We start from the raw sequence: 141846 nt of genomic DNA, 5'->3' as shown, positions 1-141846 counted from the left end.
CTACTTAAAAAGAATATCTATTATGATTTCTTATAAGTTGACGGTGTAAATAAATTAAACTCACAAATTAAAATAAGAAAAAAAATTCAAACACCTTTCAAGAGAAGAGATTGTGAAGCTAATTTATAACAGAAGATATAACTATACTTAAGGAATCAAATTTCGTAAGACTTTTATGCCAAATTTTAAACCCTCTTTCTTTGCCAAATAAATGTGAAGCTTATCATTTTTCTTAGAGAAAATGGTAAATGTAGGAGTAGTATAAAAAAAACCATATACAAATATCATAATTGTTTATTAGTTGATAATAAAATTTATTTTACGCAGAAAATTTATAAAAATTAAAGTCTTTCTTCTTATGTTGTTTATTTAAGATTAAGTTTTTTATGGATAATCTCTCCCCTCCCCCAATACATGTCCTAGCTAAATATTTACCAAATTATCATTAACTTATGTCATATGGATTCTTAAATTAATATATATTAACATGTCTAATGTGCTAGTTAAGGATGAGAATAGTATGGATGGGGAGTGGGTTTGTCTATTCTCATTTCTGTCCCAACATAAGGCGAGATGAGTTTAGATTTATAAAAGGTGGGATGAAAATATGAAATCCAACCCATCCTAATTAAATTTTATCGGGTTTGAAGAAATCAACAAAAAAATCATCTTACATTTAAAAAATAATATTTATTCAAATACTTTAAATAAATCATAAATAAAGTTATTAATTATATTTTAATCCAGTATATATATATATATATATATATATATATATATATATATATATATATATATATATATATAATTTAACAAAGAATAAATAACATAAACATATTTAAGAATTAAATTATATTTTTAGTTAAATGCATAATTTTAATTTTGTTAAAATTAATATAATCATTATAATATTATTTATTTAACTAATTATTTTATATTTTTATTAATTATAAAAATTAAAATATGAAATAATTAAATAATTAAATAATTAACAATTACATATAATAATAAAATTATATATAAATATATAACTACATTATTAATAATTATAATTATAAAAATATACATAAGGCTTACGGGATGGGTGTGGGAGTGACCTACCAAACTCCACCCTCTCCTGCTTTCTCAAGTAAAAGAAAACTTAAATCTGTGGTTAAAGTAAATTTTTCTGGTCAAACTCAACATAAAATTAAATGGATATGCATAAGTTTGATTTTTATTCTCATGTCTAATGTTAGTTAAAGTATTTAGCTGACTTCAGTCAAATCAGCAGATCCAAACTAAGTTTGATAACTATAGAATACATATGTTTATAAATATTTAAATAGTCGGTGCAATGAATGAGTTCCCCTATCTTGTTTTTCCTTGACACTTCAAGGATCCCACAAAATAGAGATCACAGTACGTATGTGACTATGTGTGTGCATATATATATATATATATATGCATGGCATTGCCAGTTAGAAGTGAATCATATACAAGCCATATATATATGGCTTCAACATCATGGCTCAACCTAAAAGAGGCACTCTTCTTTCCCTCGGATAAGTTGTTTGTATGGATGTATGGGGAACAGTGAGAGGGACAAAAATTACGTATCTACTAGAATTAGCACTTCATAGTATAAATTAAAGGAAATTTTAGAGAACAATGTTTTTGTTTCCGTCACCATTTTTGTTTTCTTCTGGTCTTTTCGGCCACCGGTTTTGAATTGAGAGGATTCAAACCCAACACCATTCACCAGCCACCCCCATCATTTCAGTACTTCTTGTCCTTTTGTTCATATGATTCTTTTCATTCTCCCAATTTCCCTTCTCTTTCTTTTTCTTATTATTCTCCTTTCAACTTTCAAGATTTTCTGTCTAATGTAATTGTTTCAGGCTAGAACGTATTAATCCAACCCAAACTCTATTGATATTTTGAGTGTTGATTTAAATTTTATGTGATTTGGACTTGACCCATAATTAATGTGTTGATCGATGAGTGGGTAGGTAGAATGGATTGACTTGATTCTTTTACAAAGGGGATAAATTTGGACATACTACTATTATCTAAGCTAAAATAATATTTTAAGAAAAAAAATACTAAAAGTAATCTAATTACAATTCTTAGATAAATTTACTGACCTTTATAATAATTATTTTAAAAATTATACCCATGATTTTATTAATTGATAATATAATTTTTTTATATTGACATGAATTCTAAAATAATAGATATTTATAATAATATATAATTGTAGACATCATATATATGGATATAAATATTAGAGAAAAGTTTGGTAGGTACCGGATTATTCAAGATTTAAAAAGGAAAATATACGTATAATAGATAATACAATGTAAAAAGAAAAGAGTGAAAAATAAATAATAAGTATTAATGGAGAATATATATTAATAGAACTTTGTCTTTTTATTGAGTAGATCCACTCAATCTACTTGATTGATTAACTCCGTTGATGCAATTCAAAGTAGCTCTTAAATATCAAAAGTTTCAAACAAAAACAAACACAAAAGCTTGAAACTATAGCTAGAGATTGCTATAAAAGAATTAAGAATAAAGCCTACAAATTAGCTAGTAGAGACCAACTATTTAACTTGAGTCACAAGACATCCCACAACCTTGTATGTACATGATGCTAATGAAAACCATTCTAAAAAAATATAAAGATTTTTTTATAAACAAGTGATCTATTGATATTAACATTATTTAAAGGATATGCAGATGAGAATACTTTGTGATAGTTAAAATGAGGGTGGGGCCAAACTCTTCGGTTTAGGATAAGGAAGATAATGATGAGAAGCAGAGAATTAATAGCTAGTTTTTTTTTTTCTTCTCATATATATGTCATGAGCTTCTTGCATTGCACTTGTATGTTGTAAAATGACAGTTTGCCACACACAGAAGTTCTGAAAAAGTGTCTCTCTCCGACTTTATCACGTTAATCACGCAGTTTCATTTTCTTCATTTCCCAAGTCATCCCTAGCTCCTCTTCCGATTCTCTCCTTGCCGTAGTGACTCGTGAGCTACAGAACTCACATAGAAAATCATCATATTTACGATAAGAGTTTACAATTTACTTGGACAAAAATCAATGATTGATACTTCTTTGGTTCATGTACATATATAATGCTTTATTTGAAGCTAGAGAATGTATCAAAAAATGAGAAAATGTGCGACTTATTTGTAAAACAGAAGAAAAAAGTAGGAAAAGTAGCCCAATTATATATATATATATATATATATATATATATATATATATATAAAATCCTAAAATCAATTCTGAGTCCCAAAATCATAGTAAAATAATGTGTATTTGAATTAGTTTTCATTTTGATCAAAGTCAATTTTATAATCAAATTAGAGGTCAAAGCATTAAATAATTATTTTGAATGTTTTTATTATAATTTTGGAGGTTAAAATTGATTCCAGGAGTACCTAAAACACTAATTAATAGAGAATATTTTGCGGCAATTAATAATAAGTATTAAACTTTACGTGTTAAAAAAAGATGTATCAATATTTTTAAAAATAATGTTAAATATCAAATGGTGAATAATTTATTATTAGTATTATCTTACAAAAAGATATAATATTATTTTATAATAATGTTAAATAAAAGTAAAAAAAATTATTTTCAACTAAAATATGTCAAATAAAATTTAATTAAAAAATTATTTTAAAATAATATAACATAATAATAATAATTATGTATGTTTAGTGAGATTTTACATTAAGATAATAAATTAAAAAAAACTATCAAATTGAATTAAAATATATGATAAAAAATTGATTTGATTTAATTTATATTTTGATATAATAGGTAAATTGAATCAAACCGAATCTCATTAGTATTTTATGTTTGTTTTGGATGATTTTTTCTTTAAAAATCAAATCAAATACTAATATGAATATTTTTATATTCTTTAATAAAAATTAATTATTAACAACATCAATAGACACTTCAGGCTTATAACATAACATCTTTCTAAGAATAGAAATTTGCCTAAAAGCGCATATAGTTTTGTTGGGCAAAGGGTTTGCAACAAAAGTGGCGTTTTCTGATTTTATTAAAAGCCAAAGGAATATTGTTGCTATTAACGCGAATACTTGTTGTATGAACTGAAGAAGGCTTATATTTATTTCTGTAAATATATGAGACACATATTGTACATTTCACTAAATAAGTTTTACACAAGCGGGGAAGATAGTGCAGTTTGCATGCATACATATTTGATATTTCTTTAGTCATGATGAGTGGGATAAAGGTGAGGAAGAGCATATAATGCTAAGCTTTTCTGCAATTGTGGGGTCTGCGTTTTTTCGCGCAAACAGTGAAAGGGAGGAATAAAGATGACAAACAAGCAAGAAAAAGCAATGCTTCCTGCTTTGCTTTCTCTCTCTCTCTCTCTGTACATGGCACAGTAGAGCAATGAGAGTTGATGCTCAGTGGCAAATAGCACGGATTGAAAGGGCTCACTCTCCAACACTCTAAAAAGCTAAACACAACTTTTATTTATTTTTATGCACAAAAAAAAATCGAACCCTAAGCTTTAGATACCATATTTTTAGTCTCTTATTATTCAAACGTTGACAGTGTTTCATTCAATTCACTTTCAAACCACCACTTTTTCAGACACCACCAAATCACACCACACTGCCACAATAATTACGAATAGTCTTAGCAACATGTATGAGAAAGAAATTAAGAGAGAGAGAGAGAGAGAGGGATAGTGAACAGGGCTATAGGGTTTGATACTGCAGGGCTAACAAGTGGCCAAGAGCAGCTAAAGCTACGGCCAGCCACTGCGTGTTTTGTGTAGCGTTGATCAGAAACTGAAGAGCCTGAGTCTCAGTTCTCTCTCTCTCTCTCTCTGATAAACAAAGATCAGAGGAACACGCTGAGGCAGTAGCTAGTGAGTAGTGATGTTTGTTGTGTAAGTTTTGGATATATCAACTGAACATAAAACAAATCAAAGATATCACATTAAATTCTCCCCCATTTTCAAATCACACAACAGGCCAAAAAAATTCCATCACAGATCCCAATGACACAGTATTGAGGTAAACGGTAACATTATACGCTTTTCAATTAGCCAAGCTTAATTATTCATGTGAACGTACGCCATATTTAGAGAGGAAACAATAGAATAGAGGTAACTCTCCAATTCATAAAAAAATAGTTAGAATCCGACTTAGTTTAAAACAATTATGAATAATAGAGAGGTGCGGATAAAATTTTCAATTAATCAATATTTATAAATAGAAAAGGTGGATTGAATAAAGATTTTTCTATAAACTAAAATTAGTTTTTGAACAAGTTAAAATAAAAGAACCTCTTAAAAAATTAATTTAATCATAAGCTAATTTTAACAAAATTTTATTTTTTCTCTTAGTAATACTAACAGAATCCGATTGCAAAAAAAAAAGGAAGTATCAAACCATTGGTTTTGAAATTAAATCACCATTTCCTTTTAGTCGTCTCAATGTCTCATTTCTTGTGCTTTCCATTCAAAATTAGCACATCTAAAAAACAACTACTAAAAGGGAATGTAGATATTTGAAAGAATAGGAAAAAAAAATTGTATGACCCGTTATTAATTAATTTTGAATTAAACTGAAAAGAGAGGAAACAGGAGAAGGAAACAGTTATATCGATCCAATCTACAATAATGGACTAAAGTATTGAAGGGCACAAGGCAGCATCCAATATTAATTAAGAAAGTAAGAATTTGGACAATTGATCATGAACATATCTAGCTGAAATTGAAGAGTATATGAACACATTATGGTCTTAACTTTCCCATCTGTTACATTTATGTTCCTTTGAAGCCAACGTAAAGAACAAGAGTGAGGACTGACATAACTACCATATACCTAAAGGAGTTTAAGACAATTAATTATCAGAGAGTTGGCCTAATATTAATTTCTTCCAAAAGTTAATAAACAAAAGATCTAGCTTATACCACTCTACCTCTTTCTCAGTCCTCTTTATCCTCCTCCCTCGTGCTTTCACATCTTCTAGTAAGCTAGGGCAAAGCACTATATTGCTGCGGCACATCACCCCAAGCATGGACACCACCGCTACTCCAATTGCTCGCATTATCATTCCCTGGGCCACCACTACTAGTTGTAGGTGTAGGAGTCACTGAGGCATAAGAATTCCCAAAGAACCACTCGGTTGAAGGCGTGTGTGTGTCCCCACTTGAACCTTGTTCTTTTCTGGAGTTCCCAACTGGGAAAGTCCCTGGCTTTGAAATCTCAAGGTTCTGAAACATAATGGGTTGTGGTTTCTGTGCCAGGTTCTCAATCTGGTTAACACCACTATGATCTTTCTGGTTGTTGTTGTCTCCACCAAAGAGCATTGCCAATCGCTGCTGCTGCAGCTTCCAGTGCAAGTCCTGGTTTATAGAACTCAAAGACTCAATGGAAGAGGCAAGGCCGCTATGAACATTCAAAGAGCTCATACCTTGGATTGCACCATTGTAAGAAAAAGGGTAATTATTGAGAGCAGCAAAAGAACTTGATGGGGTGGTGCCAGGAGAAGGATCAAGGTTGAAACATGAAGAAGCACTAGAAGTGTCTCCAAAAGAGGAAAAGTGGTTGTAAGGGGTTGGAGGGTGATGATGGTGAAGCCTAGGGAAGGGTAACCCTCCAAGGTGAAAGTCCATGGAAGGAGAAAGAGAATGAAGGAATTTGAGGCCACCAAGTTCTGAAGAGGAGGAACCAGAGTCTTTTGAGTCACATGAGAGCCTTGATGACTTCACCTTCTTGTTCTTTCTACAACCACCGCCAATAGGGACGTTGCGCAAAGCCCCACCTTTTGTCCAGTATCTTCTACATGTCTTGCAGAAATGCCTTGGCTGTGTGAGGCTGTAGTTGTTGTAGTAGCAGAATTTGGTGTTAGGTGAGTCACATCGTGGACACTTGAGACCTTGCTCTTGGGGCCTTGTGGAGGAGCTTTTTCTGCCACCACCGGAACTTTGAGTCTCTTGGTCTTTTGCTGTGGCAGGCTTTGGAGGTGGTGTGTCATCGGGTGACATCTTTTGAGAGAGGAAAAAGTGGTGAGAGAGGTGAAAGAAAGTTAAGTTTTTTGGCCTTGTGGGGTGGGAAAGTTAGCTAGTTTCTTCAGTTTTCAGTTTCCTTTTGCAGAGGCAAAGATACTCACTAATTGAATGATTTCATGCATGAGGAAAAGAAATAGAAGGAAGGAAAGGAAGGGAGGGTCTTGTGTGTCTTTGATGGGCACCTGTGATCCTCATCAAAGAGGGTGATTGGGAACTAATAAAATGATGTATGAGGTTGGGTAACTGGTCTTTTTCAGATCCAATGGAATAAAGAAAGATGTGTCTCTATACACATAATTGTATGGTGTAGAGAGAGAGAAAAGGGCACAGATGTCACTAGAAAGTTGGTAGTGTAAGATATATATACTAGAGAGAGAGAGAGAAAGGGGTGGGGAGAAGGGGGGAGATGATCCTAAACAGTTGTGTCAGTATGAGTGATCCACTACTATAGTATACTAGAACAAAACTATTAGAGCTGAGGGGGAACAAGTCCTTTTAATATGGTTATTAAATAATGATAGAAGACGTGTATTGGGGTTTGAGGAATGACAATATGGGTAATCAAGTTTTTAATCATGTACATTTACAGCAAATTAATGTCCAATCCATTATCCAAATACTAGCGCCAGTATAATTACTTTTGTATTGCGTTTGCGTAGTAAGAAAACGTAACTTTCCCTTCTCAGCTGGGACATGTTTAACAAACTTTTTCGTCATACATGCAGGTCTTTCTTTTTCTCTTTTTAAGTTATATATACGTGGATTTTGACACTTGTGTTTTTGTCTACTATTGTAAAATTTCTAGCCACAAAACATTTTAAGAGGACCAAAATTATTTTGACTTTACTCTTCCAAAATTAAATGCTCTTGCAACTGATTTCGTAACCAACACGTATAAATGTACCAAAAAAACAGGTGCATCAATAAACATTTCTATAGGAATTAATAAGTTAAAGGCATATATTTCAATCTCTTAACAATTAAGTGTAAGTAACCAATATTTCTCAAGTAATTAATTAAACCCTCCGGTTATTGTCTTTGAACATAGCATTAACCACCCGTAGAGCCGGCAATCCAGTGTTACTTGTTTCTTTCATCAGAGCAGTTAAGTGATAAAAATAATGGAGGCTAGGCAAGCAACACATAAAAATGAGGCTATAGCATAAATGAAGAATATGAAAAGTAAGGGATTTAATAATTAAGATGGTACGTGACCTACAGAGTAGTAATATATAAGAATAGAATATGTATAAGCTACAATTGGAACCAGCTAGAATAAACAAATGATAGGGGCAGTAGGAGTAGAGAGGATGGAACGTAGGATGGGGAAGAGAGAGCTGAGTCAGTAAAGGGAAACATAACAACAGCACTGGATGCTCTCTGAACACTGCCAACAGCTTGTCTATTTCTTTCTTTGAAACGTCCCTTTTGAACCAAAGATTAACTGCACCTCTCTTACTTTTCCATGAAGAATCCCCAATAAAAGTTCACACGTGTAATATATATATATATATATATATATGTGTATATATAGATACACACATATTTTCCCCTAGCTATCCCTCTAATCTAGCTTATCTAATTAGATTAACATCATTAGCTTTTAGTTAATTGCAGTGAACTTGTGGTCTATTTTGGCCAGCAGCATATAGCACTGCTCCATTATCAATGATATGTGTGCATCTGGCCCGCCTTACCACAAACCTTTTATGCCACTTAATTGAACAGCAGATTGAGTAAAAGTAGTACATCCCCTTGAAAAGTCTTGTTCAGTTACAAGTGGAAAGGTGATTAATTCATTGAACTCATAGATCATGTTATTTTATTTTTAAAACTTTTAAAGTAGAAAATGAAAATCATAGAATGATATTATCAAGCACAGGGAATCAATTGGTATAAGATTTTGAATTTAAATATTTTGAGGAAAAAGAGTATTCTTATGGTCAAAAACAAAAAAAAAATCATAGAATGATAAGCACCAATAGAATAGACTAGACACAAACACTAATTAGTTTGTTTTGCTCCACAACCATTAAAAAAGAAAAGAAAGGAGGAAAAAGAAGAAGAGAGAGAGAGAGAGAGAGAGAGAGAAATGGAGGAGGAACTGATTTCAATTCAATTCAATCCAGTCTGCTTGACGTCTGTTTCTATATTTGAGTCTGACATATGGAAGGAAGTACGATTGTGAAAACCCTCATAACTGCAAAGATACCAATCAATAACAGGACTTTAACGGTCGTGATCAACCATTTACCCTGCTTGTCTTGTTGTAGATTAGTTGATAGAATGGAATACCTTTCTGGGAACCAGGAGATATCTAAAGCATAACGTGCAATAGAAAAAAAAAAAAGAAAAGAAAAGAAGATTTACTTTGAGATTACTATGCAGCATGCAGCACAAGCCAGGAGGACACAGGTCTCTGATTGCCGGCTATTCCCAGAAGCCAATCAAATACCCTTTTGCAAATTATTATTAATAATGGATCATTTATAAAGTAAAAATTAATACTATAATAACTTTGAAATGCATGTGTACATATATTTATTAACACTTTCTGAGGCTCATTTCTAATAATAGAATGCATAGTTTTGAGTTTTGGCATTAAAGATGGTAAATATAGAAACGATAATCACTTGAAACAACAAGTGTGATTGATCACACAGCTACGTAGGTAGCAGCAAGTTAGAGATGGAACCAAACCACCGACCAATTCTTGTATTGTATGGTTGTGAAGAAACGTGCACGCCGTAGGATTACTAGCTCTACGCACGCTGAAAAACAGAGAAAGAGAGAGAGAGAGGAACACGTGAGAGAGGTGGCTGGATTCCCGTGAGACCACCAAACCAAAAACCATAACCCATACATACATTATTACGTACATAGGACTAGGAACAAGGTTTCCTCCAAAACGTTACGTCTCACGAGCTATATCTTCTCGGATATTCTACCTAATAACTACTTCCTACTCCTTCAACATTAATTCATCATTTTCAGTTTTTTTAACAGATAATTTTAGTTATTTGTTTTAATCTAATATTGATATAAAATAATTTCTTTCAAAAGCGATAACTAAACTTTATTAAAAAAAAAAGTGACTATATACAAAATAAATATTCTTCTCTTAACATAATTTATTTTATATTTAAAATTAAGATTACAACCTTAGACATCTTAATTAAAGAATAAATCATTATCACTTAATTATTGTTGATTAATTTTCAATTATTTGAATATGCTGCGAATAAACAAAATACAAATTAAATAATAAGTTTAATTGGATCAGGTAACTTCATAGGTAGAGCATAAAGCAGGGAAGACTAAAGTACAACTATATATTGCATTCTCTTGTTTCAAAGGTTTTTCTTTTCTATTCAAGTGGGATTTGGGCTCCACTAAACTATTGAGAGGGCACTTTAAAAAGCAAGGTACAATATAATGATTAATAATTAAGAACTAACACTTGAAATTATAGTTAATTTTAAATTTTATTAAATATATTTAATTTTATCATATATTTTTAGTTATTGATTTTCTAACTATAATTAATTATGATTACAAATATATTAAAAACTCCGATTATCTAGGAAAGAAAGATGTTTTTAATTTACTGCCGTATATGAAGATTTAAAATTTAAATTTTAAATTAAATTTAATTCAAATTAAGAAATAGTATTCTATTAAAAGAAATAAAAAATAGTATACAAAATTTAATTGTAGTAAAAGTATATTGTGACCTAACGAGGATAAGAGTAACTGATAAAAATATTTTTGTTTTAGAAAGAGGACTAATTTGACGCTGTCATATAAGCATTTTTGTAACACAGTGGTTCCACATGGTAACACTTAAGAAAGTTATGAAGTATTTTTTAATATAATGATAAAAAAATCAAAGTTTTAATTATAACAAGAATCATAAAAAAATTACAATAATTAAAAGTGAAAAACGGTATCTTTACGAGAACAACAAATATTGGATAAAATTTAGATACATTTGTGTTTTTAATATTATTTTTAATCAGAATTAATTAGAATTTTATCTTAGAATACTTTTAATGCAAATATTTGTTATGATAATTAGCAAGATAAGACTTCCATTTTAATCAGAAAACAACATCAATAGTGCATAAAAGAAAAGATTTCTCTCTGTAAAAAAAAGAAAAGAAAAGAAAAACTTTCTCCATAAATATTTAACCCGATGCTGTGTTGAATTTCGACCAGTATTTTAAACACGGGATACTGAACAAACCAGACACAATTAATGTAGAAACAATTATAAGTGGATAAAAATTTATAGCAAGACTTGAATGGTAGGCATTTATGCATTGAAAACATGATCGATCTATTCTTAGATTTGACCAAATTAATTTTATATATTATATATCAGTATTTTTAGATTAGATAATGGCATGATGAATCTTCACGTGATTTGATTGGAGAAGAGGAGTACTAATCAGCTATCTATATGCAATATGTGAACAAGTTTAGATTGGGTGAACACTGAACAAAGGACAACTCCATGATTCCTCTCTTGTTGGAGGAATTTCACAAGACACCTAATGGGGGACACATTGGTACTGTAAAGAGTAAAAGACTTTGAGCAGAATATGAGAGAAATTTTGTTTTTTGGAATGGCATGCATGTTTAGTGACGTAAGTGGGCCAAAAGCCATTCCGAATGGGAAAGAAAAACTCCGTATTAGCTGTCACTGCCGGTCTTAAATCCGTGAATAATTCCATCGTCGGTGAATATTATCAATGATTTTTAAAAAATTGGGTAATACTGAAGGCTAAGTTCACTGTAATTTCTTGGGGGGAATGAAGTGGAATATTAGATGTTTTTTAGTGTGATTTATAATGCAATTTGAATGGTCGTAGGTAATTTGATGATTGAACCCTATATAGGTAATATATATGTGGCGTAAGAAGGAATGAAATTTGATTATTTTTTTTTATGGGATTTATATAGAGAGCCCGCTAATTCACAATAATAAGATTATCTTCTTCAGTTCCTTCTTATGTTGTAGACGAAAATTAAAAGAGAGGAGAAACAATTTATTACAAAAATAATTAAAGAGAGAAATGTGCGGTTAAAGCTGGAAAGCTAAGGAGAGAAGAAATAAGTCCACGAAAGGATAGAGAAGAGTTACATTAGAGTATTCAGTTCCAATTTATAGCGGATTATTAACCATATACCTAGGGGGTTTTTAGGCAACATGATACTTAGGCTAATTTCGATCAAGTCATTTCACTTTGTTTTTTACTAATGAAAAAATTTATTTAATTATTTAGTAAAAAATAATAAATAGTAACATTTTTTAAATATTAGTTGAATTAAGGTTTTATCTTATAACTTTTTTATATTATATTCAATTTTTATTCTTAAAATACTTATTTAATTTTCTTGGTATCTTTAAATTAAACAAGACTTTATTATTTTAAGCATTGTACTGTTAGCTTTCATATATATATATATATATATATATATATATATATATATATATATATATATATATATATATATATATATTACACGGTTTATTTTAACCATTCTACTACTATAATATTTAATTTATCATTAAAATATTATATTTCACTAATGATAAAATGCTAGATTTATTTGATTTTTGTATTTTTTAAAAATATTTTCATGTTAGATTATTTATTTTAATTTTTACGTTGATCATCATGACAAAAATATAATGTCTACTTAACTATATGCTTTTTATTTATTAATTTTAAACTTTATTAAAAATGGAGATATAGTAGAAAATTAATAATAGAATACTCATTATGAAACAAATGTAATAAGTGAAAAATGTAACAAAAATAATTTATCTATAAATAGAAACTACAAGAGTTTAAAATTAAATAAAAAGATAAAATTATAACACCTCAGTAAATTTTTGTTCATAAAATAAAGTTTAAATTTATATAAAAATATCATATAAATATGTCTATTTTTGTCATTTTATATTTCCAGTTATTCTAATAAGTAATTTTATCGAATACTAATTATCATTTAATAATTAAACTAATTTAATAGATTTTAGCTACCAAATTTTAGTTTTTAGTTATAAGCTAATTTTTTTCACTTTTTATTAGCTTTTTAGTTGGTATTCTCAACTATAACCTTAATTATTATAGTATATTAGTTTATACTTATAGAAACCTCAATATTTTAAAATTATTATGTGATATTATATGTAAGTGAGGTTTAGAATATAGTTTAGTAATCATGCACCTAAAAAATTTATAATATATATCATTCAATATTAAATAATTGTTGTTATGATTGCAAGATGCCCTGGCGTCTTTTTGGGTGAGACTGCATGTACAAGGCCCGTGATTGCAACATGGCCCAAAAAAGAATAAAAAACTTTAATGTGAGATTTTTTTTTCAATTTTCTTATTAGTAATTCTTTTTCAAAATTCTTTAAATTCCTAAAATTTCAACTTATTCAACCATTAAAAGTAACAAAAATTTTAATTTTGAAAAAAATTAAATCCTATTTGTATGTAAATCAATGTTTATATATAGATGTAGGAAGATTTATTTGAAAAGTAAGAAAATTTTCTTAACATTTCTTCATCTGTAAAAAATTGTCAATGTGAAAATACCAAGACAAATGACTGATTTTTGAGGTGAGCTGATTGGACTCACTTTGACACCTTATTCCTTTGGAATGTTTTTAAACTTTAAAAAAATAATTAAAATTTCATAATTAATATTCATTGATGATAAAATCCATTGCAATTTTATGAAAGTCCTAACCCTAATAAAGTTGTCATTACTTAAAAGGAATTAATTAGTATTAATTATATTAATAAGATGTACTTATTTTTTGATAATTCATCACTTAAAAATTTCATAATTAAATATGTTTGACATGAAACAATTTTGAGATGAATATGACCTCTTCAAAATTGAAGTTTTATTAGAAAGTATTACAAATGAGGCTAAAATATGCTAAAAAAAATCTTATATTTATTTGTATGAACAATAATTAATCTTAAAAGCAATTAGGTATTACAAGTAGTATTAGAGTTGATTATTGATATCTTGAAAAAAAAAATTACTACTTGGAGACAGTTCTAGCCAATGAAAGATTCTAACCAACAATAAAATCAAATAAAATTTCCTAACACGTCGGTTCTCAAATCTCAACGGCGTTACACCCATTATATTACCGATTGTCTCAAAAATCACCGTAATAACAAGAATTTTTATAGTGATCAACGTTTTCTATTTAAGTGTACAAAAAACCATCTATTTTCAATCCAAATACGAGTATTTGCAAACTTTTAACGCCTACCTCACATCTCAATTAGACTCAAGTCTAGCTTGTGAGACTTGAGTACTTAACGTGAGACTCATGTATTTTGACTTTATTAGGCCCAAAACGAAATTTTAAGTGGTTTAGTCTTTTCTCTCAATTTAGTCAGAGTTATGATTCATTTATAAAAGTCAATGTTAGTTTTAAAACACTAGATGGATAATTGGAGCTAGACTTGGATAAGATAGGAAGAATTTGTGCTATATATACAACTAAGTTGCACAATACTATGTTACACAACTATTGGAATAAATGGTTAATTTTTCTTTTGGAACTCAAGAATTAGACATCACCAGGCTTTCACTAATTCAAAATAAATTGTTAATACTTTTATGTTTTATATATGTTTTCTTAAAAATTAATTACCATAGTTTAATCAGTAAAAAAAACTTAATACAATTTTTTTTTCAAGTTCACGGGAAACAATTTTTTACACCGTGCATCACTATGCGACATTGGAAAAGGCTCTGGGCATGTGATTCGTGAATTTACTTAAGAGACAAAACCTTTTTATATTTACTGAAGTATTTTTGTATGCACAAAATTTAAATTTAAAAACTTTAATTAAGGAGAATTAAACTATAGGTTAAAAAAAGCATTTCATAAAATATAATTTCAATCAATAATGTTTTATATAAACAAGGAAAATTCTCTACTATTTATTTATGACTGTGGAATCTGTATTAACTTTTTTCTCTTGGACTTCATGTTAATTTCTTTTTAACATACAATATGAATAAATGCAGAAAGGAAAAAGAGAAGTAGGAGTAGTAAATATAATAAAGGGTACTCGTACTAGCAATACGATACCATTGATTCGTACCTTCATTTATTATATCGATGGAAATTAATGTTAACGACAAAATCCAGAAGCATACTTTTCCTTACCCCAAATATTAAGGTTCGTCAAATGAACAATCGCTATCACTTCTGATATGAAACAAGGGGTTGACTGAATCTGAATGTCATAAAAGAAAATATTACCAGTATATAATATAAGAAAAAGGGTAAAATACCTAAGTTGTGTCCTTTTTCTTCTCTTTGATGTAATGTATGGTTATTGTTATTGTAGACAGCTACGTATACAACAGCACCAGCAGCAATATTATCATCTGCATGCACTGCAGCAAGCTTCACTGTCAACTGACGATAGATACTGGTGCTGCCTGAATACGAAGCCGTCTTTGATTCTTATATTATATCATATCTTAATAAATGAAAATAATGTGAAAACCGATGAATGAGCGTGCTAGCTTCAGTGCTACTGTGTCCCCTATTACTGAATAGTTTCTCCCATATCCAAACTCTCTTCATGCTTGCTGCTGCTGCTTAATAACCCCCTTTCATATGTTCATGCATGCCACCATTCTACCCTACCCTGCTCACATTGTCGATCACTATCTTCATTATTTATGATACATTGATACTGTTTTGGACACACACGAGTACTTGCTATTAGATACATTTGGAGTCGTGTACTTCATCTCATGCCTCATTCTTCTCTATACATAATTAAATATTGTAAAAAAAAGTATACTCTAGCTTATATATTACCTAGCCTTGATTTTTCTCTAATAATTTATTGTTGAATGTTTAAGGTTTATTTGGGGGTTTTGACGATTAAAGTACACTTACCCATAGTAGGTTTATTTGGACACACGTTTATTTTTTGTTTCTTATGTTTTTATAGTAATATAGTTATATTTAAAACATAAATTAATAGTAATATTAGTGGTAAAAAAATTTAAATGCAATTTTAGTTCCTTTACTTTCAGATTTGTGTAAGTTTGGTTTCCATGTTTCTTTTGTTTAATTTTAGTAGTAAAAGAGATTTCTCCCAATAGAGGTATCACTTCAAAAAAAACTTCCGTCATTATTAATGATCAAAAGTCGTTGATAATGGCCATAACACTCTAATGCAAAATCTAGTCAAATAATGTATCCATAAAAGAATTCGGTAACAAAGAAGAAAAGGCAGTCAATAAATTGGTTCTCACCAAACGACCAAAATATGACATTTATAGCCAGATGAACTGTCGGTATTTACTAACAAAGTAAAACTGTCAGTAATTATATATCAATAGTTAGATAATAAGTAAAAACATAGAAATTCGTAAAAGCTTTTACTTACTGATCGATGGCTTAATAATCAGTAACAACAAAGAAGTTTTAGACCATTAATATATTCAAGTTCAAAACAATTACTATATAAAAGGTTTCTGCTCGAGTAAAAAGCAAACTAAACAATACCAGCTATTATATATTATGATTTGCATTCCAAAAATAAATAATCAAACTAAATGAAAGCCATGCAATGAATGCCCTTCTTATAACCTCCCAACAGGGCAACCATTGCCTATGATAGCTTTCTGAGCCCGAATTCCATATTTTAGGCACAGCCTTATACTGCAATTAATTTTTTTTGTCTTAAACTGTCATAGGATTGTGTTGTGCAAAGTTTAAGTTGGATTTCGACCGTGTAAGTCTAAATATGTTTTGCATTTTGCAAGATGTCAGCATAGTCTATAGAATACGTAATACGTCGCTATTTGTTTCATAATAATAATAATAATAATAATAATAATAATAATAGTTCATTTTTATATTTTTAAATAAAAAGACACATTCCATGTAAATATATTATTTAGATTAAAGTAGACATCTCCATTTAAACAATTTAATATTAATTTTATAAAAATCAATTCAACAAAACTTTAAACAATCCAATAAGAGGCAGGGACCTTAGTGACCCTTTACGTGTATATATATATTTATAAGAAAAAATAAAATTAAAAAATATTAATAAAAAAATGTATTTTTGAGCTGATATTTATTTAATTTTTTTAATAGTGGACCATTTCTCTAATTTTATATAAAAAAATTAATAATAAATATTTTTGTTAAACTTATTATTTATTAAAAGATAGATATTTAATAATTGTGTAATTATTTTTTGAACTCTCTTTTTAATATACTTTTAGATCCGTGTCTGCATACGAGCATTGAGCCTATTACTATCATATATAAGCCGTCTTTCTATGTTTACCTTAGTCTTTTTATGAAAACATAAAATTTTAATGTAACTTTAAAACCTATATTACACAAAGGTCATAAAATAAATCAAGAAAAAATATATTTTTTTCATGTTAAAATAGTTATGACTTGCAATGAAATTATTATATTTTAAATGAAATAAACATACTGTGTTTTTGTAAAAAAAATAAAATACTACATTATTATATATCATTAATAAGTTATGTAAGGTTTAAATTACATATATACACAATAAATAAATTAACTTTTTTTAAACATATACTTTAGCTATTTTAAAAAAAAGTTTAAATGTATTGTATTATAATAATAAAAATTGAAGTTAAAAATAAATTAAATCTGTTTATCCTATACTCATCGTTTGATGATCCACCCGCATCATCCATTTTGGCACCAATCATTCGCAAGAATCAGGATTGAAAGTTAGCTACAGATTCGGTGTGGGGTGCACTGACCCATGCTGTTGAGCAATGAATGGACTCTCACCTTTTCCGAAAATTGATTTAATGTGATGTGGGCTAATGGCACCTTTGAAATTAGACTTTAAAGGGAATTGATATTTGTATCAGTCTTATTGTTATTGGCCCCCCTACTATATGCCCGAAAATACTAAAATATCCTTCCTTTTTTCTTTTCTCTCATAATTGGCACCACTCTCATGTATTTCAAGTTCAATGGAATGGTATTTTCATTATGGATATTATCACAACCGAATCACAATTCTAATTTTTTAAAACTAAAAGTAAATTCATAACAAAATTGTGATTTTATTATATTTTTTAAGCGAAAATAATTATTTAATGAAAACTTGTTTTCAGGTACAAAATTTAAAATGGAATCGTATTTTCATTTTGCACACAAAATATGTTCTAAGTTCCACTGTGAAAATACGAACAACATTATACGTGATAAAACGACTTGTCTAATCTTTCAAATGTTGCGTTTTATTTTAACAAAAGATCCATACCTTCAATGCTTTAGAACCTAGAACAATATACTTGAAATAGCACGTTAATGATGATTACAAAAAAAATGTTAATAACAACGTTCCTTGCTACTTATACAACACTGAAACTGGTTCATAATTTTTTTCAGGGAAACTGGTGGAAAAGATGTGGCATTCAAAGTGTTGTATTGTGGGGTGTGTCACTTTGACCTCCACATGGTGAAGAACGAATGGGGCTTTTCCAACTATCCACTAGTCCCCGGGTATATATACATTAATTATACTTTTATACCAATATGCCTACAATGACACTCTCGATTTCAGTCATAGAGATAGTTCACAAGGCTATACTATTGTCTATCAAACATATATTGAACTGTAATATCAAGAAACAAATTCAGTTTGATTTTAATAACGTAAGAAATAATGGTGCAGGCATGAGATAGTTGGTGTAGTGAAAGAGGTTGGAAGCAAGGTAGAAAACTTCAAAGTTGGGGACAAGGTTGGTGTAGGATGCTTGGTTGATTCCTGCCGCACCTGCCAGAACTGTTGTGACATTCTTGAGGATTATTGTCCACAATTTACGCTCACATATGGTGCAAAGCATAAAGATGACACCATCACATATGGAGGCTACTCTGACTCAATGGTTGCTGATGAGCATTTTGTGATTCGCATTCCTGATAGCTTACCACTTGATGCTGCTGCAACTCTTCTTTGTGCTGGCATCACTGTGTATAGCCCTCTCAGATATTGCACTAGACAAGCCTGGTTTACATGCGGGTGTGGTTGGTCTTGCTGGACTAGGCCACACGGTTGTCGAGTTTACCAAAGCTTTTGGTGCTAAGGTCACAGTAATAAGTACTTCACCCAGCAAAAGGGATGAAGCAACACAACATCTTGGAGCTCACTATTTTCTAATAAGCCATGACCAAGATATATATATATATATATATATATATATATATATGCCAATGCCATACATTTGGAATATTGTGAAAATATCTACTATCACTCGTGATCTTCAGCGATATATATATTTTGACCTAACACCTAATAAAAAACGTTGTTAAATTTTTTAATAATGTTTAAAAAATATTACAAAACATATTAGTAATATTTATTTATATTTAACGATATTTTTTAAATATTGTCAAAAAAAATTTAATCACATTTTTATTAAATATTAAAAAAAAAGTGTTGGTAAAAGATCCGTAGTAATCAAAATACACACATTTATCTCAATTAACTAATGTTGATAATTTTGTGGGGTGCAATGGGGACTTTGGATGGTATTATTGACACAGTTTCTGCTGTTCATCCACTCTTACCTCTCATGGAAAGCTTGTAATGGTTGGTGCCAGAGAAGACTCTGGAGCTTCCAGTCATTCCTTTAATTATGGGTAAGCATATGATTTAGTGTAAACTACTACATCGAGAAATTGGGGAGTTTTGAATGAGATCAGCTAGCTACTCTGATCAACTACTCCGCTCACACACATCAACTCCATCATAACATAATTATGGTGTTTGAACTTGCTTCTATTAATTGGGTATTTATACCACTCCGGCCTCATAACTCTTTCATTATCATCTCAACACATACATCTTCCATCCAACTATATAGCAAAACACTCTATGGCGCGGTGTGAATCTCTTTCCACGACCATGCCCCTGAATGCAAATATATTAATAGCACTTATATTCCTTGCATTTGCAATCACGGCTACCACTTCAACTCGAATCCTTGATGAAATCGAAACACCAGAAGAACCCAACACTGCTGCCGAATCCCCTGTTGTCTCTCCACTTCCACTTGTTGCAGCATCCCCACTAGCGGAAGTCAACGGCGTTGACCAACAACATCACACGCTCTCACTTTTCATGCACGACATTCTGGGCGTTCGCGAAACCCAACGGAGCCAACCTTCCTCTGAACAACGGCGTTCCACAGAACAACAACAACCTTCCTTTCCTCACCGGACTGGGCGGTACCACGGCCAACGTCTTCAACAACAACAATAACAACAACAACTTGCTCAACGGCGGGACCGGTTTCCCGGTCACTGACACTGCAGAAGGTCATGTTTGGGACAATGACTGTCTTCGACGATGAGCTCACTGAAGGGCACGAGTTGGGTTCGGGTTTGGTCGGGAAGGCGCAAGGATTTTACATTGCCAGCGCTGTCGATGGAACAAGTCAGCTTATGGCTTTCAGCGCTGTCGATGTAAGAATATATTATAGTACGCTAACCACAAATTCCTTCAAAGATAATTTCGACTATCATGAGGCAAAAGGAAGACAACATTCAAAACGTGCTAACCTAATTTTTCAACTTATCAAATAGTTATGGTTGGAATCACAATTTCTATAACCACTCAGTGAATAATGATAATTTTTACGAAATTCAAATAAATTGTTGTTGTTGTTGTTGAGGGTGAAACTTGGGACTGGGAGTGAGATAGTTGATTGGAGAATAGCAGTGGCACGTAGCTCAATTGAGTAACTACAGATTTAGATGAAGGAAGAAAAGGAAAGCTTAGCTAGTTAGCTTAAGAGGGTGAGAAACTGAGAATGGGAACATGTAGAAGCCATGTACGAGAGTGGCAAAATGTTCATGTTGAAAGTGATGGTGGTGGGAGAGGAAAAAAGTAGGGATGATAAAATGGACGGATCCAAACTCGCTATCAATTTGATCGAGTGGAAGGAGAATTCAACCATCAACCCGTTCTGGCCCGTCTCACCTAATTTATACTAGTAGTTGTTTAGGGTTTGAGTTGTCATTTTATATCCTTTTAAGTTTATAATATTGTTTAAAAATTAAAATATATATTTGTTATTTTTTTATATTATTTTATAAATTTAATTTCTATAATACTTATAAAAAATTATATTAAAATCAAATTTAGAATAAACAATTGATATACTTTATGTTTTTCAACTAAATTTGTTTCTCTTTAAAAAAATCTCTTTATTCATTTAGGATAATTTAAATTTTTTTTATTTTAATAACTGATATGCATAAATAGATTTTGTAATTAAAACATATAGGAATTATTAATATTTTCCTCTTTTATGATTTTTTTTTTGTGTGAATCATTAGAATTTTAGTATCTTCTAAGTTTTTGTGCAGTAAATGCCCAAACTATTAGATTTATACTGTTTTTGTGATTTTTTTTTGTAGAAATACAAATAAGGGATTGAAAGACACCAAACTTGCTTAGCGAACTGTAGTCGCTTAGCGGAAAGATTCTGCTTAACGTGAAAAAGATGTTTGAAGAGTTTGAAGTCATGCGAAAAGACATTTAACGTCCAGTCACTTACTCGCGCTTAACACAAAAATTGTGAAAATTTGATATTAGAATGATCTTTAAGTGAAAAAGAGGAGAAAAAGAGGGGGAGGAGAAGAGAGACATAATACAGAATCCTAGAACTTGAGGAAGATGAAGAAGACAACCATTGGGAGTCATTCAGTGTCCACACATTCATCTTCCTTCCATTCCTCTTCATATTTCCATCATTTTTTTATAGTTAAGTTAAAATATAAGGTTATTTTTAAATTGAAACAAATAAGGCATTTAGAAGATTAAATATACACAAGGATATTTGAAATAATTGAGAGAAATAATTTTTAGTTGCTTATAAACAATATTTTTTAACGAAGTTTTAATTATGTTCAAGGGGCTGCAAGAAGAAATTTATTTCTTTTCCTACTAAGGAAAAAAAAAACTCATCAAGCTGTTGAATTACGCTTGAATTTCATTCTCATAATTTCCATACAATGTTATTAGAATATTTTTATAAGATTGATTTAGTAATTGAAAAAAAAATGAAAAAATTGAAGGTTTAATTTTTTTATTAATAAAAATTAACAAATAACTTTGTCGATTAAAAAAATATTAAAATATTGTTGAGAATACGAGGGATGGTATCAATGTAAACTAGGTTATATGCAAAAGAAAAAATATTATTCAAGACATGACCTAACAAAAATACATAATATAAATCGAAATCAATAGTTCCATGACAAGTGGCAGGGTTGAAAGTTATCACATCTCTCTCCCCTTTTGTTATTTACTATCTACTAGTCGCCCACGGTTCGTTCTCTGAAATGTAAATCGTGCAATATTTAAGAGCTTGGTCTCAGAATTTCAGTGTGTTTCCAATATCAATAACAAATCGATATTTAACATCTGCTTTAAGGAGGCGCTCCATTGCTGTGTTGACATAGTCCATAGGAATGACTTCAATGTCAGGTTTCACATTGTGTTTCGCTGCAAAATCAATCATTTCTTGCGTCTCCATTAGCCCTCCAATCAGAGTGCCAGCAACTATCTTTCTCCCTGCCAATTATGTGAAATAGTAATTAAGTTAATTAGCATCAAAGTCTTCATTTTAATCTTTACATGTGCCTACATCTACTTAAGTTTTGCACTAAACTATCCTTATGAACCATCACATATGCTTTCATGTGGGCATATAAGGTGGATTGGGTTGTTAAGGGAGAAGAGGAGAGGAGAAAGGCCGCATGTTCTATCCACTAAAAAAAACTAACATTTGTCGATAAATATATATATATATATATATATATATATATATATATATATATATATATATATATATATATGCTTCATGTGCTCTGCATTCTACATAGGGAAATATGTTTCACATGCTTACCCGCAAGTAAAGGAAAAACAGGCAGTTCCAGAGGCTTCTCCGGTGCACCAACCATTACAAGCTTTCCATGAGACTTGAGCAAACCAATGAGAGGTAAGAGAGGATGAACGGCAGAAACTGTGTCAATAATACCATCAAAAGTACCCATTGCAGCCTACAAAGTTATCAACATTAGATAACTGAGAGAAATGTGTGTATTAATATTTCCACGGTCCAAATTAATGGATGGCATAATATAATTAAGTACCTGCACCTGATCTTGGTCCCGGCTTATTAGAAAGGAATCAGCTCCAAGATTTTGTATTGCTTCTTCCTTTTTGTTTGGTGAAGTACTTATTACTGTGACCTTAGCACCAAAAGCTTTGGCAAACTTGACAGCCATATGGCCTAGTCCACCAAGACCAACCACACCCACATGCAGACCAGGCTTGTCAAGTCCATAATATCTGAGAGGGCTATACACAGTGATGCCAGCACAAAGAAGAGGTGCAGCAGCATCAAGTGGTAATCTATCTGGAATGCGAACCACAAAATGCTCTTCAGCAACCATTGAGTCAGAGTAGCCTCCATATGTGATGGTGCCATCTCTATATTTGGCACCATATGTGAACGTAGATTGAGGACAATAATTCTCAAGATTGTCACAGCAGTTTTGGCAGGTGCGGCAGGAATCAACCAGGCATCCCACACCAACCTTGTCCCCAACTTTGAACTTCTCTACTTTGCTTCCCACCTCTGTTACTACACCAGCTACCTCATGCCTGCACCATTTCTTACACTAATTAGAATCAAATAGAATTTAAGTTTAATTATCCATCTGGATTTTATAATTGCACCAACTTTTTCTTTCAGTTGCTACAATTTAAAACATCTTGTTTTAGTCGGCATAGTTGCAATTTTTTTTATCGTTAAATTTCATCATCTAAAGTCGTCTAACATCATTTGAGTTGAACATGAATAAATAAGTCACGTAATATTCATTTCAAATGACATTAATCAATATTTAAGAGCATGAACTAAAATGATAAAAAAAATTACTATTGCAGAAATAGAAATTGGATGCTTTAAAATATAGAGATTAAAATATAAAGTTGTGCTACAATTACAAGAATAAAAGGATAATTAAATCTTGAATTTATATTGCTTGATATTGTAGTTTAATATATTTGATAAACAAGAGCGGCTGAACTTTAATGCACAGAAGTACTGTTCGAGATACAGAACAATTTTTTTATTTGTGTGACTGGTTTGTTCCAGCTACACAATGAGAATTTTCTATATAGTATAAAATAGTAAGAAGCTTACCCAGGAACCATTGGATAGATGGAAGTGCCCCATTCGTTCTTTATGCTGTGGAGGTCCGAGTGGCATATCCCACAGTACAACACTCTGAATGCCACATCTTTCTCACCGGGTTCCCTGAAAAAATTGACGAAACAAATGTGAATTAAATAGTGAGCAAAACTTCATTTTTGACATTTCTTATTTTTTATGATCATTATTTATTATTAACTAGCCACCAGCTATTACTCCATATTATTATTATTACCTAATAACCCATCCAAATCTTTGTACGATTAAAAATTGAAAAATCAACAAAGTCGTTTCATGAGGTTGTTGGCACTTTCATGAAAAACTAATAGAACTGTTTTTAGGAAAAAAATAAGAAAAATACAACTTTTTCTATGACTAATTTTTACTAAAAAAATTTGACTAATTACTTTTCGTGAAATTTGTCCTCCCTACCACCAAAAAACTAATAAAACACCATAAGTATGTAATGAACGAAGAGATGAGGAAAACCTTCTGCAGAAATTGAAAGGGGAGAGAAGACCGGAAGAATCCCTAGCTGCCCATCCGAATGCCTTCCTAGGATGCTCAATTTCAGCTTGTGCTGCCATTTCAATCGTTATATAATATTTGAATTAGAAAAGGATTTCAAAGACAAGAGGAAGAGATTATAGTAGTTAAGTGTGTCTCTCAGGATAGCACAGAAGGGTTAATATATATGAGACAGAAATTAATACGTGCATGTAGGAGCTGCCAACAAAAGATGTATTTATAAGGGCAGTATCAAGTATTGACGTGTTTGGTTTGGTGACATTGTTCACATTTTTGGTGACGACGTCTTTGAGTGGCCAAGCTGCATGCATTTTCCTTGAGGTCTTGAATACAAGTGAATGTGGCTTCGTGTCTGTTGCCAATCAAGCTACTTCCAAAAAGTGACGTACTGAAATTTCTTGCTAACAGAGATGTGTGTGTTTTTTTTTTTATTTAAGGGCTAACAAAGATGTGTTTTATTCTCTGTATTCTTTTGTCAAACTAATTGATTAATTAAGATCTTTGTATTTTTATATTAATGAATCGATCTGTTTTCAAAGTTTACAAAATATATAAATTTAGTTTCTCTTAACTTTACAACAAAAAAAATATGATGAATTCTTAATTAATGCACGTATTTATTTGTTTTCTTTTTACCTGAATGCACATATTTATTTAAAGTTTGAAGACTACATTTATAGAAATAAAAGTATAATGCAACCTAAACAGGGAAATATATTGATAAATCGTTGATCTAATAAAAAGAGCTCTTTAAGTGAGTGTGATAGATAAATATAAATACTATAGTTTAAAATTATTATTAAATATCAAAATAATGAGATAATAATATACTAATTTGATAACTATTGATTTTTTTAATCAATAGTATCAAAACTCCCAAAGTTAATTAGTGGGAGAACAATAGAAATTCTCTTTAAAAAAAACTTGTGGATCACGTGTAGACAGGATTATTTTGGTATGAAAGTACCAGATTCGCAATACGTACGAGATTTGATAGTTTCTTGTCATCAATCAAGCTATTCAAAGTATTCAACAACCAAAATCGTGCACTGTTTTTCTTTTTCTTATTTTTTTGTGGGCATGCACTGCTTTTCTTGTCATCAAGCTATTCAACAACACCCGTACGTGCTGCACACAACTTTTTTCAATCTTTAATCAATCATAGTTAATACTCTTACAACAATGACTATAATTATGATTTATTATTGTCTTGATTAAAATTTAGATTTAAATTTAACTTAATTTCAAAATTTTACTTATAAAATGAGAATCATTTCACATTTATACATATTATTTTGATTATACCACTGATTGATGCCAAATTTTTAGCACCTGCAATGAAAAAAAAGAAGAAAAGAATAAGCCTATTTTGTCTTAATTATAATTACTTTGTCTAGTCATGAGTCAGGTTGATTTTCTTATATTAAATTACAGAATTTTAGATTAATCTATAATTAATTTTTATTTAAAAAAATATAATTTAATTGCACAATTTTTTAAAATATAATTTTTTTACTTTTATTTTACAATAATTTATCACGCTGTAAAAATCAAATCATTGGGGAGGGGCATTAATTATTGGACTTGTTTGTTTAAACTTAAATTTTTTTAAAACAAATAAGTTTTTAGTAAATAAACAGTATTTATTTTTTTGAAATAAGCATAAAATAATTATTTTCAAGTAAAAACATATTAGACAAACATACTTAAAAAAATGACTAATTTTATTAAAATTACTTCTGTCCACACTCGGAGCCTCCTTGTGTTGGTTAACCTTTCTCTTTCACAAGTATTTGATTTTTTTTGTAAAAGAAACAAACAAGAATGTCTTTTCCATTTCTATTCACTCTTCAAGAAGTTCACATTACCAACTAATCAGAGCCACACACGTTATAGCCATGTCCCACTGATCATGTTCTTGAGTGTACGCATGATTCCATTGATGGGGACAACCCATCAAAATGTACCTGTTTTGTGTCACCGGCTAATTGGATACCGACCAGTAAATTCAATGTACTTAATAAACCCATGGCCGCTGTCTATGTTCGCAGGACTATTCAATTCCATTACAACAATATTCATGGCGAAGACCAAAATTTCCACGGCTAAAACTATATCACCTTTTTCACATTTTAATGTTTGACAGTAATCTATAATTTGGTATAAAATTTATCATCATTGAAACTTATTTAGGGTGTACGGATATATATTATTAAATTTAGGTCAAATTTATTTATAATTATACATTTATAAATATATTTTTATTCTCTGAAAATAAACAATATTTATTTTTAGTCTCTCTCAAACAATTTATCAAAGATAAAAATAGGGTTAAACAATCCCATCTTGAATGACCAATAGAATTCTAGACAATTTTTTAGTTTTAAATTTCATGATTCTCTAACTCTAAAGTTAACTCGTAAGTTCTTATGAGTTTTAAAAATTTATTTGGTTCACATGGGTTAAATCACATCCAAATTTGTTTTTAGCAGATTTGGACTAACTCGTGCTAATTCGCAAGTCTAGACCGAGTAAACGAGTTTGTTGACAAAAAAAAATCTAAAATGACATTAGTTGGTGCAATCTTTTTAGGTCAATTTGAGCATTTAAGATTGTCATTTTGTCTTCAATTGTGCGACCTTGAAACAAAATCATAGAGTCCTCCCAGATCACTTTTGCTTCATTTGTTCCCTCTTTATCTCCAATTCTTCAATTCGTTCCTCGATTGCATGATTTGGTTCTTTAATTTTTCAAGAAGTCGCAAATTCTTTCAGACCCAAAACATCACATGCAAGTTTGAGTTCACACATAGCGAAGCTACTTCCAAGTTAAGGCTCGAGCCCACTATGTTGTAACCATGTAAGCTTCTTTATTATCTAACTCATTGTTGTCGGTTGGTTATGTTGTTGACTTATTGGTTGATTCGCCCCAAATCCTAAATTCTCAATCCTATTAACCTTATCAAATGATATATTTAGTTGTTGGTTGGTTGTATTTTGGTTAGTGGCTTGGTTCTGTTTTCTTTGGCATATTAAAACTCACATCATAGATAGGATTCTACACTTATAGGTTCCAAGTATATTGTTCAATATACTATAACAAATAGAAAGGCGGCTCCATGCCTTACCAACTAAGGCTATTTCTAACTGAATGACCTTATTACTTATGTAGTTATGTTTGCAACTTGGTGTAGTTTATTTTATTATGCATTTATGTGCTTTAAAATATTGTTAAAATGTTGAATTAGTATGATATTATAAGTAATTTATTATTATTTTTGTTTGAAGTAGACTCTTACTAGTCGAGCCTACGGAGTTCCCATGAATTTACGTAGACTCTTGGTTTTGACAACCATGTTAAATTCTACCATGAACGTAATTATTACCTTATTTAATGATTTTACATGTGTAATTCAGATTAATAAAATAAATTTAATTTTTCTAATTTTAAAATAAATGAAAATTATTTATCTAAAGTGAATAAAGTGTATATCTTTTTATAATCAATCAAGTAAATAAATATTAAGATTTAGCATTTTATATTTATTACATATATTGACTTCTAATTAACAGTTATAGTTTAATTCTTTATCTATTAAATTTATAAATAATATGACATGTAAGTGATATTCAAAATGTTATAATTTCAATTTTCATAATCTTATCTATAATTTCACTAGTGTAGCATTTTTTATTTTTTAATTAAAAATTATGATCAAAATGTCATAAATTTAAAAAATATTATACTTGTAGGTTGCAAATTGAATAAAATAAAAATAACAAAAGAGTGTATGAAAAGAAAAATGTATGACATATGTTATGTGTATTATATATGAAATTTAAGTTTCATGAGAGAAAAACAATGAAAGCATTAAATATTGTTCATGGATCATTAAAGATGGGTTGTTTAACCTCAATTTTACCTAGGTCAATTAAATCTTTTATTTCATTCTGATGCCTCATTTATAGAGATGTGTTAAGTGTGATTTTTGTCTTTCACAAAAATTTGTCTCACTCTGGTCTTTTATTGATGAAAATAGGGATCACACATGACAAATTTTCATACATAAGGGACCAAAAGAAAATGGTTATTTTTTGGGATAAAAAATGAACATCTTATTTGTAGGAAATAAAAATATATCTAACCTAACATATAATTATCATTAAGTAATGATAAAATCATGTGTCTCAACTTTTGAAAAGAATAAATTATAATGAAAAATATATTTATTGAAATAAAAAATAGTTATTTCAATAATTATAACATATATATATATATATATATATATATATATATATATATATATATATATATATATATATATTAAAAGATAAGAATTTTAGCGAGTTAAAATTTCAAATTTATGAAGTTTAAATTTAAATATACAAAAAAAAGTTTATACCAACAAGACAATTTGATATTAACTAAATTTAAACAGTAATAATTGAAAAAAAAAATCAAATACAGAAAATTTTATTAAAACCATTAGAGCTTATTTGAACTGGACATGTAGGTTGTATAAAGGAGATCAACTATATGAACTTAACTGTGATCAAACAACATCTAGCGTAGATCAATGAAAGATTCCAAAAGAAAAGACTAACAAAATCTCATCAATTAGAAAAATATATTTTTATATATTTCCATATTTAAATTTTTTACATCAATTCAAATTTTGTATTTTATGATTTCTGTTAATTATCTTACTTTCTTAATTATCAATTAGTTTCTTCACATAAGAAAAATATATCAATTATTAGTAGTTACATATTTACAATTTTGCAAGCAAAGAGTCAAATAAAATGAGCCCACATCACATGTGTAACCAACAACATAACATGGCCCAAGCCCAACCAAGTGATGGCAGAAAAAGAAAGTAGTAGAAAACATCGGATCAAGCCCAAAACATCCCATACCAAGGGAAAGGCTGTTGCTTCCTACACCAAAAATTATTTCCTACACCTTTTTCGGCTTCGAGATTGATGAGTCCAAAATGTAATTCTAGATTGGTCACATTCTGGAAAGGTACAGGAAGCAATTTTTTGCAACAACTTACAACCCAAGGGAAATACAATTTACACTTTTTTTTAGCTTCGCACTGCCTATCTTTTTCTTTTTTTTTGTAATTTTCTTATAAAAATTACCATAACAGAAACTAGTCTATTTTTTAAGAAAAAAAGAAAAAAAAACTAGTTTCTAGATATATGATGAAAACTATTTTTATCGATCAAATGGCGACATGGGAAAGAAAATATAATAAGCAACACACACAAATGTTAAAGAAAAAAAACTCAAAAGAAAGAGACATGGAAGAATAATAAACATTGTATATTCTTTTAGTAGTAGCAATCTCTACTACCAAATCCACGTGTAGTTCTAATGGCTAATACTAAATGTGCATTTAATATTAACAATTAAATCTTCACCTTCTATTTTGATTTAAGAACTTGCTATTTAATCCTCTCGTGATAAAACACTCATCTCACCTAGTATGTCTCATATGTATATATACTAATAGGTGGTATGTTGGTGGATGATCTTTTTGGATTAAACATTCAAGAACATTAACATAGCATGGAATAGAAAATTCAAAATTAAAATAAATACATATTCTAAATTTACGTGATAGTGTAACGTGAATAATATCATTTCCGGTCTTCATCATTAAATTGCAACAAACTTTAAAGCAATGAATAAATAATATGAAGAGTTACAATGAAAACAAGACAAAGATGTGTTCAAAAGAATGATATTTAAATTATTAGTGTTTCAAAAGGAAAAAAAAAGTTTATAATTTAGGTGGTGACATCAATAGATTGTATTTACACAACAACATCCTTTTTATTACCTAGTTAATAACATTTTATATAGCTAATATTTTATACAATTAAAGATATATTATATAATTGACATTCATATAATTATTTTATTTTTTGTTTAATATGTATTATATATATATATATTATATTTTTTATTGTGTTCTTTTTATCCAAATATAAAATAACGCCATTTTTTTAGTCAAATACAAAAATTATTACATCAATAATAATACATAATTTTAGTAACGCAAAGTATCGAAAGAAAAAATAAAAAATTAAACAACGTAGTTTTATAAAAGAAAAAGTTATTTGATATGGAATGATTACACTATAATTAAGAAATATACAATTAAAAAGTATCATTTGTTGTTTATTTGATTTTATAATATTATATTAGTGTGTGTTTTATTTTTCATATATATATATATATATATATATATATTACTATAATAATACTATTTTAAGTGAGAACATCATAATAATTACAAACTAATAACTATCATTGAATCAAGATTAAAGTATTTAAAATTTTAAATTAAAATTTAATATATCATTAAATTTTTAAAAAATTAATCAAATAATAAATAAATTTATAAAGATATCCCTTAATAAAATATTTTAATTAATTCATCACTACCACTACCATTATAATCACCATAATGATTATCGTCATCATCACCGTCATCAACTATCATGACTGTCATCGTCATGTCATGCCCCCATCGATGGTGGTGGTGACAAATAACAGTGGAGGTGGTGACAATCATGATGATGATAACGAGTTAACGATAATTTAAATATTTTAAGATGTGATTTGTTCGGTGAATCTTTTAGTTATTTAGTGATTATATTAAATTTTAATTTAAAATTTTAAATATTTTAATCTCAAGTGACTATTATTTTTAATCTTGACGATTGTTATTAATTATTTTTAAATAAAAAAATATTCTCACAAAAGCCATATATACATATATATATATATATATATTATTCCTTTTGCTGTCAAAAAAATTAGAACATCAATAGGTTTACTATGTTTATATGTATTAATGATTTGGAAATTCATTTGTATTCCAATTTTATGTGGGTGTTTGGAGCAAATTAAAAAAATATGGATCCAACATTCTTTCTTCATGTCTGATATTCAAAATACGCAGATGCTATGAGTATCAACTTTTGATGATCATGAATTGATTTTGTACAAACAAGAAAGAATCACATGATATAGTAAGTTGTAATGATAAAAAAAAACTCTTAATCGTAAACTAACCTAGCTTACCATTTGTTCAAACTGGGTGAGTTGGGAGCTAAGTGAAATGAGTCAAATTTGACCCAGAATTAAAGCTAGCCCATCTGTACCTACTTAACTCACCTTGAACTGTAATGGGACAAGTTGACTCACAAGTTACGATTCATATTCATATTGACAACTCTAACATATACTTAAGTGACATAGTGATTCTCACCCTTAGTTTTAATTAAAGCGTAGGATAATAGGTTCAAATGTGTCATTTAATACAATTAAGCCTATATTTTATTATAATTTTTAATATAACTTTGTATTTATTAACTCTTTGAAGAGTTTAACTCTCTTTACCCTTAGTATTGGTGTTTGTGTTTTCTTTTTTTAAAAATGGTGTTTGTGTTAGAGAGAGTAGAGTTATAATAACTTATATTTTTTTACACCAATCCTGTCAAAGTCTCTCTACATGATCAGTATTTGTTTAGTAATATTACCTCAATTGAATCACATACACCAAATAAAAAAGATACCTCTCTCTCACACACAGCCGATTAAGATTTTCCATATAAAATTGTGTCACAATTTTGTAACTATGTACCAGATGAAGATAGAATTCTCTCATTTGGGCATGAGGTGAGAGCTTAATCCGGTTGGGAAAAAAACAGACCATCTTTATTACATAAAAAATCACACAACTAAAGAGAACGTAACATCATACAAAAATAAAAAAACCACGTAAATTTATTTAACATAGTTTGAGTTCTTATTTTTATAAATTATTTTGTTAATGTGGTTCTATCTAAATTTGTTTAATGTGTGTGGTTCCTCCCTTCTCACTTAAAGTGCTGACCTCCTATTTTAGTTATGGAATTCTTCTCATCTTAAAAGTCTCTATTTATATATTTAACATCATAAATTCTTAATTTACAGGTAATATATCTTTAAATCTAAATAAATCCTAAAAGAAAGATAATATCCTTTACAAATGAATTTGAACTTATGGACATTAACCTTAAAATACCATATTCAGCAAAAAAGGTCTGGAGGGTGTTGCTAATCATATTGAATTGATCCTCCCTAGCTTTGTAAAAGAGGATAATGTCATATGCAAAAAGCAGGTGAGAGACCCCATTCCACCTACCTCTAGTGATAGATATAGGCTCTCATACGCATCATCAAACTCACTTTTACATTTTATTTTAATTCATTATCTTAAATATATTTTTTCTCATATAATTTAGTCTTTTTTTCTTATAATTTTCATCTTAATTCAAAATGTATTAAGCGCTTTAAATAATACTTTAAATAGTAAAAAAAATTGAACAGCAAAAAAATATTATCTAAAACATTTTATATATAAAAAATAAAATAAATACATTTTATAAGAATTAAAATATTTAAAAAAAAATAAAAAAACACTAAATTATCAGAAAAATATATATTTAAATCTAATTTGTTCTTATTTGAGTCTGTCCAACATACCATAAATGAAAAAAAAACTAGTGCATTGGGTTGTCCTTTCCTTTCCATTATTTGCCTCACTGTTAGCTACGCAACAAACACCTCAGCCTCAACAAATTACTTATTGACACATGTTGGCACTTTGCACCACTCGTTAAGAACATGGTTTGACCCTTGTCACTTTTCTCGTGCAAGCACTTGCACTGTTGGAAGCATTAAGTGCAATGTTCACACTCTCACTCTCTCATACTCATGCATACTTTAATCAATCATCATATTTATCTTTGCAACTAAAATGGCGTCGTCACAACCAGAGATGGAGCATCCAAAGAAGGTTTTTGGTTGGGCTGCTCGGGACTCATCTGGGCTTCTCTCCCCATTCAACTTCTCCAGAAGGTGCACTCTCCACTCATCTCTTCCTTTTCGGTAACTGTAAATGCCCTTTTCCTTCGTGAAATGGGGTGGCGATGCATGATCCAACGATTCCTTGTATTCTCATATTTTAAAACTCTTTTCATTGATTTATTTTTCTTTTGTTTTCCAGGGAGAATTTATCTCTTTATTTAGGTTCAATTATTTTGCTGGTTACTAAATTATTTAGAAAATTTCAACTAGGTCCATGAACTGATTTTTTAATTGGATCTCTAAACTTAAAAAATAAAATAAAAATTCTCCTGTTTCATAAGTGCCAATTGATCTCCTCTAAAAAAAAGTGTCAGTTTATTTAAGTTTTTTAATACATAAAATAAGAAAAATTAATAAATAAATAAAAGAGTATATTAATTTTATAAAATTAATCTTCTTGGCCTTCTTTGTTAAAAATGATGCAACAAAAAAACCTTCTAAAAAATATTATTAGAGGTGTAATTAAAAAATAATAAATATCATATTTTTTACTGCAAAAAAAATGAATATTAAATTGAAAACTTATAATGATACTTATTTTAGGATTTATTTTTCTTCTAATAGTACACTAATATAGTAATGTCACTTATTAATTCTTATAGGACGAAGATAGTAAGACCAGTAATGTTAGACTATATATGACAGTTTGAAACAATTATTTTTTACATAATAATAATAATTTATAACAGTTTTAAATTTGTAAAGAGTAAAGACTCAATTAAAATTACATAATAAATAACCTAATTTTAAAAAAATAGTCTGGAGACCTACTTAAAAAATTCTATATAATTAAAGGACCAACTAAATAGTTTATAGAAACATTATGTTCAAATCTTATATTTATCTCGATCCTAAATATATATAGAATTTGAATATAATAAGTTAAATTTGACAAAAGAAAAATCCATTGATATTTGATTTCTTAGGTGTCAAAATCATTAAATAAGCATCTTGTTAATGATATATTTAACTGAGTTTTGATGGGAATTTTTACAGAGAAACGGGGGAGAAAGATTTGGTATTCAAAGTGCAATACTGTGGAATATGCCACTCAGATCTACATATGTTAAAGAACGAGTGGGGCAACACAACCTATCCTCTGGTTCCTGGGTATGTCAATAATAAACATGAGTTTTTCTTTTTCTACGTTTCTGACATTATTGTGTTGCGATCGTACTTATACTAATCACATGCTTTGCACGTTGATTTTTTTTTAAAGAATAAAGTATTACCTTCTCACAAAAAGAGAAGGGAAAAAACGTGAAATAAGATAACAATAACAATACAATGGGAAGAGGTAAATATAAGTTACAAAATTTTTGAGAAAAAATATCACTCCTTTAAATTATACAAGATTGTTTGATTTTGTTCCGGTTTTCAGTTTTGAATTTTTTTAAAGCTGTTTTCAAAATTGGTTTAAGATCAGTTTTTGAAAATCGAATGAAGGAAATAAATTATATAAAGTGACGAGTTTTTGTCCACTTATTTTAGTGGTTTCTGTGTGAGAGATTGACATTCAAATGATGGTATTGTTACAAAGTAACGGGCAATAAATATAGTTATTTACTTCTGAGCCACTGTGTTTTTTTTTGTCTGAAAAGATGTTTTCCTTTTATAGTTTTCAAAATCAATATTTTGGAAATAGTTTTTAAAATAGCAACGAGAAAACAATAATGAAATATGTTTTTTTTTTGTTTTTAAATTCTATTTTTTTTTAAATAAAAATCAAACAGTCCCTAATTGATCCTCCCTTCTTTCTTGATTGTGTCAAATTTTCCCTATGACTTTGCTTTATGTAAATAAGAATTAGAATGAGCAAATTTTTTAATTAGTTCTCAAATTTATATGGGTTAAATATTTTAGTTTCCGAAGTTTTAAAAATCTTTCCTTGGTTATTGATTTTACTTTCCACCATTATTTTTGCATAAAAATGAAATATTTTGTTTTTGGAAATAGTTTTGCACAAAACCCATATTTTGGAAATACTTTTTAAAAATAGCTACGTGAAAACAAGAATCAAATACGTTTTTTAGTTTTTTTTTAAAAAAAAACTAAAAACTCTTTTTTAAAATAAAATAAAAAATATTTTATAAAAAATTAAATATGTTAATTATTGATTCTATATATAAAAAAAGCATTCATTACTTTCCACCATTAATTTGTACAAAAAAGAAATAAACGCAAGCGACAATGATAACAATGATATTTGAATATAAAACCTCATGTAAATTAACTAGCTAAATTTCATGTCATTAAGCCGAGCCTAGTGGGTTTTAACTTTTAAGATTTTTTAAAATATGATATTAAAATGCTTGATCTGTGTTGTGTGAAGGACTAATTTAAAAGTTTACTTAAATTGGAAAAAAATCAGTTTAATTTCCAGCATTTGCAACCTTGCAGATTTTTTTCTCCACCTGTAATCGATTTTAATAAAACTGTAATTTTTTTATTATTAAAAACACTCTAATAAGCTATTCTAAATTGAGGTTTAAATTAATAATAATACCCAATTCAACTACGCATTATGCTTCAAAGTTTGTAAATCATTTACAATGGCAATTCATTATGTAACAAGTTAAATTCGATTTGAACATGCGTATAGGCACGAGATTGCTGGTGTGGTAACAGAAGTTGGAAGCAAGGTGCAAAAGTTCAAAGTTGGAGACCGGGTAGGTGTGGGGTGCATGATTGGATCCTGTCGTTCATGTGAAAGCTGTGATGAAAATCTTGAGAATTACTGCCCCAAAATGATTCTCACATACGGTGTCAAGTATTTTGATGGCACCATAACACATGGAGGCTACTCTGACTTGATGGTTGCGGATGAACACTTTGTGGTTAGAATTCCGGATAACCTACCACTTGATGCTGCTGCTCCTCTCCTCTGTGCTGGGATCACTGTGTATAGCCCTTTGAGATACTATGGACTTGACAAGCCTGGTCTGAATCTTGGTGTGGTTGGTCTTGGTGGACTTGGTCACATGGCTGTCAAGTTTGCCAAAGCTCTTGGAGCTAATGTCACAGTGATTAGCACATCTCCTAACAAAAAGAAGGAAGCCATTGAGAACATAGGAGCTGACTCATTTGTGGTTAGCCGTGAACAAGATCAGATGCAGGTACGCCAATACAAGAAATTAAGAGGAAAATATTTTTTCAATATCTGTATTTTTAGTGAAACTTGTTTTTAGTCCTCAAAGCTTCAATTTTAAACAATTTCATCTTTGAACTTTTAAAATAAGGATGGTTTTCGTCTCTTCTCACAGTGAAAACTGTCAATGTTGTTGGGAGATGAAAACACCATATTTCTAAAATTCAAAAATCAAATTAATTAAAGTTAAAATATGAGGATTAATATTAACTTTTACCGAGAACACAAAAACTAAAAATATACTTTGTCTAAAAAGTAATATATTAGTGACTAAATTTAGTCATAAAAAATTGCTTTTTTTATATTAATACATAGTAGCATCACAAAAATTATAGTGACAACATTTTTTTAGAAATTATATATAAATTGTTTTGTGACTAGTTTTAATTTTTATTGTACTGCGAGTTATAAATTTGCTTCTTGTTGAAAATTAAAACTTTCCTTACAAGAAACAATCAATCATCAACTTATTCTAATGTTCTTCACCAAATGTCTATGTAGGCTGTAATGGGAACCATGGATGGTATCATTGACACAGTTTCTGCTGTCCATCCTCTTGTGCCTTTGATTGGCCTGTTGAAGCCTCATGGTAAACTAGTCATGGTTGGTGCACCAGAGAAGCCTTTGGAGTTGCCAGTATTTTCTTTACTTATGGGTAAGCACATATAAAAAACAATGCCATAAACTATGCACTTTTTAGTATAGCAGTTGCTGTTTATGATTTTGTTGTGTTCCTTGATGTCATTGCAAGAAATTGTGATCAATGTGGCCGATGCAACTGGTTTCGATGACTATAAAAATCTTGATGTTGCGGTCAAACTTAAGGTCGTGGACTGTTTTTTAAAACTTGATAATAGAACTGCATGCATGTGTGTCTTAGAACAAAAGTGTACTCAATGACTTTAAGGTTGAAATTGAATTTTGAAACTTACTCCACATAATTGATTGGCAGGGAGGAAAATGGTTGGTGGCAGTAGCATCGGAGGGATGAAGGAGACGCAAGAAATGATTGATTTTGCTGCTAAGCATGGAGTGAAGCCTGATATTGAGGTTATTCCCATAGATTATGTGAACACTGCAATAGAGCGCCTCGCCAAAGCAGATGTGAAATATCGATTTGTAATTGACATTGGAAACACGTTGAAGCCAAGCTCTTGAGTATATAAAGAAATATGCATGCGTGATTCAGACTTCAGATACTGAACGTACATGGGGAAAGAGATAAAGATTGAGAATTGATAATAATTTCTTTAAGCATTATATGTGTTTTCCGTAATGAGTTTTTGTTTCAAGGATTTAGCTACGCTATTCCTTGATAAATAAGCAATTAAGTGTGGGGTGTGCAATTGCTTAAGCTTGGTTATAATCCCTTTGGGACGAAAATTGTTTTGTACTATATATACATTTTAAAGAGTGAAATTGTGTGAGATTATGAACATGTTAAATGTTTTTAATTATTTTGATTGTTGGCAAGAAATAGTTTCTATTAAACATTTTTGGTTTAAATATGTTTGAAATATGAGATCAAATTCTTTTAGTCTCCCAAATTCAGAACTGTAATTTTTTAGTTCTTCAAAGTGAAAAAAAATACTTTTTTTTAATTCTTTCCTCAATATGGCATTAATGAGATGTGTAACTAAAGCATGTTTTGCAATTTGTGGTAGTTTTAGGCACGAGGAATTGATTTTAGAAATTTTAAACATCAAACACAATTTATAGAATCTAATAAAGACAAAAAAAAAACTAATAATGTGTTTGGATGAAACAATTTAACAGGAGAATTAATTTTTTCAAAGAATTTAAAATGATTCATAATAAAATAATTTGTTTGGATAAAATATTTGAAATGAGATTAAATTTTTGGTATTTTTATGAATCATTTTGATTGAATAAAACAGTGAGATTTCAAATTTTCTAAAAAAGTATAGAATTTGAAATTCTTTTTTTGAAGATGTTCACTCTAACTCACGTTCTTGCTTGCGACTTTTTCTTGCTCAACACTCACAATTACGGGTGACCAAAGATTTTACGGTCGATATCGACGTAAGTTATTTTTCACTGACGTTGGTCGAGGTTTTTTCGGTCAGAATTTTTTTGTATGATGTCAACCAAAACTATTTTTTGTCGATATCAGCTAAGATTTTTTTTAGATGATGTTGGTTAGGGTTATTTTCTCACTGACGTCAGTCATGGGAAATTTTTGTTAACGTCGACCAAAGATTTTTTGGTCATTGTCATTCAGGTTTTTTTAGTTGATGTTGACCAATGATTTTTTGGCCGACGTTGGTTAGATTTTTTCTATTGACATCGGTCATGACTAACTTTTGAGTAGACACTTGTTAGGGTTTTTCAGCCGACGTTAGCTAGGTTTTTCTAGCCAACATCAGCCAAAGTTATTTTTTAGCCAATATCGACTAGGGTTATTTTTTAGCCGATGTTAGCTAGGGTTTTTTGGCTTATGTCAACTAGATTTTCTTAGCTGATGTCAGTTAGAATTTTTTTGCTGACATCGACTAGGGTTTTCTGGCTGACATCAGCCAGAGCTATTTCTTAACCACATTAGTTAGGTTTTTTGGTTGATGTTGGCTAGGGTTTTTTCCTACTAACACTAGCTAGGTATTTTTGACCGACATCGGACATGACTATTTTTAGTTGACATTGACTAGGTTCTTACAGTCGACATCCACTAGAGTTTTTTGGTCGACATCGGTCAGAACTATTTTTTTGCCAGCATCAGCCAAGGCTATTTTATAGCCGATGTTGGGTAGGGTTTTTTGTCCGACATTGGTCAGACCTATTTTTTAGCCAACTTCGACTAGAGATTTTTCGGCCAATGTTGACCAATGATGTTTTTCAGCCGACATCAGGTAAGTTCTATTGGTCGACATCGACCAAACTATTTTTTAGCCGATATTAGGTAGATTTTTTTTTGTCAATGCCTGCTGGGATTTTTTAGGCCGACGTTGGCTAAAAATAGCCTTGCTCAATGTTGTTCGAAAAGATCCTAGCCGGTGTCGGCCAAACAAACCCTAGCCGACGTTGGTAAAAAAACCTAGCCAACATCGGCTGAAAAATAGACTCAACTAACGTTAGTCAAAAAATAGCCCAAACTAATGTCAGTTGACAAATATTTCTGGCATACTTTGACAAAAAAAAAATCCTATTTGATGTCGATCGAAAAATAGCCTTGGTTGATGTCGGTTTAAAAACATCACTGGTTGTGGTTAGGCAAAACACTCATAGTTAAAATTATCAATATTTTGTATTTATAAATTATTAAAAATTAAAAATATTTTTTAATTAATATTTCAAAATTAGATTGTGTTTATTTTCTATAAAGTTTAATATTAAAATTTCATCTATTTAAAATATAAAATAAAAATTTTGCATATAGAAGAAATTGAATTGTCATATCCAAATAAAGAATTTAAAATAGAAGAAATTTGAAAAATGAAGGAAATTAAAATCAAAGCAATTTAAATTCTAGACATTTCAAATTCCTTAAAATTTTGAAATTCCTGATTCAAACACAAATGCATCCCAAAATCCCAATTTCCAAATTTACATAAATTTGTTTTTTAGATTCACAATTCAAAACTCCCTTGTGAAATCATAAAACCCTAAACAAATTCCACAAAGTCAATTCTACCAAACATTTCCACAGTATTGTTTTTGCAATCAACCCTGCATCACTCATGATCACGATTTGGAGCCCTTTCCTTTTAATCCCATTCCCCACCGTAGCACCTTCCAGAAATTTGGACTTGTGCTCTACGGGATTGAGAGTGGCTCATTCAAAAGACTTGACGAGATCCAGAAAGTGGAGGAGCGCTTTTGCAATACCTACTTCGATAATGAATTTAAGTGCTGCCACGACCTGCACTACCCCTACAACATCGACTCAAGGTGGTTCCGGTGTTGACACAATAAGACCCTCTGTAGCTCTGTGTGTAAGGGGGTAAACTCTCACAAAATCATATTTCTCTTTCTAAATTTCACGACATGCACCACCATTCCCTTGACCCTGACTGCCTCTACCTCTCCCTCCTTCACTCATGCCTCCAACCCTATTCTTAAAACAATAATTAATTGGACACTTAATGTATGAACACCAATCAATACAAAAGAGGGTGAACATATTGATCAGAGAGAGAAAGGGGTCAAAAACATCGCAACAAAGTTATGGAGTTGTGGTTGGCAGTGTTCTCTTGTCCTATTTTTTTCTTTAATTTTAATTGATTATGGCGGTTTACACCACTAGAAATTGATTAAAAATTCAAAATCAAATTCTAGTAGCTATATAAACCCCCATAAACTGTGAAACATTCTGTCACTTCACACAACCTGTTAATGCCATCTTGACAGAAGAACTATAAGATAGGCAAGGCAATGAGGTCGTCTCGGACTCATCTTGATTTTGAAGGAAAAAATCCAAGTTAATCAAGGTAGGGGTTGGGTTTGGATTTTTTTGAGACAGTTAAAGTCTCGTGGTCATGGTCAGGGATGAGATTATTAATACCTGATCCGAACTCGTCCTCAAATTCGTTTCGCTAATAATTAATTTATAAAAATATTCTTGCATATATATAACACATTAAAACCTTAAACTATTGGATTGAATCTTATGCTATTTTTGGATTAGATTTTATGTTGTCATGTATAATCTAAAAATACGTTGTGATTGCTATTTAAAGTTATTTTTTTCATTCTATGAAAAATTATATTTTTTTTATAGGATTTTATAAGCATGTCGAGGCGGAAAAAATCTAATCCTATCGAAAGTAGGGATGGAGATAAATATACACCCCTATCGAATTTCGGGGACGGAAGAAAATGGAAAATCGAGGGTGGGGTAAGTAAAACCCGACTCTGACCTACCCCTTTACCTTACCTACTATAAAAACCCTTTTCCAACTTTGATGAAATAAAAAATACATGTTTAAATTTGGGAGACTAAATAAATTTCAGCATTTGAGTTTGAGGAACTTAAAATATATTTAAGTTAATATTTTTTGGTTGAACCAACTTGTCATGAAATAATAAAATGAAAGTTCTTTTTTTCTTTTCATTTTTGTTGTTAAAGGGAGAACAAAGAAGAAAACGTGGCATCAATTTAATTTTTAATGGATTACTGAATGATCTTAAAATTTAATTCACATTCTATGTATTTTTCTTCAATAATTAGTTGGTACATACAAACGTTCTTGGTCCATATGATAATCATCGAAAGATAATTTCATAAGAAACTAGATTTGAATCCAGTATTACATCCAAAATAGTTAGTTGGTACGCTGCTGAAAAAATAAAGATAGAGTAGTTGTGTGCGTTACGTACATTCTTTTAATAATTTAGTAATGCAGAATGGAAAATATTTTAAAAAAATTGCACTCACTAATTTAAATCCATTGAACATTAATTCTAGATCTAAATTATTGAAATAATTATTATTCAAAAAAGTAATAGCCAATATTCCTTAATAGTCAATCATTGAACATTAAAAAATTCCATTTTAATTTTTATAATATTATTTTTTTTATCTTCAAAGGTAATAATCGTAGTTTTTATAATTGGATGGGACTAGCCGTTTGATGGGAACTAAGAAAGTCATTGATTCAGATAATTAAAAAAAATCAAGAGTAAGAAATCGTTTTAACTTTTAAGTCAATAATTTAAAAAAAAATAGAATAAGTAAAAATATGTCAATTAGCATAATAAAAAACAACATAAAAGGACAACAAATCAAGAAAGTGATAAAAAAAATTCACAATTTTAAAATTTTGAATTTCATTCTTATCTTTTTTTTAAGTCTTTGTATTTTACGAATTTTAAATATTTTATATAATTCTCTTAAGTTTTTTTATATTGAGATTTAATTCTTAATTTGTTTTATATTTCTTACTTAATTAAAAGGTTAAAATTAAAATAGACAAAGCAATTGTTAAACTATAAAACTTAGTACTGTGCATTCAATTTGTGATTAGAAATAAATTTAAAATCCTTTTACAATGTTACATACAATACATATTCTTATAGTAGTGTTAAATTTCAGGAGAGATCATGCTGCGAATTTTCTTACGAAACAGCTGTTATAATGTAATTGGCGAATATGTAAATTTCAAAATAAAAGGATAATTAACGGAAATCATGGATTATGAACTATATTTAGAATTCGTGCGGTACGAATTCGCAACAGAAAGCATGTTCCTTCTTATAATTATCCGACACCAAATTACAAGCCCTCCACAGTAGTACAAACTTAAAATCAATCAATAAATAAAAAATACTAGCTTTATACTTTCATCATAATTTCTACTTTCTAGCAAAAATTCTGTTATGCATGCATGCTTCTATGCAAATTGCAAGATGAGAGATTCATAATGCACAGAGACAGAGTCACGCTTATTTATCTTCCTCCACTACGTACATGTTCTCGGCTCAATCAAGTACTTTTAATTGGTGGACTTTCTAAGCGGACATAATCATACATAAGTCCCATGAAAGGACCTATGCCTTTTGACTGTGTCAAATAGATGGTGTTTTTTCCTTTCACCAAATGATTGCTGCCTACAGCTATAGTATACAACCTATACAATCCATGAATTCCATGTCTTGCTATGGCATTGTCATCGCCTGTTAGCCCTGTTGAGAAGTGGGGAAGCTTAGCATTCTGGTCATTGAACCTAACCTGATCACCCATATAAAAAAATGTTAGCCAATTGCCACCATAGTCATACTCATAACTGAAAAAAAAAAAAAAAGATCAATTATGGAAAAAATGAATTGGTGTACCTCCAGTCTAGCATTATTGGCGGATGCCAACCCCACTTGTAATGTGTAATTTCCTGGCATTATGATATTTTTAAGTTGGAATTGAATTTGCCATGTCGTTGGCACGAATGTCTTTTCTGGTGTGCTCCTGCATACATTAGTGCATTTTAGAGGAGAAAACTAAAAATGCTTGACAATTATAACAAATTCTATATATTGACCAAAAAAAACAAATACCTGGTAACTTGAGCATAAAACCAGTCATTGTGATAGTCAGATACACCAACAGTGTAAACGAGATCATGGTTTGGATATAGTTCAGTGTAACGTTCCCACAAGCCGTATTGCCTAAACCTGCCATAGAAGAAATAGTTTGAGAAAATGAAAAAAGAGCATATTAATAGAAGATCGAAAACATTAATTGTTGAAAATGGGTTTTGGGCTAACTTGTCTTGGCTATCGTTCTGGAATAATCTGTTCGTGAACTTGGGGTTAGGGTCTGGTATATAGAATTCTGCAGCTGAGCGATCTGGGATCCCAATTTCCCATAGAGTAGGACCATTTCTTGGAGGGTTATAAACCAGTGAATTCAAGTTGATGTTGCATCCTAAAGGTACATTATATACAAGTCATTGTCTAATGACGCAAGCTATAAACTAAATTTCTAAAAAGTTCAAATTATTATAAGTGCAAAAGCTCAAATAGTTTAATATTTAAATAGTTCATGATTAAACATTTAACAATGCACGAGTTTGTAATTTATAGTATTATATCCTGATATGATGCCAATAAAAATGGAACTGATCATGACTGCTAATTAGTCACATAGTTCTAATTCCATGTCATGAATCAATTACTCAAAAAGCTGAAGTTGTTGCATATATAAAAGCACATAAACTACTTTATATTTAACATGAGAGACGAAGATATTTTACCTGGTTTGATGGTAATTTTAGTTTGATATCTATAATCTCCAATAAAACCCGGAACCCATGCATACAAGTTGTAATCCCCAGGTACAATATTTTGAATCAAGAAGTGTCCATCTTTGTCAGCTTGAATCCAGAATTGATAACCCTGTGAATGGCACATATAATTCAAATTTCAGACCCTTTTTAGCTGAATGTGTCACTAGCCCTTGAAACTTGAAATTTCAAGAAATTAAATCCAATTGGCTCCTAAACCAAATGCACCTTGCTTTCTCTCTGCCATGATCCTGCATCTCCTGGCAAAGCTAGACCAACATAAGCATTGTTAGCAGGTTGAGCTCTCTTTCCCCTGATAAACAAGTTAAAGCATGGAATTTATTAGCTTGTTTCTATATAAGTTGATACTATGTCATCAAAGAATAAAATGAAGGTAAATAAGGCATATGCATATACCCATCTAGGACTAGTAGTCGTCCTGTCACTGTTCCTCGTTGATTGGGTGGAAGGAAATCTTTTGATCCAACGAAATCATAAGGCCATCTTCTTACTTCATTCGATAACTAATTTACCAAAGAACAATAATATATTGTGTCACAACATAATCACCTAGCTCAAATAATGTATAATAAATTATCACTAGCGAGTGCAGTTAAGGGTAATAAGTATATACCTGTTCTACAGCATCTGACCAGAGAGACCGAAACTGAGATTTGTTGGGAACAGAGTTAAGGTAGACAAAAACTGGGCCAAAAACCTTTTTATATGTCTCCCCTTCACCAAATACCATGGCTACCTCCTTGCCAGCATAATGAGTGCTCACAAACATCTAAACACGAACAACAACAATAAATTTAGAAATAGTGAAGTACTTTAATTTTCACTTATTCGGTTCTGTGATTTGTGAATAACAACTGGCATTCTAGCCGTAACTATCTAAATTCTAAATTTTGTTTAGGCCTATGTTCTGAAGTTATAAATTTGTGTTAGGTGATGAGAAGAAATTCTTAAGGAGGCATTACTTTTGAGTGCACTCTAATTTAGTTTTTTGATTTTATTTTTACAGGCATATCTTTGTTTAACATAGTATTGATGCATGAACATACTATACATGTTCAATATTAAATAGAGGGCTTCTAATATATTAGACAACACAGGTCCGTTCTTTGAGTTGAAAGAGAACAGAAAAGAAAAATGAACAGTAAAATGAGATTAATCCCATATTTTTACATTCTATTTTAATTTTAAATTTTCATTCCATTTTTTTTTTACTCTACCGAACGGTTCCATTAATCAAGACTTATTCATGCTTTATGAGGTCACAGGTTGAACTTACGGAAAGAGTAGTTGGGCCAACATGAGAGGTAAGGTCTTGCTTAATGGGCCCAGCATGGCGGAACTCATTACTGGGTGTTATCAACCAGAAGCCCACGGGTGCTGAATCATCCTGGGTAATCCAGCCATGAACAGTGTTATCTTTGTTCTCACTCGAGTATTGGTATTTGTCATCCACCTAAACCCAACAAAATAACAAACAAGTACATGTCATAAACATTATAAACAACAATAATCAATGTCAATTCGAACAACAGGCAAAAAAGGGTTACCTCTCCCTTAAATTGTGGCTCAGATGCATGGGTTAAAAGAACAGCTTCAGGATACGCCAGGCTTTGACCCGATAATCTATCTCTCATAGATGGCATGTTCCTTTGCCTAGCATCAGATATGGCCATGTAGTGGAACCTGGATCATTGGTTGTTTATTAGTTAAGCATAGGTTTTTGTTATTCTTCTACTTTTAAAATGATAACCACAAACTAAATTGTATTTTAAAAGAATATATATTTCCAAATATTATATTAATTTTTTTTTCACTTATATTTTTATATATTAACATTAAACTACAAAATCTAAAAATAAATTAATCATAATAATAATGTAAGATTAATTTTGTAAAGTTTCTGTTTCCTTTCATGTCTTTTAACTATTTATTACTTGTTTTTTGATATTTAAGACCATGATTATCTTGGGAGACGGAAGGAATAATAATTTAGGAAACTTTTCTTTAAGCCATTTCATATTTTCATTTTTGATTCTATCAAATTATGAAAATTTTCATTCAGGAGTCAATGAAAAAGTACTAACATTTTTTCAAAATCAAAGGAAAGTGTTTTTTTTTTCTTTTAACTTTTCTAAAAGTAATTAACATTTTTTCACTTACCTGGCTTCGTCGAGTTTGAAAACAATCCTAATTTGATAAACCTCCACCGCAGGTAATCCTGAAGGTCGATTAAATATTGCGTATGAATAAAACCCATAATCACCTCTTCGCAATATATACCTGCGTGAAAAAAAATTATATCACACAATGTCGATGAGCTAATTCTGTATTTGCTTTCAAACTGTAGAAAAAAATTAAGGTTTGGAATCCACCTTTTGTCTATGTTCATAGGGACACTTGAGCCTTTCATGGAAGCTGTCCATGTTCTTAAAAATGAAATTTCAACTATATTCTCGTTTGCTGCAATGACTGAGAAATGTGTCCCATCGATTCTGCAGTACAGTTTAAATCGTAAATTTGTCTCTTGAATTGCATAAAACATGCATTAATTACTTCTACCCTATTTTTATTATCTCTCTATTTTCCATTACATAATTTATCATATTTATCATTTTTTTTCTCTAAGAGTTTTTTTTTTATCTCTCTCATCTTTCCACCCATACACCTTATATAAAAGTGAGGTAGGTTCAATATTTGCCATAAAAATAAACAAAATAGAATGAAAAGGAGATAAAAGAAAAAAAAAAGGCCTAAATTAATAATTTCTGAAATATATATACCTCTCAAATATGCCAGGTTTTCCTGGTTCGTTCCAAACGACGTCCAAGTACCTATAAATATGAAGGCAGATTATATCAATCAAAGCAGATATTATATGGATTCAATTTTTTTGCCATCGTATACCGGATTACTTTGAAGATAATCCTGACCTAAATGTATAATTTTATTTAGGTTAAATTACTCATTTATTTTCTATAATTTTACGATTCTTATTTTTTTAGTCTTTAAAAGTGATTTTTTTAATCTTATTTTAATTTTCTTTTATATTTTTTTATAAGAATTAAAAGGTAATTAAAATATAAATTATTGGGATTAAAAATATCATTTTCAAACTATAAAAACTAAAAGATAATTAAATACAAATTATAAGGATTAAAAAAAATACTTTTAAATTATATAAAATAAAAAAGAATTAAAATATAAACATGTAAGAATGATAAAATTATAAGAATTAGAATAAAAAAGAATTAAAATATAAATATATAAGAATGATAAAATTATAAGAACTAAATGAGTAATTTAACTTTTTATTTAATAAGAAGTAGGTGATAGGTATATATACCCTCTATCGTCTTCTTTATTTTTTGGCTCAAGTAAATTGTTAATTCCATTATATATTCCAATGATATGGCCCTCGGGCTTTGACAAATTGAGGGAAACGATGCCGTTGCTAATCACCACCTGCAAATCAAGTCGAGACTTAGTATAACCCAAGCTTTAATTTGACGAGAAAAACAGGCCAATTAATATGGTTATTTATTTTATTGTTTCAATATTTTGAACGAATTATATTGTTCTCCAAAAAATTAACCGGTATATCACCTGGTGAGGATTTTCGGTATTCAGCTTTACTGGAGGAGACGTCGAAACGCTTCTGCAAGTGGAAGCATTGCAGGAAATTAAAGAAGATAGTTAAAAATAAAAAAGTACTCAAGGTGTGACGTTGTCATTTGACAATATTCAAAATTGAAAAAAAAAATAGAACAAATGGACAATAGGATACTACAGCTTGAGACTAAATGCATAGTTGCTCAATATTTATGCACAACTTTTTATAAGAAATAAAAATATAAAATAAAGAGTGATGTAAAAAAGAAAAGTAAATGTAAAATATTATTATAAAAACAATATAAAATATGTATATAATATTAATAATATAATTTGATATTTAATTCTAGCATGCGGCTCTTTTTTTTTTTTCTTAATTGTACTATAGTGCTTAATAATAATTCCTCCTATTCCTCTTTTAAAAATCCGATTATTTTCAGGGGACCTAGCTATTGGAATAGGAATCAAATACAATTGCCTTCATCATTTGATTTAAAAAGAAATTGAAGAGAAAGAAATAGGAAGATAAAGAAAATATTTAGCCCATTGGTTGCAACTTCAAAAGGGAAAAGAAATAGGAAGATAAAGAAATATTTAGCCTTTATATTTTAGTTGTATTAAATTATTGTATGTATAATTTAAAAAATAATTATTACAAAAATTAATAACTTTTTCATATATATAATTTATAATAAAATAATAATATAAAAATCACATTATAGTATATTCAAATTAAACTACTCCTATCAACGACAGGACAGTAGTTTAATTTGAATATATTGATAATGTGAGATTTAATGTGATTTAATGTGAAGGGCAGTTACTCTTAGACAGTTTGGCAACTTAAAAAGTTTTATGGTTCAATTTTGATAGAACGATTTACGTCCACCTATCTTTGCTCATCATATTTAATGTAAAGCCGCTCCACACATATGTGTATGTACATGGTTATATCTATGGAGTAAAAGGTAAAAGTAATTAATTTTAATTATATATAAATAATTAAATTCTTTTTATTTAAATCTGATTCTTACTAGACTGTACATTTATATGATCAAAATTATCTAATAAGTTCTCACACTGTCTAATAAGAGAGATAATTGGAAAAACATTTAATTAAATGTTGTCATCTATTTTATATGAAAAATGATTGGTGTGTAATATATATATATATATATGTAAAAGTGACTTGAAATAAAATAAAAAATGTAAATAGCAAGCTTCAATTTTAGGTGTATTTAAATTATTGTCGTGTTTTGAAAGGGAGATTCGGTTGTTACTGAAGTAGACCATCAGCCTATACTATTTGATGCATTGTCGGTTAGAGCAAAGCACTTGCAGAGACTAATTAGTTAAGAAATGTTAGAGTTAATTGCATTTTCATCAAATTTTGCGTCATTAAATACAGGCCATCTATGCGTAGACTAAATATTGCAAAATTAAAACATAAACGAAACATTTGAGACCGTCAAAGAAAGAATGGTGCAGGTGAAAAACGGCTAAGACTAAATGTTGTGAAAACATAAATGAGACACATGAGAAAGTCAAAGACGTGGAAATAAACTCTTTTCATTGCCACAATGGCTAGCTTAGTAGCTTGCAACTAAAGTAAAAGATGCAAGTGAAAAGTAGCTTGCACAATGGAGTATTTATATAGTGAGATAAATGAAGGATATGAAATTTTAAAGTTCTCATCTATAAACGGGACAAGAGACAAAAAAATAAGACTTAAAAGTATTATTTACTTGTAGTAAGTACTAATTTATAGGATATGTCTTCCTTCTGAATTGATGCATTTTCTCATCTCATGATTTCATTTCGTTTACTCAGAATCACAATAAGAAAAGCATAGGACAAAAGCAACATTGGCATGTAACTAAACAGAGAAGCAATTAAGAGAGTAGAAAGAACCTAATTGATGAGACTCTATCAGAAAAGGCACCAAGCAAGATTAAGCTGAGCTGCACAGCTACTCTAACCCACCACTGGAATATTGAAACCCTTTCCACCTTCATCTTTTACCAATAATATGAACCTGCAAATAACTTTGAAGAGTTGAAGCTTCATTTCAGGTGACAAGGAACAGAAGAATATTATGGCAAAATGAACTTTGATAATGCTGTTAGTGAAAAAAACTGAAGACATACATAAATGACAAAAAAAAGAGAATTAAATTAACCTAATGTATAATTTCTAAAGGACACGTACAAACCTTGACATTCTCCAATGTCTTTCCCAGAAAGACCCTAATAGAGTTACAGAAAACCATATATACGTAGGAGATGAACAGTTGATGATAGCTATTTTTTCTTTGGAACATTAATAAGCACCTTCAAAGAAAGTTGCGGGAAGTGAATGACCTTATATATGCATATAAGTACTGCTCAATGAACAGCTTTAGCTTATCTATGATGATGTTGTCACTTTTTCCAAGTACTGCTTTCTACATTTCTTTTTCCTATTTTTGGCGCTGCCCCTCAATTTTCGTAATTTCTCACACGACAGCAACTCAGCAAGTGTTACTTTCAACGTTGGACTAATTAAGGTCCACGTGAAGGGTATATATGTCTTTAAAGAAAGAATGAAGAGGATGAATTTGGGAAAAGGTTGTATTATATGGTCGAATGAATTAAGAGGATAACATTGAATTTAGCATTATGAAAAAATTAACATGTATTTGTTCTGGTATTTTCTAATTTAATAAAACTTTAAAATAAAAATATATTTAAAATTATAAGAAAAAAGTGTGAAAGACACATCATAAAAAAAGTATGATGAGAGATGTCTTAATTCTTGACACTAAAAACTCGACTTTATAATAAAATGGCAGACTTTGAGATATGTTGCAAAATCATTTGCTAAATTAATTTGCGAAATTCAAGTTTGTATTTGATCAAAATAGATGCCTATATTTTAGTCCTAACAGCAACCTTTTTAAATATCGATAAACACTTGACAACAGCTATTACTCAGTTAACAACAATTGACTAAATTTTTGTTTTCATTGATAGTGAATTAATATACGTTTTTGTTAAGGGCTTTCGTGTCGTTATACCAAAACGACGGCGTACGTACAATTAAATTCGTGGAGTTGTATCAATTTTTCAATTGATATAATTAAAACCGAAAAACTTCTAGCCTAGCTAATTATATTCCAACAAGTAAAATAGGAGCGTTTGGTACATACCTAATCCTTAGTATTAGAAAATAGTCAACATGTAGTCATTATTAGAATTAAATGACCCACTTCTTATTCTTCTCAAGTCTACACGGTATCGTATATATTAAGGTATGGCAAACGTAAGAAGACCTATATTAGAAAAATCTATTTGGTTTTAAAATTTAATTTCAATCCCCTACTTTAATTATAGGTAAGAAAAGCCTACAAATTTGAACCTGCCCCAGTTTCAAAATCAGAACCTATATTGGAAAAAAGCGAATCTAAATTCTTGCCTACCCAAGCTTCCCATACGATAGTTCGTAGCAGTCAATATATCAACCTGCATGCATATTAGTTAATACTCGACAATACCCTATATATATAATATATCCTATGTTCAGGTAACTTAAAATTAAACTCAACCACTAATGTTTTCTACTCTATTATATTTTCACCCTGTGTACCTAGGAGGTTGTATTAAATACTATCTTGGAATTATGACTATTGACCAATAGATCAAAGTGGGACAGCAGCCAATAATGCCATTTCCTTTTCGATATATCTTGGCTTATTCGGCATTAGAAAGCGTTTGGTAAACTATAGTAATCAAAATTAGTTATATACATTTTACAATAATATATTCATGATTATTGTTTTGGAACCAAGGTTTTTGGGTATCTTATGTTTTGCTGCATCAGATAAATCAGTCTCAATAAAGCTTGAAAAAAATATAAGGTGAATTGAATAATTAAAATGAAAATATATATATATATATATATATATATATATATATATATTCAATCTCTTTTATTAACAAAAACTAATAATACTAATAATTAATATTTATGGATAAAAAAAACAGTCAAAAGGAGTTTGTTAATAAGCTCTAAGAAAGCTTTTTTCGTATTCTTATGGCCATTGCAGTTTTTATTTATTTATTATTATTCAAGGGATGGGAAGTACTTTCTGTTTTAAGGGATGGGTTCATGAAATAATCCGACCAGTTTTTAGTTACCAAAGCTCTGTTGTTCGGGATATATTGGTTTTATGGGGGGTGGGCTGCTTTTAGAAGCCTCATCATGTATCAGCCTTTTCTGTATTGAGGTTCAAGCACATCTTGTGCTGAAATTCCCATTTATAATACGTTTTTTTAGCCTAAAAAACAACAACAATATATTGATTAGTTTTAAATTTTTTAAAAGTGTTGTTTAAAATTAATTTGAATTTGCATATTAACTTAATTTTAGATAAATTATTGCGGGTATAGAAAATATAAAATAAGACCACTAATTTTTATATATGACTAGTTTTCACTTAAAAGATTTGTTAATTATAAGAAAATTGGTTTTTTAAAATGTAAACTATTACACACGAAACAAGAAATGGAGAAAATTCAGCCAAGTATAAAGTAGCATGTTTTGTTAGTTAGAAAGAGTCAAGGAATCATAGTAGAAGAGATAGAGGACAAGTGATAAGGCATGGAAAAGCATCGACACTTGACAGTTAGCACACGTCAAAATATTTTGACGTTTTTTAAGAAATAGGCAATGGCAAATGGACTTGGAACATAGCGGACTAATTTTCAAAGGAGAAATGTTTCATCTACATCTATTATACTATAATTTACTTAGAGGGAGAAAAAAAATTAATATGATAGGATTTATATTGTGATAGAAATAAAAAAATTAAAAATATTAGTAAAATGTTTGTGTATAATACACTTTTTATTTCTTAGGGGAATACACAACTAAGGAGAGTTATCTAGGGTGGGTCTTAATTTGCTAAAATAATTTCTTATGTTTATTCGATAAGATAACATCCTTATCTCTTGTTAGGTTTTTTTTATATATATAGAATAAATTACAGTTTTTCTTAAAATTTGATAAAATTACACAAGAAACTCTTCTGTTTTCAGGCTTTAAAAATGAATGAGATTTGTATAATTTCGTCAAATCTCAATGTGTGTAATTTACTCTTTTTTATATATGTAAAACGGAAATATTTTGCTTTAATTTAAAATTATTAAAGTATAAAATATTTCTTAAAAAAGTTACCTACATGATGTAAAGTTTTCCAAAACCAATTTCTAACGGGCTTTTCATGACAAATTTTTTTTATAGCATTTTCAACCATGTTATAATGTGTAAAAGTTGTCAGAAATTGATTTTACAAAATCAAAATTGACTGTGAAAGTCGATTTATACGAGTAAAATCCTTTTAATATATAATATTTCAACAACTTTAAAAGCAAAATCTACCGTTTTAATTTTAATAAAAAAATCCGTCTTGAGACAGCACGGTGATGGATTGACCACGGACTAAAAGTCAATCCTTTTGCCGTAAAAGGAAATTACTCAAATTTTTAATTCAGCTGGAAGGTGTAGAATATGGTATGGATCTAGTCCAAAATATTTAATTATAAAATTTTTAGGTACTATTAATACACACATGAAATACAGAAACAAAATTACTCCACATAGTAAGATTAATAATTAAAAAAAGTACATAGTAAGAGATAGATGACCTAATACGTACCTGATTTATATATGCAGCTAAATTAACTATCCTATGATTTCTTGGCGAACGTAATTCTATTTTCTTCTTCACAATAAGCACTAGCGAGCGACTACTACAACGCTGGCACTGAATCACTGACAATAAAATAAGTAAAATAATGTTCATGATTCCACATAATTAACGAATAATAAAATTAAGATAGAAAATTATTATTCTTTTTTGTTTTGTTTTCGACTAACTGATAGATAAGAATAAAATTAAATTTCAGTAACCACGCTTGATATTATAAAAATATATATGTTTTTATTTCAAGTATTATTACGAATTCTTGTATTTTTTATGATTATAAGTGCCTTTTTTTGAGAAAAAACTTATTTAAGTTGAAAATATCGTGGTGGAACTAATTTTCCAAACAAAAGCTCTTTCCTATATATGAAATTCAAAGTTTGTGATATCATTTAAGCAAATCTATTCATTGAATTTGGATATTTTAAAAACTCTTTCATATATATATATATATATAACTAATTTATTATATTTTTTCATCATAAAAATATAAAAAGAAGTAAGCTTCTCTCATAAATTAAAGTTAACTTATGTATGTGTTAAAATTAACTTTTTTAAATAAGTTAAAGCAAAATATATAAAAAATGATTTTTTTATTGTATTGGGAGAGAAAAGAATTAAAAAAATTTATCCGAAAATTAATTTGAAACAAATATTATATATATATATATATATATATATATATATATATATATATATATATATATATAAACTAATTTTATCGTATGAAAGACTTAAACAAAGTCATTGTCTATACTATACTTCTCGTTAGATAATACGGTCAAAAAAGGATAGTACGGTGGGAGTTAATTTGAGGAGGACGTGTAAATATAATAATATATGGATCTTAAATGAGAAAAAGGTTCAAAGAATTGTGCTACAAGACAAATGTACACCCCCATTTTGGCTGGTTACGGGTAGAAAGAATAATAAAGAGAAGAAGATAAAAAATTATAGATATAATAAAAATAATGAGATGATCTGAAGAATATGACATAAAGGAGAAAGTGTATATTATATATTTTCTTATACAATATATGTTTAATCATAAAAAAATATTAAAAAATGGCCTTTCAATTTTTGTGTAAGTGTGCATAATTCACCAAAAAAAATAAACATCAAAATAACTGAAGAAGAAGAATAAAAAACAGATATGAGAAAATGCTACGAACCTGTGCCTCCTAGATGAATTATGGAGCACGGCCGGTCTGGAGGGCAAGAAATTGATGTGCTTTTCTTAAAATTGAGAGTCCCTCGTATATATAGCCATCATTCAACATATATTGTTCATTATTGTTAGACTAATATTAACCAATTTAGTAAAATTATAATTGATTTCTTCTTTAAACATAAATAATATTTTATTTATTTCTTAAAATGTTAAAAGTTGTGGTTCTTCAATTATATTTGGACTTTTTTCAGAAATCGGAAACAAGAATAGTTTTCTCTTATATATCACATTGATCGGATTCATATTTAACTGTGTATTTAATTTTATATATCAACCTCTCTTCCACCTTAAAAAATGTTTTCCACCTTAAAAAATGTTTTATTTCAATTTTTTTATAGGTCACATATATCCTTGTAGAAAATAATTTTTATCAAATTCAATAAAATTATTATAAATGGCAAAACATTCTCTATAAATATTTAACATAGCATATCAAAATTCAAATTTGATATCACGTTCCACAGTAATTAATTGATAAATCTGTATAAAAAATAGTAATGAATTAATACATTCAATGGTTGTGAAATATTTTATATAAAATGAAATCAATAGTATTTTTGAGCATTTTCCATCAAAAAAAAGTATTTTGAGCATTAATTAATTACAAAAAATTAAAGCACTTTACATTATTTAATATTTAAATATATTTCATTAATGGTTTTCAAGGCTATTTAACTAATGTTAAACACAATGAGTTATTAAAAGTTACTTCCAACCTAAAATAAAAATCATGCCAGGTTGTTTTACACAGATCAAATAAAAATAACAAATAGATAAAAGAAAATAATAATTTTATAAAATTAATCTTATACCATCATTAATTTATTTGTAGATTTTTTTTTCAACATTTATATTATAAATGATATAAATGAAAAACATAATTAATATTATATTAAAAAGCAAAATAATAATTATTTTTGACATTTTTTTTCTCTTCCACTACAATTATCATGATACATAGGGAGTAGTATTAAACTTACTCTACATTAACTATATTAAATTTCCTAATATTTCATAATTTAAATTTTCAAATGCATGTATTTTTTATTTTAATTTATATTTGATTTAACAACAAATCAGTTTTATCTCAAATGAATCATTTCTTAATCTCTATTTGAGTTGTTTGAGTTGGGTAGGACTACCATGGTTGATTTACGTGCTTGGCTGTGAATCTTCCTTAAATAATTCTTTATTGTTTTATATTTTACCCGATAGTATCTACACTATCAATTTGCATATCATAAATTTCAGAAGTTATTTTTAATTATCTCTTATTATAATATATGGGTTTTTCCTTCATTCCACAAAAAAGAAGATAACAGAAAAGTTATAAGCTAACATTTTTAAAATAAAGTGTTTTACTTTAATTAATATTCAAATATATTTAATTAATGTTTTTAATTATGTTTAATTAATGTTAAACACAATGTGAAATTAAAATTAGTGTTAAACTTACTCTGCATTAGTTATTTTAACCTTCCAAATATTTCATAATTTAAAATTTTAAATGCATGTATTTTTTGTTTTAATATATATTTCATATTAATAACAAATCATTTTTATCTCAAGTAAATATTTTCTTAATGTCTGTTTGAGTTGGAAGTATTTAATGCAGTTTTACCAACATTCGAATCCGAGATCATTGTTCAAGCTAAAATTTCATGCCAGTCGATCCACATAATTAGTGACAAATTTGTCTTAAATAATTTTTAATTTATATTTTTATATTTTACCTATAGTATCCACAATATCAATTTGTATATTATAAATTTTAGGAATTATTTTTAATTATCTCTTATCATGATCTTATTTTTAATTTCTATTACATTTCTTGCGGCTTTTAATTATCAGTTATGGGGTTTTCAATTCATTTCACACAAAAAAAGATAACTGAAAAGTTGTAAGTTGTGAGCTAAAATTTAAAAACAAAGTGTTTTGCTTTAATTAATGTTTTTAAGGATGTTTAATTAATGTTAAACACAATGAGATATTAAACTTGCTCTAAGTTAATGAGCTAAAAATTTAAAAACAAAGTGTTAAACTTGCTCTAAGCTAATTATTTTAACTTTCCAAATATTTCATCAATTAAATATTGTTATTAATATCACTTGAGATATCTTTTATCGTTACTTTGGTGTTAAAACAACATGAACTTAACTTTTTTGAGTTTTTATTTACAAGATGTTAAAGTTAATAATTTTATAGTAATTTTGATGTTATTTTTGTAGAGATGTAGCATAGGCATGGAAGGGGATTGAAGAACTAAAAAATGTCACGCTCGACGCGACATTCTCGCTTAACGAGTAAGAATTGCTCCGTCCAAGCAAGCTCGCTTAACACAAGAAGCCTCATTAGAAGACAATTGTCACGAGCAAGCGTGCATCCTACGGCTTAGCGCGTTGCCACTTAATCTAGCTGGACATGTGCACTCAGCGCAAGCATCGCACCCAACACACAAGAAAGTTTTGATTGACCAATCAATTGGTGAATATATTTAAAAAGAAGAAAACATTCAATTTTACACGAAGAAACCATAGAAAGCGGGGGAAACAAGAATAGAGCAAGAAGCCTTGGAAGTGATTGTTAAAGAAAATCACTTTCGGAGCTTTGACCAATTTGTTTCATTCCATTTCTCTTTCATTTTCTTTCATTCCATTCCACCTCTTATATTTATAAGTCTCTCATGACAATGAAAGACTAAAATCACACTTTATTGAGAGTTTTACAAACCAAAGTCTCTTTGATGTAATGATTCTAAACTATTTATAAATATGATGTTGATATTATTGTAGAAAACAATTTTGATCAAATTGAATAAAATTATTATAAATGACAAAATATTCTCTACAAATATTTAACATAATTACATATCAAAATTCAAATTTGATATCACTAGTTAGGTGTTCCATAGTAATTAATTGATAAATCTGTATAAAAATAGTAATTAATTGATACATTCAATGGTTGTGAAATATTTTATATAAAATGAAATCAATAGTATTTTTAGCATTAATTAATTACAAAAAAAATAAAGCATTTTATGTTATTTAATATTTAAATATATTTCATTAATGTTTTTCAAGACTATTTAATTAATGTTAAACACAATGAGATATTAAAAGTTACATTCATTTTAAAATAATTATTATCTTATGTTATTTTACACACGTCAAGAAAAAATAATAAAGAGACGAAAGAGAGTAATAATTTTACAAAATTAACTTTATATCATCATTAATTCACTTATAGATTAATTTTATATTAAAAAGTAAAATAACAATTATTTTAAAATAGATTAATTTTTTTCTCTTACACGACAATTATAATGGTACAGAGGGGATAATGTTAAACTTACTCTACATTAACTATATTAAATTTCCTAATATTTCATAATTTAAATTTTCAAATGCATGCATTTTTTGTTTTAATTTATATTTGATATTAATAACAAATCAATTTTATCTCAAGTGAATAATTTCTTAATGTGTGTTTGAGTTGAGTAAGACTACCAGGATTGATTCACGCGCTTGGTTGTGAATCTTCATTGATTTATATTGTTTTATATTTTACTTGTAGTATCTATACTATCAATTTGCATATTATAAATTCCAGACATTATTTTTAATTATCTCTTATTATAATATTAATGTTTTATATTTTACATGCAGTATCTATACTATCAATTTGCATATTATAAATTTCAAGATATTATTTTTAATTATCTCTTATTATAATATCATTGTTAATTTCTATTACATTTTCTCGGGTCTTTAAATTTTCAGTTATATGGGTTTTCTCTTCATTCCAAAAAAAAAAATAGCTGAAAAGTTATAAATTAAGAGCTAACATTTTTAAAATAAAGTGTTTTACTTTAATTAATATTCAAATACATTTAATTAATGTTTTTAATGAAGTTTAATTAATGTTAAACACAATGTGATATTAAAATTAGTGTTAAACTTTACATTTGTTATTTTAACTTTTCAAATATTTCATAATTTAATTTTTTAAATGCATGTATTTTTTGTTTTAATTTATATTTGATATTAATAAAAAAATATTTTTATCTCAAATAAATCTTTTCTTAATGTTTGTTTGAGTTGGAAGTATTTAATGCAAGTGTACCAAGATTTGAATCCGAAATCATCCTTTAAGTTAAAATTTCATGTGAGATGACTCACGCACTTGATGTACACACTTAATGACAAATTTATCTTAAATAATTTTTAATTTGTATTGCTTTATATTTTACCTATAGTATCTATAATATCAATTTGTATATTATAAATTTCAAGGAATTATTTTTAATTATCTCTTATCTTAATCTTATTTTTAATTTCTACCACATTTTCTTGTGGCTTTTAATTATCAATTATGAGGTTTTCCGTTCATTCCACACAAAAAATGATAACTGAAAAATGATAAGTTATGAGCTAAAATTTAAAAAATAAAGTGTTTTACTTTAATTAATGTTTTTAAGGATGTTTAATTAATGTTAGACACAATGAGATATTAAAAATTAGTGTTAAACTTACTCTACGTTAATTATTTTAAATTTCCAAATATTTCATAATTTAAATTTCCAAATGCATCCATTTGTTGTTTTAATTTATATTTGATATTAATAACAAATCATTTTTTTTTTATCTCAAGTGAATCTTTTCTTATTTTCTGTTTGAGTCGAAAGTGTGACACCCTCTATTCCGACATACATATAAGTAAATAAAATATATAAAAATATTGATCAACAAATTCACGGGGATAAAAGGTTCACATTCACTTCACTATTACCATTACCAAATAAGACTTATTAAAAACATATTCGACTCAAAATAAGGCCGTCAAAGTTTACAAAAAAAAAATTTTGTTAAATCAATGAGGTAAAATAAAATAAAATAACATCATGCAATTAAAATAAAAAATCATTTTCAATGTCACATCCTATCAGAGCATTGTGTCTCAACGTCCTCTAGCACGAGTGACACGAGATTCTTTAAAGTCATCCACTAGTCATCTGCTCACACGAACACAAGGTTCGAGATCATCACATGATCCAAACATAAATAGTATATAGGGAGTGAGTTATCACAAAAAAAAAAATAACAAAACAAATAAACAAGACGTAATCAAAATAAATTATGGAAATATTTATAACATAACTCAACTTAATACAACTCACGTCACTTCACTACTTTATCTTTAAAATTCATTTTTCAATTATTAATCACATTACACATGAATCATACACTCGAGTCAAGATACAATAACACTCATTAATTTCATAATAAACAATTAACAAGCGTTATGTAACAATTATACTAAGACTCAAACTTAAATGCAATGTGGTATCATGTCAGTGAAAAATCACCTTAGGGTGCTTAGGAGTACATAACAAGACACACCACACAATGGGTATGTCAGGTCACTCTCACTAAGTAAAATCGTAAGGTGATCAGTCAGGGTCACTCCATTTTGCGAGAATGTTCCAACCATATGGGATCAACATAGGCTTAAAGGAACACTTAAACCGAGTGTCTTTACTCCCAAGGCCTAGACTCCGAAGAATCCGTTAGAGCTTCACCTTCCTGATTCAGGTCCAACCCTTAAAATAATTTTTACAAGCAAACACTGCTCATGAATTATACAATACCCATGATCTCACACTCTTGTTTCAAACATGTTTAACACATTGCGTTACAATTTAACACTGGTTCCTAACTAGGAACCTACACTTTCTCTTTAATACTGCGCATAAAAACTTTTCTCAATATAAACATTGATCGGATTATTGTATAATTCACAGCTCACAACATAATTATTGTAACATCAAGTGTTCAACATACACCCTTATTCACAACCAAATATCATGCCCACAATTTAATGATTTTATAATAATTTTGGTTGTTTTTTGTATAGAGATTTAGCAGAGGTATGAAAAAAGATTGAAGGACTGAAGTGTCGCACTGAGTGCGACATCCTCACTAGCGCACATCTGGTGACTTAGCTCGCATCTGATGGCTTAGCACATGCATCTAATGGCTTAGCGCGCATGCATATGGTGGTTTAGCGAGCATTTGACAGCTTAGCGCATGATCACTTATGCCACCTGGATTTTGCATGAGCGCGCACATGCAAACTTAGTGCACAATGGAGGTTCTGATTGGTCATCAAGTGGGAAGATATTTGCAAAAAGTGATATGTATATATATTAATCAACATCCATTCATTCAGGAAGGCTTCACCACGAAGCAAGGTAGCAGAAAGAAGAGAAACAACACAGGAACTCCACCACTAGCTGGTGCAAGGAAAATTCATTTTTCAGAGCTCTGACTGATCTGTTTCACTCCATTTTCTTCCATTAAATCCCCTATAATTTACTCCATCTATCTGTACGCCCCTCATGAGAATGAGAGGCTAAAACTCAACCATGTTGAGTGCTTTTTAATCCAAAACTCTCTATGATGTAATGATTATAAAATGTCTTTTAATATAATGTTGTTATTATTATTCATCCTTGAGCTTATTCACATACTTATTGTTTGATCATCGATCTGTATGTACTATTTTAGGATATAAATATTGGGAAATGTTTATATGCTAAGAACTTGAGAAGAATATCTAAAGCGAGTCATATCTAGGGATAAATTGGTCTTTTTTAGCCTGTGCATGCATATCTGTTGTTAATGCAAATCATTTAGTAATCAATCGTCAAGGAATTGAGAGTGATATTAAGTGATTTAGGTTCTTTCACTCGAGGGATCTTGATTAGAAAAGACTAGTAGATGCGGGTGATAACCATATTAATGTTAAAAGAGAAAAATCAATAAAAGATTACATCAAGAGAGGTTATGGAAGCACAGCCCCCAACACATTCCACACTCATCATCAACTTCACACTCCAAGCATTTGTCTTCTCACCTTTTTATGCATCTGTTGTTAATTCTCATATTTTATTTTTGTCAATATTGATTCTTATGCAAAAACCTCTTAGTACAAATACAATCTTTGTGGAATTCATTAATTGTTTAATCATTATATATATATTACAAGCATAGTCTCTGTGAAATTAAATACTTGGTCTTACCATTTTACACTACTTGTGGAACTTAATATGCTTGCCAAGAAATCAACAATATACTTATCAAGGAGTTAACAATAAACAAACTAGTTGAATTGAAAGTGACTAATAAAATTAGATGATAAGTTAGTTGATATGTATAAAATGACGTTTAGTTATTTGATTAAAATTAATTATGTATTTATACATACATACATATATTAAAATTAATTATTTTTTTTATTTAGAGTCTCTTTAATCCTTTTTATAAGAATCAAATTAGAGACTAAGTTTGGTCCTTTTTATGAAAACCAATATAAAATGTCTGATGCAATATTTTTTTTCCTTTTAGAGAAATACCTTTAATTGTGAATATTTTTTCTTAAACATTAATGTCATATATTTGGGAGTCTAATTTTGTTTTGTATAAAGAATATTTTGGAGAATACTACTTTGACCATTTAGATGCATAGTCAAGAAAAAACAAAATAATAAATATATTATTGATGAGAGAAAATAAAAAAAATAACACTAACAAAAATATTTGGCAAAAGAATAAGACTAAGTATCATAAATAGTAGGGAAAGTTTTGGAAAATACGTATAAATTGAAGATAAATTATTGTTACTAATTAAATTAATTATTTTTTAATCTTGGTGAATTGTTAATTGAATTTTAGATAGAGTATTTGATATTAATGATAAAACATTTATATCTCTCAAGTCAATATTTTCTATATTAAAAAAACTCAATATTTTATAAAGTATTTTTATGTCATTAGCTTTTTTATGTTTTCTTTTTTTTTTTTTATAAAAAATATTCATTTTATTCTTCAGGCAAATATTGATCTTTAACTGTTTTAAATTTTTTTATTAAAATCTTCTCTTTAATCTCAAATTGTAACGACTAATATGCTTAAATTAATTTCAATTCATCATTTCTTATATGTTTTTCCTTTTTTTTAAAAAAAATCTTTTTGAGGAGTGTTAACAACATACTTTCTTTGGTCGGTCTCAAATATAAGAAAAAATACATTTTTCTTAATTTTAAATATAAAAAAATTCAATTAATTTTATCTTATTTAATGTATTATCTCTAAAATATCATTCATTTAATCGAGGTTGAAGTTTTTATTGATTTTTTTATTCTTGATACTAAGTTTCAATGAAATAGTAATTTTTAATTGAGATTGATATAATTAAATATGATTAATTAACTTTATTAGTTAGCGTGAATCCATTTTTTTTTCTCATATATTAGAAATGAGAGAGTGTATTCTAACACACTCTTTCTGATACGTACTCTTTTATTGATTAAAATTTATTAAAAATTATATATATTTATTAAAAAATTCTCTTTCATTACAAATTACTTATATTCTTTAATTAATTTTGAGTCATTATTTTTTTTTTAAAAAATCCTTTTTTAAATTCTTTTTATTCTCCTCTTGATTTTCAATTTTTTATTGTTTTCATTTTATGTTATTTTTCCTTTCATCTCAAATTTTAATTACTCATATTCTTAAATTAATTATGTTTACTTTACTTTCAATTTTAAATATTTTTATTTTAATATATTTCCTTTAAGTTATACTTAAATTTTAAAAAATCCATATAATTAATAATACATGAAACATTTTATAATATATCAATCTTATGAATGACTTGTCTATGTGAGTAGATACAAGTAGTCAAAGATTTACTGAATAGTCAGACAAGTTGTGTTTTTAGTTAGTAAAAAAAATTAAAAATTAATTAAAATGACTTGTAAAAACATAGTCTTAGAATAAATTTTTATGTTCTCCATTGATGATTTGATTTCCCATTATTTCACTAAAATCTAATTGCTTGTGGTTTAGACCTTGGAGGTAAAAGATAGAAGATCTAAATTTTAATAAAATAATAATTTATTTGTTTATGAAAATATTGTCTTACACTTAGTAAAAATATTACTAAAAACTTTTGGTAACATTTAAAAAATATCATCACATAATTAAATGTTATTAACAACTAGTAACATTTATTTATATTTTGTGACATTTTTTAAATATTGCAAAAAGTTTTTAGTAACATTTTTACTGAGTGTTGAAAAAAAAAATATTGCTAAGATCACATTTGTAATGTAATAATGGATGTCCAATGAGAAGTCTATGTCCTCCTATGATAGGTTTCTTAATTGTATTTCAGTAGACCATTAAGATACAGTTTGACAAATCATTGTGTAGAGGATAGTATTCTCATTCTCAATCGATCGTTTCATCCAAATCTCATGACGAACAAGTTGGTTCGATTCTTTATGTCAGGTACAAATTTTATCATCTAATTCTCTTTAGATTATTGATTTACAAGAAACACCCTTAATACATTGTGTAGAAATCATACCTATTTAATCATTACAATTACAAATGATTTTAAAATCCGATTGATTATTGCATTAGTGAACGAATTGGTTCAAATACAATTTATTAGTTTAACTATAGTGTTTTTTAATAAGATGTTGGCATACGGACATCAAGGCTAACACTTGACATTCCAATTAACAATGTTGACACCCCAAGCGCAACCCATCACCTGCCGCAAGCCAAATGTTTTTAAAGTAATAAAAAGATCCTTACAACGAAAGAATAACTAAACAGCAAAAAAAATTAAAAAAAATTAATCAGGCAAATCTATAACTCGGTAACCCGGATCTATCCCCATTAAAGGGCTCTCTAACAAAGGCTAGTATGTTGTCCCACCACGTTAATCCTTGTGACGTGATACCCAAGTTTACAAGGCAATCAACATATTCATTGTCTTCGTGAAACATGTATGATATATTAAGGGACCGAGAGACAACACAACAATTGGACCAATGAGTTTGAAGCCACTATGGAACTATCACATGAGACTTATAAGCTTGAACTAGCAGAGAAGAATCACATTCAATCCACAAATTATCCTAGCCTCTATCTTTGGCAATCTCTATCACTTTCATAAATGCTTGAAGCTACAAAATTATTTAAGTTAAATGTCGGTTCATTATATTTTAATATTATTTTATTTTGGTACATTTAATTTTAAAATTTTCATTTTAGACTTTTATGTTTACGAAAGTTTTATTTTGTTCCACGTCAGATCTAAAGTTTTTCATTGCCATCGAGATTTAATGTTTCAGATTTTTTAAGTAGATACTAATATTTATTGCCAGAACCATAAAAATGAGTAAAATAAAACTTTTGAAAAAGTAAGAGATTGAAATGAAACTTTTAAAAACACAAAGAATTAAAATATGAAACTTTTAAAACTTAATATACTAAAATGAAAAACATTAAAACATAAATAAGCAAAATGACACTTTAAAAAAAGTAAAAGATTGAAATAAAACTTTTTAAAACACAAAGGATCAAAATAAAAACTTTTGAAACATAAAAAATCAAAATAAAACTTTTGAAAACACAAAAAATCAAAATTAAAATTTTAAAACTTAATGTATCAAAATAAAATAACACTAAAACATAATGAATCAAAAATAACATTTAACCAATTATTTATTAATGTTTTACAATCCAATTGTTCTGACATGAGCATATATGTGTTTTTGTTACAACGGAACACATCGTAAGAATATTTCCAATGATTGCCCTAATTCATGATTAAAGGAGACAAATAAAAAAAATTAAAGTTAGATGGACAATAATGAGATAAGAATATTAATTAGACATTCACGGTTTAATCTTCCAGCAATGTAAGATAGAATGAAATAGATACTAACCTGATGAAGCCACCGTCGTATTTGTAGTTTTTACCATCTGGTACGTTGGATTTAAATTTGAGCATCATAAACATTAGATAATATAGTAGTACTTTATAAAGAAAGTTAAAATAACATGAAAAAAAAATCCATGAGCTCAAGAAATTCATAAACAAGTGAGATTACCTGCAAATGAGACTTAACATTTGCCAAAGTGGGATCCTTCACATCCAATGTGAAAACATGTAAAAGAAAGATTAATTGTGAAAACATGTAAGAAGAAAATTAAATAAAATAATTATTCATTTCCAATTTTACCACTTGAACACAACTTGGGGAAGATGCATAATTATTGAAAAGAATAGAAGTCAAGGGAAAGAAAAATGAAACATACTTTGGTGACCACCCCCAATTAATAGTTCAATGGCATGAACAAAGTGAGTGTAGAGGGTGGAAGTCCAACGCATCCTCGGAGCCATTATGCTATGCTTAGAAGGGGTGGTGACAAAACCATGTCTGGATATTTAGAGTTCAAGGTCATTTTTTTAAAAGAAATAGTTTTTTAGCCCAAAGAACTTTACTTTACGTAAGAATATAGTCAAGATTTAATATTATATATATATATATATATATATATATATATATATATATATATATATATATATCCAAGATTTAATGTTAGTCACTAAATTTTCTAAAATGATTTAGTGTGCTTTAAGAAAACTAAAGTAATCTACCTAAAAAAAATATAAGTAGCTAGGTATTGTTAACTTTACAAAATTTACTTACATTCACTTCTTTCTTGTAAATTATAAATTTTTAACATGTTAGACATTGGGTAGGAAGAAGAAGAATTGCTCAGGAACTAAATTAAATTCACTTTTCTTTTTTTGAGAGAAAATTAAATTCACTTAATATAGATAACTTCACACTTAATTTACATTATATACTTTTTATGTGTTCTTTATCTTTTTCCATACATCTGGCACTATCTATTAACGTTAGTACGTCTCTTCGTGGGATTGGACTCCGTCTCTCTTTCTCATCCATATCTCTTTAGGTTTAATATATATATATATATATATATATATATATATTTTGATTGATTGATTGAACATGAAGTACATTGGGTTTTAAATCAACGAATACGTATGTAAGACAAGCTGGTTAACTGCGTAAATTTAGTTTGCTATTGAAGAATTCCACTGACTTAAGAAAAAAATAATGCCAATGGTTTAATACAAACATGAGGAAGGTATGTTATTAATGGAAGAAACAATGTACTCGACCAACAACCATACAATTATAACTTTGACAGAATCCACAAAGGGAAACGTTTTATTTTTATTAAAAGGGAGCGATGGATATAATCTCCTTCAACTCTGAGAGCCGCTGGATCTACAAGGCTGCTTCAAAAGACCAGTTAAGAATGTCATGTGTTTCAACCAAGTCACCAGTGGAGGCAGAGAAACCAACACTGATCCATTCGGGCAAAACATTCCTCAAATCAACAATAGCAGAGACAGTGGCATTCCTATTGTCAGGGTAACCCACAAACACACTCAACCTCTTGTCCTCGGAGTTGTAGTTCAGGCTCGCATGTGCTACAGCATTATCAGGTTCAAGTTCACTAGGCCATGGCACAGTTGCCACTGACTTAATAGAGTCAACATCAATTCCAACATGAGGAGACTGGTTTGGTGAATTGGGGTCCCAATCATTGGTAAAACTATCAAACTCAATGGCCACTATTTGGTTTTTAGAAGGGTCCAGTGCAGTTTCCGGCTTGAAAAGACCAAGATACCCCCCACTTGAGTTTTTGGGGATCAGGAAGTTAAGGTTGGCTGATGTAAGAAAGAAGGCAAAGCCATCACCACGAAGGGCTGAACCCTTAGGGTTCACGACAAAGGAGAAATCAGAGGTGAAGTCTGCGAGATGTCCGTTGTTCTTGTTCCAGAGGTGTATCGGTGTGATATGCACTACTCTTCCAACACTGTGTGGAACTGGTTTGCCAAGTTGGTCGGTGTTGGTTAACCTTAGAGCCCCACCAGATACTGAGGCATTGCCGATCAAAAGTACGTTTGGATCATCTTTGTCGAAAAAAGAGAAGTCAAAGCCAACGGTTTCGTATGCTGACATTGGGGATGGGGGTTGTTGTTGTGACTTGACACTTTGATGTTGTAGCAACAAGAGGAAAGGGATGAAAAATTTGATAAGGGGACTAAGAGATTGAAGGAGGTTAGGTTTTGAGTTGGGGAAAGCCATTGTGTGGTGATAGATGCCTGAAGCAATGTGAGGACTGAGGTTATATATATAGGCCTCTTTAGCCAGCTAAGAAAATAAATAAGAATACAATTGCCGAATAATACGGCATGCAGCTTGCATAGTATGTTAAGTTTAATTATTGTTGCCGTTTTCGCCAACTAATGAAGGTGGAAAATCCAAGGGAATTCTACAAAAGTTTGAATATACAAGTCCAAAACATGATGATCAGAAAAGCTTTGGATATCTGAAAACGATCAGTTTATAAGAAAAAAATAGAATATATGAAAATATGCTCCTGGATACGTATTGGTGAGAAATATTTGCAAAATGCATGAAAGCTAGCCATAATTGCATTACAAAAAAAAGTCATAGGTGTATATAGTGTCAACCATATATTATATTGGGTAACACCTTGTTTATGTAGTCATATTTAACTTGTCTTTCAACTTAAAAAAAAAAAAGTTTGTAATCTGTAAACTAGTTACGTTATATTATTATTAATTATACCCGTACATTCCATCATATATTGTGGGATAATATGCAAATCCTACGTTACCGATGCATAGATGGAGGCCAAATGGGATAAGATCGAAAAATTGTTGTGTTAAATCGTTGTACTATGCAGAGGCCCTTTGTGATGCTATATATGTATAGCGCATGTTAATTAATTTTATTGATAACAAGGTATAACTCGTTTACTTGGCCGCATTATTTATAGTATAATTACAGCTGTATCTTGTTCTTTGAAAATGTCCTGGTTTATTAACAACTAAAAAATTATATACATTATTGTTTGGAACAAAGCAAATCTCTCCACGGACAAACAGTGATGTCCAAAAACATCTTGAGAAACATATCTCGGACTAATTGATTAACCTTGATTGTTTATTTTTTCATAGGAAATCTTCCTCGCTCTTTTCGCCTATGTTTGACAAAGGCCAAACAAACTATGCAAAGCCTAGTTTGGTCAAATGTATTGTTGTTAATTTAATTATTTTCCTAAAACATCCTTCATAACCCAAAGGCCTATAAATAGCTACATTCTTCCCTCGTTCTAAGCATCACCATCATTCACATCAACAACAACAACAACAACACAATGGCCAGCCATGCAGCTCAAAACCCTAAATCTGTTTTCCTTATGACCTTCCTCTTGCTAATCACCAGCGCCAAATCAGACTCATTTTCTTTCAACCTACCCAGATTTGAGCCAGATGCTTTAAACATACTACTCGATGGTAGTGCCAAGACAACAGGTGGAGTGCTACAACTCACCAAAAAGGACAAAAGAGGAAACCCTACACAACACAGCGTTGGCCTCTCAGCATTCTATGCAGCACTTCATCTCTCCGACGCAAAAACTGGGAGAGTCGCAAACTTCGCCACCGAGTTCTCCTTCGTCGTGAACACAAAGGGTGCACCACTCCACGGCGACGGCTTCACCTTCTACCTTGCATCACTCGACTTTGATTTCCCAGACAACTCAAGTGGTGGCTTCCTCGGACTCTTCAACAAAAAAACAGCCTTTAACACTTCCCTAAACCAAGTTGTTGCTGTTGAGTTTGACAGCTTTGCAAATGAATGGGACCCTAATTTCCCAGAGTCTGATTCTCCTCACATTGGAATTGACATCAATTCCATTAGGTCTGTGGCAACTGCGCCATGGCCACTTGATATTCAACCACAAGGGTCAATAGGAAAGGCACGGATAAGCTACCAATCTTCCTCCAAAATATTGAGTGTCTCAGTGGCTTATCCAAATAGTCCTGTGAAACTGAATGCCACTGTTTTATCGTATCCCGTTAACTTAGGGGCTGTTCTGCCCGAACGGGTCCTATTCGGTTTCAGTGCTGCCACCGGTGACTTGGTTGAAACACATGATATTCTTTCATGGTCTTTCAATTCCTTCTTGTAGATAAACACAACAGCTGGGAGAAGAGAAGAGAATAAAATGCATATTGAGAGAATGGTCGATGGTCTTTTATGGTTTAATGGATATGTTGTTAGTCGTTACTGTTTGTGAGGTTTCTGTTTCGGGTTTCCTTAATAATGATTGGTTCAAAATTATGAATAATATTTATTTGCATGGGCGCTAGTAATGTCAATACTTCCCTTCCCTTCATGTTACATCAAATATATGTGTGTGTGTTTGTTTTTGCCTATTTCGTCTTTACGGTGTTAGGTGAATTAAGAAGAAGAGCGAATTGAGAATCATAGTAACTAGGTTTCAATTGCATAGGTCAATTCAATTATAAAAAGATAAAAATAAAAAAGTAAAAAGTATAGATAGATCGATATAATAGAGACAGAGGGAGAGGGGGAGAGAAAAGAGAAAAGAAGACTATACTACTCTTAAGTGAAAACAGATAATAAAATACATAAAAGCCTTTTATAGACGACCTGTGAGAGACAAAACCTATATGCACACGGATTTCCTTCATGTTAAATGTGGTAGATCTAGTCAAGTTCAAAGCTTTTTTTTCATCTATTTCTAATGCATCAAGGAAAAATATTCACATTCTTAACAGATTGAAGGCACAGTATTGTATTGCATTCAAGAGCCATTCCAAAGCTTTTTCCACGTCCCCCTGGTTAGCAATTTCGATTGCTGTGATAACAGCCATGAGCTCAGCAAAAAAGGCATTTTGAGTTACTTCAATTTCCAAAAAAATATTGAAAAGTGTGACATTGTAAATAACAAAAAAATATTTGAGTTACTTCAATTTCCAAAAAAATATTGAGTTACTTCAATTTTGAGTTACTTCAATTTCCAAAAAAAATGCATGCCTTTCTTTTAGAGATTAATAAACGAAAATATTTTAAATGAATAAGATGCAGTTAATTAAAGTGTGACATTGTAAATAACAAGAAAAATTTTCATATACTTTACGACTATTTAAAAAAATATATAAATAAATAAATTAAAGAGAATAATAAATATTTTTAATTTTAATAATGAATATTTTTTTCTTATTGAGCGAGAAAAAAAACTAAAGGGATGAGATTTTCAGAATTAACGAAAAAATATTTATTTCAATAAAAAAATTGTTTAATGAATATGTATCAAATTTTACAATATAAAACTGAAATCCATTTTAGGATTGGTTAATATTATTTATGTCTTAAAACATGGTTTATTTAAAATGTTATCTTTAATTTGATAGTGTATCAAACTTAAAATTAATTAGATCTAAGTAAATATAATTGTTTATGTATAAGGAATGAAAAATACAAATAAAAAATATACAATAACAGAAAAACATAATAAGGAAGAGAATAGTATATACTCTTATTTAAAAGTGATTCGTAAAATTTATTATAATATAAAAAATAAACTAGAACAATTATCAAACAAAATCTTTATCGACTTCTATCATGTTATCAACTGTTAAAATTAACTCTTTCATTAGTAGTCGTTTCTTTTCTTTTTTCTTTTTTTTAAGTTTCATTAATAAATTAATTAAGTTTTTGAGCAAACTGGTGGACAAGAAATGGGTCCTCTTGTTAGCCCTTTCCGGAATGTTACTTGTTTGTTTTCCGAAATAGTAAATCCAAAACATAACAAAACCTTATGGAATAATATTTTCGTACTAAACAATAACCATTCCAGAAATCCACCTTTGGGAATAGTTTTTCCGGACTACTAAATTCCCATTCTGGAATAACCTTTTCAGACTACAAAAACAATCGTTCAGGAATAGTTATTCTGGAACGAACAATCCAGAACTTACATTGCAGTTCAGGATAGGCTTTTCCATAATGATAACCTTTCGAAATAGCCTATCTGAATACTTTTGATACTATTCCTCTTCATCGAGACCCCATTTTCTGAAAAAAAAAACATGAATAAAAGTAGAAAAGAACACACCTTACAGTATGTGTGTCGAGCCATCCTCACATGAGCTATGAAGATGGAGGAAACACAGCCATAAATATTAGGGGGGGGGGGGGGTGAATGAACCTTTGTGAAGGCTATGGAAAAAAAACCACACTTCAATAAATGGGGACAACTATGGAAAGCACCGCCAACAGAGAGGCCACTTCAATGTAGGTGAAGGCTGCTTAGAGTAGCTGTAGGGGGTGTTTGGTGTGTTAGGAGAAATAGGTTCAGAAGAGGGAAGACGAAAGTTATAAAATGAGAAGGGTAGTAGAGGGATATTTTAAAAGTGGGGTACAGGAAGAAAAATGGGAGGTTCAGGAAGTAAAAGCCAGTAATTAATTTCAATTTAGTGATCCATTTAGTGGAAAATCACACACCCAATATATGTTCCTGGAATCCTGGTGATGACTTTTGTGACTGGACCTATTTGTCCATTACTTAAAGCCCTTTTTCCCCCTTATGGTAAAATAATGGCCCAAGTCCAAAGAGAAGATATATTACATTGAAGTAATCTTGCTGAATAATAAGATCTATTATGTACTGGAGTGTTGCTAGGTGCACCCAGCATTATTGCTGATGCACCCAGCATTCTTTAAAAATGGTAAAACTGTTCTTGCTAATTTCTCCCCTTACAGATCAAGTTGGTCCGTAAGTTGATCTTTAAGACTTACGGATCAACTTGATCTGTAAAAGAATTACAAATCAATTTGATCCGTAAGTTTTAAAAATTAACTTACAAATCAATTTGATCCATAAAAGACTTAGGATCAAGTTGATCCGTAAGTCTTAAAAATTAACTTACGAATCAACTTGATCCGTAAGGGATATTTTTATTTTTTTGTGGTTAGTGCTGGGTGCAGCAGCAATAATGCTAGGTGCACCTAGCAGTACTCTATGTACTGTAGTGGAGCCCTAATGATTCTATTCAACTCAGTCAGATTCTGTGGAGCCCAATACATACGGTTAACAAAGTCTTTTGGCCGTGATTATACAAGAGGAAAAAGCAAAGGGAAGTTGTTTCTTCAATCTCTCAAAAAATTCTAATCAATTGACCAAAGGAAAAGCAAAGGGACCAAAATGGTCACTTACCTTTTTCCCTTAAACTTTTGGTATTTGCACCCCCGTTTTTGATGTTGATGTTGATCGAAGTCAATTAACATCTTAGTACCAAGAGCTTAGGGTATGGACGTTCGTAGCATACTGTACCATGGGTTGGAGAAAAATCACCCTTATAATAATACATCAGTACATAATATTATTTCTATTGAGAAGACTATGGCCTTGATCCAAGAATCCAACCACTTATATCTCTTAAAAATACTAGCAGCCTCATTGAATTAGGTATGCATTTAATACATCTTATCACTTTGGTGGGGTTATTACCGACTTGTGCATAAAAATGCATTTACTAGTATCCCATTCCCACCCATTAATGCTGGGAATTTTAGTAGTTTCGAAACCTTGGTCTACATTCAGAGATTTCAAACGAGTCCACAACAGACTTTAGTTTAGATCCTTGATAGTCCATTCTGAAACCACCGTCCAACTAGAACAGGGCACGCACGCACATATAGTATTTATAAAGATTTGTAGAATATATATATCAAATAGTTCAATAAAAATCAAAGAAGATACGTAGTTTCATAGAGAGGAACAAAGTCATCATCTCCTCACTTATGGATGCCAGCAGCTTGCGCCTTTATGGCGACCAACTGATACAAAGCTAAAACTAGGTCTACAGAAAATAATCTAATCTAGAGTAAAAACAAAAACCAATCATAAAATAAAAATTAAAAGAGAAACATTTATATATAGTCGTAATTGATATCAATCAATGATACTAATTATCTTTTCCTTATTTAAAGTCTTGTTTTTCTCCCTTTTTAGTTAGAATTTAACTTTTTAGGAATCACTAAGTATGTTTAGATTTTGGAATCATTTTTTTTATGTTTTCCTATGATTCGAGTGAAGGTTGGAAGCTCACCATTGAAGGAGGAAGAGTCAAAGTAAAAAAGATGTTTTGAACTTTGGTCCAACCAGATAGTGGTGTGCTCACTCAGCCAAAGAGATTTCAGTCTCGAAGTGTTCCTAGCCCAATGAGCAAAAGTTCTCGTCCGACTAGAACAAGTCAGAGAACACCTCATTTTGAAGACACTTCTAGCCCAACCAACATAAGGGTGTCTTGCCCAGCCATGTAGTTCTAGTATTCATTAATGGAGGTCTAGCCCTGTGAGAATATTGGTTAGCTGGGCTAGAAATGTTGTACTGTCACTTTTTTAACAGAAAAACAAAGCATTAAAAGAGGCTTTTGCAATAGAATAAATTATTCTTCTTGGACCTAGGTTTTGGCACAAGGAAGGATGCGTGGGACTCTCTCCTTCGTCCATTTTCCACATTCTTCTTCTCTTCACCATTTTTAAAGCTTCTCTCATCCATGAGTAGCTGAGTTCCCCTTGATTGGGGTTTGACATAACTAAACTCAAACTCATCCATGAGTAGCCAAGTTACTTGTTTTAAGTACTTTCTTCTTTGGTTAATGTTTGCTTTGATTTGATCATCCATTTGTTTGATTTTATGATCTAAATACGATTGAAAAATGTATTTGAACTATGAACAGAAAAAGAACACCTAATGGGTATTGTTGCTAAGAATAGAGCGAGATCTATTAACCACCTTTGACTCCTTTTCTTACTTAAAACAAGTAACTTAGTTAAGCTACACAAGGGTTAATAGTTTAATCGTCAGACTCAGACTCTTCATGAAAGGAATTAAGGATAAAACATCTTTATGAGTTGGTGATAACAAAAGAATGATAAACATAAGTTATTAGCTTGTTTATATAAGAGGGAGTGATTTAGTGAAGTCGAACCCCAATCATTCTCTTCTATTGTGTTTCACGTAATTTTCTTGTTTGTAACTTAGATCTTTGAGAATAAAACAACCTCTTTCTATTAGTTTTATTTCAAGTTTTCACCTTAAATTTTAAACCTTAATTATTGTTAATTTAAGTTTGGTCTATATTTTGTTTAGTAAGTAAAAGTGTGTAAATTGTCAATAATTTAACAAGTCTTTTGAAAAACATCCTTAGACTTTTCATTTTAGCTTGTACTATTTAGTATACTTGTAAAAAACATAACATTAACATCACATTATTCTAAACATAAATACTATAATAAATATTAAGTCCATTTAATATAGTCTTTTTGTCATTAAGGTTTGAGAGCATATTTAGACTTTCTTAAGCCCATCCTAAAACCAATTGCTATTGCATCTCCTCCCACACATGCTGCTACATCTAGTTCTTCACCCTTTTCTACAAACTACACCCACTGTGGTGCCTATATCTCGATCCTCATTTTATTCTCTTGCATGTAAGTGTAACTATTGTTGGGCCCGAACAATGTACGTGCATGTTCGACGAATATTTATTGGATATAAGCACCACATCCAACTCCTTAAACATGGCCAAGATGATTCTGTCTCCCTATAGTCATTAAGAGAGTCATATTTCGGAATGTACTCTCTGCAACAATATTTTATTTTTACATTCTGAAAATTAAAGTAATATTCAGAACATAATTTTACAGAGAATAAAACAACTAAAATTCAATCCTTAAATCAATTAACAAAATATTATTTGTTATTAATTTTTATAAAACAGAAAAAGGTGACATATATTGACAAAAAGTCACATATATTAAAAAAAATGTTATATAGTAAACAAAATTATCTTAAAATTTATTTTAGACTTCATTTAGTGTTGGACTGACTTTGCATTTTGAAAAATACTTTATGAAATATTAAAAATAAATATGTTCTAAAAAGTACATTCCTAGATAAGATTCAGTCTCTCTGTAATGAAAATGATGAGGAAAACAAAAGCACTCGCTTTCAGTCTTCAACCAATCATTCCATGCTAAAAAAGTAAAGAAAAATTACTTTTACTCTCTGAAACTATGTTGGAAATGTTGTATTTTTCAGTTAAAGGGTTCTAGAGGAACAAAACTACGTTGTATCACTATATTGCTTATTACATTAATTTTCAATAAACAATTGTAGAATGACAATGAAAAGCGCTTTTTTATACCAGTGATGGTCACAAAATTCTCTTGGTGTTAATTTTTTAAATTATTAGTGATAAATGTTTTTCATTGAAAGTATTATTTTCTATAGTGATGAATTAGTGACGACTGTAATAAGTTGAAATACAGTCACAAAAATGCCTTAATAGCACATTTTTAAATTATTAGTGTCGAATAATATCATCATAGGGATGGCTTAGTATTTATTCTTTTGTCTTTTGCATTTGAAGTTAAAAGCAGAACAAACCTAAAATTGGAAGACTTTCGTTTTGATGAAAGTCAAATATTTCGTCGCCCACAGACAAGTAAAACTAAAAACATTAGTTGTCAAGGGCTGCTCTGCTAGCTAATAATTAAATTCTTTTTAGCCCACTTCATGTAAATATCTTTAGCCATCACGATCATACATATATCCGCAACATATCTTTGTCCGCAAATTATAAATAATAATAAATAAATGCTTTAATATATATGTGTGTGTATATATATATATATGTCTCAGTGAAGAAGAGATGATAAATTTATTTAGTTGTGGATGACATAGTATGATGCGCACGCCTTTTGCTTTTGGATTGTAATGAAAGGCGGAGAACAAGTGAACCATTAACAAACAACATTCAGCAGGCATGTAGCTAGCTAGGTTTTGAAATGAAGCACAGATGCCTTCATCTTCGTGGTTCACTTCTACTAATGGCTACTTTTGAGAATCATGTTGATGAACACACTGCACGTAAATTGATGATAGATATGGCTCATATATGAGAATCATAATTCGACAGGAGAAGGGACATACATACATTCATATGCAACTTACGAGAAAAAGTGATGTCTTTTCCTAAAGATTGATTCATTTGAGTTGAAAGAAAACGAAAAAAAAAAACATAGACAATAAAATAATAAAATGAGATGAAACTTATATTCTTAAATTTTATTTTAATTCAAAATTTTCATATTAATTTTTTTCTTATATTCTTTCTATTCCACCGATCGAATCAATCCAGAGTGTCACAAATACGATGAGGGTCAGAAGAAGTATACTTATAAATGATTAAGTTACATGTGCTTCACTGATTACATGCCGCTAATTTCTTCACACACACAAAAAAAAAGTACTTACAAATTGGCACGATGACCAGTAAAAGCAGCATTTTCCAAAGCTGGAATAATTAAACAATAAAATAATTTTTGAACCTGGAGGTAAAGTCTACTATCTTGCTAATTGGATTCCGTACACATAGCTGATCATTGACACTTGGCTAAATTCCTTAATAAGAACACTCAACTTGCGCTAAACGATCCCGTAGTATACGTTACTTTAATCGATGTGCCATCTTAAAAAATCGGGCAAGATCGAATCTTATTGGTGAATGAAACCGTTTTCACTGTTCACGTGGGTTCAACAAATCTATACATTGAAAGATGGATATATTTGGAGACAAAGACCAAGCTTTATGACCATTTACACTTTACCTGGTCACTTTAACCACTACAAATTGTACAAAACTGTAGCCAAATCGAGTATTTTTGAACGGTTTTAAGGGACCTAAAAACAATTATGTATATTTCCAAGTATAGTAGCGCGTGGGGATGTCCCAGTTTGTGACCCAACCATTTACGGGTCGCGCAAACAATGGTACGATTTTGCTCGCCCTTGGTCTGAGCTCGACACACGCGTGCGAAGGCTTCCCTCGATTGGCGAATGATGTTCTATGAACTGCTTCGCATGTGTGTGTTCGTTCGGTCGGTCACTTGAACTGGCAGCTTTTTTATCATACTAGTACTGCTATACATTCTTGCCAAGAATTAAGAAAACTTTCTTATATAAGTCAGGCTAAATTATAATTTTAGTTTTTTAATTATTTATATTTTAGGGTTTAATTTGATTCTTTGAGTTTAAAAAGATTTATTTTGGCTCCTTATAGTGTTTAGATCAAATTGTTTTTTTAATTTGTCAGTTTTTGACATTCATGGTATCAATTTTCATTGACCTAATAACATGTCATTAAGTTATCCACGAGAAGGAGGATTCTGGTGACTCGCATGGTGGTTCACCGTGCTCCACAGTTGAAGATTGCAGTGGTGACAACTATATATAGATTTTGACGATCAAGTCAGAAAATGTTTGAGAAAATGAGAAATGAGTCAAGTTACACTGTTTGTACCTGAGAGGGGTCATATACGTAGGTGCACTTGGTGGAAAAAGTCATTGGGTTTGTTAAGTATTACGTGTGAGGTGATCACATGATTAGATGTGCTTAAGTTCATGTGTTACTTCTATTTCAGAAATTTCATGTTAGGTGTAGGTACCGGTTCTAGCTGTTGAACTTGGTATTCTTAGGACAGTCTTCACTCGCCCAAGTCATCTGAGTGTTTCAACTCAGAGTAAATAAGGAAAGTCAGTATAACCTTCGAAATAATTATCCCCCAATCAGTATTGTTTTAATTAAGAATTACTTATTTAAGAGTTAAAATGAATATTACCTCTCCCTAAGTCATTGTTGTTTTGACTACGGAATGCTGATTTATGAGTAAAAACAAATATTACCTCCATAGCAGCTGTGACTCACGTGGTGATTCTTAGTGCTCAAGATCATGGTGGTGACACCTACATAGATTTTGATAATTGTTAATTCATTGTTAAGTGCATCAAATTATTCCAAGTAATAAAATAAAATGAAAGTCCAAGTGTTAAATTCATAAGGACTTTATTTGTACTTAAATTGATGTATTTTTAATTTTCAAACAATTAATAAATTGAATCAAAGATTTTAGTGATGAAAAATTAAAAATAAATTGAAATAAAATTAAATTAATTATCTAAAACATACAAGAGCAAGAAAAACAAACACTTGGAGTTGTGATGCGAAGGTTGATTCAGGATGAGAATGTTAGGGCCTAGTTTTTCAAAACTACTCTTGATGTAATATTAATAATTTTTTTCTATTTACCTAATCTCTCTCCTAATCCCTTAAGAGAATAAACTAAGTAAATTGCATGAGAAACAAAGATGCATAAAATATGTTAAACAATATCATTTTATCCCTAGACACATTTTCGGTTCTTAGAAGATAAACATCTCTCAATGCCTAAATCCTAAAACAAATACATGAATATGAGTGATTAGACCACAGTAAGTGAAATTAAGCACAAAAAAGAAATAATAAAAATTAAAATAACATTAAATAGATAATAGGAAAGAAATTATATCACAATCATTTGGTTATTAGACTCCCAACAATGGAAGGTTTAGCCTCTCATTGTCATGAGATGTTTTACAATTGCAAGAGGGTGATGGGAAAAAAAGAGGGTAGAGAGGGATGGAGATGGAGGGAAGGAATGACTCCTAAAGGGTGGATTTCCCATGTTCTTGCACTAATCCTAGCCCTTGCTCCCTATGAGAAGCTAAAATCTTGTGGATCTTCCGTGTGTAGCTCTGTATCTTTTTCCTTTGCTTACTTTTCTTTTTATAGGTGAAGTCTACTTAAAATTTATGCAACATCGCGCTAAGCGCAACCGCCGCGCCTATGGAGAGTCGATGGTCACGCACTTAGCGCACGACTTGCGTTAAGCGCACCTTCACATGTTATCTGACTTCTCCATGTAACTTCTTTGTGTTGAGCGAGTGTTACGCGTTGAGCGAGAGTCTTTAGATCTTCAACTTCTCTTCCAAGTTTTACTCTTTGTTTATGCGGTAAATATAATAATAAAACAATATAAATTCACAAATTTAAATACCTACTAGACAAGAATTTGAATGATGTTAAAATTCTAATTATTCACATAAAAATAAGCAATAAAAGAGAGAAAATCTAAAAAAAAATTATATGATTTAATCACAAAATTTATCTATGCATAACATTTATCAATTATTAAGTCAAAAAGTGTTTGAGAGAATAAAGTTCACATTAAAGGATTGCATCGGGAACTTGAGTTTGAGTTTCCATCTTCTCTTATGTCACTTGAGAAGAATCTTTAGACTCAATATGATCAAGTTCTCCAACAAAAGGAGATTTTTTGGTTCCAAAATATATTAAAAATTTGGTTAATTATAAAAATACAAAATTCTTCCAAACCCAAATAATTATTAGGAAAAGAAAGAATAAAGTCTTAGCTTTGATGATGAACAAGATTTGCTGCTATGAGGAGGAAGTGTTGAAAACATGAAGCTCAATCCTTTTTCAAAAATATATTCCAAAGCAAAAGTTGTGACAACCCTAATAGTCTTCTTTTTGAGAAACATGTCTTGCATTGATCAAAATCAGCCATGATAAATGGTTAGCTTATTTTAATATGGTAGAGGTGAAAAAAGTTTTTTTTTTCCGTCGTGAATCCTTAATTATAAGGCACCTGGGCCAGCTGGATTATATTTTGTCTTCTTTCAAAAGTATTGGAATAAAGTAGGAAATAATGTTTGGGAGTTAGTAACTCAAGCATTTGTTACTAGGAATTTCAACCCTATTCTTATAGAGACTATGATTGTTCCTATTCCTATGAATGATAATCCTATGACATTAGCATATTTTAGTCTCATAAGTATGTATAATGTCATTTTCAAGGTCCTTTTTGAAGGTGTTGATTTATCGTATTCGTCCTTAGTTGAACACTCTTATTGGTCTTTTTAGAGTAGTTTTATTTCAAATCAAGTTACATGTGACAATGCTTTTTAACATGTTTTATGTCTTTTTAATTTTAATTAATATGTTTCAATTATATACAGAGAGAGAGGAAAAAAAACAGAATTATTTAATAATATAAATATATATATATATATATATATATATATATATATACTTCTACTTTCCTTTTGTCATAAAAAATCTTACATCATAATTATCTCTTTATTATTATTTTGTAATTTAATTTACTAATTATAATAAAAAAAATTACTTTTGCGCAATGTGCATATATATATATATATATATAACCTTTAACGTGTCAGAGGCTTATATGGCTGACGGCGCCATAAAAATTCTCAAAACTATTGAAGTAATACAATTTATTCTTGAATACTTCACTGTAGAAAGTATACAAACTAAAGTCCAGGTTATATCAGTGATCCAATTTTTTTAATCAAATCCGCATAGTAATCTGCCCCACTGGCCACTGCCACCACAAGCGGCTTATACTACTTTCACACAGCAACCAACTTTTTTTTCTGCTTATAAAACTCTCCCAACTTGCCATCCAAAAAATAAATGGAAAGGCAGCGCCACAGTACTACTATTCTTGCACCATCTTGAATACCGTCCAAAAAACACCAAGTAAGAAAGAATTCATTCATTGTCTCGTCACAGCTTTAATTTACTGAACTTTGTTTATTAATTGTATTGTATTCACTTTTCTATTTACATATATATAATTAATTTCTTCAGAAACCCTAATTAGTGTGAGGTGGGGAAGAATATGGGAAGGGGGAAGATTGTGATTGAAAGGATCGACAATTCCACTAGCCGGCAAGTGACTTTCTCAAAGAGAAGAAAGGGATTGATCAAGAAAGCCAAAGAGCTAGCAATCCTCTGCGATGCACAAGTTGGCCTTGTCATATTCTCCAGCACGGGAAAGCTTTATGAATATGCCAGCACCAGGTTTGATCAATCATCATTTTTAAAATTAATTGCAATAATAATACCATGAATATTTATGTGCTTACCTATATATATACGTTCCTATAGCAGTCTGATATATAAATATGCTCATGATGTGGACAGATCTTGTCCGAACATGTCTAGCTATCTGTTATTTGAAACTTGATTTTGTTGGTCTCTATTTGACAGACTGAAACTCCATGTATTCTAATTCTTAACTTGACATAGAAATCTCACTCTTGAAGAAGGAAGAATATGATGCAACAAATATGCATGGCTACAACTTCAAAGATATCACGTTCATGGCATGTGATTGATACTAAGAGAGTCTTCTTTAATCATGGAATATATTTGCATAATTACTATACATGATTACAGGAGATTCTCCTGATACTTGACAGTCCTAGATAGCATGCATATTCATATTTTTCAGCCCAAAGTCATATGAATTAGCAAGACGTTTCTCAGGTTTCTGACAATATATAGAATTATAGATAGTAATAAAGCTGATGAATCAGGATTTAACCTGCTAGAATTTGTAGGATACTGGGAGAGTATCATCTTGGAAACACAAAAAATGTGTGCACTGTGCTGAACTATGATGAAAAAAGAACAGCTTTTACATTTTGATAATATTTCTTAGGGCCAACTATATACTGTATATTCTTAAACTTATCCTTAAAAGCTTATGAATGGATATGTACATGTACACCATCACATCTTTGAGCCTAACCTTCCTGTGCTCTCATCCAAAGGCAGAGCCCCCGAGAAGAGAGAACTATAATATTATATTCGCTAATATGCAATAATTTCTTAGTCTAGCATGACCTATATATATTATAATGAACATTTATATATTCTTGAGTCATAACTCAACTCACCAATCCAACGGTTTACTCAGCAAAATATTGGGAAATTCTGTATATGACAAATTGACAATATATATATATATATATATATATATATATATATATATATATATATATATATATATTAAGACTTTAGGAAAATGGTATATAGGCAGTTTCATGAAATATTAAGGTGGAAAAATAGAAATTTAAAGTGGAATTTTTATGCCCAATAAAGGAAAAAGAAATCTCATGAGTATTATCCACCAAATCATTGCCCAGTAGGGCTGCCACCCACATAGATTATGCAGCTGTTTAGATATACCTTTTACCTTTGATGCTTATCAACCTAGTTTTGCTAATTTTAGAAGGTTACATACATATAAAGGTACATGTGATTCCAATATTTGTTTGACTTTAACCATTATCAATGTAAATGGTTTTTAGCTGATATCATGCCTTTCATTAGTCGATGTCAAATATCATTCAGGATGTGGATGTATTAGGTACGTAGCAGCACACTGGTCGCTAGCTAGAGCATGTCCCTTCCCAAAAGCAAATATTCAAGTTCCATTTAGGATCATTATCATTGGCAAATGCATGCATCGGATAAAGTGTTGTCACCACTAGTTTTGATATAGACAACCTTATCATATAATTAAAATCTAGCTTCCTAAGCGATTTTGATTTAGTATATAGGTTTCATTGTCTTTATTATTCTTGTTATATATATATATATATATATATATATATATATATATATATATATATATATATATATATATATTTTGCTCAGTTGGAATGAGTGCTTTTCAATCTTGTATTGCTTCCTAGTCTTAGATCATGATAATCAATATTAGCCCCATTCTGCTTGGAGTTTCAAGCAAGAATATTATGCTAGTGGATGCATTGAACCCTCCGGTTTTTAGCCAAAGTCTACAACGTTATCTAGAATAAGGACTCCTTTTGTTGGATAAAACTTTTAAATTTTAAAAAATCTTTTATAACATTCCCCCCCTTTAAAAATGCCTTTTCTATTTAAAAAAACATTGAAACTTTTTTTTCGTTCTAATTTCAGTTTTTTAACATATCAAATTATCTTAAAATATTTTGAACATATATTAACACATTTATTCTTTCAAAAACACAAACAAATTGACACAAATTTTAGTATGAGTAGATTGTACTTATTCTTTAGTTTTTTTCTCTGTAATACAAATTATTATTAAATATTAGAGACCTAAAAAAATTATATTAGAAAAACACAAATTGAGCTTCTTTATGTGATAAATTACAACTGTCGAGTTAAACATTGGAAAATAGATAAATATTAAACACAGAAAATGGAGGTTTGAATTGTGTTTTGTTTTGATTAAAAATAATTTGTCAGATCAAATGATTTTATCCAATAAAAAAAAACTTTAAAGAAACTTTGAAGAAAAATTGGAAATTGTTTTGTGTGTGTGTGTGTGTGAATTACTGCTTCTAAGGTCTAAAGGAATGCAAACAACATTAAGAAAAAAAATTGAAAATTTTTGTGTGTTGTGTGCGTGTGTGTGAATTATCTGCTCCTCATAAAGGTCTAAAGCAATGATTTAAGGAAGATTATCTTAAAAAATTTCAGAAATTTTTAAGTTATATAAATTTGTAAATTTATAAAATTTGAAAATTCCTCATTTCTTCATAAGACATTTCTGATTATAGTTTCATATTAAGTATGGTTTAGTATTTTTTTAAAATTATGTACGGTTTAGTAAATTTAGTGTTTCAGTTTTTATAAAATATTATGATAGAAAGTAATTTATTTTAATGACAAAATTTAGTAGTAAATATTAGTTTAGACCACTAAGAACATCTATAATGCATATTTTCATGAATGATTTACTTATCTTAATTTTGTAGGTTTTATAATTTCATATAAATTTAAACCCTTTGCACAAAAATTCACTTCAATATTAAGATTGTTAAAGTGAGTGTTTAACTTAATTTTGTAAGTCCTGGACTTAAAAAATGTTATTTATAAAAGAAATATTTTAAGTAGCGGTTTCTTAGATAAATAACGGTGTCTTCAATAATGTTAAAGTGAATAATTAAGTTCACTTGTTTCTGCTTATTTTTTGGCCTGGAAAGTTCCTTTTTAATTGATAAAAATTTAGTTTATTGGTTGCAATTTGTTATCATTGTTTTAGTTTTCATATTCATGAAACTTTCAATTTGGAATCCAAGCCAAATCAATTTTTTTTATCAGCAGAGAGAAATTTATATAACTAACTCTATTTTTAAGCTTTTAAAATTATTTTAAACATATAATGTTTTTTTTTTTAAATATAATGTTTTTTAAACCTCTCTCTGAAATTTTAAGAAAACGTTTTTTTTTTAATAAAATAAACTGAACTCGCATTAACATATTGTTTTTTATTAGCCGAAATTTAAAACTTTAAAAAAAATTAACTTTAATTAAGCAAGAATACTAGTTATATATGTATGACTTAATTGGCAATCAGAATTCATCTCATGCATGAAACAAACTTTTAGGTCTGGATTTCATTTGTAACTAGATAGTGGAGGGAATCCCTAACTTTCATGTTTTCTTTTATCTATAATTGATATATTTTAGTTAGTATACTCCTCCTTAAAAATGCTTCAATTTCAATACGAAACTAAAATAAAATGATACTCAGTATAACTTAAGATAAAAAGTAGCTATAATAAAAAAAAAATTAAAAGCTAAAAGATACTTCTTTTGTATGAATGGAACTCTTCCATAAAACATATAGCTTAATAAGAGAAGATATAATGTGTTGCTTGTGAATCGATATTATTTCATTTCGTATGTTTATGAGCTCAATTTTCTGCACTATTAGTATAAAAAAAATACTTTATCAACAAATAAAAAATTATTGTTGGTATAATTTTCTGCACTGTTAGTATAAAAGCAAGATTTCAGCAGTTTAGAGAAGCATTGAGAGTTCAAGAACACATTATTATAGGATGGGATGTTGAGTAATTCCCTTTTGTTTAATAGAGAATTATTCAGACTTTAAATTACTTCCCTTGTTCTATTTTGTTAAATGAGTTAGTGGTATCTATAACCCACCATATGCTATGTTTCTTGAATGTTAGAGACTCATATACCACCTCTAGAATACCACCAATAATTGGCTCGTGGCCAACCTAAAAGTAAAAATGACTTGCTTTGTAACAGAAAATAATTGAATTGTTCAAATATTAAATTAATGCAAAATTACTATAATATTTCTTAGGAATGCATATAGGACTGAAACCTATCGATAATGTTTTAGTTTAAAAAATGTTAATTATCATCTTTGATATCTTCATGTTCACCAACAGTGTTCCTCGAAACTAAGGTGTTTCCAGACCAAAAACTTTGTAGCTAATCATGCGATTAATAATAAATATTATTATCGATCATGTGGCCCTTTTTGCCACAAAATGTTACATATCTTGTTTGTACCTTTTTTTTCTCTAGAGGTAGGATAAGTACATATCCTTTTGTAAAATTAACAAGGTAGTTGATAAATTTACCAAAAAGTGCATATACAAATATATTAAAATTAACTTTTATATTTTATTTATGATTAAATTATAATTTTGTTTTCCTTTAATTTTAATTTCTGATCAACGATCTCAGTCTCCTGTTGTTTCCCGTGATTTTAGACTCTAAAATTTAAAAAATCTACAACTTAATCTCTATAATAGGAGGAATAAAATTACATATATAAAATAAAATGAAAATCAAAATTACAATTTAACCTTTATTTTTCTTTAACAAAAATTCATTTTCGTAAATACCTATTAACTTAATGGAAATTAACATTCATACCTTATAAATTTTTTAGGTTAAATTAGTTGTACTCTAATTTATTATTTAAGTTTAATCTAGTCCTTTGATTTTTAAAACTGATTCAATTTGATCATGTCGTCTAAATTAAATCAATGATATTAAAAATATGTATTTTATGACAGTTTAAAACTATTTAATTGTGGTTTTAAATCGCTAAAAATGTGATTTTTAACATTATTTATCTAATTTAGATAGTAAGATCAAATTAAATCGATTTTAAAAATTAAAGGATTAAATTGAAAAAAAAATAAATTAGAGGAAAAAAATTAATTTAACCAAATTTTTAATAATAGACTTACAAAATTGATCAAAAGCTCCCCGGGGACAGGCCATAATCTAAAAGCTAATTCGAATCTAAGCAACAAAAAGAATAAGATAACAGAACCAAACATATCCAGTGTGCAAATGTTTTATATTGAAGTAGTCAATAGGTCGCATGAAAAATATATAAAGCATTATACCTAGCTTGAATCCTTGACTACTTTGGTAGGACTAGTATAAGTCCTACGTACACTCCTACTCTAAGTCATGCCCCATTTCTTTACAAATTGTCTTAACAGTATCAGTTAGATTAGTTAAGTTTGTTAAGAAGAAGTTAGTTAGGATGGTTATTTTTCAGTTGTAACAAACCCTTCATCACGTGTATATAAGCTTTCATCATTCCTGAATAATACGACACCGCAGCTGATCATCTTTCTTCAATACGCTTATCTTTCTCATGCTTCCTTATTTTGTTAATATGGTATCAGAGCTCTTCTAAGAGAAGAGTTCTGCTGCGCATATGTTGCTTCTACAACTGCTATATCGAATCCACCATGAGTGAAGTAATCATCAATAACATGGAGAGTTATCTATACCTTCATCCCGGTGAGAACCCAACCACTGCCTTAGTTTCTCCGGTACTAGATTCAACTAACTACCATTCATGGAGTAGGTCCATGATCACAGCACTAAGTGCTAAAAACAAGGTGGAGTTCATAGACGGCAGTGCGCCTGAACCATTAAAGACCGATAGGATGCACGGAGCATGGCGGCGATGTAATAATATGGTTGTCTCGTGGATAGTCCATTCAGTAGCAACCTCGATACATCAGAGTATACTTTGGATGGACAAAGCGGAGGAGATCTGGCGCGACCTGAAGTCAAGGTATTCACAGGGTGACCTCCTTCGAATTTCCGATCTTCAGCAGGAAGCTTCGATGATGAAGCAAGGGTCACTCACAGTGACTGAATATTTCACTCGTTTGCGTGTAATATGGGATGAAATCGAGAACTTTAGGCCTGATCCCGTCTGTTCTTGCAATATTAGATGTTCCTGCAATGTGTTCACCATTATCGCTCAACGAAAGCTCGAGGATAGAGCCATGCAGTTTTTACGAGGCTTGAACGAACAGTACACCAATATTCGTTCTCACGTCCTTCTCATGGACCCCATACCTGCCATTTCCAAGATCTTCTCTTATGTGGCTCAACAAGAAAGACAGCTTCTTGGTAACGCCGGACCAGGTATCAACTTCGAACCTAAGGATATTTCCATTAATGCCGCAAAGACCGTTTGTGAGTTCTGTGGTCGCACTGGTCATATGGAAAATGTGTGTTATAAGAAACATGGGGTTCCTTCTAACTACAACTCGAGAAACAAGAATAATGGAGGAAGAAAAACATGCACCCACTGCGGCAAGATAGGACACACAGTCGATGTTTGCTATCAAAAGCACGGGTATCCGCCGGGATACAAGCCTTACGGTGGAAGAACCACCGTGAACAGTGCTATGACAGTTGAAAACAAGGGTAACGATGATCAAGCTCAGCACCACGAGTCCCATGAGTTGGTTCGACTCTCCCCCGAGCAGTACAAGGCACTCCTTGCCTTAATCCAGGAGCCATCTACAGGACACACGGTATCCACTCAACCCAAACAAATTGCCTCGATCTCATCATGTACCGTTAACACCCTGATAAGCTCAGGTATGCCATCTTCCTTCACTTCTTTTTCGGGCCCCTGGATATTAGATTCCGGGGCCACAGACCATGTCACATGTTCTTTACATAACTTTCACTCTCACAAACAAGTCAGCCCAATCACAGTAAAGCTTCCAAATGGCCACTTCGTTCGTGCCACTTGCTCAGGAACCATTCAACTCTCACCCAATATAACTTTACATGATGTTCTTTATATACCCGCCTTCACTTTCAATCTCATTTCAATTTCAAAGCTTGTTTCTTCTGTTAATTGTGAACTAATTTTTTCTTCCACATCATGTACACTACAGGAAATGAACAACCATACGAAGATTGGTACAGTTGAAGCTAAGCATGGTCTCTATTACCTCGTGCCCAACCAGTTGACCACCAAAACCGTAAACTCTATTATCACTCACCCTCAATGCACTGTAATTCCCATAGATCTTTGGCATTTTAGGTTAGGCCACCCCTCACATGAAAGACTACGATGTATGAAAACATGTTATCCTTTCTTACGAAATAACAATGACTTCATTTGCAATACATGTCATCACGCGAAACATAAGAAACTGCCTTTCTCTTCCAGCAACTCACACACATCCCATGTCTTTGATCTTCTTCACATGGATATATGGGGTCCTTGCTCTAAACTCTCTATGCATGGACACAAGTATTTCCTCACCATAGTCGACGATTACTCACGTTTTACATGGGTACACCTTATGAAAACTAAAGCTGAAACACGACAAGTCATTGTGAACTTCATTGCATTCATCGAAACACGGTATAATGGCAGGGTCAAAATCATACGAAGTGATAATGGGGTTGAATTCTTCATGCACCATTATTATGCATCAAAAGGCATCATACATCAAACCACATGCGTAGAGACCCCAGAACAAAATGGCATCGCGGAACGAAAACATCAGCATCTTCTCAACATCACACGTGCACTTCTTTTTTAGGCGAACTTACCACCAAGTTTCTGGTGTTATGCTTTGCCACATGCCGCATATTTGATAAATTGCATTCCCACACCATATTTGAATAACATTTCACCTTATGAAAAACTGCATAAGCATCCATGCAATATCTCTCATCTTCGAGTTTTTGGTTGTCTTTGTTACATCAATACACTCAAAGCCAATCGACAAAAACTCGATGCTAGGGCACACCCATGCATCTTCATTGGTTTTAAAGCACACACCAAAGGGTATCTTGCATATGATTTACATTCTAATAACATCACAGTGTCTCGCAATGTCACATTTTATGAAAATCATTTTCCATATCATTCTGAAACCCAGCAATTAGATTCAAACAACCCAGCTCCTTCTCCGGTTCCCTTCTCCGGCAAGTATCTTGATCCACAAATAAATAATTACCCATCACAACCCACGACAGCGACACCATCATCCAATGAACCCTCCAATGACCAACCCTCTTCACATCCTAGACGTTCTACTAGAGCTAAACACGCACCCTCATACCTTCAGGACTATCATAGAGACCATGCTTCGTCAACACCAAACACTCTGGCGGTTGTTCGTTATCCCCTTAGTTCCGTACTCTCATATTCACGTTTGTCACCTGCACACAGGAACCTTGTCATGAGTATTTCCTCCAACATAGAACCTTCCTCATATGCCGAGGCCTCCCGCCATGACTTCTGGATTAAGGCTATGGAAGCCGAGTTACAAGCTCTCCAGTTGAATAACACATGGAGACTCACTTCTCTTCCACCGCATAAGACTGCTATCGGTTGCAGATGGGTGTATAAAATCAAGTACCGGGCAGATGGATCCATTGAAAGACACAAAGCACGGCTGGTGGCAAAAGGTTACACCTAGATGGAAGGACTGGACTACCTCGACACCTTCTCTCCGGTGGCAAAGCTTACTACAGTCCTCCTTCTCCTTGCATTAGCTTCCCTCAATCAATGGCACCTACGGCAATTAGATGTTAATAACGCATTTCTCCATGGAGAACTTGACGAGGAAGTATACATGCAGATACCACCAGGGCTTTCGGTTGACAATCCCCAACTCGTATGTCGTCTCCAACGGTCCCTTTATGGGCTCAAGCAGGCCAGTAGGCAATGGTTTACGAAGCTCTCTAGTTTCCTATGTTCTCATGGGTTCCAGCAATCAAATGCAGATCATTCACTTTTCCTCCGTTTCAATGGAGACATCACCACAATCCTCTTAGTATACGTGGATGACATTATACTTACAGGCAACAACATGGCTGAGATACAAACTATAACCATTCTCTTGGATCGCGAATTCAAAGTTAAGGACCTTGGTGATTTAAAGTTCTTTCTTGGTCTCGAAATCGCCCGAACCTCTAAAGGAATTCACCTGTGTCAACGTAAATACACCTTGGATCTTTTGAATGATTCAGGGATGTTGGGTTGCAAGCCTAACTCGACACCTATGGACTACTCAACTAAGTTACAAGCAAATTCCGGCAACCTTCTTTCAACAGATTCTTCTTCCACCTACAGAAGATTGATAGGCAAGCTCATATACCTTACGAATACGCGACCTGACATCACGTACGCAGTCCAGCAACTCAGCCAATATATGGCTGCTCCCACCGACACCCACCTTCAAGCCGCCTTTCGTGTTCTTCGATATCTAAAAGGCACGCCGGGTTCCGGACTATTCTTCCCCGCCACAGGTACTCCTCAACTTCGGGCGTTTAGTGACTCCGATTGGGCCGGGTGCAAGGATTCAAGGAAATCCACTACAGGATACTTAGTTTATCTTGGTTCTTCCCTTGTCTCTTGGCAATCTAAAAAGCAATCCACCGTATCAAGAAGCTCCTCCGAAGCTGAGTATCGAGCTCTCGCCTCCACCACCTGCGAACTACAGTGGTTAACTTTCCTGCTCCACGATTTTCAGGTCATCTTTACTCAACCAGCTGCTTTGTATTGCGACAATCAGTCTGCAATTCAAATCGCCACAAATCCTGTCTTCCATGAACGGACCAAACACATTGAGATAGATTGCCATCTCGTACGACAAAAGCTTCACTCGGGTCTTATCAAGCTTCTTCCTGTTGCTTCGTCCTTACAACTCGCGGATATATTCACTAAGCCCCTAACACCAGCTGTTTTTCACCATCTTTGTACCAAGCTGGGAATGATGAATATTCATTCCCAGCTTGAGGGGGGCTCTTAACAGTATCAGTTAGATTAGTTAAGTTTGTTAAGAAGAAGTTAGTTAGGATGGTTATTTTTCAGTTGTAACAAACCCTTCATCACGTGTATATAAACTTTCATCATTCCTGAATAATACGACACCGCAGCTGATCATCTTTCTTCAATACGCTTATCTTTCTCATGCTTTCTTATTTTGTTAATAAATTGAGCCATCGAAGTTCATAGACGAGGGGTTTAACAACTGGTTCTTCACAAATGTATCAGAATCCATAATATAGCCTGATGAGTAAGGTTGATTTGATGTCCACCCTATCAAAGGGTAAAACAAGCGGATAAAAAAAGTATATTAACCACATGCAAGTAGAACTACACGAACATTGAATTGGAGCCAGCAATGCGACACTAGTAAAACTAGGAACATGATTAGTACATAATGGAGAGCTATAAATTTGCAACAATGATTTTATAATGTAATGAATCTGTTATCAATAAGGTTGTCTAAATAGTTAGTCTTAATTTGGATGGCAGTACACATGACCTTTATTACCTTATTTTACATTTTCTCATGGAAACCAATCTATTGATCATAAATACTATATCTTTTGGTTGTGTGATGTGCTGTGTGTTTTCACTGTGTCTTTTCTAGATACAGCTTTTCTTGATCAATTGAATTCTTAATTCATAAATTAAAACAAATAAATGTAAAGACTTTTTTATGTTCCCAGCATGAAATCAATCATCGAGAGATATAACACGTGCAAGGAAGAACATCACCGTCAGATGAATCCAGAATCTGAAGTCAAAGTATGTTACTGTTAACCACTCTTCAGAATTGTCCCTTGTCTTTTTTCAGCCATAAATAACCGCTATAAGCAAAATGTACTTGAAGTCCATCCATCATGATTTATTTTTTGTTGTTGCACTTACTCATGCATCTATTTTGATAGTATCATTAAGCATGTGGTTATGTCCAATATGACAAATATTATATATGTTGGAGTACAAGTATAAAAAGAAGTCTCGCGTCGTGTAAAAATAAAAAAGTTAAGTATCATATATGTGGATTAAAGTGTAATGTTAAATTCACTTATGTTATTGGTCCTGAATTGTACAACACAAATTTTATAAACTGTGTAACCAGTAAAATTAACACGACTTCCAACATATTTTTTGTCCACTATTGACTCCAGGGGCTACAATGCATACATGTCCTCCAGAATCATCAAGAATTAAGTGTTTGCATTTCTATCATGTCATTCATATCTTACAAATATCTCATTCATATCTTACAATTTCAAAATAGCAGCAGAATGTAACATATAAACTGCTCGTGTTAGACAAATGTAAGCAAGAATCGAGCATGATTCCTCCTAACTTAAGATCCAACTTTAATCAGGGTTAACAATCGCATTTTTTTGTCATAATTGATATTGTGGAATCCTAATTAGCCAAATCAAACAAACTATTGTTTTGATGGAGTTATAAACTACAATATATGAGCATAACTCTATTTAGAAGAAGAGAAAAGTTTGCTTCTTTTGACCGAATAGTATTGCTAGAATATATTCAAGCATTAAGCCAAACAGTATTCTCAGTAATCTATAATATTTATGAGTAGATATGGCATACATAATAACAACTTGTATTATTAAAGTTTATTTTTGTTGAGTCACAATGCTGAACTATCGCCCCTTATTTTGGTTACTGATATTAATTGCAAATCCAAAGTTTTAAACCTAATGAATTTACTTACATATCTTCAATATTAATTATATAAATCTCATCACATGAAATTAATCATATATAAAAGGGAAACACAAGTTGCTAGCATTTAACTCTATTGAAACTATTTATTTTCTAAAATGGTCCTTAAGAACCTGTTTGGGATGAAAGGAGAAGAGGTGGGTGAGGATGGATTGGAGACAGAATCTGAAACAGAGGAAGGTTTAGAAGGACATCCATCCCTTACTCCCTTTCAAATGCTAAGGGAAAAAAGGAAATGAATACCACCACAACGACCTAAAGGGAGTTAATGAATGACAAAACTTTTTAAAGTTTTATGCTGGAATTAGATTTTTATTTTTTTATGCTAACTATGATTGTTAATTTTGTGTAACCATGCAAGATTAGGAATTTTGTGTTTTTCCTGGAGTGGATATTACTGTCCCACTTTTCTCTATTTAAGACAACAACTTTATTTCTTAGGGATTTGAACTTTGATTTGACTATAAATGCAGCACCTGTCAAACTTTTACAATGTGTTTGGTAGAGATAAATAAAAAGAGATGAAAGTTGGAGAAATGAAAAAAGATAGAAAGAGAATAATCTATACTATTCTCTATAGTGACTATATTTGTTTCTAAATGGAAACAGCATACTGGCTCTATAATTCTAATATAAAAAAACTGCATCTGGATATACTTATTATAAATATGACAATCTGCACCTAAATACAACGTAATGATCTCATATCCTACTGTGGGTCGTGTTAAAGCATTCGATTAGGATCTAAGTCAAAATGATAAGAAAAAAAAAAGTCCCTTTGCATTTCTTTTTCCTCTGTATTACTTATTGCTCACATCATTTTACTTGATAATTGCTAGTTTTGGCAGAGGGAGGCAGAAATTCTAAGGCAGCAACTACAGAATCTACAAGAAAACCATCGGTACAACATTTCTGCTAAATTTTAATTTATTCAGCAAATTCTTTTTATTATTCTACAAAAAGTAAATAAAACAGGTACTGTTTGAGAAGCACTTCAGTGTCAGACAAGAAGATATTACCGTACTATAGTTGACTGGCTGTGTCATAACATGCTGCATTCAATCCAACAAAATGTCCATGAAGTGCAAATTCCATTCCGTCTCAAATCATTAGAAATAGCATCCTAATTCTTGCTGACAGAAATAATCCTCCAATTGAATTTGCAGAAAAACTAAAAATTAGATAAAGAAACCATGAAGCAAAACCAAATCCATCCTAAATATTAAACAATTATCATACTCCTTTCATATTTAAGTGCTCTTGCAATAGAAAAATAAGACTTAAATATATTTTTGGTTTAAGTTAATATTTTTTTATTTTTGGTTCTTGTAAGTTTATTTTCTAATTTTAATTCGGATAAGTTTATACTTTTTTAATTTTAGTTTCTATAAGATATTTTATTTATTTTTAATCATATAAATTTATGTTTTTTCAAACTTGATCTTTATAAGATTCTAATTTTCATTTATAGTTTCATAAGTTCGTTCTTATAAAAATCAAAATTGAAAAAAAAAAGAAACTTATATAAACTAAAAATGAAAAACATCTTATAAAGCTCGATATTGAAAAAATATAAATTTTCAAGGACTAAAATTAAAAAAAATAAACTTAAAAAAATTATAAAAAAAAATATTAACTTACATGAACTAAAAAAACGTTTAAGCCGAAAGAAAATACAATGGTTAGTGTCATACACTACCAATAAGTATCCACCAGTGTTTGTTACCCAACAATTATATCAACATAAGTATATCAAATATAAAAGGGAAACCTAATTTTTTTTTTCAAAAAGTAAATACAAATAGTAAAAGGAAAGACATACAACAGAATATTACTTCTATACTAATAATATATGAGTGAAATTTATAGAAGTGAGATTGAATTATAGAAGTGTGGACCTGCAGGTTGAAATCCTCTAGTACTGTATCTGAGTCTATGGTTCACAAGAAAATCCCAAGATATAAAAATACAGACTCTTCTACAACATAAAACATCATCTTGCATAACCTACTTGGAAGAAACGTAGACTTAAATATTTGAATTTTACAGAAAATACTGCCTTGCTCTAAATTACTCACACAAGTAGTTTTTTTTTCTTTTCCAGAATAGCATGAAAAATAGTCCATGCAGAAGCAGCATTCACTTTTATCTCCATCTTAGACTACTTACAAGAAACATTAATACTATGTCCCAACAGGTACCATCCATAAAGAAGGTTTTGGTAGAAGTGATGACTCTTCTTCCTTCTTTACTTTTTTTCTCTGAATTAAATAAAGAAAAAGGAAAGGAAAACATCACATATCAATCCCAATATTATCTAAACAATTCAATAGAATAAAAATTCTACCATGGAGCTCCGCATCAATCAAACACTAGTCTAATACACCATGCAACACACTCCAAAACAGTAAAATGAAAAGAAAAAAAAATCCCTTTAAGCAAATAATGGTAACTACATAAAGAGAATGGATTCTGTATCTCATTAGGCTCTATGCATAAGATCACTAACATTTTGAGGACGCAGGCAATTGATGGGAGAACAGCTATATGGTCTGAGTGTGAGAAACCTACAAGATCTAGAGAATCAACTGGAACTGAATCTCCAAGGTGTCCGTATGAAAAAGGTCAAGTGCCTTTTAGATTCACACTGAGAAGGAATGGAAATAAATGTGCTTGATTGATTAATCCCATTAATGACCAAGCTGAACACTACAAAGCAACTAACAAGTTTAATCAAATTCTGCAGGAACAAATTCTAAAAGATGAAATCCAAGAGCTGAACCGAAAGGTCTTCTTGAGCAATAACCTTTGCTAATTTTCCTCTATCAAATTTTATAACACTGACTGGCCTTTTCTTTTTCACATACAGGGGAACCTGATCTTTCAGGAAAATGTGGAACTTTACAAGAAGGTAAATCTCATTCACCAAGAACACACACAACTATGCAAAAAATTAGCCCAGATTAATTAGTTAATATTCATGTATGGCATCCCCAAAAATTACAAGAGACTTATATTCACTTAGGCCATGAAGTGCAATAATAGAAAGCACAGATTGCTTAACAATGAGGCTTGATGTCCCAGGTCTTTGGTACAACAGATATGGCCACAACAAGCAGAAATGCATTTGTTCCACTTTCATATGGTATGCATGCTGCAGGAGGGAATCCACAAGAATTGGTCCAACTTCAGCTATGCCAGCCTGAACAAGAAGTTTGTGAGACATCGGACACAGCCACAAAATGAAGGTCAAGTCTAATTTGGCTAATATTTTAGTATTACATTTGGAAAAGAAAGTCATAATGATATTGCAGCATAATAATCATACACATCCAAAGAAGTGTAGAGTTCTTGGGGATGAATATTACTCACTTCACTCAGAGAATCCCAGCAGAGAACAATGCACACTTCCTGATATTGTATTGGTTTTATAAAATCTAATCAGTAAAATGACATCTGCCTGTAAAACTGCATATGGAAAAAAATCTTGAATAACACAGCATGGGCCATGGACATAAAATTTTCCTTCTGTAACAACTATTCCTTGGACATAAACTATAAACTACATGAGGTATATCCAACACATTCTTATTTTTTTTAAAAGGAAAAAAACAAAATATCATTAATAAAACCAGTTCAAAGCACAAGACGTGCCCAAATTGGTTCATTCATCATGGTACATGACCATAGAAAATATCCTTCTATGTTAACCATACAAAAACACAATTAAAAACAAAGCGTTGCTAAGGTTAATGTAGAAAATTTTAAATCCTGTGTCAGCTCTAGAAGCAACTATTTTCAATATCTGCCTGTAGGGAACCCCTTGGATATTAAAACCAGCAAAGCGTTTGCAACTATGAAGGTGATTCTACCAGTTTTTGTTCAGTCCTTTTTATTTTTTAAGAAAAAGTGTAAAATTCTCATGTTAAGTCAAATAGTATTTTACCACCAATCACGTGGATCAATTAGTGTAAATCAATTGCTATGAAAATATTCCAACTTAACTAGTAATCTCAAGTTTAAGTCTTCTGGAAAGAGAGTTTTGCCAGTCATAAGTAATCCTACCTGATTCAAGAGTGAAATTATCTCGCATGGAAAATACCTATGCTCTGTGTAAAAGTTCATTAGTATTTCATTTACACTAGTAACACTGATTACACGGTTACTCACGCAATAAATACTCTTATATGCAAATGCAACCGTTACTTTTTGTAGCTTCACACAACAGTTAGCGCATGTTAGAGTCATGATTTTAAATTGTGGTTGTGATCGCTATATATAAAATAATACCTCTCTGCACCGAAGCACAGGGCAAGTTGATTGTTGAATACACAAGCAAAGAAGGGTGAAGAAGAAGAAGTGGCTGTTATTGATAATTGATGGTACTTGACAGTGAAGGGAAGAGAACAAAATATCGTGGGCCAGAAACTTATTTGTTAAAATAAGTATTTATTTGAATAAAATAAGAAGTTTTTATTTTTTTAATGTATTTATCTAAATTATTTTTAGTTAAAAAAATAATTTTTTATTTATTTTAACAAACAAATCTTATTTTCTTCATAAAAAAGTACTCAGATAAAAAGTATGTATTTTAAAATTATTTTTAAAAAAATTTAAACAAATCCTCAGAATCACTTCTAGTTAATTAATCAATCATTGAAAAAGTGGCCCAACTCAAGTCAGATACGTTGCTACCTACACTAGTCATCAAAGTCTATTCCACCCAAATTAACACGTTAGCTTCTAATTGTCGGCAAGTGATTAATACGTTACCTATATCTTGGTTTATGCCAGTCAGTGTTTCATAACTATTAGAAAGTAGTGAGAGATTGAGATTCACTCACTATTGGATAAGTCGTGTATTCAGGACTTTTTCCTTACCATTTTTTAAATAAGTCCAAGTACATATATGAAACTTGAAACTTGGAACTTGGAACTTGGAACTTGGAAGAGTCCACTTTAGACCGTTTTTCCAGTTCTGGTTCGGACAATTGTCATGGCAATGAACTGTGAATGCATGTGCTACATATGGATAAAATGTGTTTTTGGCTCCACCTAAAATCAATCAGTCTTTTTATATTTTAAAAATAGTGATTTTTTTAAAATAATGCAATGAAATCAGTCCTTAATGTTAACTTTAATAATCTTCTTTGTTAAGATGACTAATAACTATGTGACAGGCATGGCCCATAAAATGTGTCACATGTGAAGCATCTTATTTTTAATTATTAATGTTTTAATTATTGTAAATTATAATTAAAATTTAATATTGATCCCTATTTATTTGAAAAAAAATGAGTTTTTTTAATGAAAAATTTAGGTGAGTTTGATCTCATGAACTCATCTGAGTGGAGATATACCCATAAAGGTTATTAAGCGCTGACATAAATATTTACAAATCCATCTTAACAAAATTCTCATATCCACAACGAAATTTAAATTCAATTATAAGATATGAGTATGATTTTTATCAATTAAATCAATATTTATTGACTTAAAAAAAGTTATTCATGTACTTCTATTTTTAAAACAAAGTGAAAGCAGTCCTTATTATTAACTCTATTAAGATAGTTGTTCTAACGACATATGACAATTTGTGTAAGATAGATAACACATGGCAGGCAGGGTACTTACTAAAAAGTCTGATACTTAACATGGGTTACTCAAATCTAAATTGGGTATGAAAAGAATTTAATACATACTTTTTGACATCATTCAATAAATTTCTTTGGATACTAAAAATCTTATTTGGGTACTTTTGAAGTTTTTGAAAGTCAAGTGCAAACGGTTTTAACCATGGAACATGTCAATACCAAATAGGTTATCTTTGATATTGGTAGAATTTCGCAGTGGTTGTCAAATTGGAACTCCAAATGCTGAAGTTTCTTTAGTTATTTCAAGGTTAATTAAATTAATCTAAACGCCTTTGAGTTTGATAATTTTTAATTAGATTTTGAATTATTTTTTTCAAGTCCCAGTATTTGTTTTTAATTGGATCAATTCGTCTATTTCTAAGAAAAATTAACAATAATGACTTGATTAAAAAAATAAAAACAAGTTTAAAGATCTAATTAAAAATCTTCAAATATTTTATGAACTTTTTAGTAGTTTACTAAATATCATGAAAACACAAAGATATTTGACATCACCCTTTAACTCAAAATCTTAAGACTTAAGTTTACAATTTTCTTCTCATTGTGCTTAATTTTTTTATTTTTAATTTATTCGATGTGGGACTTAATCTTATACTCGTATTCTATCACATTTATCACATGATTTACATATTTATGAATTAAGTAATGATTTCGAAAATGTACCTAATAAATATAGTTCAGAAAAACTATTTACTCGTTTCGTATATATTCTAACAAGATTTTAAAAATTTTATCATTTAACGAAAACATGTGGTGAAAAGAAATTAAAACAGAAAAAATGGTTAGGTGGCCGTCATATTCCTTTTTTTCATTTTTCATTTTTTCCTGCATGATGCAAGCACGATTTCTTGACGTTCTACTTTCGGATCCGCTTCTAATTTCATATCAGCATCTAGTTCGTGGAATAAGTGTCCCTTTATGCGGTAGAATAACAAGAACGACTCAAGAAGTGTAGTGTAGCTATGCTTCCCAAAAAATAAAAAAAGTTAGAAACAAAATGCAGGTTTTGTAAACAATAATTCCAGATGCCACTAACATGTTTTTTTTGTATATATAAATAAATTGAGGGTATATACCCCACAACTACACACCCCATCAAAATAAAAATAAATAAATAACAAACAAGCTAACATGCTAACCTCATTACAATTTTGCAAAGGTATTATACATTATACATTTTAAAACAATTTCATTTTCAGTTAAGGGTGCAGTGACTTTTAGAAGTCATAAATATATCAACCATACATCATATTCCTGTGCTAGAGAGGATTTAACTGCACCCCCAGAATCTGCATTCTTCTCTTTATAATCCAAACAAAATTCAATTATTCTTTTTTCTCACAGAAAAATATGATTGGGGGGTTCTTATTTATGTATGAGTCAGGCTAGGCTTGATCTAGTTCACTGACTAGAAAGTGATAAAACATTGGTAACCAAGCACTGCTTCAATTTTTCATTTGAGAATCCAACCAATAGAACACAGCAGCACTACACATTAACACAAACAGAATTGCAGCAATCAAAAGATTGCACAGTAAAGTAAGAAAAGTAAATGGCATCACTACATCAGTACTACTGGTAGATCCACCATATATACAAAAAGACATTAATTTTCAATTAACAGAACTTTGGTATTACGAAAAAGTATGAATGAGATACACCATATACAAACTTAAAGAAGAATTAATTTCTTTGTAGTTGTACCATACAGTAACTAAAACCTCCCATGTGTCAAAAATAAAAGGCTATTTCATTGTCCTTCTTACATTCAAGCCTAAACATGTAATAACCACAGTTACACAAAATCAATGATGTGAATCCCACTTAACATCTTGCAACCCTGGCCTAGGTTCATCAAGATGGCAGCCCTCATCGAAGTTCTGGGAGTAGCTAACAGGATCATATTGAAATGACATAGGTTTGGATCTACACAAGGTCTTGCTCTCCCTCATGAACCTTCTGAGGATGTTCCTCCACCTTCTCACCCTCTTTCTGGGGTTGTAGTGGATTCGCGAGTACTCGTACTCGTTGTGGATTGGCAAGCACGAAGGGGACATCATGCACCTGGGGAAGTAAGAGGATCGCTGCACTGTCATTGTGAGATCCTTTTCCATTTGTGTGGAGTTTGACATGTTCTTCTTCTTTTTGAGGTGGTTGTGTGTGTATGCTTGATGCTTCTTTATCTTCTCAATTATTTTCTTTTGCTATGAGTTGGTTTGAGGAGCCTATAGTGCCTGTTAGGCTGTTACCATTTGTAAATAGTACCATATGCATGTAAAAGGGTAATTCTCATTCATAGTTCTCTACTTCTCAGCTTTGTTAAATGTGTATTAATTTAATTTGTTCATTAATTATATTACATGTTAGTTTGTCCTATTCATTGTGATTAATTGGAGTTAACAATATGGATTAGAAAAATAGACATCTGTAAGTGACAAAAGAACAATCGGTGTAAGGTATAGAGGCAAATCTGAAAATCAATTGAATTGAATTATTATTAGCAAGCCATCATATTATTATCAATTATTAGTTTGACAAAAAGAAACATAGTTATTAAACTTATTATACTATATTTCTTAGTTCGTTGTGTTTTTTTAGAGAAAGAGAAAGATAAATTAGTTTTACTTAAAAAAAACAACTGCCAATAAAGATGGATAATAGTTTTAACACGATTTTAAAATTTAACTGCAAATGTCAAGGTTTTTGAGGACTCCCCAACTGCTACAAGATTGCATCAACCACATTTATTCATTCGCAATTTCTCGCAATATCAACAATCGTGATGAAATTGTAATTGCAATTTAAAACCTTGAGTTTTACTTCTTGGTGCCTTTAGTTGCTCCCAATAAAGTTATTAGTGTTGGAAATATATTTTGGGGTCGACAGATATTGCATTATACAAATTAGAATTTAGAAATACAACTTCATGTCATCGACAAAGGATAAACCAAAGCCTTTAAATATCGAATCAATGTTAGCCAAAATGAGATTGATGAGGACATGCACCAGCCCTTTCTGACTGGCCTGGACTATTTGAGTAAAAGGGGAAAGGAAAAAGACACAATATGAGCCAAGCCATTCCGTGGAATAATTTCTTTCTAAACCATTCAATAACGGAAATATTAAAGAAAAAAACATGAAGTCAAAAGAGGGTAAAAAAAATTGAACGATGGCAAAAACTAAAAGAGTAACAAAACCATAAGAATGGGTGGGGGCATGTGAAAATTTTGGTACACATCACAGCTCCACAAGCCTCACCTACCGCTGTAGTATTTGTGTGTGGGGACTTGGGAATCTTTCGTGTCTCTCTAATTCACCAAGTGGTGATGAAGCAGAGGATAGTGTCGTTAGCTATAAAAAATTTCAGCACCTTCCTTGGTTTTGGTGCCATTTCATGGTTGCTAGCTTGCCTTGTTTCACCTATTGCTGGATTCCTTTCACATCTTAATTCTCATCCAAGCAATTGTTTATCTTGCATCAGTTAGACAGGGTTTTAACTAGAGTTGAGTGATTGACCAATGTAAATATGAACTAAGGTTTAATTAATTATTTAATTCCTATACTGGTATACTTATGTCAACTTTTCGCTTTAATCTCTATATCTAATAAAAACCTATACTGGTATACAATAGTGTTACATAGTTGGGATGTTTAGCGCTATTCTTGCTTCAGCTGGCCTTTGTTTTAAAAAAAAAATCTATATCTAAAAAATTTATATTTTAATATCTAAACAGAAATATTTTTATCATTTAGTTCTTTATGTCTCCATTTAGTAGCAGATTAACACAGTCAAAAACTAACAATAGAAACCAAAAACGAAAAATCAACACAAGTATAGACAAGGAAATCTTAAATTAATGATATTATTTGTATTAGCCGAATTATTAGTTTATTTTATTTATACAATAGTGTTACATAGTTTTAGATTTCTACAGTACTACTCATTCCAATTACTCAAGTCCATTGTCATCATAAACACTAAACCGATTTTTCAGTGGTCTTGTGAACTAGCAAGTAAGGAAAATGAGATTTCTAGCCTCGGTGCTTTAAATTTGAATTTGTGTGTGTATTTCTTGTCATGACCAACGTACACAAACATAATAAGGCTTATCTGGGGGATAAGAATCTTGTGCACATGTTGATTGTGGAGCAGAAGATGGGAACAGAAAGATTGTGAGCCCACATGCACGCACGCACCTAGTGAATAATAAATCCCTATCCCCTAGCCTTGTTTGTTTCCAGTGGCCATTCATAAGTTATAATTAGACATAAAATGAGATGAGATGAAGTAAAACAAAGTTATCATTTTATTATTTACATATTTTATATATAGTGGAATGTAAAGGACTAAATAAATGATCATTACATTCTATATCCTCTATATTGAAAGGACGTTTTAAATGAAATAAAATTGAAAGCATTGTATCTGGTTTTTCTTTATTTTAAATCATTTTTAAAATAAAAAAGTATAATGTGATTTATTAAATATATTCTTTTCCATTAATTCATAGGCTTGGCTCCTCGGTGGTGAAAATTTTACTGTGGGGATTGCTTGATCACTGCATCCGTAACCATAAATGCCTATCAAGAACTAGTGTGCTGACCCTGTAAAATGAATAGTGATAATAATTAACCAAAATCAATTAAGCATATGATCCAGAATATACGTATCATCACGCATTTGAAAAAATTATATGCCTAGCTATACATATTGTGTGTGTAAGAGATGGCTATGATGTGAGTTGTACATGAGGGACCCAAGCACAGGCTACAGCACATATGTATTATGATGACTTTCCTTATCACATGCCTCCAAAGGTCTATGAGGATTACTGGCTAAGTTAATTAGTGAACTATAAATCTGGTTCATGAGTTTTCTAAGTTAAATATTTAGTGTTTAAAGTCATGAACTTTATACTTGGACTATTATATGTTTACAAAGTATCTTTTTACACCAGAAAAAAAAAAAGGAGAGTTCTTATTTTTTTTTTTCTTTAGTGGAAAAGTGGCTGTAGATGAAATATAAAACATTTTGCAAATTTGTATAAAATTGTATATTTTTTAACTGCTGACAGAATGAAGACAAATTTAGACCCCAAAAAAGAAGAATAAAGGCAAATTTATTTAGCCACAATTGGATGAATCCAATTAGACAAAGATTCGCTGTGTCCAATAAATATTGCATGGAGATCAAGAAGGGAAAAAGTAGCTAGGACTTCTATGTTTATGTACTAAGTATTTGTTATTATAATAAAAATAGACAATTTTTTTGTAAGCTGGAATAGCTCAGTTGGTTAGAGCGTGTGGCTGTTAACCACAAGGTCGGAGGTTCAAGCCCTCCTTCTAGCGATTTTTTTAAAAAAATTTCTCTATTTTGTGCTCTTACGCTCTGTATCCATTTTCCGGGTAAATGCCCGTTTGAGTGCATATCTCTCTGATCATGGGTTTAGCCCATCTTGACTGGGCTATGTGCTAATTTTTTTCTTCTTTTTATTCTGTTAGTTTTAGGAAACATAAAATTTCATTCTAATTTTAGTTTGACCATAAAAATAAATTTTAATTTTAGTCTTCTTAAAGAGGTCACTAGCTAAGTAATTAATCAAATAATTATAAAAAAAAAGACAACAAAGGGATTGTCGATTGCTTAAAAATATTTAACTTCAACAATCAACTAATTGTTTAGCTCGTTTTTTATTGATTTGGGTGCAGAGACAAGGGATTGAAGGGGAATATACTCATTCAACGAACAGCATCTTGGCCACAATTCAGTCTTCTTCTTACTTTGAGTCAGAGATGGCAAAGCTTCGCCATGAAGTTGAGGATTACGCGAAACAATTTCCAACCATTGGTTTTGATAAAGCAACCATGAAATACAACAAATGAGAAAACAAATTTTCCATTAGGTATGCATTTATGTCAATCATACCATGTCTTATTTCTCTGATGTTAACATACTAGTTTTATTAGGGGACATAAAATTTTTAGTAATAAGTATTAAACTTTAAAGGTGTGATATTTAATTTTAGGGTAAAATATGTGTTCATAATTGCGGTAAAACTTAATTTTATTCTTTGAATTTCAACTTTAATCAATTTGATCCTTAATTTTATAAAAATTAGTGATTTAAGTTCCTCCTCATGTTAAAAATAAAAACTATCTGTAATGAGGAACAAAAATTACTACTTTTCAAAAATTGAAATCCAAATTGATTAAAGTTAAAGTGCATATACTAACATCAATTTTTTTTTTATCAAAATCAGAGGATTAACATCATATTTTATCCTAAATTATTAATAGTATTTTGTAGTCAATTTCCAAATTTCAAATCATCATTTTAATGATATTTTATTTTTCTTTTCTTTTGGTGCATTACAAGCATTTTCCTTCCCGTGACTTTTCTTTTTTGGATGTTACTATTGGCCCTTGTCACCTCTTCCCTCCCTCTTCCCCTCCTCCTTCCCCTCCCCACCTTCTTCACCCTCCTTCCCCTCCCCACCTCCTGTCTCCCCCAAAACATACAAGATCCTCTTCCAAAAACCTTTCCTTCTCCTCCGTTCTCTCCTTTAGTGTCCCTTTGCAATGATTTCCTTGTAATAAAACACATAACATAATCAAGATTTTATTGTTTTTTTTAATAAAACTAAGTAATGAAAAATCATGATTCGATTATGTATTTTATCATAACGAAATCATGATTCTGTTATTTATTTTTTTGGGTTTTGAATATCTTGTGTGTTTGGAAAATAACACAATGAAATCACAATTTCATTGTATGCCTAGACAAACAACACAAGAACATTAAAACAATATCCTTTAGATGATAAAATTATGTCACTATCAAACTACACAATAGTAGATAAACTCTTCATTTTTTTGTAATATGGTGAATATCAAAATACACAATAGTAGAAGGTGTTGAGTTGCATCAAACTTCTATTTTCATTTATATTAAATGATCTACTATTCTTTCTTGGGCCATAACAAAGGTTGAGATCGCACCGATAAAATTAATGGTTTAGATTGTGAATATGGTTGGTAAGTGTATAAAAAAAGTAGTGTTCAATTAATACATATCATAAAAAGTAGTGCGCTCAACCAATTATTATAATGTTGCAATGTTTAGTCAATAGAAACATCAAATGTATTTTTTTTAATTTTTTTAAAAAAAAATAGTACAATAGATCATGATTCCGTTGTTATTTTTTCTCACCCCAAGTAATGCAACGGAACTACAATTTTATTGTTTTAAGGGAGTACTATAAAAAAATAACGGAATTGAGATTTCCTTGTATAATATATAATGAAAGAGGGCGAGCCCTGGTGCAGCGGTAAAGTTGTGCCTTGGTGACTTGTTGGTCATGGGTTCGAATCCGGAAACAGCCTCTTTGCATATGCAAGGGTAAGACTGCGTACAACATCCCTCCCTCATACCTTCGCATAGCGAAGAGCCTCTAGGCAATGGGGTACGAAATCACAATTTTGTTTTGTTGTTTAAAAGGGGTGCAAAAATAATTACACAATAAAATTATGATTTCGTTATATATCATGCACAACCGAGTCATCATGATTCCATGGAAATGATATTATGTGAATAAAAGCATGGATCCGTCCCATGGTAGAGGCCAATAGCAACTCTCTTCTATTTATTTTTTTAACGCTACAAGCATTTTCCCAGGCAAAGGCCCATGTGAGCGCATATCGCTGTAGATACGGGTTTAGCCCAACTTGAATTTTCCTTTTGCTATTCGAGTTGTGGGAAACATTAAACTTCAGTCTAATTGTCTATAAAAAAAATAACTTCATTCTAATTTTAGTTTGACCCAAAAAAATATTCTAATTTTAGTTTTCTTAAACATGTTGGATAATTAAAAAAAACACAAAAAACTGATTTTCAATTGTTTAAAAATATGTAATATTTAACAATCAAATAATTGTTTAGCTCTTTATTTATTGATTTGGGTTCAGAGACAGGGAACTGGAGGGGAATATACACATTGAACGAACAACACCATTTTATATGTGTACCATGAGAATGAGATCATGTGTCGGATTCTTCGTTGAGATCCTTCACAAAGTAACATATAAGTTGGTAAAATGTCCTCACTCGACAGAGAAAAACATTACAAAGCTTTGGTGGTAACATTTGTTACAAGCATTTTTGACTCATCCTATCAACTTACATATTCAAAGGACCACTTTGAGACCAAGAAATGGTGATTGTTCGTGGATAGGATTATAGGACTACTTTCATGGCCTGTTTTACTAATGTACTAAATTTTGACAAGTACGATGCAAGAAAGAAACAGAGTGTATAAGATTAATTAATTTAGTATTTTTTTATTTGGAAACTTTTTGTATCTTAATAATTGTGAAATTATTAATTTGTTTTTTGGAAATAAGAAATCAAGAAACATTTATCTTAAATATGTTTTATATTGTGTAAAATTGTTGTATTTTGGGTAATTCAAATAAAGTCACATGGTGCTAGTAGCACCTGATAGCATCACAGATAGATATTAATTGATATAGTGCATTTCAGTTTATATACTATTTTTCTGTTTTGAGTTTGTTATAGGTTTTCTGTTTTGAGTTTGTTATAGGTGTAACAGAATTACACCTGGAGTCATAGAATATATACTTCAGAAAATGAGCTGTAACTTGAATCAATTTTATTCATCAATAAAGATTCAGTTCCTCTCAATTCTTCTCAACCTTCTTCTCTCTGTTGGTGAGTGATGGATTCCAATTGAATCCAACAAATTGGTATCTAGAGCGAGTGAGATTCTGGGAAACACGAGAGCTGCGTAAGGTGCGTGTGATTCAAATCGGAAATTCGCATTGAATTAAAGATTGAAATCGAAGAAAATCACAATTGATTTTCTAGGGTCAGGGAAACACGAGAGAATTGTGAGGTTCATTTGAGTGAAGAACAGAGTGAGAAGATGAATGGAAACGGTGGATTTAACACTCACTTACCAGTGTTTGATGGTAAGAACTGGAGTCGTTGGTCAATACAGATGCGTGTGTTGTTCGGAGCACAAGATGTGCTCGAATTTGTGAATGACGGAGTTCCGGATTTGGCGGAAAATGCGACGGAAGCGCAGAGGAATTTGCATCGCGAAAAGAAGAAGAAGGATCAGAAAGCCTTGTTCTACATTCACCAGTGTGTTGATGCAAAGATCTTTGAGAAGATTGCGGAATCGACGACGGCGAAAGCTGCTTGGGACACGCTTGTGCGTTGCTATGGTGGTGATGCAACTGTGAAGAAAGTCAAGCTTCAATCACTGAGGAAGCAGTATGAGAACCTGAATATGAAGCACAATGAGAAGGTAGCTGATTATGTGTCTCGCATAATTACTGTTACGAACGAAATGAAGACCTGTGGTGAGACAATTTCTGAGCAGATGATTGTTGAAAAGGTACTGCGTTCCTTAACTGCTCAATTTGATCATATAGTTGTTGCTATAGAACAGTCTAAGGACACTAGTACAATGAAGATTGATGAATTGCAAGGTAGTTTAGAAGCACTTGAATTAAGAGTAATTGAAAGAGGAAATGGAAAAGAAACAGATCAGGCTTTGCAAGCAGCATCTAAGGAAAATTGGCGTGAAATTAAGAAGAAACAGTGGTTAGATAAGAAGGCTAAACAGAATCCCAATAGTAGTGATAAGGATAAAGGAAAATCACTGGCTGATAAGGCAGAATCATCAAATAAAGGAGGTTATAACTCAAAGTTTAATAAGAAAAAGAACTTTGATAAAAGGAAAATACAGTGTTATAATTGTGACAGATTTGGTCACTTTGCTGATGAATGTTGGTCTGGTGCTGGTAAGTGGAAGAAACCAGAGAAAGGTACAGAGCAAGCTAATCTTGCTCAAGATAGTTCTGATACAGAACCTGTTATGTTAATGGTGACAACCAATGATGAAGGCGTAGTAGTAGATTGGTGGTATTTGGACACAGGTTGTTCTAACCATCTAACTGGGAATAGGCAGTGGTTGATTAACTATGATTCCAGCAAAGAAAGTAGAATCAGGTGTGCTGATGATGAGTACTTGGTTGCTGAAGGAATGGGAGATGTGCTGGTAAAATTGAAGGATGGTGGAACTGTCTTGATTGAAAATGTGTGGTATGTGCCTGGCATGAAGAGTAATTTGATGAGTGTAGGCCAATTATTGGAGAAAGGTTACTCAGTAACTATGAGAGATGCAGTGCTGCAGCTGTTTGATAATTCTGATAAACTGGTTTTGAAGTCAAAACTGAGCAGGAACAGGACTTTTAAATGCAATGTAAAAGATTCTGGTGTGAAAGTATTGAGTACAGTGACTGAATCACAGAGCTGGCTATGGCATAGGAGATTTGGACACTTGAATTTCAAGAGTCTAACTCAGTTGAGTGAGAAGGAGCTAGTGACAGGTATGCCAAAGATTGGTGTGTGTGACAAGACCTGTGATGTGTGCTTGAAAGGCAAGCAAACCAGATTGCCATTTGCTGGTCAGTCACCTATGAGAGCAAGCTCTCCACTACATGCAGTGAGTTCTGACATTTGTGGTCCTATTGAAGTGCCAACACTTGGAGGTAATAAATACTTTATTACTTTCATTGATGAGTTTACTAGAATGATATGGCTGTATGTCATCAAGCAGAAGAGTGAAGCATTAGAGGTGTTCAAGAAATTCAAAGCTGTGGCAGAAACACAGAGTGGCCAGAAATTAAAAATATTGAGAACAGATGGTGGAGGTGAATACACCTCAAAAGCATTTGAGGAATTTTGTGAAGCTCAAGGTGTTGTCCATGAGGTCACTCCCCCATACACACCACAACACAATGGACTTGCTGAAAGAAGGAATAGGACCTTGCTTGATATGGCAAGGAGCATGTTGAAACAAAAGAACATGCCTCATGAGTTTTGGGGTGAAGCTGTAACAACATCAACTTACATTCTCAATAGGTGTCCTACAAAGAGCTTGAAGTTGAAGGTACCTATGGAGGTATGGAGTGGCAAGAAGCCCTCAGTGAGTCATCTAAGGGTGTTTGGATCTTTGTGTTACAATCATATACCAGACGTTAAGAGAACTAAGTTGCAAGACAAGAGTGAAGTCATGGTATTGATTGGATACCACTCAACTGGTGGTTACAAGTTGTACAATCCCAAGTTGAAGAAGACGTGTATTAGTAGAGATCTCTTGATCAAAGAAGATGAGTCATGGGACTGGGAGATAGGGGAAGTGAAATTCAAGGCTGCACCAGAAATCGATATATGCAGTGACAGTGAGAGTGATGATCACAGTGCTGCAGAAGTGAATAATGATGGTGTGAATGGTGTTGTAGCACCTAATGATGATGTGCCTGGTGATGTAGTACACGATGTGCCCGCTACTCCAGCAGTGAGACCACAGAGGCAGAAACAATTACCAAGGAGACTGCAAGATTGTGAGGTGCTGCCAGATAGTGCTGTGACTGACGAAGGTGACTTGATTCACTTCGCTCTCTTAGCAGATGCAGAGCCAGTCAACTTCACTGAAGCATTGAAGATTAGTGAGTGGAGAGCAGCAATGGAAGATGAGTTGAGATCAATTGAAAGGAACCATACTTGGGATCTTGTTCAATTGCCTAAGAACAAGAAACCAATAAGTGTAAAATGGGTATTCAAGTTGAAATTGGATCCTGAGGGCAGAATTGTGAAGCACAAGGCTAGGCTTGTGGCTAGAGGTTTCTTGCAGAAACAAGGAGTTGATTATACAGAGATCTTTGCACCAGTTGCAAGGCACGAAACTGTGAGAGTGATTGTCTCTCTAGCAAGCAATAAGGGGTGGAGTTTGACACATCTTGATGTAAAATCTGCATTTTTGAATGGGGCACTAGAAGAAACTGTGTTTGTGACTCAACCTCCTGGCTTTGAGTTAGAAGGCAAGGAGGAAATGGTATACAAGTTGAACAAGGCGCTCTATGGGCTCAAACAAGCACCAAGAGCATGGAATAGGAGAATTGATGCATATCTTGCTCAACTTGGCTTCAAAAGGTGTGTGGTAGAACATGGAGTTTATGTCATGTTGAAGGAGGATAACAAGGTGTTAATGGTGTGCCTATACGTTGATGATTTACTAGTGACTGGTAATCATACAACAGAGATTGATAATTTCACTTCACTCATGATGAGTGAATTTGAAATGACTAACTTAGGGAAATTGTCATATTTCCTTGGGTTAGAATTCTTGTGGACTGAATATGGGATTGTCATGCATCAAAGGAAATATGCTGGTGAAATTCTGCAGAGATTTGGGATGGAGGATTGCAATGTTGCAATCACACCGGCAGAAACAAACCAGAAGCTTGAAGACAAGCCTGAGGAAGAAGGTGTTGATCCAACTGGTTACAAACAGTTGGTAGGCTCACTGAGATACCTCTGCAATAGCAGACCAGATATCTGTTATGCCGTAGGCGTGCTGAGTAAATTCATGAATAGGCCAAAGAAATCTCATTTCTTGGCTGCCAAGAGGGTTCTAAGGTATGTGAAGGGAACTATGCAGTATGGCGTGATGTTTCCAAGTAGTGTTGATGGTGCTGAGATGAAATTGATTGGTTACTCAGATGCTGATTGGTGTGGGGACAAGACAGATAGGAGAAACACATCTGGTTACTTGTTCAAATTTGGTGGAGCTGCTGTGTCTTGGAGCTCAAAGAAACAACCAGTTACTGCTCTCTCAAGCTGTGAGGCAGAGTATATATCTGGTTCCTTTGCTGCTTGTCAAGCAATTTGGTTGAAATCACTGCTTGATGAGTTGAAATGTGAAGTACAGATGCCACTGTCATTACTGATAGATAATAAATCAGCAATTAGTCTTGCTAAAAACCCAGTCTCACATGGGCGTAGCAAGCACATCGAAACAAGGTTTCATTTCATCAGAGAACAAGTGAATAATGGAGTTCTGAAATTGATTTACTGTCCCACTGAAGATCAGTTAGCAGACCTGCTAACCAAGGCTGTTAAACCAGACAGATTCATAAAGCTAAGGGAAGAGATTGGAGTCATTTGTTTTGAAGATTTGAATTAAGGGGAAGTGTTGTATTTTGGGTAATTCAAATAAAGTCACATGGTGCTAGTAGCACCTGATAGCATCACAGATAGATATTAATTGATATAGTGCATTTCAGTTTATATACTATTTTTCTGTTTTGAGTTTGTTATAGGTTTTCTGTTTTGAGTTTGTTATAGGTGTAACAGAATTACACCTGGAGTCATAGAATATATACTTCAGAAAATGAGCTGTAACTTGAATCAATTTATTCATCAATAAAGATTCAGTTCCTCTCAATTCTTCTCAACCTTCTTCTCTCTGTTGGTGAGTGATGGATTCCAATTGAATCCAACAAAAATCACATTATAATGTATATACCCCAATTTTATGGAATAATTTTTGCTTTTTTATATTTTAGTTGGATGTATCATACTTGATCTGTAGAGAAACTAACATTTACGAATTAAAATGTTTGTCATTCCTATATGAACAATTATGTAATTTTTTGGCACTTTATTTATGTCACATTAAATGAAGTCATAGGAGCTATAAAGTAAAAAAAGTATACAACAACAGAACTACTCTAGAGGAGCATTAAGAAAAATACCTCAAATATACATAATTTGTCTTGAAATAATCCAATAACTAAACATGTATGTCTATGGGAGCAACAGGATTCCCTCACAATGTTTTAGGCTTTCTTATCTCTTACTTTTTTATTCATACTTCACAAAATAAAAAAACTTGTAAATTAATGCAAAAGATAATAACAAAAAAAAATCTAACAAATTAAATCCTATGAGTTTTTTTGGTATTACCACAAAATATGAATGAGATACACCATATAGGCATATACAATCTTGAGGAAGGATTAATTTGTTTGTACCAGACAGTAACTAAAACTTGCCATGTGTCAAAACAAAAGACCTTTTCATTGTCCTTCTAACATTCAAGCCTAAACAGGTAATAAGCACAGTTACACAAAATCAACGATGTGAATCCTACCTAGCATCTTGCAACCCTGACCTAGGTTCATGATCAAAATGGCAACCCTCATCGAAGTTATGAGAGTAGCTAACAGGGTCATATTGAAATGACATAGTTTTGGATCTACACAAGGTCTTGCTCTCCCTCATGAACCTTCTGAGGATGTTCCTCCATCTTCTCACCCTCTTTCTGGGGCTGTAGTGGATACAAGAGTATATAAGAAATCATGCACCCAGATATATTAGAGAATCACTGCACTGTCATTGTTTGATATATTCTTTTCCATTTGTGTGGAGTTTGACATATGTGTGTGTATGCTTCTTTATCTTCTCAATTATTTTCTTTGGCTATGAGTTTGTTTGAGGCCTATAGTGCCTGTTAGGCTGTTACCATTTGTACATAGTACCATATACTGTAAAAGGGTAATTCTCATTCAAAGTTCTCTATTTCTTAGCTTTGTTAAATGTATGTTAATTAATTTGTTCATTAATTATATCACATGTTAGTTTGTCCTATTCAGGTGATTAATTGGAGTTAACAATATGGTGGAGTTAACTAAAGAACTGTGAATGATTTCTTTCTAAACCATTCAGTAACGGAAACATTCGATAAAAACATTATGCCAAAGAGAGGGTAAAAATAATTAAACGAATGCAAAAAGAGCAAGAAATCACAAGAAAGGGGCATGTGATCATTATGGTACAATCACAGCTCTACAAAGCACACCTACTGCTCTATTTATGTGCGAGGACTTCTTGTGTTCCACTTTGAGGACACTTATTACTCATGTGTATACAGGGAAAGTTTCTATTGGACCTGGTTTCTTGTTTTGATTCATAGATGACAACTGAAGTTGTTTGTCACTATGTGGAAGTAAAATTTCATGTGAATGGTGTGGGAATATTAATTTGTATTGGACCTGGTTTTTTGTTTTGATTCATAGATGACACAGTAGGGGATCAACACAGGCATATGTATCTTCTTATATATGCAATACAAAGGTGTATATACTAAGATGCATGTTCTTATACATTGGCTATCAGGTTTTATGGTATAGCAAAGGGTTACTTCGTGGGGAGATGGGTCTCTGATATGTTTTTATGTTAGAGGGATTATATGATTTCATAGATCACAGTTTGTAATTCTAACTCAATGGCACAACTTGTGCTCACTTGAATGACAACTTGTGCTGAGGGTTGCTAAGTGCTTGAATAAGCTAAAATATAGTTGCTGATGAATTTATTTTAATCAGAATTGAAGGACTTCTTGGCCACAATTCAGTCATCTTACTTTCAGTCAGAGATTGCAAAGCTTCGCCATGATGTTGAGGAGTACACAAAACAATTTCCAACCATTGGTTTTGATAAAGCAACCATGAAGTACAACAAATGAGAGGAAAATTTTCCATTAGATATGCATTTATGCCAAATCATATCATGTTTCATTTCCCGGATGTTAATAATATTGATTAGCCATGCCTATGCTAATAAGCTGGCTTGATCAGCACAATAAAAGGAAAATTGCAATTGCTAATTGAAGAATACCCGGATTCCCTTATTTATCCTTATTCCTCGAATCATTTGAAGCTATTACTATCCGACAAGCTAGTGATTGATAATGTAATGGCTTTGGACTTTGAAACCTGATAACCATAAAGCTTAAAATCATATCATACTGAGTTTAACCTCAAATAAGCCAAATGCACTCCTTTTAAACTATATAAATTCAAGGCATACCACTGACCAAATGTGCCGTGTTCTGGTTTCTTCTAATATTTTCTCATAAATTAATTTATTTAACTTTTCCTAAATTTATTGATCTTAATTTGAGACTAGGCAGTTGAACACAACGGTGCAATGAAAAAGTCCACCAGACTTCACTTCAATTTCATTTGTGTGCATCCTAAAATTCATTTGTATCCCTTCGAAACTTCAAATTTTAAAATAGAAAAAGATACATATACCAAATGATACCAGTAATCTGATATTAACCGTGTGGAGAACTTCTGAAGCTAACACATGACATTTTGAATTCGTTTTTCTTTTACTCGACGAAAAAGCTTGCACTTAACACTTCTGACTCTGATCAAAATTGTAGTTTGATGATCTCTCAAGTAATTATTTTTCTATATGGCCGTGGCTGTGGCAGAGGCAGGTAACAACACTATGGTCTTATTGGCAAGCAGTTCAAGATGATTAGTTTTCCTGATTCACGGAAGAGGATAGCATAAAAAAAAAATAAGCCAGGAGCCTTTATATGCATGAGTCTAGAAAAACTTGATCTATGCATAGATACATCATACATATATGCAGTAAAGGCTTAAACTGACCAAATTTCTATAATACCCACTAGCTGGTTCTGTTTTTGAAATTGCAGTTACTGATATGTCATGATATTTGATACTACAGAAAATTACGGATTAATACGACTAATGTGGCTGTAGTTACCATCGAGATATGGTTTCAGAAACCATAAAAATCTTAATGTTTCGGTTGCAATTGTGGTTGCAGATTAAAAGACTACTTTTCCCTACTTCCTTTGGAGTGATAGCTAGTATGATAAGAATTGTTGATATTCTCCCATTAATCCAATCAGCCTCTTTCACTGCATGAAGTTCAGCTCGGTGCTGATTCGAATTCTCTTACCTCATAGGGTATTCTAAGATCAATGATCAGTTTTGATATACAACCTTACAGTGATACTATCAGCCCAATGCAACATGTTACATTATTGCTTTACTACGACGAATGAAAATGTGGAAAAACTAGTCATTTTAGAGACTTTGCAAAACCAAAACAAGACAAGGGAATCATCACACCGAACCAACGTTAAACAAAATCTTCACAAGTGACCTTAGCATATTCGAAATTTAACAAAGCATCCAAGCTTAAGAGCTAAGATGAACAACTTAGACAAGAGTATTTAAAATTATTGCGTATCTGGTTTTACATTGGAAAAATCTAAATCATGATCTGAGGGAAACTCAAACTTATTTTCTCTGTTGATAAAAATTTCAGAGAAAAGATGGCGTCCGAATTCAATGCATGAAAAACCTCTAGAATTAAAAAAATAAGACTTTACATTTACAACGCCTTAAAGACGAGTAAGGACTCAAATCTAGAAGTTGTCAAATACCTTACTCCATTTGAACTCTTTAAAGTTCATTGCTTGTAGCTTTTGTTCAACTTATATTCTTAAAAGTCTAAAGTAAAATTCAAAAATGCCATCAATTGCTTCTGTAAAATAAAATTACATCTGATACTAAAAAAGCAAAAAAAATGCCCTCAACATTTTACTTAATAATTACTTTTTCTCCTACAATAATATTATTTTAAAAAAAATAATTATATTCAAGACACAAATAGACACTTTATAATAGATTTGTGAATCTTAAATCTTAATTCATCATTTTGTGAGAAATTAACTTCTTCTAAATCATGTAAATACTTGATAGTAGTACTTTATTATTAAAATGACAAATAAAAATTAATGAAAGTTAGATATAATAAAAAAGATTAGTCTTTATAATACGATAACTTGAGTGCCTTAAGCATAGGACAAAAGTTCGATTCTTGATTATGCAAGTGTAGCATTTGTGAGGAGAAAAATTATCCCTTAATTGATACTTTGTTCTTCTCAAATTAGTCTCTTGACTTTGGATGTGAGAATAATTACTACCAGAAAAAAGGAAAACAAAAATAAAAAGAAGTATTCAACACGAAAGAGATTTTTCTCGAACCTGGCCAAAAAAATATTCTATACAGAGACAGAACCTTCTCCAAAATGAGACGGTCATCTCTAGTGGGTGCCCTTCTTATAGCAAACATGCTAATGGCAACACGCCTTACCCTCACTCTCCCTTTCTCTAGCTCAATCCCTCCACTCTTAAACCGCACTTATCGTTCCCTTTCACACCTCAAACAATTCCCAAAATCCCACCCTTGTCCCCTCTGGTCCTCTTCCTTCTCCTTCTGCCTCCACACACTCCGCAAGTCCACTTCCCCTCTTCGCGCTTCTTCCTCCCTTTCTACTCCCTCCATGGCTGCGTCTTCATTAGACGAAGGCAATCCTCTTCTGCAGAATTTCGAGTTCCCACCCTTCGATGTCGTTGAGCCCAAACACGTGCGACCCGGCATTCGCGCCCTCCTCGGCAAGCTGGTAACAATAACAAGCTCCTTCCTTTTCTCTCGTTTTGGATTCTGATCCGGGTTTCGGTAAATGGGTCGTGGCTGATTCGGGGTTTGGGGGTCGGTTTGCTCGACGGGTGTTTTTTTGGTAGGAACATGAATTGGAGGAACTCGAACGCAGCGTGGAACCGTCGTGGCCAAAGTTGGTGGAACCGTTGGAGAAGATCATTGACCAGTTATCTGTAGTTTGGGGCATGGTTAATCATCTCAAGGCTGTTAAGGATAGTTCGGAGCTACGTTCTGCTATTGAAGATGTGCAGGTATTGTTTTTTAAATAAAATGAAACAAATTGGGTGCTTTTTTTTGTGTATTTGTGCATTTTTTCTTCTTTTATTCTGGTGGTTGGTGGGCAGTATTATGTTTTTGTATTAGTATATTTACTATTTTTGTGCAATTGGGGTATAGTGTAACGCTTTATGGGTTTAATTTCTTTTTTTCGCTTCAGTTATAACACATGAGCCATGAATTTCGGTTTTTTTTGGGGGTGGGGTATATCTTGTGTGTGTTTCTGTTTTAGGTCGTCACCTTTGATGCGCTAACAAGGATTAGTGGATTACTTTTTTGTTTGCAGGCAGAAAAAGTTAAGTTTCAGCTTAGACTGGGTCAAAGCAAACCTATTTATAATGCGTTCAAAGCCATTCAGGAGTCTCCTAATTGGCAGACACTTAGTGATGCTCGCAAACGTATAGTTGAAAGTAAGTTATCAAGATGTCTTGTTGTTGTGCTGTTCTTGTGATGTGAATTTATTTGAGTACTGCCATGTTTTTTATGCTAAAAGTTGCTTGAAATTGCTCTTGGGTTATATCCTGACACCGCTGCTCAGCTTCTAGGCTTTTGTTTAATAAGATGGAAGGTGCTGGGTGTGTAGTTGGTGTAAAATTTTCTGATTTATGGATCTGCTCATTTGGCAATTTGATGTTGAGCTTCACAGTGCGAAAGAGATATTGTGTGTGCTCTAGTTTTTGGTGTTTGACTTGTGATATGGAATATCCATGGTACTTTGTATTACATGTTGTTGAGGAACTTCTATAATCTATACTCATGATGCCATGCTAAATCTCGAAGTGTAGTTCCATTCACCGTTCACTTGATTTTAAACATATGTATTATTTGGAGCTCGCCATTTTACATTTACCAAATAACAAAATACTTTTGCCTTTGCAGGCCAAATAAAGGAGGCGGTTCTTAATGGAGTTTCTCTTGAAGATGATAAAAGAGAAAGTTTTAACAAAATTGAACAGGTGAGCAGTGTGTTATTTAACTTATTTTAACAACTAAAAAAACATATATGGTAGCTTTTATCAGCACTTTTAAATCCCAATTTTATTAGCAGTTCATGACAGTGGATGATTTTTCTTAATATCTCAACTCCAAATTAAACCAAGTAATAATTTTTTTGTGATTAAATAATGCTTTTCTTGTGCTCAAATTCCAGAAGCAAACTGATTGGACTTCATAACTTAACAAAATTTCAATTAATGGTTCTTTTCTTTTATGTTTATTTTTTATTTTCTGTCTTGATTTCATCCATAGGAGCTGGAAAAGTTATCACAAAAGTTTGGGGAAAATGTTCTGGATGCAACAAAGAAGTTTGAAAAGCTAATCACTGATAAGACGGAAATTGAAGGATTACCTGCTACTGCTCTTGGGTTGGCTGCACAGAGTGCAGTATCCAAGGTGTGTCATATTGACATGTTTTGTACTTTTATTATATTCTCAAGGTATGAAAATCAGCTATGTTGAGTTCTGGTTACTTAATGGGCAAATGCAGGGGCATGAAAATGCCACCGCTGAGAATGGGCCATGGATAATTACATTAGATGCTCCTAGTTTTATTGCTGTTATGCAACATGCTCGCAACCGTTCTTTGCGTGAAGAAATCTACCGTGCATATGTATCACGTGCATCTAGTGGAGATTTGGATAATACAGGAATAATTGATCAAATTTTAAAGCTAAGGTTGGAAAAGGCCAAGCTTCTAAACTACAATAACTATGCCGAGGTATGATTCATATGCTATATTAAGAATACAATTTAGTTATAGGTTGCTAATGACCTAATGTATAATCGATCTTTCAGGTTAGCATGGCAACCAAAATGGCAACTGTTGATAAAGCAGAAGAACTTCTTGAAAAGCTTCGCAGGTCTTCCTGGGATGCTGCAGTGCAAGGTATTGTGTATAAGATGTGCTTATTTTGTGTTTGAATCAGGCTTTAAATTGTGTGTGTGTGTGTATTATGTATGGGGAAAATGCATTGCATATAAGCTTTCTGGAGTTAGCCTTTCATTGTCATTATCCTAAATGCTTAATTATGTTTTAGTCCTTGAAATTTGGGGTGAATTTGGTTTTAGTCCCCCAAATTAAAAAAGAGACAGAAGTCATTTAGTCCCTCAAATTTGAAAGAAAATACGTCTTTATTCTCTGATCACTAAATTTGAGATGCTGAAATGATTTTTTCAAAACTGTTTTTAGTCCCTAGACAGTAAATTACTAAATTTGAAGGACTAAAACCGATATTTTCAAATTTGAGGGATTAGAAATTTGGGGGACTAAAACCAAATTCACCTCAAATTTCAGGGACTAAAAACATAATAAAGGCTATTCCAAAATAGAAACAAAAAATGTCCTTTTGGAAGGATTTCTAATTTCCAACACATATTAGGTCTGACACATGCTCTAAGTGACTGTATTTGTCTATTTACATTTGGTTTTATATATAGGTGTGTCTTCCTATAATCAGGAAATAACTTAGGTTTCGCATCTTTCTTCCTCGCAGATATTGAAGACCTTAAGGAATTCTCCAAAAGTCAGGGAGCATTGGAAGCTGGTGATTTGACTCATTGGGACATTACCTATTGGAGTGAGAGGCTACGTGAGTCAAAATATGATATTAATGAGGTTGCTATCTTGCTCTCTCTCTCTCTCATTTATTAGTTATAAAAAAACACTTTAAGAAAACAAGGTTAATTAACTGTTACACTGAACAATGAAATTTTGAATGATTAGAAGAAAGATTATTTTCCATTCCACATTATTTAATATTTAATACATTGTTTTTGCATAGAATTATTCATGCAATCAATACTTTTTATACAGCTATTTTGTTAGCTGTTGAATTGTTATCACTTTTTATACACTTGAATGCTCTTTCCTATGGTACAGTATCAAAAATTTATCATAAGCCTGCAAAATATTTGTTGCTGTGATAAAATATCCAATGAATGCATGTTTTCATAAATGTGATATTTGAAAGGTTCATAATTTGTGTAATTGCACTTTTTAAATTTGGAAAGCTATTATTTCTACGCATGTCAATTGCCAACCACATGTAAGATTTTCTTCCTCCCACCATCTAATGACAGTTTATGGTTTGCTAATCATTGTACACACCATTGACTAGTGTACCTGCTGTTCAACAATATTTTTTTATTTTTAATTAATGTGTCAGTCTTTCTTTTTTAATGTAAACACTTTATTGGCCTTTTAACTGCTCATGCTTCTGCTGCTGTATCTCATAGGAAGAACTGCGTCCCTTTTTCTCTCTGCCAAAGGTTATGGATGGACTCTTTAACCTTGCAAAATCACTTTTTGGCATTGAAATTGAGCCAGCTGATGGTCTAGCTCCGGTAAACTAGATACCCTTCTGTTAAGATTCGATTCTTGTATGAGGAGCATCTATTTTAAACTTCCTAACACAAGTATTCTTATTCAGGTCTGGAATAATGATGTCAGGTTCTTCTGTGTTAAGGATTCTTCTGGTAGTCCAATTGCGTATTTTTATTTTGATCCTTATAGTCGTCCTGCTGAAAAAAGGCAAGGTGCATGGATGAATGAAGTCTTTGCTCGTAGTCGTGTATTATCGCGTGATGGCACCTCAGCAAGATTGCCTGTTGCTCACATGGTGTGCAATCAAACTCCTCCAGTAGGAAACAAGCCAAGTCTAATGACATTCCGTGAGGTAACCTCAATTTTACATGATGTATTTGTCTATTTTATAATTTTTGCTATGATCATTATCTGTTAAGACAAAAGAGTTTCCTAGGCTATTTAAGCTGAATAACACTATTTTTTTTTTTTTTTTGCTCAGCAAAAGTAGGAATATATTATAGATGAGTACCAGAGGTACTAAAGTACATATAGAGGATAGGTATACAGCAGATTCAAAACACTAAGAATCTGACTGAACCCATAGAGGAAATATACATGCCCTGCAAAGCTATTTGAAACTGCTACAAATATCATCACTCCCTAATTTTAGAAAGCTGCTTTGAGGTGGGAGGACCAGTAGCTAAAGTGCATTGTGAAACCCTGCTGAATAACACTATATCTTGATCACACTGCAATCAAAATATTCATAAATTAATGTGCAATGAAAAACAGAATAGTTCAGGTAGGGTTGGGTTGGGTTATCATGTTGCTCATATTTAATTTTTCATAAAAAAAAAATATTAAAATTTTGGCCTGATAAAATATCAACTGATATAATACGTTACTCACTAGAATTAGCCTAATTTGTGCACTTATCTATAAATTCATTATGGTTTACACTATCTTTTTCTCAGGTTGAGACTGTTTTCCATGAATTTGGTCATGCTCTTCAACATATGCTTACTAAGCAAGATGAGGGTCTGGTTGCTGGTATTAGAGGGATAGAGTGGGATGCTGTTGAGTTACCTTCTCAGTTCATGGAAAACTGGTGTTACCATAGGTAAGTAAATATTTCTACTTGTCTTACTTTGTTGTTATTTTCATCCTTCCTCTTGTCATAACCTGAGTGAAGAAAGAACCTTGTATGTTATTCCCCACCATATATTTTATTATATGCTATGCTTGATCCTCTTTTTGATCAATGTCTTCTGAATAACTTTTGCCTTATGTTTTGGAAAATTGATTCTTTCCAACTATCCATTGTGTCAGCATTGCTTGTTCTTGCTTTTATATTCAACATTTCAACTTCTTTCTATTGCACCTTTATGGGGTACTTGGGCATTCTTAGGCTTGTTTGTTGAGTGACCTAATCCCTTTTAACTGCTAATATTAGGTGGTGAGTTTCATATCAGTATCTTCTGTTCGTAAAGTAACATTATGGTTTTTTAACCAGAGCATTATGTATGTTGTATTTACGGCATTTTTTTTTGTTACCATAGAGAAACTTTAATGGGCATTGCAAAGCATTTTGAAACTGGGGAGAGTCTCCCTGAAGAAGTATATTTGAAGCTTGTTGCTGCTAGGACATTTCGAGCTGGCTCTCTTAGTCTTCGACAGGTCAGTATGAATGTTTTGGTTGGCTATTCCTTTCTGGATTTTATTTGAAAGTTGCATATGTTACTCTCATTAACTTATCAAATTTATGTTCTTGTCTGGTTCACCATGGCATCTTTTGGGTTTAGTACTATCAAAGCAGAACTACTTCAATTCAAGTTCAGAACTTTATTACGTGATAACTAGTTTGTCCACTTGGGTTTGGTAGTCTAAAGAAACAGTCTGAGATAGGGGATCTCCCATCCCTTATTCCATATTCTATCAGTTTTAGATACATACAGTGTGTCAGCCTCCCCCCCCCCCACACAAAAAAAAAGAAAAAAATGTATAATCTGCAACAGTTACACTTTGTTACCCCAAATAATTTCTTTCTGTAGTTGTTTGTTTCTAAAGGATGGAATAAAATTCATTTATAATTGCATTTCTTCGTTGAGGTATTTTCTTGGGTTCTGTTATTCTTAAGTGAGCTATGAACTAATTTGTCTGTAAGGCTTCAATCTAATGTTAATTGTTCGTAGTTTTTAATGCTGATTCTGACCTTTCTTTCTTGTATTATGTTATGTTTTTAAAATATCTATTTTTCCATGATGCCTTCTAATCTATGTCCATAAATATAATTTGCAGTTAAAATTCGCATCTGTAGATCTGGAACTTCATACAAAATATGTTCCAGGGGGACCTGAGTCGATCTATGATGTTGACCACAGAGTTTCTGAGAAAACCCAAGTGATTCCTCCATTACCAGAGGATAGGTTCCTTTGCAGCTTTAGCCATATATTTGCAGGTTTGCTGTGCCTCTTGTTTCTCTTTGTAATTATGCTAGTGTCTCAACAAAACTAAATTTATTTATTCTGGGTTTTGCATTTGTTAGGTGGATATGCGGCTGGATACTATAGTTACAAGGTACATTCTGCATTGCTTTAATGATGATTCACGTTTGTTGTGTCTTGAGGATCTTTTTTGGATGTTTCCACTTTTTTTTTTCTTTTATGATTGTGGTAGACTCCCCTTTCCTGTATAGAACTCTCCCTGTCCCACCAATGAGTGGAGAAAGAACTATTTATATCTTATGGTGAATGTGTCTGTTATGCAGTGGGCTGAGGTGCTGTCTGCTGATGCTTTCTCTGCATTTGAGGATGCTGGATTGGATAATGACAAGGTATATTTTTTTCTTTTTTTGGGGAGGTGGTGGGGTACTGTTTAGGGACTTGCCTTTGTGTTTAATGTTCAAAATCCCCTATTTTCCATGTTTACTGTTCCATATATTACCTATACTCTCTTAAGTGTAAACTACCATTTTGTTCCCTAAAAGACTGGTTTGACATCATTTGGTCCCTGAAGAAATTGGACCTAGTCCTCCTCTAAAGAAATTGACATCAATTTAATCCCAATGGACGTTTTAATGTTACTTCCCATGATTGGAGTACTAAGTTGATGTCACTTATCTTTCAAATCATCAAATGACCGAAGTGATGTCAATGGAATCTCAAAATGAATGTTTGCTCCTTTTTTAATTTGTTATTTATTAGACTAGTGGCACTGTTGTATGTATGCCATGTGTGTTGTAAATCACAATAATTTTGACATCATAATGAACAATCACATTTCAATAAAGTTACTACTGGTTAAATTAGTAGTGTTTATCCAACATTATTGTATGGGATATGCAATCAGAATTCGGTGAAATTAACTGAGTTTTGTTCAGTGTTTATCCTAGCTTGTTGTTTTACTCTCACTAGATATGCTTCCTATATACATATTTTTCTCCCTTCTGGCTTCTTTTTCCTTGGTTGGTAATGATCCTGCACACTCTAAATATTTCTTGTACAGTTAAGTATTTACTTCCTCCGATCCTCTTTATAAGAAACAAGTTTTAGTGTATTTTACACTAAAACTTGTTTCTTATTAAAAAAAAAAAGACAGTAGGTAGTATTATAATAATGAAACTGAGTGATGTCAGTTATCCTGGACCCATGTTTGGTTAGGTTGTTCTGCCTTGACCGGTTGTTACATGTTTGATATTTTGATCATTACGTCTTAATACGTACACAGGCTGTTAAAGAAACGGGGCGCAAGTTCCGGGAGACCATTCTTGCTCTTGGAGGTGGCAAGCCACCACTAGATGTAAGATACACTACATCACAACTTAATCTGTTTTGTCCACTTTTTTAATAAGACAAATTCAATATATGCATTCCTATGTTTACCTAATGTGTTGAACATGTAATGTTGCTGTGTGCAGGTTTTTGTGCAATTCCGTGGGAGAGAACCAACACCAGATGCATTGCTTAGGCACAATGGCCTATTACAAGTTGCAGCTTCGTGATAGATAGAGTTGGCCACTTTCATACATAGTTTTATGTCACGTTTTTAAACTTAATTTTACCATATTTAAATTTTGAAATTCGTTGTTCCGTGATAAACTTTTTAACATTTATTCTTTTATCACTTAAACCAACACTTTATCTACCCATTAAAAAAAAAACCAACACAATCGACGAGCCTAAAAGAATTAGTAGTTGCTAGATAATTGTGAAAGCTACATTCTAACAACTTGTATTCCTTTCCTTCACGTCTTGCGTAGTGGTGGATGGATGGGTGACTAGGTGGGTGGGCTATCCTACCAAGAAGAAACCTTTGTTTCAATTTAATGTTAAAGTATTACATTTGGTAGAAAAAATGGTGAAACAAAATGAAAATTAGCATTTATAACTATCCTTGCCCGTATTCAAGTTGATTGGAAAAAGAAAAAATAAATTACACGAGCGAGAGCAAGAATCAAATATAAGAAAAGAGTGACTTTACATTTTATTTCAGCAGGAATTATTATTGCTAAATGAATTTAAAAACTTTTCCTTATTTTTATTTTAAAAATTAAAACAAAAGTTAATATAAAGAAAAGTGTCATTATTATAATGGAAGGTGCACCTTCAATTGAAAGATGGGGTTAGGTTAGATTAGGATTATCTTCATTTCTCTCACTAGCTATCAAGTAAGTTGGTATTGCACCAGTGAAGTCAACCCCACGTACTCGAGTCTTCCATTGCTTTCCTTTTCGTAGGTGGGGTAAGCGAGTCACTACTACCATTATTCAACTCACTTTGTAACCTCCTGCCACCACATAAAGAAAAGAACAATATTTTTTACTGTCAAAAAGTAGAATCTTTCAATTAAATAACACACCAAAATGAATATCATAAAAATTATAGTTGACCTGTCAACTAATGAATATCATAAAAATCTTTTAAAGTCTTTATATTCAAAACTTAATTTCATGTTTAATTTGTATCATTGGGAATACAATGTAAACATATATAGTTAAAAAGATTATTTTTATAAAAAATAATTTGGAAATAATATTTAAAGTAATTTATAAGTATCATCAAATGCGTGTCTCAATCACATGGATTAACTAATTGACGTTATTATAGTTTAATAAAAAGATTTGGTTGAGTCATATTATACAACTTTAAATATTTAAAAGAATAACTTTATTATTTATAATAATTCTACTATATTAGACTCGACATAATTATCTTCGGTGATGATATATTCAGATAAGAGTGTAAATTACATTTGTCAAAATTAAACTCAGAAAATATATATTCAGTGAAGAGAAAGAGAGGTGTGGGAAGTAAACTGTGCATTCTAATCTGCAGAGTGCATCAGCATTGGATCTGGAAACGCGTGGAAGAAGAAGAAATGGCTCGCGCAGGAGGGATAACAAACGCAGTGAACGTGGGAATCGCAGTGCAAGCCGATTGGGAGAACCGCGAATTCATCTCTCACATTTCTCTCAACGTTCGTCGCCTCTTCGACTTCCTCGTCCAATTCGGTACACACGCATTTCCTTTTCCCACTCTGCAGAACGACCCATCACGGTGTCGTTTTATCTATCCATGAAGCAACACCACCACTTTGTCCTTCACATAATTGGGTATCCCTGAGTGCTGGAGCACACTGAATCACGCCGAAAGCACCTCAAAGTTTGAATTTTTATTCTGCCCCGTTGACATTTAATGCGTGTTTTTTCAGAGGCTACGACGAAGAGCAAGTTGGCGTCTTTAAATGAGAAGCTGGATGTGTTGGAGCGGAGATTGGAGCTGCTTGAAGTTCAAGTGGGCAATGCTTCGGCCAACCCTTCTCTTTTTGCCACATGATTTTTGTGTTGTAAGCACTCTCCACCTATAATGTAAAATCTAAATGGAATTCTTTATATGTAAGTCGTTTATAAAGCAAAAGTGAAGTGTTTGATTAGTGTCATGCTTTGTTTTGTAACTCTAGCACTTGGTTTTGCAATTTATTGGGTGATGTATAGTTAAGTGCATTGCTTTATTTTCAACTTTGGAGAAACGAAATCCTATGGCTCATAAGCACGGGTTGTTGCAATTCTCAGATTTTTACACTGTTTGCCGTGTGTAAATGCCTTTTAACTTAGTCCCTTGATCCCTTCAATGCAGTCATGTGTTTTCACTTGTGCTGTGAGCTTACATATTCGCCGTTCTTGTGCCGCCCTCTCTGTTCTCATTTGTGACATACTTTCATGACAGACTCAATCACTTGAGGTCTGGGAAATCACTCATCTCAGACTCTTAGTTGTAGTAATGGAAAGAATACATCAATTGATTTAGAGTATTATTTTACCTTCCATTTTCTAGGGAAAAGGAAGCTCAGTTGGCAGAATATGGAATTCTTCCTCTAGATAGAAATGGATAATATCGGTTTCCTTAGTTTGACATTTTCCATATACAGCTTAAGGAATGTTATTACTATCCCTAACATATTTTTCTCACATTCTTAACAACATTCTTTTTGAGCCATTGGACGACAACTGGGCCTCACTTATTTTTCTTCTGAGTGACTCGCATTATTTCTGCTCAATCTCACTTCCCCTACATAATCTCTTCTCTCCCTCCTTTTGTTTTGTTTGTTCTCATTCTAGTTCTAATATGAGTGTTCTTAAGGAAACATAATTCAACATGTAAGAAACAGCATAGTTTATGAAGTTGATCATGCAAAAGTCTCGGTGATTAGTTGTTCAATATGATTGTGTAGGTCAATTTTTTCCTTGGAGGGGAAAATTATTGTGACTTTACTGTAACTGAGGAACTCAAGCTTGCATTTTAAAATTGGAAATGAATTCTTGCGCAAACTTTTAGTATTTCTGCTGCATAACATGGCAAGGGGAGGAAGAAGAGTGTGCAAACTGGCTCTATGTTATCACTAATAATTATCTGTCAAATTTAGAAGAGGAAAAATATTACATCCCCCCCCCCCCCTTTTGTCAGAAACTGAAAGGAAAAACTTTGATTAAATCAGGTGCCACTGACAATGTCTTTTGCCGTACATTATCCCACCCCATTCAATCCAGCACTAGGACGTTTGTCCAAATATGATTTATTTGGTCTATAAGGACATTTTGAAGTTATCTATTAAAAATGAGAAATTTGACTACTACACGTTTTCTATAACTTTTTCTACGATTGGGAGAAAGAGAAGGAGATAGGGTGAGATAAGATAGTAATGCCATAAAGAATATTGAAAAAAATAAGTTGTAAAAGCATGTTATATAAATATATCGTAATAAGGATATAATAACTCGTTAAAAACTATGCAATCTAATAGAGACAATCATGTGTTCAGTACCCATCAAAGAAATAGGTGCCTCAGGGACGCGATCAACTCAAAGAAAGAGGATGATTGGTTTCCAATGAAATTGTTTTCTCTAAGTATCTGTTTTAATAATGTTGTTTCACAAAATACTATAAAACCTTTCTTTCCCCTCCGTGCCATTTTAGAGTTGGAACAACCCAAAACTTGAAAAATTCGTTAAGATTTAAGTTTTTTGAATGCCCTTTCTGCTCAACACATTCCTCGTCAAGAAACCGTTGATCTAGGAAGATCCTTATGCACAACGATTGTAATTTTATCTCTAGTATTTCAATCGTGATTCTACAATAATAATAAAGAAAATGCAAGTCACCATCATTTATGTTGACTTATTTCCACCCAAACAAAAAGAGATAAAGGAACTCTTAATAATTGTTAGGCTGGACTTAGAATATTCCTTACAAACTTAGGTGTTCGTCCTGCTTTATGGAATTAGTCAAGTCCAACCAATGTATCTATAGCTTTGTAGAATGCACGGTTGAACTGTCTTAAGATTAAATCACAATCTGGTTTACGCAAACTTTACCAGTCAAGTTTGGACTTGGCAAACGATATGGCCTTTTGCATTTGACCCAATTTATTACTCATAAAAATGAGGCTAAGCAAGAGAGATTAGTTTCAAGAGGCATAGAGTGGATGAAAGTACAATCACAAAAACGAGTAGTATTCTCTCCTTTACTATTTGATATGTATTATGACTAAAGCTGTTAAGAAAAACGAATGAAAAGAATTCCATTTTCACCCATTTACTATCTTGGCTGTGGGTGGGACAAGGCTTGGGTTGTGATGGTTGATTCTGCTGTTGATGAAGTTGAGGGCAGCACCCTTTTCTCTATGACAATAGAGTAGCGGTTGGATCCTCCAAGGCTGTCTATTGACTTCATGTATTCTGATGCATTGTTTTCTATGATGAGAGCATCCTCTAACTCCCGGACAATGTCAACCATGTTTGGTCTATATGCTGAGAAGGGTTCAAGACATTGCAGGGCTACTTCCACTACTCTCCACATTGCCTCTGCATGGTATCCTCCCTTGATGCCAGGATCCACAATTTCATCCATCTTTGATACTCTAATGTATGGCTTAGCCTGCAATGCAAGCAAAGTTATTTCTTAGTGACATCAACAAAATGTGATTTAGTACAATCCAGTAAAATACAAAATTTCAGGCATGGACCATACCCATTCAACCAAGCTCCACTCGTTCCGTGGCCTCTTTATGTCGAGAGGTTCCCTGCCGCTCACAATTTCAAGTAAAACCACGCCAAAGCTGAAAACATCACTCTTCTCAGACAATTGCTGGGTTTTGTAGTACCTGCACAGGGATAAATTTCAGCTATTTTGAAAGTTGTTCAGGTCATAGTTACAAGCTGTAACACAGGAAACATATAGGAGTAGGATAGGAGTGTTAGATTCTTATCCCTTGTAATTTGTAGTTACTGATATATATGGAGCAGTCTAGCTTCTGTTTGTTTATGAATAAATATACACATCATAAAGGAAATATAATCAGAAATATTTCATCAATCTCTCTATGATTGACAGTGCCTCCATGACACAAACAATGTAGTAAAAGTCTGGGCAATCATTTTGCATATGATTTTTTTGTTTTTTAGGGTTTTTCAAATTTGAAGATGATTAATTGATTCCTAGAAACCTTTATGTGGGAAGTGTAATAATCTTTTGCTCAAAGGGGAGTAAAGCAGTATGAGAAGCTCTGGTAAAGACATGATCCAAGATGTTCACTTACTCAGGATCCAGGTACCCTGCAGTTCCTCTTACTTCAAGGGAAACATTACTGTCTCCTTCCTGAGGAGCATATTTTGAGAAACCAAAATCGGCAACCTTAGCACACATGCTATGATCTAGAAGTATATTGCTTGATTTCACGTCCCTGTGTATTACTGAACGTCCTGGAAATGTATGAAGATATGCCAAACCTGCTTAATCATAAAATTTGTTAACATTCTATCTTCTGCAACATGTTATAGATGAAAATTGTAATGAAGACAGTTAGGTCAGCAAATAAGTTAAGCTTGTGAAGAAAATTAAGCATGCATCATGCCATGTTTCGGTTTTTAACCAAGTAGATCCATGATGAACCAATAAAATCATTTTCAGAAATTGGGTCTGAAAGTTTAACCTCAGCACTCAACAGTGTCAATAACACCAAAAAATTATTAAAACAAAAATTAAGAAATTGCTTGAAGGAAATTGAAGCGGTAATAGTTGAAGAGTGTGTTCAAAGTGTTGTCATTGGGCCTGAAAGTACTATTATGAAGTGCATGTGATTTATCATATTCTTCCAGTATTCCCCCTCAAATATCTCCATCTGAAACACTATAAACTATATAGAAACCAATATGATTTTCCCCATCATTGTCAATCAGTTAATCCTCATCACTTTTCATATGATTTTCTCAAGTTTTTAATTCATTAGAGAAATCGATGTGCCTCTTATTTTATTCTCCTTCCTGATAGGATTCAAGATTATGTGTTGATTAGGTAAATTTGCTGCAGCTTAGTAAAAATAAAAGCACCATATTACTTGCCTCGTGCCGCACCAAGAGCAATAGACAGTCTAGTTGGCCAGTCTAATATTTTTCTCTTTGCAGGTTCCCCTGTTGTAAAGTTGAATTTTAGAATTAATGGGTACCAAAACAAATAAGCTGAAAGGATTTTGGAATGTTTACCATAGAGTCTATCTTGCAAAGAACCATTGGACATGAAAGGATACATGAGAATTTGTTGATCATTTTCGTTACAGTAACCAAGAAGAGGCACCAGGTTCTCATGCTGTATTGCAGAAAGTAGGTTTAGCTGCAAGATACATCACAGACTGGTCAGATGGTGTGAGGTGGAAAAGTAGGCAATTGTTAAAAATTTCAATGAAGAGGGGTTGGGGTGTGTAAGAGCCTGGAATGTAGTGACAAAAGGAGAGTATCTTATATTCTTCTTTAGCATTTGCCGGGATGCAAACATCAGCTTTTGAATTACTCTTGCAGCCTAAATTTTTTTAATTAGGAGCATTTCATGGGAACTTTTGAATATAAGATATTCTCCTTTTGTCACTAATTAAATAACTGTTGCTGCCTAAATTTTTTAGAAAGGAACATTTCATGGGAACTTAGATAATCTAATAAACTAAAAATGTCTATTGTATTTGTACCTCATTATCAAATTCTCGAGTTCCCTGAGTTGATGTGGCTGACCGGACTTTCACTGCCACTTCTTGACCGTCGTTTAGAGTGCCACGGTAAACAGAACCAAATCCTCCTTCTCCAATCAAAGTTTTGTACCTTTCTGTGGCCACCTCTATATCTTCCAAAGTGAATGTTTGAATTGATACAGACTTTATTAAGAAATCATCTTTGCTTGGCAAAGAGAATATTACATCTGCATGTTTTTGTAGAAAATTATGTCATATATTCAGTTTAGATTGAACAAAACCTACATGACACATTGACAGCACTGACATCCTTGAAGTTCTTGTCACTAGTTGTTCAAAGTGCTCAGGTGTCATTTATGCATAAATTTGCACAAGATATGTTAATTTTCTATAGATTTTCCCCTTCATTACTTTCTTAATTATACACAATATTATGAGTGAGTTCCTGACTGAAATGCTAGCTTAACCCTAAATTTGCTCTAGTTATGTGCATGGATTACAAGCGAATCAATAGAAGAAAAATGGAATTGATGTTGGGAACAGAGGCTATGGTGATATAAAATAGTGAAGGATAATGCAATTTAAAGATGTATGGCTCCTTCAATTTTTCTGCAGAACCGCAGACGCTCATTCATATTTTATCTTGCATGTTTTTTGAAGCCAATAGAAGTTAAAAACTAATTCAATATGCATGTAAAACCATGTACTATAATAAAGATGATAACCTTCAAGACTATTGATCTTAATATCTTATGATCTGAGATTGTATATAAAGAATGAAGTGATTATATTTTTGTTTGTTAATTTTAAAAGAAAATATATTGTTTTAGAATGCAGAGACACATATCAAGGACTAGAGAAGACAAAATGCCTACTTGTTTCCATTAAGTAGTTCTTTCCACCAAATCCTTCCCATGGAATCAACTTTTGTCTATAGCGGCAAACAAAAATGATTCCAACGGCCAAAGTAATCAAAAGTGATCCACATGTAATAGCACCAATGACGAATACTTGTCCAAATCTAGGTTCTTTTCCTTTGCATCTTCCATAGCTGAAATATTAATGTTAATAAAATATCAAATTGTGCTTTAAAACTTTTGTTGTTTCATTTCAGAGAGAGTATCATACTCAGTATTGATTGGTGAACTGTTCAAATTTGCTGGATCCTCTTTGCTCATGCGTTTGTTGCAGCCAAAATACCTATAAATGAATAGAATACAAGCTAAATTTGTAGAAAGTACATTAAAAAATAAATAATTAAAAGTGGCTTCCTGGTATAGATGAAGTAGAATGCAAACATATAAATACTTACAACGATTTTAGATGTGGCAGTGAGACGATTGATTCTGGAAGTGATCCCATAAGATCATTGTAGCTCAAATCTCTGCTCGTTAAATTTAAATCAATCAACAGAAGGAAGGAAGAAATAAGAGCAATATATATAACATGATAATGTTAAATCATATCTTTCCAAATATTATTCCTACAGACACTGCCCACTGAGGCATATCTGCACCTACTAAAGTATCATAAGAAATAAAGGTTAGAATGCACATGAATATTATAGATAATGCTTAAAGCATTGATATTTTATACCTCTTGTTACTGAAGTGATGCTATAAAGTTAGTTATGCATAGGATGAATGTTAGAGCATCATCAAATCAGAAGGATTTTTGAATTGAGTGCTAGCTCTAATCCAATTATGTCCATATGTGTATAGGATGCTCAATCCATGTAAAACTACACAATTATGTTTCCTCGCTGCTTCAAGGAGAATGTAGTCTAGGAACCAAACTTGTTTATTAAATCATGTTATTTGTTGCCATCTGTCTAAATCAAATTTCAGGTAAATGCTGGTTGAGCTATCTAACAGTGATGCTTACACACAATTCCATTAAGTAATTAAGTTGCATGGTTCTGTTTATTGTTTATGATAACATTAACCAGTATAATAAAAGTACTATAATTCATACTGTGTCATCCATAGTCATAGCTAAACATTAGAAGGGATAATTACATTGATATCAACAGGGAGGACAGTGGAAACGAGGGGATATAACCATTGAAATCGTTGTGGCTCAGGTTTCTGCACATAACCAAATAATTACATCAAGTCATAAAACAGACTGTCCCAGTTTATCCACCAAAAATAAATGCAGAACCATTTGAACAAGAGCTTTGAAGGCAATACAGTAGTTTTAAGTTGGTCATCTCAGTGATACTGGAAGGAATTTGTCCTTTGAAATTTCGTGCAGACAGATCCCTGGAAAAAAATGTAGATTATAATAGACAGCTTATGAAAAGGGGAATAAGCACATAAAGAGAAGACTTGATTTATCTAAAGAACCTTCTTAGCTAGAGATATTGATTGGTTATTAAAGCATGTATGGAGGATGCATTAAAGCCATTATCTATTTCAGTCATTGACTAGGTATTCTCATAAACATAGTTGTGAGACTAAGGGCATGTTTAAGAAAGTGTTTATTGAAGGAAAAATCTGTCTTTTCTCCAAAAACTCTCATCTGAGAGAGTTGTTGAATCCCTAGGCTTGAAATCACTGGCATTGTGGGTAAAATTCACCTGGGGTCACATTTCATTTCTAGCATGAAAATCAATGTTGGGTCATTAAAGCCATAATCTCAGTTGATATACTTGTGGCAGTATTTTAACAAGGATTGAAGGACTTACAGCTTAGTGATAACAGACGAACCATTTGAACCGTCACATGTTATTCCTTGCCAGGGGAAAAAACAAGGGTCTCCAGTCCAACTCTCTAGTGCTTTATTGTCTTGGTTTTGCAACAGCAATTCTTCTCTAATCTTCTGAATCCCTTCCACTAAAGAAGTAAAAATCGTTAGTGTAAGAGAGAGATTGAAGATTGGTTACAAATTAAAATTCATCCTTACTGCAAATTTAAGTGCAGAAATGAATAAAAAGATGGAACGTAAAACAACTAAATGTGACAACCCCACCCAGACAAAGGAGGAAAACAAAAACAGACAGACTTACCATCCTTTTGGTTGGTCTCTTCAATCCATGATCGCATCTGCAGGACCTCATAAGCATTCAAAAGGGGTCCAAACTCAGCTCCAGAGGCCTTGACCAAGGTTAGATTAAGTAATCCATTTGCTGAAACATTCAAGACAGTGTATGTGTAGTTGGACCCTCCAGCCAATATATCAAATCTCTCCTTTTTAATCTCACCATTAACATAGATGTCAAACACCCTTTTGCCTGCTTTGACAGTGCTATTTAATTCTAGGAAGTAGAGAAATACACGATATTCATTATCCTCAATGTCAAGGCCACTGAGGACGAACTGTAATCGGTCAGGGTGGGTAACAGCTGTTTGGAGGACTTGTAGAGGTGGTGTCACATTGGATTTGAGGTCAAAATTGCTGACATTGGAAGACAATAGAAGAGCAGATAATGAACTTGAAGTTGCTTTCCAGATTCTATCACTTGGGTCGGTTGGGAACCTAAAATTTGGTAAATAGCCATATTATAAGACCTTTGTGTACATGTACATAGTCCATGGCATCAGAGAAGCAAAACAAAGTTAATAGACCAAACACTAAGCACAATTCACTTCAAAGAGAAACTAAGGATACACCTCATTGACATCCTTTTTGCAGTTTGCACCATTTATGATATCCAGAACAAAGTGGCAACAGTAATTCTTGTAAGTCACATTATAATGGATTGAGTGATATATACACGAATCCTGGCTTTTTGTTTCTTTGTTTGTTGTTATTTTAATTCAGATAAAAAAAACTTCGTATCCCATTGCCCACAGGCTCTTCGCTATGCGAAGGTATGGGGGAGGGATATTGTACGCAGCCTTACCCTTGCATATGCAAAGAGGCTGTTTCCGGATTCGAACCCATGACCAACAAGTTACCAAGGCACAACTTTACCATGCATTTTACAGTTCTTTCTTTTAGGCAAAGCATAGGTTATCTCATGCTTTTGTAGGTAGGATTCAAGCATCATGCTGCTCAAATTGATTCTGTCTAAAACATGCCGAAGCGAGAATAACACAAATTGCAATTATATATCCCCTAAATATATTTTTTATCAGCAAATGTTAGTTATTAGTTTGTTAGTCCCTAAGCCTAGTATGTTGATGTTATATTTAACATCTATTCTATGTATGAATATGATGCTTCCATAAAAAAACATAAAGTGATAGTCCCTAAGCCTTGTAGATTTCTAGGAGATACACTTTTTTGACAAATGGAGGTGGAGTTTACCTCAAAAGAAGTATATCGCATACCTTATTTCATCTTTTGTGCCCCAAAAACTATTTCTGCTTATCAGTTTTAAAACACTGGCAGGCAAATCATGTAGATACTCTTCAGGCAATGGCCTTAATTCAAGTTGAGAAATAAAGGGATCCACCTCCCCCTTCACTAAGCAGAAGTCTATGTAGTCTTTGGTAGCTCTGAAAATTCCCTCAATTTCCAAGTCCTGGAGCCCGGATGATCTCACTGCACCTAACTGTGTTACCCCAATTGAGACATTAAAGGAAGAATTTACACCGTTGAATGGAAATGTGCCCCTTATCAGATATACTTTATTCTTAATTGTTGGCAAGTTGTAACATCTCTTTCCTTCATCTACAAAAAACAGTCGAACTTTTTCATTTAACACATCTTTAGTTCTTCTGCAACTTCCTTTATCAGGGAACCATCTGTAATCTGTTGTGTAATTTAAGGTGGTTTGGGGATCTGTGTAGTTTGAATCAGCACAGCATGCTATGTTTTCAAAGCCTACATAATAAATTAGACAGATTATATTTATTTTGTAAAAATGGATTGGGCAACATCAAAAAAGAGAAAGTGTGAAATGGTTTTAAGATTCTCAGTATTGACAGTATGAAACTAACAAATTCTATTTCCACATCCTCACAAAGAAGTTTCTTTCTTTCCCCCATTTTAACTATGATCATCAGTAGACCTTGGGTTCATATTAAAAAATTTCACTATAATTATTGGAAAATAAATCTAGTATAGACATAGTGATCTAAAAGTATTATAGTATTAAGTTACTAACCTTCAGTTGCAGAGCCAGAAGCCGATCTGATAAATATAAGCAGACAAAAAACACATGCCACAACCAGTCTTAATATCCAAATATCTGGTAACTCCATCATAATCTGAAAGAGAGGTTACCCCATTGGGCTGTAAAACTTGAATCATGCCAACTAACACTTCATCTTCCACCTAGTTCCAGAAATTTTTTTCTGAATTCCATTTCTTTCTCTGCCTTGATCTCCAACACTATTGAGTTTCCCTATAACTCTGATTATGGGGAAAAATGAAAGAAAGCTTGGTCAACCTTATAATTTTGAGAACCTGTCCCTTGTGGAAGAATTTGAAACCATTTTGCAAAAGTGCTGAATTGGATGGAGCGTTAGAAGAACAAATATTCTTGAGAAATAGGGGTTTGACTTCAAGCCTGGAAACTGCAGGAGGTAGTAGCTAGGAAAGAGATGGAAGACGAGTAAGGAAATTGAATTAGTATAAATCCATTTTTAATTATTTCTTTTATGGTTTTATATGTTATTGATGTTAAGCATTATTTTTCATGGTGTGGTGGTGGTGGTTGCTTGATTGTGTGTATTTAATATTGATATGATTTATAATAATTGGACAGACTAGTACTTCGTCTTCTTCTGCCTTCCTCCCTCTCTCATTTGAAACCATGGATGCTACATGATCAAAATAATGAGTGGTATATTGGAATAAATTTGAACTTTTCAGGTATACATACGTAGCAATAGTTAGTGACGTATCGTTGAAGATATTTATTATATATTTGTAAACTTAGCTTTCCAATAATGTTGACCTATGCATTTTTATACTAATGGTTATGAGCATTATTGTGAGAGTCTCATGTTTCTGATTTCACTTTATGTAGGTAATGAAGTTATAGGGGGGAAATTCAAACAAAAAATAACTAAAAATAAAGGAATTGTGAAGAGTTTCAAAGCAGACACTGTTCAATCTCATGCCTAGCACTGTCAACACACCAATTATTCCTTTTCATATTTTGTATAATATTTTGCTTAGATAAAATTTTGAAACCAAGTATTAAGAGGAAGTGGCTCAAGGAAACCCCAAAAGAGCAGGTAACCCCTTCACATACTTGAAGTACTAGCCTAACTGTTCAGCGTGAACAGACTGAAAATACTTCACAAATTAAATTAGCATCCATCTATCAAAATTTTGCACAATTTCTGGTAAATAAAATTGTTTACCTAATCTCTTATATAGCTTAATAGTTATTTAAAAAAAAAAAAAAAAAGAACACTCCAAAAGGAATAGAAAGCAGACTCCATACTACAGCCTATTCATTATTCCTTAATCATCAACATAATTTTCAATAATTATTTGTGGAAATAAAATGTGATGAGGATCCACTCCCATTTGTGTTTGAGGTTGTTGGATATATATATATATATATATATATATATATATATATATATATATATATCCAACATAATATTATCATGATTAAACTTCTTGTGATGTGCAAGGGATCAAATCAGGTGGTTATGCGGTAGGATACCTGAAGGTAAATTAGAATGTAGATATGAGTATTTTTTTAAAGTTTTTTTTAGCTTACTAGTCTCACTCATAGTTGAAGTTATTCTTCCTCTTCTCCAAGTTGAGTACATGTTTGGGAGTGTGTTGCATTAGTAAATTTTCACATTCAATATCTACGTTCAAGGAGAAGCAATATATCTTAGCTTTTTGATTTCTCACATTTTTATCCACGTTTAATGTGTTTGGAAACTTATTGAAAATGAAAGAATCAAACGAGATGTGGAAGTAATAGTTATTAATTCTGAAAATCATATCAAAAACATAAAAATTATATCTAAAATGTGAAACCAAACACAAGTGATAAAGTTCTAATGAATAACTAAACACAGGGTGAATGTAGCAGGTTCAGTACGTTACGTGTAATATGGGCAGGGGTATATCTATAGTCTTGTAAATATATAAAAGAATAGAAAATGGTTGAAAACAATGTCCTCGGGCTGTAAGGATTGGAGTGGCTATCACGTTGAGGAAACCGAGTGCCATATTTAATATATTGGAAATGATAATTGATATATGAAATTCGTTTGTACTTCATAAGTTATTTTAAGGAATTCAAAATAGATTATTTTTTATTAAAAATCACAATAAATATATACTAGTATTAATAAAAAAAATTAATGAAAACTTTATGTACATATTTTATTCATTAAGGCACTAATTAGCATTTTTCAATAGGTTACACCCGTTAATTATCTGGTACTGACCAATTCCTTTTTCTACTAATTAAAAAAATTACAACAACCATAGGCTGTTAAAATTTATAACTCAGTTTAGTAAATGCGTTTTTCCTATTCTAGTAATTTTTTTTATGATGTTGTTGGTATAGAGTATTCATAGATTTTGTTAATGACTAATATTTGTTAAAAAATCTGCCTAGATATCTTTAGTGGAATTTTTTTTTTCTTTCAATCACATTTTTTCATCTACAAAATTCCTACCTGAAATCTTATTTAAGAAAATCGAGTCTAGTATCACTCGCATCAACAACTGTCGTTAATTTTATGTGTCTAATTTGATGCTCTATTTCGGTAATCTCATTCTTTCTAATTTTATCTATCCAGGCCTAAAAATCCAGATTATTGGAAGGATTGTAGATACAGAAAGGATAGAATGTTTTTTTGGTCTGATTCTCTTCTTTTGGTTTGAAGAAAGGATAGATGTTGATATGCCTGACATAACATTTTGGTTGGTCAAGCCCATAGCATGCGTTCAAGCATATCTGTTTATACAAATATAAATTTGTTCTTAGTGTCAAAGAAAAAAAAATTGTGTTACCTATATGGTATTAGTCAGAGTAACAAGTTGCATAGAAAATATTATATATATTGCCGGTAATTTCAAAGCTGGTTAAAGGATTCAACAATCTATTGAAGATTAATGTTTTAAGTCACAAAAGTTTGATGCAGTCGTCATCATGCCTACTAACTACATCAGGCTAGCAAAGTTATGATTATGATTAATTAAGCTTGACACTCATCAAAATTGGTAATTTCAAATAATTTCAATCAATCTATATAGAGAGATAGAGAGTGTTGGAAATAATTTTTTTAGATGAGTAAGTGCTAGAAAGAGTGTTCCTAATTAACATTTATACTAAGCATAAATATCTTAAATTTATGCTTTATTTAGAAATCTTAGGATCTGTAAAGGAGAAAAGATAATTTTAGAAGTATTTACATGTTTCATGCTAAAAAAAACTTCGTTTCAAAATATTTAAAGAATTTTGAAATTTGAATCTCATAATACAGAATGAAAAATACTTAATAAAGATCTAGAACTAGAATTTAGGAATCTCTTTATTGGGACTTTGGAGGGTGCTCCTGTCACCAAGCTCAAGGAGGTCACCAGCCATTACCATATCCATAAAGAGGATGAGACTCTTGCTACCCTAAATGTTTCAGATCAATTGCTTATGACTGTATGAATTTGTTAGCGAAAACAGACGTTGGTTAAATCCTATTTAATGAGATGGGTTAATTAATTAAGTCTTCAGTTTCTTTTTTTTTAAAAAAAATTCTGCTTTTAGTTCTTAAAGAAATGACTAATTAGTTACTCAGTTTTTTACATTAAGATTTTTAGTTTCTAATTAAATAAAAATTTGACCGATCAAGATTATTAAATATTTTCAAAAAAAATTCTTAGCTTATAAATAAAAGTTTAAATTCATTATTTTTATTTATTTAATAAGTATAAGAGACTAAAAATGAAACTTTTTTTAAAGGTTTAGAAACATTAACCAGTCAACTTTTATTGAGGAACTAAAAGTTGAATTTGAAAAAAAACAATAAACAAAAAAGACTTAGTTAAACCTACTCGAATGGAAGGAGTTTGTTTATGGAAGATTCTAGAGATATAAGATTGAAGTTACCTAAGCACATATTGAGAAAGTTTGCAATCCCTGACTCTAATTTCATTAAAAAAATCATTTAAAATAAACAAAATTAAAATAATGAATATTAAATCAATGGAAATCAATTTTGTGATGTTTTGAGTTAACTTATATTTTTAAGTGCTAATGATCCATGATGACATATATTAAATCATCTTGGAAAAACTCTTATTAAGTTAACAATTTCGGTTTCTTTTATCAGTTTTTACTTTATTAATTTTTATTAATAGAAGAATCTACACTTTCTTTTTCTCTTTCATCTTTTCAATCATCAAGTCAATTTCATAATTTTTTAATCTTTTCGGTATAACTAAAGGTTTTCCCCATTGTGTATACACATACATTTTGGCTTAAGTTTTTAAATATCATTCCATAATGATGAAGTCAAGTTGGCTTGCCTATACCCGACAAAGAGAATTTGATACTTCCAATGGATTTACTAGCATATTTCTGTATTTAGCTTTGTCTGCTAATAATACATATGGCCAAAACATTTATCATAGGCCAAACTTGACATCTAAAAAAAATAAAATCGTCGAAGAGGCACTTGGCATGCACTTGGCACGATATCTGGTAGAAGACCTTTCTCATATATAAGGAAATATTTTATCATAATCACTCCTCAACCAAAATAATGATTATAAAATAGAAAACATTGTTTGTAAAAAAAAAAATTCGATTAATCTCTTATAAGTCAATCTAATTGGAATTATATATCTACTCAACATTGACACCAAAAAAAAATATCTACTTGATCAACATTAATTTTTTTTGTATTACGTCACAGGGAAATCCCAAGATTATGAAATTGAATTAATATTCATAATCTTTGGAATTTTTTACAGTAGTGTTTTTTTTAACCAATAGTAAAAAATTGCCATAAATTGTGTACTACATACAGTTGGCCACTGCTCACTTCATCACATTTGTCAAAAATAAAATTGTGAGTCTAAATTTTTTTTATTCTTTTCTCTTATTTTCACTAACTAACAAATTCCAATTTTATATTTTTCATGTATTTTCTTCTCCTCCTTTCTTATTGCTCCTCCATTTCTTTTCTATAAACACACTCTTTATCTTAACTTGTTTTTCCTTCCTTAATTTTTTTCCTCCACCCGAATAACCCCATGGTGGAAGTTCATATTTATCTGTGGCTCGGATTACATAACAGACTTGAGGCGTGACGAAAATTTTATATACATGAAGGTATATAATATTTCATCTGTACTAAATCTTGTATTTTAAAAAAATATTAAAAAATGATATTAATTATTTTTTCATTAATATTTCTAATAAATTTCATTTTAATTTTTTAATGACTCTAATATTATTCTTTTTCATCTATTTTTTTAAATTTT

The 141846-nt window shown here is 31.4% G+C and overlaps 11 protein-coding genes, 1 long non-coding RNA gene, 1 other non-coding gene and 2 pseudogenes across 17 annotated transcripts; 8 read left to right on the top strand and 7 right to left on the bottom strand.

Moving 5' to 3' along the window:
- Positions 1 to 5740: 5740 nt before the first annotated feature.
- On the bottom strand, positions 5741 to 7455 carry LOC114409137 (dof zinc finger protein DOF5.7-like). The gene has a single exon (XM_028372471.1). The coding sequence runs from the start codon at positions 7041 to 7043 to the stop codon at positions 6030 to 6032; it is 1014 nt and encodes a 337-aa protein (XP_028228272.1). The 5' UTR covers positions 7044 to 7455; the 3' UTR covers positions 5741 to 6029.
- Positions 7456 to 18541: 11086 nt separating this feature from the next.
- LOC114406299 lies at positions 18542 to 19769 on the top strand (annotated as a pseudogene).
- Positions 19770 to 19999: 230 nt separating this feature from the next.
- Positions 20000 to 21245, top strand: LOC114409135 (annotated as a pseudogene).
- A 1099-nt stretch (positions 21246 to 22344) lies between these two features.
- LOC114409127 (probable mannitol dehydrogenase) lies at positions 22345 to 25113 on the bottom strand. Its single transcript, XM_028372449.1, has 5 exons — positions 24879 to 25113; positions 24381 to 24494; positions 23323 to 23836; positions 23076 to 23229; positions 22345 to 22741 (listed from the first exon to the last, which is right to left on the bottom strand). The coding sequence occupies exons 1-5, from the start codon at positions 24974 to 24976 to the stop codon at positions 22542 to 22544; spliced, it is 1080 nt and encodes a 359-aa protein (XP_028228250.1). The 5' UTR covers positions 24977 to 25113; the 3' UTR covers positions 22345 to 22541.
- Positions 25114 to 33635: 8522 nt separating this feature from the next.
- LOC114409119 (probable mannitol dehydrogenase) lies at positions 33636 to 38470 on the top strand. The gene is made up of 5 exons (XM_028372441.1): positions 33636 to 33836; positions 34842 to 34955; positions 36448 to 36961; positions 37495 to 37648; positions 37946 to 38470. Exons 1-5 carry the CDS (start codon positions 33736 to 33738, stop codon positions 38149 to 38151), a joined length of 1089 nt encoding a protein of 362 aa, XP_028228242.1. The 5' UTR covers positions 33636 to 33735; the 3' UTR covers positions 38152 to 38470.
- Positions 38471 to 43125: 4655 nt separating this feature from the next.
- LOC114409105 (rhamnogalacturonate lyase-like) lies at positions 43126 to 50846 on the bottom strand. 2 transcript variants are annotated; one of them, XM_028372420.1, is made up of 17 exons: positions 50569 to 50846; positions 50268 to 50401; positions 48351 to 48402; positions 48091 to 48209; positions 47528 to 47578; positions 47120 to 47239; positions 46908 to 47027; positions 46295 to 46430; positions 46024 to 46200; positions 45361 to 45516; positions 45144 to 45250; positions 44955 to 45039; positions 44697 to 44838; positions 44209 to 44368; positions 43999 to 44115; positions 43783 to 43909; positions 43126 to 43678 (listed from the first exon to the last, which is right to left on the bottom strand). In XM_028372420.1, exons 2-17 carry the CDS (start codon positions 50369 to 50371, stop codon positions 43433 to 43435), a joined length of 2019 nt encoding a protein of 672 aa, XP_028228221.1. In that variant the 5' UTR covers positions 50372 to 50401; positions 50569 to 50846; the 3' UTR covers positions 43126 to 43432. The 2 variants fall into 2 exon arrangements, with proteins under 2 accessions (XP_028228221.1, XP_028228229.1); XM_028372428.1 differs by having other exon boundaries at positions 50268 to 50391.
- Positions 50847 to 67353: 16507 nt separating this feature from the next.
- On the bottom strand, positions 67354 to 68390 carry LOC114409096 (mannose-specific lectin CML-2-like). Its single transcript, XM_028372409.1, has one exon. It carries the CDS (start codon positions 68382 to 68384, stop codon positions 67518 to 67520), a length of 867 nt encoding a protein of 288 aa, XP_028228210.1. The 5' UTR covers positions 68385 to 68390; the 3' UTR covers positions 67354 to 67517.
- A 1058-nt stretch (positions 68391 to 69448) lies between these two features.
- LOC114400140 (agglutinin-2-like) lies at positions 69449 to 70518 on the top strand. The gene has a single exon (XM_028362481.1). The coding sequence runs from the start codon at positions 69484 to 69486 to the stop codon at positions 70297 to 70299; it is 816 nt and encodes a 271-aa protein (XP_028218282.1). The 5' UTR covers positions 69449 to 69483; the 3' UTR covers positions 70300 to 70518.
- A 10950-nt stretch (positions 70519 to 81468) lies between these two features.
- On the top strand, positions 81469 to 97068 carry LOC114409085 (MADS-box transcription factor 23-like). The gene is made up of 8 exons (XM_028372388.1): positions 81469 to 81607; positions 81719 to 81931; positions 92501 to 92579; positions 94379 to 94440; positions 96064 to 96163; positions 96286 to 96327; positions 96409 to 96450; positions 96624 to 97068. Exons 2-8 carry the CDS (start codon positions 81750 to 81752, stop codon positions 96783 to 96785), a joined length of 669 nt encoding a protein of 222 aa, XP_028228189.1. The 5' UTR covers positions 81469 to 81607; positions 81719 to 81749; the 3' UTR covers positions 96786 to 97068.
- On the bottom strand, positions 96317 to 97003 carry LOC114409093. Its single transcript, XR_003665989.1, has 2 exons — positions 96912 to 97003; positions 96317 to 96741 (listed from the first exon to the last, which is right to left on the bottom strand). It is a non-coding gene; the product is annotated as an uncharacterized LOC114409093 (long non-coding RNA).
- A 3665-nt stretch (positions 97069 to 100733) lies between the features above and the next one.
- LOC114409075 lies at positions 100734 to 101451 on the bottom strand. Its single transcript, XM_028372378.1, has one exon. The coding sequence runs from the start codon at positions 101323 to 101325 to the stop codon at positions 100999 to 101001; it is 327 nt and encodes a 108-aa protein (XP_028228179.1). The 5' UTR covers positions 101326 to 101451; the 3' UTR covers positions 100734 to 100998.
- A 3017-nt stretch (positions 101452 to 104468) lies between these two features.
- TRNAN-GUU lies at positions 104469 to 104542 on the top strand. Its single transcript has one exon. It is a non-coding gene; the product is annotated as a tRNA-Asn (tRNA).
- A 12395-nt stretch (positions 104543 to 116937) lies between these two features.
- On the top strand, positions 116938 to 125143 carry LOC114409034 (probable cytosolic oligopeptidase A). Its single transcript, XM_028372318.1, has 17 exons — positions 116938 to 117357; positions 117479 to 117646; positions 117958 to 118081; positions 118551 to 118627; positions 118920 to 119063; positions 119158 to 119388; positions 119466 to 119556; positions 120164 to 120285; positions 120906 to 121013; positions 121100 to 121345; positions 121950 to 122095; positions 122535 to 122652; positions 123274 to 123433; positions 123521 to 123552; positions 123743 to 123808; positions 124702 to 124773; positions 124892 to 125143. The coding sequence occupies exons 1-17, from the start codon at positions 116983 to 116985 to the stop codon at positions 124973 to 124975; spliced, it is 2364 nt and encodes a 787-aa protein (XP_028228119.1). The 5' UTR covers positions 116938 to 116982; the 3' UTR covers positions 124976 to 125143.
- A 1069-nt stretch (positions 125144 to 126212) lies between these two features.
- Positions 126213 to 137716, top strand: LOC114409041 (protein BRICK 1). 4 transcript variants are annotated; one of them, XM_028372338.1, is made up of 3 exons: positions 126213 to 126484; positions 126685 to 126819; positions 137411 to 137716. In XM_028372338.1, exons 1-2 carry the CDS (start codon positions 126352 to 126354, stop codon positions 126807 to 126809), a joined length of 258 nt encoding a protein of 85 aa, XP_028228139.1. In that variant the 5' UTR covers positions 126213 to 126351; the 3' UTR covers positions 126810 to 126819; positions 137411 to 137716. The 4 variants fall into 4 exon arrangements, with proteins under 4 accessions (XP_028228139.1, XP_028228154.1, XP_028228132.1 ...); XM_028372353.1 differs by lacking the exon at positions 137411 to 137716 and adding an exon at positions 132325 to 132600; XM_028372331.1 differs by lacking the exon at positions 137411 to 137716 and adding an exon at positions 132318 to 132600.
- LOC114409028 (nodulation receptor kinase-like) lies at positions 128674 to 137205 on the bottom strand. The gene is made up of 15 exons (XM_028372306.1): positions 136544 to 137205; positions 135765 to 136260; positions 134498 to 134967; positions 134177 to 134324; positions 133680 to 133751; positions 133506 to 133574; positions 132800 to 132871; positions 132616 to 132687; positions 132363 to 132538; positions 131488 to 131714; positions 131012 to 131138; positions 130871 to 130939; positions 130069 to 130258; positions 129501 to 129633; positions 128674 to 129407 (listed from the first exon to the last, which is right to left on the bottom strand). Exons 1-15 carry the CDS (start codon positions 136641 to 136643, stop codon positions 129069 to 129071), a joined length of 2760 nt encoding a protein of 919 aa, XP_028228107.1. The 5' UTR covers positions 136644 to 137205; the 3' UTR covers positions 128674 to 129068.
- Positions 137717 to 141846: the final 4130 nt, after the last annotated feature.

Source organism: Glycine soja, chromosome 1 (assembly GCF_004193775.1).
Source record: "Glycine soja cultivar W05 chromosome 1, ASM419377v2, whole genome shotgun sequence".
NCBI classification, from domain to species: domain Eukaryota; kingdom Viridiplantae; phylum Streptophyta; class Magnoliopsida; order Fabales; family Fabaceae; genus Glycine; species Glycine soja.
Note: the sequence above shows the minus strand (reverse complement) of the source record. Positions and strands in the feature narration are given on the sequence as shown.

Coding starts and splice junctions, on each gene's coding strand:
- LOC114409137 (XM_028372471.1), bottom strand. CDS start 7,043: ATGTCACCCGATGACACACCACCTCCAAAGCCTGCCACAGCAAAAGAC.
- LOC114409127 (XM_028372449.1), bottom strand. CDS start 24,976: ATGGCAGCACAAGCTGAAATTGAGCATCCTAGGAAGGCATTCGGATGG. Junction 23,837..24,380: donor ATCTATCCAATGGTTCCTGG/GTAAGCTTCTTA, acceptor GAAATGGTGCAG/GCATGAGGTAGCTGGTGTAG. Junction 22,742..23,075: donor TGTTTTTCCTTTACTTGCGG/GTAAGCATGTGA, acceptor CATAATTGGCAG/GGAGAAAGATAGTTGCTGGC.
- LOC114409119 (XM_028372441.1), top strand. CDS start 33,736: ATGGCGTCGTCACAACCAGAGATGGAGCATCCAAAGAAGGTTTTTGGT. Junction 33,837..34,841: donor CCATTCAACTTCTCCAGAAG/GTGCACTCTCCA, acceptor GAATTTTTACAG/AGAAACGGGGGAGAAAGATT. Junction 34,956..36,447: donor ACCTATCCTCTGGTTCCTGG/GTATGTCAATAA, acceptor ACATGCGTATAG/GCACGAGATTGCTGGTGTGG.
- LOC114409105 (XM_028372420.1), bottom strand. CDS start 50,371: ATGAAGGTGGAAAGGGTTTCAATATTCCAGTGGTGGGTTAGAGTAGCT. Junction 46,431..46,907: donor TTCAAACTCGACGAAGCCAG/GTAAGTGAAAAA, acceptor CCAATGATCCAG/GTTCCACTACATGGCCATAT. Junction 46,201..46,294: donor AGCCACAATTTAAGGGAGAG/GTAACCCTTTTT, acceptor TGTTGGGTTTAG/GTGGATGACAAATACCAATA.
- LOC114409096 (XM_028372409.1), bottom strand. CDS start 68,384: ATGGCTTTCCCCAACTCAAAACCTAACCTCCTTCAATCTCTTAGTCCC.
- LOC114400140 (XM_028362481.1), top strand. CDS start 69,484: ATGGCCAGCCATGCAGCTCAAAACCCTAAATCTGTTTTCCTTATGACC.
- LOC114409085 (XM_028372388.1), top strand. CDS start 81,750: ATGGGAAGGGGGAAGATTGTGATTGAAAGGATCGACAATTCCACTAGC. Junction 94,441..96,063: donor AATCTACAAGAAAACCATCG/GTACAACATTTC, acceptor TTGAGGACGCAG/GCAATTGATGGGAGAACAGC. Junction 96,328..96,408: donor TCCAAGAGCTGAACCGAAAG/GTCTTCTTGAGC, acceptor TTTCACATACAG/GGGAACCTGATCTTTCAGGA.
- LOC114409075 (XM_028372378.1), bottom strand. CDS start 101,325: ATGTCAAACTCCACACAAATGGAAAAGGATCTCACAATGACAGTGCAG.
- LOC114409034 (XM_028372318.1), top strand. CDS start 116,983: ATGAGACGGTCATCTCTAGTGGGTGCCCTTCTTATAGCAAACATGCTA. Junction 120,286..120,905: donor CAAAATATGATATTAATGAG/GTTGCTATCTTG, acceptor TGTATCTCATAG/GAAGAACTGCGTCCCTTTTT. Junction 124,774..124,891: donor GTGGCAAGCCACCACTAGAT/GTAAGATACACT, acceptor TGCTGTGTGCAG/GTTTTTGTGCAATTCCGTGG.
- LOC114409041 (XM_028372338.1), top strand. CDS start 126,352: ATGGCTCGCGCAGGAGGGATAACAAACGCAGTGAACGTGGGAATCGCA. Junction 126,485..126,684: donor CGACTTCCTCGTCCAATTCG/GTACACACGCAT, acceptor GTGTTTTTTCAG/AGGCTACGACGAAGAGCAAG.
- LOC114409028 (XM_028372306.1), bottom strand. CDS start 136,643: ATGATGGAGTTACCAGATATTTGGATATTAAGACTGGTTGTGGCATGT. Junction 132,688..132,799: donor CTGCCACATCTAAAATCGTT/GTAAGTATTTAT, acceptor ATTCATTTATAG/GTATTTTGGCTGCAACAAAC. Junction 131,715..132,362: donor GAACTACTTAATGGAAACAA/GTAGGCATTTTG, acceptor AAAAACATGCAG/ATGTAATATTCTCTTTGCCA.